The sequence below is a fragment of the Salmo salar genome, chromosome ssa24 (assembly GCF_905237065.1).
Source record: "Salmo salar chromosome ssa24, Ssal_v3.1, whole genome shotgun sequence".
In the NCBI taxonomy this organism is placed as follows: Eukaryota; Metazoa; Chordata; class Actinopteri; order Salmoniformes; family Salmonidae; genus Salmo; species Salmo salar.
The window spans coordinates 30136868-30281046 of record NC_059465.1 but is presented as its reverse complement, the minus strand read 5'-3'; the positions used below and the strand labels follow the sequence as shown (position 1 = coordinate 30281046).

At 43.4% G+C, this 144179-nt stretch overlaps 2 protein-coding genes, 1 long non-coding RNA gene and 1 pseudogene across 4 annotated transcripts; 2 read left to right on the top strand and 2 right to left on the bottom strand.

The window, feature by feature from the left end:
- Positions 1-26394: 26394 nt before the first annotated feature.
- On the top strand, positions 26395-88544 carry LOC106585667 (protein FAM222A). 2 transcript variants are annotated; one of them, XM_014172117.2, is made up of 3 exons: positions 26395-27376; positions 58473-58627; positions 85006-88544. In XM_014172117.2, exons 2-3 carry the CDS (start codon positions 58522-58524, stop codon positions 86502-86504), a joined length of 1605 nt encoding a protein of 534 aa, XP_014027592.2. In that variant the 5' UTR covers positions 26395-27376; positions 58473-58521; the 3' UTR covers positions 86505-88544. The 2 variants fall into 2 exon arrangements, with proteins under 2 accessions (XP_014027592.2, XP_014027596.2); XM_014172121.2 differs by lacking the exon at positions 58473-58627.
- Positions 88545-110213: 21669 nt separating this feature from the next.
- Positions 110214-139626, bottom strand: LOC106585668 (transient receptor potential cation channel subfamily V member 4). Its single transcript, XM_014172122.2, has 16 exons — positions 139204-139626; positions 130860-131338; positions 128309-128493; positions 123387-123539; positions 116793-116933; positions 114334-114632; positions 113953-114132; positions 113537-113695; positions 113276-113368; positions 112988-113061; positions 112189-112354; positions 112013-112079; positions 111597-111907; positions 111201-111328; positions 110546-110676; positions 110214-110412 (listed from the first exon to the last, which is right to left on the bottom strand). The coding sequence occupies exons 2-16, from the start codon at positions 131294-131296 to the stop codon at positions 110312-110314; spliced, it is 2625 nt and encodes an 874-aa protein (XP_014027597.1). The 5' UTR covers positions 131297-131338; positions 139204-139626; the 3' UTR covers positions 110214-110311.
- On the top strand, positions 123831-124190 carry LOC106585669 (uncharacterized). Its single transcript, XR_001324002.2, has 2 exons — positions 123831-123928; positions 124026-124190. It is a non-coding gene; the product is annotated as an uncharacterized lncRNA (long non-coding RNA).
- A 3267-nt stretch (positions 139627-142893) lies between the features above and the next one.
- LOC106585633 (glycolipid transfer protein-like) overlaps positions 142894-144179 on the bottom strand; it is an 8791-nt pseudogene continuing 7505 nt past the window's right edge.

Sequence of the window (144179 nt, the reverse complement as noted above, 5' to 3'; positions counted from 1 at the left end):
CTTGACATCATGGGAACTCAAAAGAAATCAGCCAAGACCTCAGAATTTTTTTGTTGTTGATCTCCACAAGTCTGGTTCATCTTTGGGAGCAATTTCCAAATGCCTGAAGGTACCACGTTCATCTGTACAAACAATAGTACGCAAGTATAAACACCATGGGACCACGCAGCCATCATACCGCTCAGGAAGGAGTTGCATTCTGTCTCCTAGAGATGGACGTACTTTGGTGCGAAAAGTGCAAATCAATCCCAGAACAACAGCAAAGGACCCTGTGAAGATGCTGGAGGAAACAGGTACAAAAGTATCTATATCCACAGTAAAACGAGTCCTATATCGACATAACCTGAAAGGCCGCTCAGCAAGGAAGAAGCCACTGCTCCAGACTACGGTTTGCAACTGCCCATCGGGGACAAAGATCGTACTTCTTGGAGAAATGTCCTCTGGTCTGATGAAACAAAAATAGAACTGTTTGGCCATAATGACCATAGTTATGTTTGGAGGAAAAAGGAGGAGGCTTGCAAGCCAAAGAACACCATCCCAACCGTGAAGCACGGGGGTGGCAGCATCATGTTGTGGGGGTGCTTTGCTGCAGGAGGGACTGGTGCACTTCACAAAATAGATGGCATCATGTGGGAGGAAAAGTATGTGGATATATTGAAGCAACATCTCAAGACATCAGTCAGGAAGTTAAAGCTTGGTCACAAATGGGTCTTCCAAATGGACAATGACCCCAAGCATACTTCCAAAGTTGTGGCAAAATGGCTTCAGGACAACAAAGTCAAGGTAATGAAGTGGCCATCACAAAGCCCTGACCTCAATCCCACAGAGAATTTGTGTGTGCGAGCAAGGAGGCCTACAAACCTGACTCAGTTACACCAGCTCTGTCAGGAGGAATGGGTCAGAATTCACCCAACTTATTGTGGGAAGCTTGTGGAAGGCTATCTGAAACGTTTGACCCAAGTTAAACAATTTAAAGGCAATGCTACCAAATACTAATTGAGTGTATGTAAACTTCTGGGAATGTGATGAAAGAAATTAAAGCTGAAATAAATCAAACTCTCTACTATTATTCTGACATTTCACATTCTTAAAATAAAGTGGTGATCCTAACTGACCTAAGACAGGGAATCTTTACTAGGATTAAATGTCAGGAATTGTGAAAAACTGAGTTTAAATGTATTTGGCTGAGGTGTATGTAAACTTCCGACTTCAACTGTATATAGCCTAATTTATTGTGCTACTTTTTCCTTTTTAATTTAGCAAATGTTTCTTACTTTTTAACTCTGCATCGTTGGGAAAGGGTTTGTGAGTAAGCATTTCACGGTAAAGTCTACACGTGTTGTTTTCAGTGCGTGTGACAAATCAAATTTTATTTTATTTTACCCCAGATAACCGTATGGGTATATTCAAATGAGAGCAAGTCCAGGCATGCTCTTGCAAATCAGGTGCCATCCACATAGTGCATTGTTACACAAATGAGAAACGTCCATTTAGGGGCAGAGGAGAGGTGCGGACCGCGGACCCACTCAGCACTGGGCTTCCTTTGATGTGTTGACTGCCTCCACACCTCCACAGGAAGACAGGATCTACTGGACCATGTGACTCTCACCTCCATCCTGAGGGGAAAAAAGATGGAGAGAAAAAAGTGATTGTCTCCAGTTAAGAGAGAGTTGTTGTTTTTTTCTTTTAATAAATATCCTCAAACCTCTCAGTTACCTTTCTTCCCAGTGCCTATAAGCTCTTCTGATCCTTTCCAATAATAATGGCATTGCCAGCCAATCTCTCTGAAAATGGATTCAGGACATGCCTAATCCCATTTAATTACTTAGACACACAGGGCTCAAGACATACTGCTCAGGCAGTGCCCCCCTCAGTAAGCATGGCCCCTGTCTGCAGCCCCCATCCACCTCACTTTATCTTTATTTAACTAGGCAAGTCAGTTAAGAACAAATTCTTATTTTCAATGACAGCCTAGGAACAGTGGGTTCACTGCCTTGTTCAGAACAACAGATTTGTACCTTGTCAGCTCAGGGATTTATACTTGCAACCTTTCGGTTACTAGCCCAACACTCTAACCACTAGGCTACCCTGCCACTCCTTCATGAATTATGGATCCCTGGCTGCGAGGCATAGGCGCCATCATTCCGTCTGCTCTGTCATAAGGCTCTGTATAAATATGGTGCCCTATTGTGCATGGTTATAAAAGCTTGCCACTCTCGCTCTTCTCTCTTACTCCCTCTGCAGTGGCTCCAAGCGGGGAGGCCACAAATAATCGCATAGGCCTTCTAGCTCCCTGTCCCAGTGAGGCAGCGCCTGGCTCACGCTGGCCGGCATCAAGGCTGACAGCCATCCTACCTAAATGAGAGGGGTAGAAATGAAAGGAAGATGGAAGCTGAAAGCAGGGGAAATAAGCTAAATCAGCCCAGCTTACTGGTGATTCATCAGCACAAATGTTGTTGCTTTTTTCCCCTCAGTACAACAACAAATAATAATAAAAAGTGGCCAGATGACAAAGTCCCCCCTGGTTTCTGTCTGGTAGCAGATGATGTAATGTTAATGTAACGTTGAGGTGACTTCAAACAATCTTTCCCCAGGATGACAGACAGACAGGGATTTATTGGCCATTTCCGGAAAATACCAGACAGTGGCTTTTTGACTGCTTTAATATAGATTCCTGGCATGCATGCCATGGCTATCTCATGCTATCTCTATGGCCTTTGTTACTACTGTTGATTCCCTCTGGCAGCCAGAAAAGCAGCAGGTCCAGAGGAAAGGAGTGGGCTGGATAAATCATGCTGTCTTCTCTTTATGAGCTCAGCTGAGTGGATCAGACCTCTCCTTTCCAGCTGCTATCAGATGGTCTCACTGCAGACAGGAACCTTTAGTAGCTTTAGGGTGTGTGGATCTCATACCACATGCGCTCTGTCCAGTGAAGTAGGAGAGGATGGTCCTTGTTTAGAATTTGTTTTGTTTTTATATATATTATTGACTTTTTACCACCTTTTTCTCCCCAATTTCGTGACATCCAATTGGTAGTTACAGACTTGTCCCAGGGGCCTCCCGAGTGGCGCAGTGGTCCAAGGTATTAGCACAGTTCTAGCTGTGCTAATAGAGATTCTGGGTTTGAGTCCAGGCTCTGTCACAGCAGGCCGTGACCGGGAGACCCATGGGGCCGCGCACAATAGGCCCAGTGTTGTTAGGGGAGGGTTTGTCCGGCAGGGATGTCCTTGTGCACTAGTCCCATCGTGCACTAGTGACTCCTGTGGCGGGCCGGGCGCACTGCACGCTGACACGGCTGCCAAGTGTACGTTGTTTCCTCCGACACATTGGTGCTTCTGGGTTAAGTGGGTATTGTGTCAAGAAGCAGTGCTGCTTGGTTGGGTTGTGTTTTGGAGGACGCTCTTGACCTTCGCCTCTCCTGAATTCTGTACTGGAGTTGCAGCGATGAGACAAGACTAACTACCAATTGGATACCATGAAAAAGGGGAAAAAATTATGTTTTAATAAAAAAGACTTGTCCCATCGCTGCAACTCCCGTACGGACTCAGGAAAGGTGAAGGTTGAGAGCCATGCGTCCTCTGAAACACGGCCCTGCCAAGCCGCATTGCTTCTTGACACACTGCTGGCTTAACCCGGAAGGGAAACACCGAACAACTGGCGATCGCAGTCAGCGTGCATGCGCCCGGCCTGCCACAGGAGTTGCTATAGCGCGATGGCACAAGAACATCCCAGCCGGCCAAACCCTCCCCTAACTCGGACGACGCTGTGCCAATTGTGCTTTGCCTCATGGGTCTCCCGGGCGAGGCCGGCTGTAACACAGCCTGGGCTCAAACCCGGGTCTGTAGTGACGCCTCTAACACTGGGATGCAGAGTCTTAGACCACTGCACCACTCGGGAGGCCACCTTGTTTATTTGAAGAGAAATTAAAACAACAAAACATATGAAAACAATCTTCCTACTCACATGTTTCTTAAGGGTTATGCTGCATCTGTATTGTAATAGGCAACATGCTCTAAAGCAGTGGTAGTCACTAATATTACTGAGGAAGCCACTTTTGTGAAACAACCTCAACCTCACAAAGTCAAATTGACTCATACATAATATCAAATGGATTCACGCGTTATATTTAAGATACTATTATCATGGACCATCAAGCTATTTAATTCTCTATTGTAGGACACTTCGGGGGTATCAGCAATACATTTCTAACAGTTTAAAAGAGTCTTCTGATTCTGGCCTTATTGCTATTCATTCAGTTAAAGATATAGCACAAAGATATTTCAAATCAGGTAATGGCAAATTTCAATCTGAAGGAAGTCTATGCTTTGGAGTGATTGAAATTCATCAGAAAGGTATTAGAAAGTTCAGGAAAACATCAGGGATGGTAATGTTCATCAAGCAATCTTTGTGGAGAATGAATGAATTTCCCCCAGTCATCATGTTCAGATTCATCACTCTCTTCTAACGAGTCCGACAAAGCCTGTATGCGTCGTAGATGGAAACCGACACGTGTTCCTGAGAGGAATGGAACGGAGTCAATAATAGCTCCAACCATTCAAACGCTACAGCCAAATTCATAGGATCATTTTTTTTCAAGATGCTGTAGAAACCGCTGTTGCCGCTACCTTTGTCCCAGGTGCTTATATCTAAAGGTTACTCAGGTAACCACGGTTCTATGAACTAGGAGGCACATTCAGCTTGCTGAGGAAAACAATTTGCAGAACACATTCATTCAGATTATTGCCGCGAGTTGCCAATTAAGTTGCCCGAAAGATGCATGCCTCTCACAAGGCACACAATGACTATGGCTGTTCTAAAGTAACCCAAGAAAGGGAATTTAATATTGTAATTTGCTCCAACATCAGACATGTATGCCAATTATTTGTCTGTGTCTTATGTCAATATTTTTTATATTCCCACGCCCCCCAAAAAAAAAGATCTTGACTGTTTTCTGCTCTGAGATCGTCTGCTGCCTTCTGTCAGAGCCCTGAGTACATTCCCTGGAGCCCGATACAGATGGGGGCTCTGGACTCATCTCGTTGCCCTCAGCAGCAGACAGACATCTCATCTTTATCTCTCCAGATTTTGAACTAATCTGTTTCTCCCCCCTCGGCCTCTCTTCATAAATTGTCATAAATCATCTCTGAACTCTGACCACGGTCGCACAGATATTTTCATAAAGAAACAGGAAAGAGCTACAGACAAAGAACTGTCGAATATCCAGACTAAATTGCAGTTGCGAAATTAAAATGTGTTTGATGTTTTCTTTTTATTTAACATTTTAATCATTTAGCACAGTGGTTCCCAACCTTTATCAGTTATTTTACCACCAACTGTATTTTGCTCTGCCCGGAGTACCTCTGAAGTACCCCCTCATGTGCATTTTACAAGTAAGCGTATTGTCTCGTGAGTCTTCCGAAGTACCCCCTGTGGATAGACCAAGTACCACCAGGGGTCCTGTACCCCTGGTTGGGAGCACTGATTTAGTAGACGCTCTTATCAAGAGTGACTTACAGTAGTGAGCAGGGGTTGGAACTGCTTCAGGGAACAGAACCGATAACGGGTTGGAACTGCTTCAGGGAACAGAACCGAAAACGGGTTGGAACTGGTTCAGGGAACAGAACCGAAAACGGGTTGGAACTGGTTCAGGGAACAGAACCGAAAACGGGTTGGAACTGCTTCAGGGAACAGAACCGAAAACGGGTTGGAACTGCTTCAGGGAACAGAACCGAAAACGGGTTGGAACTGGTTCAGGGAACAGAACCGAAAACGGGTTGGAACTGGTTCAGGGAACAGAACCGAAAACTGGAAAATAAAGTTTTTCAAGAAATTGAACATGGAATGAAAGTGATCCATACTGTTCCAGAACAGAACCGTTCTTTTTAAAGCATGGGAACCGGTTAACAGCGTTCAGAAGATGGGGTGAGAGATTTTGAATTAGATGTAGAAGAATGGATTAACTTATTCAATGCTACTTTTTAAAGCTAGTTAAGGATACTATAGGCCTAGTTATTATGTTTCTTGTTGGATTTATTAACTACAAAAAGGTAAGACATGTTTTTAATTCTGGTGCCGCTCTGCACACACCAGCTTGTTAGCTAGCTCGCTCAAGCTTTTTAGCTAGCTATCTCAAAGGACATTCAAAGTTCCTCCATAGAAGCCGCTCCTCCTAGGTATAATTCAGATAATGCATGTCATAACAAGATGCCCAGCGCTTCAAGTCTCCTCAACCGTCTCTCGCTCTTTCCCCACCTGCAAAATTTCAGTCGCATCTTGCGCCATAGGCTACACTTATCTGTCCATCATGCATGTAAACAACTAGCTTGTTTGCTCTATCTGCACTGATTGATGAAGTCATTTAATGAGCTAAATGTAAAAAACTGTTGATTTCACAGGTTAGAAAAGGAACAGAAAGGAACAATATAAACCATTACTTTTTGGGGGTTCGAACCGATTCTAAATTAGATTTTGCTGGTCGGAACAGTGGAACGAAACAAAAAAAATAGTGGTTCTGTTCAGAACGAAATGTTTGGGAAGTAATTTTGTTCCAACCCCTGGTAGTGAGTGCATACACTTTCATACTTGTTTTTCTTTTTGTACTGGTCCTCAGTGGGAATCGAACCCACAACCCTGGCATTGCAAGCACCATGCTCTACCAACTGAAGAATACTGGACTTTTATACTTTATCTCCCCCATTCCCATATCTTTCTGTAGGTTTGTCAGTTTAGTAGTTGTTTTTACTTAGCCTTAATACTCTCTTCTACCAAGTTGTAGTAAGAGCACAATAAGTCCGAGCCAGGAACAAGGACTTCTTATCTAAGTCATTGGTTCTCAGAATACCTCGCCTCTCCTTTTAGCTCAGATCCTTCAGCGCTACACCCTTACAGGTTTTACACTTCTCAACATCTAAGCTGGGACTATGAATAAGTACAGCGAGAATGAAGTGGAAATATGGAATAAATGGTTGATAATTCAGTGACAAGAACAGAAATCAGTAGACTTCAAAGCCTCTCTATGATCTCAGGTCACAGGGCCTTAATTCATGTTAGTCACAGGACATGCTTAAGCATAATAATCAATTATTCCACCATATCTATTTATATCAAGCTGTAATCCTACCACAGACCATGTTCATTAAAACTAGTCTGATTGCAATGAAGGAGCTTTGAGTAATGGCTGCTTTCATGCCACCCACAGCAAGAGCCCTCCGTCACAGTTGGAGTTCAGCTTGTGGCTTGGTTTCCATTGTCGGCCATTATTTGGAGCTAATTGCGTTATTTGTTGGTGTGTTTTACTTTTACAACAATAAAACAAATCACGTTTAACTCCGAAACTGATGATTATTATGTAGCAAAACCCATGTTTAATGGATGTAACCTGCTACAGTAGCTGATGATTATTATGTAGCAAAACCCATGTTTAATGGATGTAGCCTGCTACAGTAGCTGATGATTATTATGTAGCAAAACCCATGTTTAATGGATGTAGCCTGCTACAGTAGCTGATGATTATTATGTAGCAAAACCCATGTTTAATGGATGTAGCCTGCTACAGTAGCTGATGATTATTATGTAGCAAAACCCATGTTTAATGGATGTAGCCTGCTACAGTAGCTGAAACAATCTCCTCTTTTTTCAAGTGCTCTTCATTTTAACAAGTATCATCTAAAATGATTTTGTCATGGTAACGACAAACTCATTACGTTTAATCCACTAATTGCTAACTACCTCCACAATTGGTTGTAATTGCGTTGGAGACATGGTTAACCCTTCGATTGGATGCAGAGCAGGCCTACTCCTCCCTTCATCGGACAAAGGCCAGAAATACAACACAGAGCACTTAAAAATCACCCTCCAAAACACACACACAAACATGCACGCACACGCACGCACCAACCCATACCCTTTCTCTTAAAAAGGTCCATTGCGCTTCCCCAAAGCATCCAGTACTTTATTAACCAGGGGTGGTTGCCATGGCAGTTAATCACTGCATTCCCCATCAGCAGTTTTTAGTCAAATGGGCCCTGATGTTTGTTTGTTAATGGAGCAGTAAACAACATCTATTACTTCCTCAGCAGCTCCCTCCCTCCACTCTGCTCTGCCAGCACCTGGACCATTCAACCAGCACACCACGTGACATCAAAATAAACAAATCTGCTTTGTTTAATAATACCAGAAATCCCTTTAAAAATACATGTCTGTTTTTTATAGCTGTAATAATCTGCCGGATTGTGCTGTTGGAGTGTAGGTTGGAGTGTCATACAAAAGTGGTGCTATTGACGCGTCAAAATGTATGGGGATGGCCAGTTTGGAGCAGCGAGCTACGGTTAGCACCAATACAACTACACAATCATGGACACTTTATTGTGTGTTCAGACCAAATGCACAGCGACTACTGTGAAAACTCATGTCGGGTGTGAACGAGTACTATGGAGGAGGCGTGTGAGTGCATGTGTGTGTGTGCGTGTCTGTCTGTCTGTAACTGTGAGTGTGTGTGTGCGTCTGGGCCCAGAACAAACCAAACCCCTTTGAAGAGTGCACAGCTCAAAGGGCTGGAGAGGCAATCCGAGAACTTCACAGGCACAGGGGAAATTGCCTTGAACCTTGAGGTGTATGAAAGTGCAATTTGTGTCCCATCTGTTCTGCTTCGCTTCCATTAGGCAGGAGGGTGCTCTAAGTCCAGGGAGGAGAAAATGCCCATGGTAGGGTCCTCTGGGTACACAAAAGCACTCCTACATTTCATTAGCCAAATATGGCATCGTCTTTTTTTCCCCTATATTATTTGGAGTTTTATATGTTATTATTTCAATTCTGTTTGTAGTTTTCAAGATAAGAGTACAGTGCATTTTTAGGTTGGGGGAAATGTTTCAAGAGGTAGGCTCTGTTCCTTTGTGTGTGTGTCTAAAAAAGTATTTCCTTACTCAATTGACCACCTACTGTATGGGGAGAGGTGAAGAGAGAGAAAAAAGAGAGACAGAGACAGACACAAGGCCTCTTTTGTGAAGAGTCCCTCCGTAACACCAGAAAATCCTGTCTCTCTCTCTCACAGGACAGTGCAAAGTGACTGGATTGGCTTCCTTAACTTTGTGCCCTTTCTTCAGATAGATTTGCATGACAGAAGCCAGGAGGGTGTGTTGCCCGGGCAACGGATTGCCTCCATTTGCAGTTGGTTACTAGAGGAGGCTGAGGAGCTGAAGCCCATGGCATGCGGAAGGAGACAGGCCCCAAAGGGCCACATGTTTGTTAGAGCTCAGAGAATGGAGGACAAGCAGGCACAGATAGGACTCAACCAGTGCCCGAGCACCTGCCCTTTTGCCTTCCTATGAAAAAGTGCAGCTCGTGGATTGTACAATTTTCATGATTTACTTTTACATTTTATTTTGAGTCACTTTTCAATGTTTTAATTAGAAATGTAACAAAGTGCATATCAAACTAGCTAATTTCATAATCTTCGGAAAATGTCCCTTCCCGCACTTCAGCCCCAAGCATGCACTCGCCTGACTTCTGCATGCAGTGGCCACTGGCTACGGACACCGTGTGGAGAGAGATTCACATCCTCATACCATTTGCTATGATCAGCTGATAGCTACTCTTTTCCCAATGTCAATCATAGTCGTCTCTAGACTAGTTACTAGGAGTCACTGGCACTTACTTGGTTACAATGTGTGATGAGTGATTGTGAAGGCATATAAATGTTGACATTTTGGCTACAAAGACAGTTGGCATGGTATGAATTTAGAGTTATGAAAGTCGATTTTATTTGAGGGGGGGAGTGGCATTTTGGGGGCTTGAGCACCTGCCTCCTCCAAATCTCTGTGCATGGCCCTGAGGACATGTGTATGACACTGACACTGTCAAGAGGACTTTGGACCATTTCAAATTAAATTGGGTCCACATCTCTATGGGAACTGCATTTAATGATATACAGTATTTATGTATTTTGGTACAATGTTCCACTAAGAGATAAGCAGACCAACAAGCCCACTCAGGTTTAGTACATTAGTGAGTATCTTCTGTCACTATAGATACATTCAATTTAAAAGGGAGAAAATGGATATGAAAATGGAGAATCATGTTGCCCCTTGGATGCTCTCATACATAATCCAATCCAATTCCGTTGTCTTCAGTGAGCCGCAACCAAAGATTTCCATACAATGTGATATATTCACCTTCATGCGGTAAATCAACATGTCTGAGCGAATCTAAAAATATATCCTTGAGTCAAACCCATATGTATCTTCTCTTGCACCATTATGGCATCGCAACAGAAACACAACTTATCTCTTTCTGAGGTCTGTGAGGTGAGACACGCTTTTCCAAAGAACCCAATTAAGAGGAGGTAGGGAGCACACGCAGACCCCACTACCTCTGCACCAGGGGTATTAGCGAATCATAATAGCGCCTTTCAGGGAAATGCTCATTTCAACAAATTGATTTCCAGGTGTGAAACCCCGAGCTGCCCCAGGAGGCTGCAACACCTAAATCCCTCTTCACACACATATACCTGGCACTAATTCAGAGGAAGAGAGAAAATGGATGTGAAATAGAAATAGGGATGCATGCATGGTAAGGGAGGAGGCAGAGTGGTAGAGTGTGTGTGTGTGTGTGTGTGTGTGTGCGTGCGATTTAGCACCAAGGTCTACATGGAAGAGAGTGCATACCGGCCCTCTCCTGCCAGCTGTGAAACAAATGGCTTCTAAGTTGAATAATGCAGTCTGCGGGAGAAAGAAGTGGGATTTGCACACAAAGACTGACTGACAGATGGAGAGAGAGAGCGAGAGAGAGAGAGGAGGCAGCCAACCTCAGAGTTGTGGGGAAGGGAGGGTTGGGGGACAGTCAAATGGCAATATAGATTAATAGATTGGCAGGGTCTCGCAGAAGACAGGATAATAATTCACCAGGAAAAGAAAGGAGAGATTTTGGGGTCAGAGTTGAGCAGGAGGAGGAGGTGGAATGATACTGAAGATGGAGGTATAGGTAACTGCCAAAATAAAGGAAACACATGAGTAAATTAGGGATACAAAGTGTATTGAAAGCAAGTGCTTCCACACAGGTGTAGTTCCTAAGTTAATTAAGCAATTAACATCCCATCATGCTTAGGGTCATGAATAAAAATTCCCAGTTGCCCATTATTTTGGCTACCATGGCTAAAAGAGATCTCAGTGACTTTAAAAGAGGGGTCTCAAAGAAGAAAAGGTGGTTTAAAGAGTGTATGTGTGTGTGTGTGTGTGTGTGTGTGTGTGTCTCAGTCACCAGATCTCAACCCAATTGAACACTAATTAGTTTTTCTGGAGTGGCGCCTGAGACAGCGTTTTCCACAACCATCAACAAAACACCAAATTATAGAATTTCTCGTGGAAAAATGGTGTTGCATCCCTCCAATAGACTTCCAGACACTTGTAGAATCTATGCCAAGGTACATTGAAGCTGTTCTGGCGGCTCGTGGTGGCCCAACGCCCTATTAAGACACTTTATGTTGGCGTTTCCTTTATTTTGGCAGTTACCTGTATGTTTAATTCAGGTAACACAAGTCAAGATCCAGTGCTGAGAAAAATAGATAAAAGAATTGCAGAAAATGTCAATGGGCTAAAAAGATAGAAAAGAAGAGCAGGAAAGGCGAGGGGGAGAGAGGGGAAATGAAGGTACATATGGAGAGCATATGGATATTACACAGAGAAAATATAGTTCCTGTTTCAAGGAGAAAGAAAAGCGAGGGAAAAGAACCCTCATTCTTCTCAGAGAGACAGATGCCAGTGAAGTTCTAAACTCCAGGGGTGTGTTCATTAGGCACCAAATGGAAGAAAAACAGACTGAAAGAGGACTATTAAAACTACTAAAAGAAGGACTATCTGGACTTCCATTTTACATTTTAAAATGTTTTTAAACATTTATACAGTGTGTCCTAATGAACATGACCCAGCACACCACACAACAGAGGTGAACAGCGTTTTCTAGATGATGTCTCCAAGATAGAGACAGTGGGGTATGATGGAATGAAAATTAGCACCTGGCTCTCCATTATTCAAAAAGCTTCTTTGAGCCTTTCTTTTTTTGGGCAACATCAGCTGAATAGCACAAAATTACTCTGGGAGTCAATTATATCCTGTGAAATGGGAAATTGACTATTTAATTGTACAGAGCCCCATCCTGTAACCATTTCTAATTTAATGCTGCTTGTTTCAACTGGGTTCCCCCTTGTGTGGTGATTGCATGTTTCTTTTCTGCTCCGGCTCTTTTGCTCTCCACCCCAGGACCCTGATTTTAGCCTCGTTTCTCTGTCCTCATTCGTACTTTAAGTGCTTCGTTTCCCGAAGTCCCACAGTGCTTGTTGGGCCCCTGCCAGAGCTGTTCATTGGGCACCGAATGGAAGAAAGAGGACTGAAACATGGAGGGACTACCTGGGTACGATAAGAAATGCACATTTTCCTATTGCAAAATTATTAAAAACGTTTTCCGTTGTGCATGCTAATGAACACAACCCTTATGTATCTTTGGAGAGTATTTCAAGTGGCACAGTCATCTTAGATAATATTCAAAATGTTGTTTAGTTTGTGAGCTTTCTGTCAATTTAGCACGGAGCATCCGCTAGGATGTCATTTTAGTCAAATTCTTCCAGCTTCATTCAGCATCATGGAAAAAGGTTGAAGAATAGATATAACAATGTCATCAGGGCCTGCAACAATGTCTCCATCATCATCATCATCATCATACAATGTTCCGTAACGAAAATGTTTCACACCCAGCGATGATGCTTTAGGAGCACATTTCTCGTAAGCAATGTGGTCCAACCTAAACGATAATACATTACGCTGCAGATATTTAGAAGTGTGGTCAGGGAGCCTAACCTTCATAGTTAGTCATTCCATTCTAAACTAGGACAATTTGTGAGGAAGGAGACTGAGGAGAAAGTATTAATTGAACCAAGAGTCAAATGAGACAGTTCAGTGTGTTGATTGGCTTTCCTGGAGAGGGTGTTGGAGTGTTCTAGAGAGAGAGAGAGAGGTTGTCCCTAATGTGATTAGCTGTCTGCTTGAAATGAAACATGTGCCAATCATGAAACCAGGGACAAAGTAGCGCATTGTCCTCCGCATCCCCTGCAGATCTTTCTCTGTCTATGACAGCTTTTGTTCCGCCTATCATCTACAGCTCCGTCCTTTTTTTTCTTTTTTTTTTAAACAGAAGAGAGAGAGTGTAGAAACGAGAGAGTGGTGGGGGTGAGAGGCGGAGTGTAGAAACGAGAAAGTGGTGAGGGTGAGAGGGGGAGTGTAGAAAAGAGAGAGTGTTGGGGGTGAGAGGGGGAGTGGGTGAAAGGTGGGAGCACTCAAATCCCAATGGCTCCAGGGGGCTGTCAGAACTGATAGTGCTCTATCACTTGCCAACGGAGGTGCAACACTGAGGACAGAGCTGAGCGAAGGATGATGGAGCCTGACTGACGGAGATGGAGGAGGGTGGAGGGGCAGAGGGAGGAGGGGCAGAGGGATGGTGGGAGTCTAAGGCCGACCACCTTTTTAACGGTTAATGAACAAATCGAAGCAATCCCAAAGACGGTGACAATTACGTACATCTACAAAAACTCCACAAATCACCAATTAAGTTTTATAAGATAACAATGACATTACTGAATAAACTACCTAGTTAATACAGAATAACACACCTAGTTAATACAGAATAACACTACTAAATAAAACACCTAGTTAATACAGAATAACACTACTGAATAAAACACCTAGTTAATACAGAATAACACTACTAAATAACACACCTAGTTAATACAGAATAACACTACTGAATAAAACACCTAGTTAATACAGAATAACACTACTAAATAACACACCTAGTTAATACAGAATAACACTACTGAATAAAACACCTAGTTAATACAGAATAACACTACTAAATAAAACACCTAGTTAATACAGAATAACACTACTAAATAACACACCTAGTTAATACAGAATAACACTACTGAATAAAACACCTAGTTAATACAGAATAACACTACTAAATAACACACCTAGTTAATACAGAATAACACTACTAAATAAAACACCTAGTTAATACAGAATAACACTACTGAATAAAACACCTAGTTAATACAGAATAACACTACTGAATAAAACACCTAGTTAATACAGAATAACACTACTGAATAAAACACCTAGTTAATACAGAATAACACTACTGAATAAAACACCTAGTTAATACAGAATAACACTACTAAATAACACACCTAGTTAATACAGAATAACACTACTGAATAAAACACCTAGTTAATACAGAATAACACTACTAAATAAAACACCTAGTTAATACAGAATAACACTACTAAATAAAACACCTAGTTAATACAGAATAACACTACTGAATAAAACACCTAGTTAATACAGAATAACACTACTGAATAAAACACCTAGTTAATACAGAATAACACTACTGAATAAAACACCTAGTTAATACAGAATAACACTACTGAATAAAACACCTAGTTAATACAGAATAACACTACTGAATAAAACACCTAGTTAATACAGAATAACACTACTGAATAAAACACCTAGTTAATACAGAATAACACTACTGAATAAAACACCTAGTTAATACAGAATAACACTACTAAATAAAACACCTAGTTAATACAGAATAACACTACTGAATAAAACACCTAGTTAATACAGAATAACACTACTAAATAACACACCTAGTTAATACAGAATAACACTACTGAATAAAACACCTAGTTAATACAGAATAACACTACTGAATAAAACACCTAGTTAATACAGAATAACACTACTGAATAAAACACCTAGTTAATACAGAATAACACTACTGAATAAAACACCTAGTTAATACAGAATAACACTACTGAATAAAACACCTAGTTAATACAGAATAACACTACTAAATAAAACACCTAGTTAATACAGAATAACACTACTGAATAAAACACCTAGTTAATACAGAATAACACTACTGAATAAAACACCTAGTTAATACAGAATAACACTACTGAATAAAACACCTAGTTAATACAGAATAACACTACTGAATAAAACACCTAGTTAATACAGAATAACACTACTAAATAAAACACCTAGTTAATACAGAAACTCACTACTAATAATAATGATAACTGGTAATTAATACTCAATATTCTATTATGTTTATATTTATATTACATTTACTTTGGGCTTCTAGGTTTTATCATATCCCACCATTACTGTGTTATTTTGGGAAGACAGCAAAAGTAACAACAGTAATTGGTGCCACTGTTTTGCCAGAATTCTGTATGAAGAGGGCCCTCTCACCTGTTACAGCCACCAGTGGCATGGAGGTATCAGCGAACAATGGCCTTGTCTTAGAAGAGAGGTTTGAGATGCTGCCACAGCTTTCATAATGAACAAACAAGAGGGTGTGTGTATATTTTTTGGTGACAATGCCAAAAACAGCTGTTGCTTTGGTGATAAAATACAATTTTGAGGGTTGTCTATTTGGACCCTGAGACAGTTCAGATTCTTAAGCACAAAACACCCAAGACAAGTCCACTCCACCCCTACTTCTAAACATTTTAGATGTTGACATAGCTTTCTGAATTGTTTGTTAAAAGTACTTTACCTAATGCCTGTACAGTGTTTGCACATTATGTATCTTTAGGTTATGTGTTCAACAATACAGACTATAGAGAAAAGGTTGCATTTAAGCACCTACAGTTGAAGTCAGAAGTTTACATACACCTTAGCCAAATACATTTAAACTCAGTTTCACAATTCCTGACATTTAATCCTAGTAACAATTCCCTGTGTTAGGTCAGTTAGGATCACCACTTTATTTTAAGAATGTGAAATAATAGAAGAGAGAATGATTTATTTCTTTCATCACATTCCCAGAGTGTCAGAAGTTTACATATCCTCTATGGGCTAGGTGGGACGCTTGTGTCCCACCTACGTAACAGCCACTTGCAGCCTGTGGCGCGATTTTCAAAACCTTAAAAATCCTATTACTTCAATTTCTCAAACATATTACTATTTTACAGCTATTTAAAGACAAGACTCTCGTTAATCTAACCACACTGTCCGATTTCAAAAAGGCTTTACAACGAAAGCAAAACATTAGATTATGTCAGCAGAGTACCAAGCCAGAAATAATCAGACACCCATTTTTCAAGCCAGCATATAATGTCACCAAAACCCAGAAGACAGCTAAATGCAGCACTCACCTTTGATGATCTTCATCAGATGACAACCCTAGGACATTATGTTATACAATACATGCATGTTTTGTTCAATCAAGTTCATATTTATATCAAAAACCAGCTTTTTACATTAGCATGTGACGTTCAGAACTAGCATACCCCCGCAAACTTCCGGGGAATTCGCTAACATTTTACTAAATTACTCACGATAAACGTTCACAAAAAGCATAACAATTATTTTAAGAATTATAGATACAGACCTCCTCTATGCACTCGATATGTCCGATTTTAAAATAGCTTTTTGGTGAAAGCACATTTTGCAATATTCTAAGTACATAGCCCAGGCATCACGGGCTCGCTATTTAGACACCCGGCAAGTTTAGCACTCACCATAATCATATTTACTATTATAAAAGTTTGATTACCTTTTGTTGTCTTCGTCAGAATGCACTCCCAGGATGTCTACTTCAATAACAAATGTTGGTTTGGTCCAAAATAATCCATCGTTATATCCGAATAGCGGCGTTTTGTTCGTGCGTTCCAGACACTATCCGAAATGGTAAAGAAGTGTCGCGCGCATGGCGCAATTCGTGACAATAAAATTCTAAATATTCCATTACCGTACTTCGAAGCATGTCAACCGCTGTTTAAAATCAATTTTTACGCCATTTTTCTCGTAGAAAGCGATAATATTCCGACAGGGAATCTCCTTTTCGGCAAACAGAGGAAAAAAAATCACAAAGGCGGGGGCGGTCGGGTCACGCGCATAAGCCCAGAGTCCCTTGATCGGCCACTTGAGAAAGGCGATAATGTGTTTCAGCCTGGGGCTGGAATGATGACATTCTGTTTTTTCCCGGGCTCTGAGAGCCTATGGAAGACGTGGGAAGTGTCACGTTAGAGCAGAGATCCTTAGTAAAAGATAGAGATGGAAAAGAAGTTCAAGAAATGGTCAGACAGGCCACTTCCTGTAAAGGAATCTCTCAGGTTTTGACCTGCCATTTGAGTTCTGTTATACTCACAGACACCATTCAAACAGTTTTAGAAACTTTAGGGTGTTTTCTATCCATATGTAATAAGTATATGCATATTCTAGTTACTGGGTAGGAGTGGTAACCAGATTAAATCGGGTATGTTTTTTATCCAGCCGTGTCAATACTGCCCCCTAGCCCTATTAAGCTCAATTAGCATTTGGTAGTATTGACCTTTAAATTGTTTAACTTGGGTCAAACGTTTAGGATAGCCTTCCACAAGCTTCCCACAATAAGTTGGGTGAATTTTGGCCCATTCCTCCTGACAGAGCTGGTGTAACTGAGTCAGGTTTGTAGGCCTCCTTGCTCACACACGCTTTCTCAATTCTGCCCACCAATTTTCTTTGTGATGGCCACTCCAATACCTTGACTTTGTGCTTCACGGTTGGGAGGGTGTTCTTCGGCTTGCAAGCATTCCCCTTTTTCCTCCAAACATAACGATGGTCATTATGGCCAAACAGTTCTATTTTTGTTTCATCAGACCAGAGGATATTTCTCCAAAAAGTACAATCTTTGTCCCCATGTGCATTTGCAAACTGTAGTCTGGCTTTTTTATGGCAGTTTTGGAACAGTGGCTTCTTCCTTGCTGAGCGGCCTTTCAGGTTATGTCGATATACGACTTGTTTTATTGTGGATATAGATACTTTTGTACCTGTTTCCTCCAACATCTTCACAAGGTCTTTTGCTGTTGTTCTGGGATTGATTTGCACTATTCGCACCAAAGTACGTTCATCTCTAGGAGACAGAACGCGTCTCCTTCCTGAGCGGCATGACGGCTGCGTGGTCCCATGGTGTTTATACTTGCATATTATTGTTTGTTCAGATGAACGTGGTACCTTCAGGCGTTTGGAAATTGCTCCCAAGGATGATCCAGACTTGTGGAGGGCTACACGTTTTTTTCTAAGGTCTTGGCTGATTTCTTTTGGTTTTCCCATGATGTCAAGCAAAGAGGCACTGAGTTTGAAGGTAGGCCTTGAAATACATCCACAGCTACACCTCCAATTGGCTCAAATTATGTCAATTAGCCTATCAGAAGCTTCTAAAGCCATGACATCATACTCTGGAATTTTCCATGCTGTTTAAAGGCACAGTCAAGTTAGTGTATGTAAACTTCTGACCAACTGGAATTGTGATACAGTGAATTATAAGTGAAATAATCTGTCTGTCAACAATTGTTGGAAAAATGTATTGTGTCATGCACAAAGTAGATGTCCTAACCAACTTGCCAAAACAATAGTTTGTTAACAAGAAATTTGTGGAGTGGTTGAAAAACAAGTTTTAATGACTCCAACCTAAGTGTATGTAAACTTCCGACTTCAACTGTATATAACCATGTAGGTTACAACTGATGTATCCTTTGCTTTGTTCTCTCTCTCTCTCTCTCTCTCTCTCTCTGTTTTTTATTTATTTTTATTTAACTAGGCAAGCCAGTTAAGAACAAATTCTTATTTTCAATGGCAGCCTAGGAACAGTGGGTTAATTGCTTTGTTCAGGGGCAGAACAACAGATGTTTACCTTGTCAACTCGGGGATTCAATCTTGCAACCTTTCGGTTACTGGCCCAACACTCTAACCACTAGGCTACCTGCTGTTTACTGTTTAAAGCAGTAAACTGTTTTTAGCGCTATAGTACTGTGCATGAAGGAGGTTGACGTTTATTGGGATGAGTCTTGTCCTGGAGGCAGAACTGAGCAACTTCTTGTAGATGGGCAAGTTGCACCTTAGAGACTGCTGCCCTATGTACATAGTCATTAAATACTGGTCACTTGAATAAAGTTTACATACTGTTTTACCCACTTCATACTGTATTCCAGTCAAGGTTCATCCTATATAACTACTGCTGTACAAACTTTTTATATTCATATTTTGTCCATACTGTCTATACACACCGTTATATACATATATATTTATATTCCGTACTGTGACATTGCTCGTTCTAATATTTATTAATTTAAATGTTTTGAGGATTTGTGTGTATGGTTTTATATTGTTAGGTATTACGGCACTTTTGTAGCTAGAAACATAAGCATCTCGCTGCACCTGCGATAACATGCAAAATATGTGTACATGACCAATCAAATTTGATTTGATATGGAAAGTCAAAATTGGCTATATTGTAAAAATGTATAAACCAAAAATGTGCTTTTTGCCCTTAATTTAGGGTTAGGGTTAGCAGTATTATTAAGGTTAAGGTCAGATTGTATGACTTTGTGGCTGTGCCAGCTACTGACCACTCTGCAGAGCTGCCTCCGGAACAAGATTCATGACGAGAAATGCCAACCTGCATATATGACATCCATATGGCTAAGCCTTGACAAAGATGAAAGCCCAGCTCCTGTTTTACGAGTGTAGAAAGGCATTTTACACCTCAGGCGAGTCACACTCTGTCTGACTTTCCCATACCCCTTTGGTGTGCTACTGATCACAAGTCAAGTCACAGGAAAGTCACTTTGGATACCAGACAAAAACATGTCAACAGTGTGCCATTAGTACATCTCAAGTAAAAGTATTTACACAATGCATGCATATATGTATTAATTTATATGCAAGGGAGTTGAAAGACACAGGGATGTAATATCCTGGGACAATTCAACCCACTAGGTTAGTCAAAACCTTCATGAACAATTAGGCAAGACATTTCAAGTTGAATATTACACTGGAATTCAATTATCTTTGAGAAATATGTTACTATTGTGAGCACTGATGATAAAATAGGCATTTGCATTACTGAAGACTACATATTTGGATGTGATCTAATTCTAATGTAAGCCAAATCTATTCAAATGTAAATACATGTACACTAACACCGTACCCGACCTGCAATCAAGCTTCCTGCATACCGCATCACTCATATCATGGTGTGTACTTCCCATCAGTACTTAATTGTGGTGCTCTTGGTTTACAGGGAATCGGTAGTTGATTTTCCCTGATCACCCCTTAGCAATGTCACACAGGCATGGTCTGGAAACCTAAAAACATCACTGTTTCCAGAAACTGTTTCCAGTCTTTACAGCTCACAAGTCATCGATAGCGTACCTCATCCAGGCTGATCCAGACTGATTCATCCACACTCTCTTTTTCAATCTGGTACTTTTTGCCCTTGCCCCACCCCTGTCTACCTTCCTTATCCTGTCACCCCCCACCTCTGTGTCCCCTAACCACTTGACACCTTTTCAGATTCATCCCCTTCAGTTGGCAGACAGCGTGTTTCACCCGGGGGCCACGATGCAGTGATCCCTGCCCAAATCAATGGCAGATAAATCAATGCTATCTCTTTCTTCCATGCCTCTGCCGCAATCGATTTTTTTTGCTGTTACCTTGCTGTTTGTGGAGACTTGAACTTTGTTCAATTAAACCCCAGTTCACTTTGCCCGGGAAGCAAATTGTAACAGGGTAAGTCTTGCATTTGAGTAACTGACAGAAAATCTAGCCAGAGCTTAGACTAACAGTATTTATGAGGTTCCCATGAAAAAAAGGAACTGCACAACTTTTAACTGTGGCTGGCCTGGGACGTGATGTCTTTAGGAGGTAAGACCTACTCCCACTAATGTTATTGCAAAGTTGATATACCATTTCTCGATCAAAGATAAAGGTTATCTCTTGCAAAAAAAAAGATCTATCTTGCAAAATACATTGTATCTCAATGAGACTAATCTGGATCAAACGTTTTCAAAATACAATGGGAAACCACAGCCACCTCTCTAGATTTACAGTACCCAATATACTGTAGGCCGGATGGCCACTCAAAAACTAAAAGAGAAAAATTGCTGTAGCAGTACCCAGGCCATTTTTGTTTAATCTCATTTGGGGAGAAAACAACAATTGATAGCCTGGGTTACCAGTGCATTGCATGGGGGAAGTTTTGCGTTGCGTGTGGCATTGCTTTGTTGTGCAATACTTCCAGGTCTCTTGGCAGGAAAATGTTCAATGTGATCTGCTGGGCCTATCATCATGCATTTAGGTCACAGATTCAGGTATCATTGGGAATGATTTCCAGCCGATGCACAAGCTCAGACATATAAAATATATATATATATTTAATATAGCCGCAAAGAAAATGATTCACTGTGATATTGCCCTTGTCTCCTGCATAAATAATTCATTATTTTTATGTTCCCTCATGGTGACTTGGGGGATTGGAACGGCTGAGTGTTTTCACAATGTATTTGTGTCCAATCTTCTCTGTATTGGGTGTACTCTAATCAAAGCAGATAGTAAACATGTTTTGAATATTTGTTGAGATTCAACAGCTGAGTCATCTGCTTATCAACTAATCAAATGACTTGTTTGCATGCCTCACTCGGGCACAATAGCACTACCCAGGACAGTATTTTCAATTAATAAGGCGTTGATTGACTGTAGCGGCGGCTGCTGATTGGCTAAATACCCGGGGCGTGAGGTGGTTGAAGTTGTCAACAAAGCAGCTGACAGTAATATGATGCCAAGTTTTCAAACTACCGGTAGTTTCTTTAAGATATAGAAAGTGATCTGTGCATTTAAACAACAGCATAAATCCTATTTTACATGTCAAAAACCGAATGACCAGTGCTGCACATGCTGTCACTGTTTTGAACAGATTAGATTATACTATTTAGAACGAGCAGCCAACTCGCGTCATGAACAAACAAGTGCACCAGGGAGAACGCAACAAGCATACAGGTGCAATAAGTGAAAACACATTATCTGACTGGGGATAGCTAGCTAACATAACGTCAGAAAGCATGATGTGCTAGCCAGTCAACTTTCATTCTGAAATAACTAATAAGTTAGTCAGATATTAGTTTAGAAGAACTTGAAATTGGCATGGAGCTAGCGACCTACCAGCTAGCTAGCTACTTATCAAAGGTATATAGATACACTACATGACCAAAAGTATGCGGACAAACTTGTTTTCGGACATCTCATTCCAAAATCATGGGCATTAACATGGAGTTGGTCCCCCCTTTGCTGCGATAACAGCCTCCACTCTTCTGGGAAGGCTATCCTCTAGATGTTGGAACATTGCTACGGGGATTTGCTTCCATTCAGCCACATGAGCATTAATGAGGCCGGGCACTGATGGGCGATTAGGCCTGGTTTGCAGTCTGCGTTTCAATTCATCCCAAAGGTGTTTGATGGGGTTGAGGTCAGAGCTCTGTGCAGGCCAGTATGTATGGACCTCGCTTTGTGCAGGGGGGCATTGTCATGCTGAAACAGGAAAGGGCCTTCCCCAAACTATTGCCACAAAGTTAGAAGCACAGAATCATCTAGAATGTCATTGTATGCTGTAGCTTTAAGATTTCCCTTCACTGGAACTAAGGGGCCTAACCCGAACCATGAAAAACAGCCAAAGACCATTATTCCTCCTCCACTCAACTTTACAGTTGGCACTATGCATTGGGGCAGGTGGTGTTCTCCTGGCATTTGACAAACCCAGATTCATCTGTCGGACTGCCGGATGGTGAAGCGTGATTCATCACTCCAGAGAACGCGTTTCCACTGCTCCAGAGTCCAATAGCAACGAGCTTTACACCACTCCAGCCGACGCTTGGCAATGCGTATGGTGATTCCAGGCTGCTCGGCCATTGAAACCCATTTCATGAAGCTCCCAACGAACAGTTATTGTGCTGATGTTGCTTCCAGAAGCAGTTTGGAACTCGGTAGTGAGTGTTGCACCCGATGACAGACGATTTTTACGCTCTATGTGCTTCAGCTCTAGCAGGGCAAAAATGTGACTTGTTTGAAAGGTGGCATCCTATGACGGTGCCACGTAGAAAGTCACTGAGCTACTCAGTAAAGTCATTCTACTGCCAAATTGTGTCTATGGAGATTGCATGGCTGTGTGCTCGATTTTGTGCACCTGAAATAACTGGCTGAAATATGGCTGAAATAGACAGAATTTGAAGGGGTGTCCACATACTTTTATATATATATATATATATATATATATATATATATATATATAGTGTAGCTGGTTAACTTGCCCAAGAAAAATCTATCAAACTATGTCTCAATGTTTCTCAAAATTACTGTAGCTGGCTAATACATGTTATCATGCTTTGTGATACACCCAGTTTTATGCAGTTGAAGTCCAAACAACATGTCGCCCTGTGACCTACAGTAGATCCTGATATACAACATGGGGGGAACAATAAAATTGGCCATGCTTTTTTGTTCTACCAGATCTGCGATGAGAAGGTTCTAGCTAGTGGATCCCTCTGTCCTTCGACTCTTATTGTATGCAGTTGTCCAGTTTATCAGGTCCCAGCCTCCCGTGACAGTTATGATTATTTATTTACAAGTTAATTAACATTTGCTTTAGCACCATCTGTACCTGATAGAGCAGATCTAGTCCCACGTGCGAGAGATTCATCACTGGGAGGAAGACTAGAGCAGACCCAGAAGTTGTGACTGAATGGATGCACATTTGAGGGCCCCAGGATGGTCCATTTACTTTGTGTTGTTATAATTTATGCTATGAAATCCTACGAATCCTACGATAAATCATTAAAATCCAGACTGAAAATATTTACACAAGAAGCAACCTAATATCACACAGTCAACCTCTCAGTCATTTAGTAAGTTCACCATTCTGCCATTCCCACTGTTAAACATTGCACAGTGCACTACGATTTCATTGGGGAAGTTCCTCCTCATAGCAAATAGCTGGCAAAACATTCCAAGCAATGTCTACACCACCTATGTGCCCATGGAGACGGAGCTGCTGCTTCTGCTGCTGCTGGCAGTCACTGAGGGGCAAAGTAGTAAGTAACTGAACAGTTTATTTTGAACAATATATTTTTGAAACAGGAAAATGTACACATTTACCACACTTTTATGAGCATTTATAACATAATTATATAATATATGTTATTTTTTTATAAATACATTTTGGGGGGGACCAATCATAAGTGGGGTGCCGCCCTAATGTCCGAATGAGCGGGCTGCTGCTGATTGACTTGCTGGATTCAATGGACACAGTTAGTTGAGACAGGATTTTCTCTCACAACCCCTCCAGGTACTTCAATAAAGGAAGCAGCATGACAACTGGAGGCTGACTAGAAGGGAGGAACGATCAGAGTGGTTAACTATAGATTCTCAGAGAGTAGGCTATTGTCCAGTCTCAGACCACATAAAAGACCACATACCATATGTATCCTCCAGAAACCTGTTACTTTTTAGCCTACTGTGCTTTAAGAGGCTAGCATCAAAGTGAAAGTCATACAGAGTATTTTCAAAGGGAAGAGCCAGGACAGCTAGCAACATAACATGGAGCTGCCAGGAGCAGAAGGATTGGTGAGCGATCAGATAGGGCAGAATTGATGACCTGGCTCAGGATGGATTTCTGGGAGAGCGGGCTGCCAGAGCGAGGTAATACTTTCAGACTCTTATCGGCACTGGCATAAGCTGAGTGCTGCATCACCCACTTCCCAGCGTCAGCTTATTATGAGAGGCCATGATGTGATTGCCTTGTACTGCTTTTTTGTGTTCCAGCAGGGTCTGTGTGTGTGCTGGGCTGGCTGGACAGAGTGGGCTGGTGCTTGTGGAGATGGCCTCATGTCACTCATTACAAACTCCATGGAGTTCCCAGCTATCAATATAGAATGCATTTTTTTTGCAAGCAGAAATCCAATTACGGATAGTCTAGAAGCTGTTAGGGTCAGGAATAAAAGTTCAAAAAGACAGAGTTAGTTATTTAATTTCCATCTTTGTTGTGGATGATACATGTAATAAGATGTCTTAATTAAAGCATTGCTGAGATGGGAAAAGTTAACAGTGTTCTTAATTGTGGGCTGGGTTGCTCTGTCCCATGTTGTCAGGCTTTACCTATATGTTGCTCACAGCAACAGGCTCTAGCATTTGTTTGACAAATTGTGAACACCATGAGAAAGTGGTGGAAAAAGTACCCAATTGCCATAATTTTGTAAAGTAAAAGTGATTGTCACCCAGTAAAATACTACTTGAGTAAAAGTCTAAAAGTATTTGCCATTAAATATGCTTAAGTATTAAAAGTAAATGTAATTGCTAAAATATACTTCAGTATCAAAAGTAAAAGTAGAAATCAATTCAATTCCTTATATTAAGCAAACCAGATGGCACCATTTTATTGTTTATTTTATTCTATGGATAGCTAGAGGCACATTCCAACACTCATTTAGAAATGGAGCATGTGTGTTTAGTGAGTCCACCAGATCAGAGGCAGTAGGGATGACCAGGGATGTTCTCTTGATAAGTGCATGAATTGGACCATTTTCATGTCCTGCTAAGTATTCAAAATGTAATGAGTACCTTTTGGTGTCAGGGAAAATGTATGGAGTAAAAGTACATTATTTTCTTTAGGAATGTAGTGAAATAAAAGTAAAAGTTGTCAAAAATATAAATTGTTAAGTAAAGTACAGATAATAAAAAAATACTTAAAATGTAGGTAGTAGTTAAAATCATTTTTACTTAAGGTCTTTACACCACTGACTATACAAGGCACTGTAATGCAGCTTGCTACGGGTTTTATTATAAGGCCTATAATAACGGCTCCTGAGTGGCACAGCGGTCTAACGCACTGCATCTCAGTGCAAGAGGCGTTACTACAGTCCCTGGTTTGATTCAAGGCTGGATTGGGAGTCCTATAGGGCGGCACACAATTGGCCCAGCGTCGTCCGGGGTAGGCAGTCATTGTAAATAAGAATTTGTTCATAACTGGCTTGCTTAATTAAATAAAGGTTACATTTTCAAAGCAATGCAGGTGCTTCTACACCTGCATTGCTTGCTGTTTGGGGTTTTAGGCTGGGTTTCTGTACAGCACTTTGAGATATCAGCTGATGTAAGAAGGGCTATATAAATACATTTGATTTGATTTAAAACATTGACATTTAAAGAAACGTATATCAATGTATTCCGTTTATTATAGGGCCTATAATAAACGGATTGACATGTCTTACTTATAGTACAATGTTCAGTTGAGTCAGCTAGACTTAATCTCTCTGCTTTCTAGGGAACTACTTATTTCACCGACTAGGATAAACCTTTCCGCGATTAAACAATGTGGTTTCAAACATGACGCCTGGACGCTGACAACGTCACCGTGGTAACAATCCTCAATTATCAATGATTGGCTAACCCGCGGGAACGTTTCAATTCCCTCAGTACAATGATTGGTTGGTGGGCGGTTTAAGGAGCGGTTAGAGTCTGCATCGTTCCGGGTTATTGTCAGTTTCGGCAGTTTTGCACAGGGAGAGGACCGTGTCCTGAATAGCAGTGAGCTGCCTTAAACACACAAATATTTATTCGGACATTATCAATATTGCTTGGTATTTAGATCAAAGAGAGGGTCAACGCAAAGGAATGTTTGGAACTGGTTTTGTCACCTCAATTGGAAATCAGAGTCTATAATCGGGAGGACAGACGTTTGCGAGAGGCTGTAGACAGACATCGCCGGAGAAAGTGTATGCCAATCGGGCTAAGGATTTAATAGCACCGCTTATTTCTCACAACTGCATTTGTTTCAAAGTATTGGAATCTGCACGGTTACTCTCTGCTACAGACAACGTTGAAACATTTTGTTTAGTGGACAAATTCAGATTGATTAGACTAAATAGGTGAACCACTTTGACCTATATGCATAATTGCTTTGGGGAATCATTCGCATCCATCAAATCTTTTGGATCGAGAATTTCGTTTTGTGACAAATCTTTTTGGAAATATTATCGGGGAAACGAGGAGAAGAAATGATACGGTAGCGGATCATTTTACAGGCTAGTTTCAGAGGGCGAAAGGTTGAGTATAGTATGCGTTAGGTGAGAGCACCGTTTAACGGGAGAGACTGACACCCAACACTCCTGGATTTGTCAACCTGTTATTTCCCAGGGTTTGAATTCACGGTCATTCAGCCCAGGAAACGAAACGCATCAGTTACAATAATATTGTTCATTGACGGAAAGAGCAATTAATTTAACCATTGGGTTTTCCAGTTTGGAATCTGATTCACTGTCTGAAAATGTGCATGACACTAAAAGGGGGAGAATAAACTGTATTGCTGTTGATCAACAACGGGTGGTTTTTGGATTTTGGAGAGCGGAATGAAACCTATCTGATTTATCTCTGGACCGCAACGCTCTGAAGCAGACTACTCATCGCCAGCTAACCTGCATGGAATTCTAATCTGCACTACGAAACAATTTATGGTAAATAGCGTATTTTATCTTCAGGTATCAAACTATAGTCATACATTTATCGCATGCGTAATTTGGGAATTGTGTTGCTGCTAATGGCAGCCGGGGTCATTCGGCGACATGTCTTCATATCATCGTTGATAGATGGAGTGTAAGAAAGCTGGCACATTGCATAACAATTGATGGATAGTATTGTAGGAAAATAGAATGAGGATGTAAAATGCTGAGTCTACGGTACAGAGATGTTGAAATTACTGGGGTAGGACAGGCTTTAAAACCTGGTTTCATGCGTAGCCTAGGCTAACCTACAATAAAGGACATGTTGTAAAATCGATGTCAGTTACTTAATGGATTTAGGATCTGCTTTGACGTGTTGTATTTGTTCTTTTCAAGGATAGGGAGCAATTGAGTATATTGTCGGAAGTATTCTACACAAGGAATGATTTTCTGTATGCCCCCATGGTTCATATTATTTCTAATGAGCGGTGGGTAAATGGTTTCAGCGGCAGTTAATGATTTTCACCCCCAAGTATAACTGGCTTAGTTTCTTTAAATAGTTGATGACGTTCACTGATGTTGATTAAGGACGCGCTTAGATGTTATCTTCCTCAAATGAACGAGTATCACCAGTGCGTAATTCCTCAGAACTTTTCAGTTGGAGCTCGGTGTCATAGCCTATGTTCTATATAGCCATTAAGTACAGGCTATACCCAAGTACATGCGACACACACACAATATCAGGCTACTGTAAACAGCAGGTGCTGACCTGGTAAAAAGTACATATTTTTTATCTGTGTAGGATGTAACATGGGGACCATCAGGCTACACGCACGCATGCACCTCTTCATCTACAGTGACCAGAAGACACACACACAAACACACTGATAAGCAAAAGGGTTTCATTTTTTCCTGTGGCTAGTTAACAGGCCTCGATAATCCATGTATTCATAGACCACTTCAGGCCAGGCCTCTGCTAAAAGTATCTCTGCATTGTTTCAGTGGCTGGATAGTACAGTACAGTGGACTTTACCCTGGTCCCTTACTTGCTCATTGATAATCTTACATGGGACCCCTCTACATCCAGGGCCAGGCTCCTGGAGTCGCCAGTCCTGTACAGCACTTGCCATATCATAGCACAGCGCCTGCTTGCTAGTATTGAGTCAAATATTGGGTGAGACTTCACCCGAGGGGGCAGAGCCGCCTCATTTACTTCCTACACTCGGCCCTATGACCTGCTGAGCATATTGTGCTCATATTAGCTCTGAGACTGCTCCTCACCTAAACAAATAGTCTCCCTAGTATAATGTGCGCCTTATCTCAACATTATGGTTGGGGACAGGGGTTGGGGATGATAGGGTTAGCTACTGGAACTAGCAGGACAGCCTAATATGTAGACCAGTGAATTACCTCTTGGACTTAGTCTTACCTTTGTTTTAATTTTTGGGGGCTAAATATCGTGACTCATAATGCCTTTCTGAAGGCTGAATGTGTTTTACTTTGATTTGGGATTTTAATGCAAAGTAGGCCTAAGTAGCCTGACAGTTTTTATTCAAAACAGAAATAAATATACAATCTGATTTGTTTTTTTGGTCGCCTCATTTGCAGGATTCTAAATCCATACAGGAAATGATTAAAGCAAGGTTTTTATTGTTAAAACTAAAAGCGGTTCCATCCAAACTCAACTTTATGTTGGATGAATGCAATAATACTAGCCTATGTTTCATACTCCATCTTTGGTTAAATGCCTCCCAAAACCATCTAAAAAGCAGAACAAATTTGATACCGTTGAAGGACAGATTTAATTTTTAATATAAGATATTAAAGCGGAAGTAATATACTAAGCAAGCCCAGGCACTATATCAATTTCCAACCCTGAAATCCTATTTCAATTTGATTGATTGATAGCATTGGGGTGAATGCTCTGTACTCTTTGCTTATTAAAACTGCAGTCTTGAGTGAATAAGTAAGGTTTGCTCATGAATATCTTCATAATAGCTTAACTTCAATTTCCTGTTCTATGTATTAATATTATTTTAATCCCAAAATGGTTTGATTGTCTTAATGCAGACCCAGAGGCAACAATACCGAAGTACGGTGTGTGCAATGCCACTGCAAACATACCTTGGATGATATACACTACTGTTCAAAAGTTTGGGGTCACTTCGAAATGTCCTTGTTTCTGAAAGGCATCTTTTTTTTGTCCATTAAAATAACATCAAATTGAACAGAAATACAGTGTAGACATTGTTAATGTTGTAAATGATTATTGTAGCCGGAAACAGCTGATTATTATTTTTTTTTTTTATTGAATAACACCAGTCTCAACGTCAACAGTAAAGAGGCAATTCTGGGATGCTGGCCTTCTAGGCAGAGTTGCAAAGAAAAAGCCATATCTCAGACTGGGCAATAAAAAGAAAAGATTAAGATGGGCAAAAGAACACACACACTGGACAGAGGAACTCGAAGTCCAGCATCCTGGAGTCGCCTCTTCACTGTTGACGTTGAGACTGGTGTTTTGCGGGTACTATTTAATGAAGCTGCCAGTTGAGGACTTATGAGGCGTCTGTTTCTCAAACTAGACTCTCTAATGTACTTGTCCTCTTGCTCAGTTGTGCACCGGGGCCTCCCACTCCTCTTTCTATTCTGGTTAGAGCCAGTTTGCACTGTTCTGTGAAGGGAGTAGTACAGTACACAGCGTTGTACGGGATCTTCAGTTTCTTGGCAATTTCTCGCATGGAATAGCCTTCATTTCTCAGAACAAGAATAGACTGACGAGTTTCAGAAGAAAGTTCTTTGTTTCTGACCATTTATTGAACCCACAAATTCACATGCTTCAGATACTCAACTAGTCTAAAGAAGGCCAGTTTTTATTGCTTCATTAATCAGGACAACAGTTTTCAGCTGTGCTAACATAGTTAAATGGTTTTTCTAATGATCAATTAGCCTTTTAAATGATAAACTTGGATTAGCTAACACAACGTGCCATTGGAACACAGGAACATAGGTTGCTGATAAAGGGCCTCTGTACACCTATGTAGATATTCCATAAAAAATCTGCCGTTTCCAGCTATAATTGTTAATGTTGTAAATGACTGTCTACACTTTTTCTGATCAATTTTATGTTATTTTAATGAACAAAAAATTTGCTTTTCTTTAAAAAACAAGGACATTTCTAAGTGACCCCAAACATTTGAACGGTTTATCTTCAATAGATATTAATTTCTAAGCTTACTGTGCCAGTGTGATTATTTGTGATTTGAAAAAATATATATTTACAGAAATGTAATAGCACATTTGTTTTCCATATAGAGGCATTTAGTTTATTCTGTATAGGATATATTTTCATTAAATTATAGGTAATGGAAAGCAGTGATCCTATCTTGTGGCTCAGCTTCCACAACCACTGACAATAAAAGTTGCTTCTTTCTTTCCAGGAAACACATTTAGGCAAAACATTTAGTGACACATTAACCTCTTCTCTCAAAGGCATCCAAATAGAATCTCATTTAGATATTGATCTGAGTTCCTGTTACTGTTATTTATTTATTTTTGCGCTTTGTGTAACTTATTTTTTTACTTATTGTGTACATAATGTTGCTGCTACTGTCTCTTATGACAGAAAATAACTTCTGGACATCAGAAAAGCGATTACTCACCGTGGACTGGAAGAAACTTTTTCCTTTAACGAGTCCGACGAGAAAAATATCCTGTTTTCACTGGAACAGATCCAGGCCTTTTGCGTGATGAAAAGACGCCGGAAAAGGGGTAACCGATTGGGGATCCTTTTGAGAATCCGGAGGTGAGTGAGTAAACTCCCAGTGCCTTCCATTCTCCTTGCTAATGTGCAATCATTAGAAAATAAAATTGATGACCTACTATTAAGATTATCCTACCAACGGGACATTAAAAATGGTAAAATCTTATGTTTCACCGTGATGTGGCTGAACGAAGAAACAGACAATATAGAGCTGGCAGGATTTTCCATGCACCGGCAGAACAGAGACGCTACTTCTGCTAAGACGAGGGGTGGGGTGTGTCTTTTTGTCAATAACAGCTGGTGCGCAATGTCTAATATTAAAGAAGTCTCGAGGTATTGCTCGCCTAAGGTGGAGTACCTTATGATAAGCTGCCGACCACACTATCTACCAATAGAGTTCTCATCTGTATTATTCGTAGCCGTCTATTTACCACCACAGAATAAAGCTGGCACTAAGACTGCTCTCAACCAACTCTATAAGGCCATAAGAAAAAGAAAATGCTCACCCAGAAGTGTCGCTCCTAGTGGCCGGGGACTTTAATGCAGGCAAACTTAAATCAGTTCTAACAAATTTTTACCAGCATGTCACATGTGCAACCAGGGGGAAAAAAATCCTAGACCACCTTTACTCCACACACAGAGATGCATACAAAGCTCTCCCCCACACTCCATTTGGCAAATCTGACCACAGTTCTATCCACCTTATTCCTGCTTACAAGCAAAAACGAAAGCAGGAAGTACCAGTGACTCACTCAATACACAAGTGGTCAGATGACATGGATGCTACACTACAGGATTGTTTTGCAAGCACAGACTGGAATATGTTCCGGGATTCATCCAATGGCATTGAGGAATACCCCACCTCAGTCATCGGTTTCATCAATAAGTGCATTAATGACGTCGTCCCCACAGTGACTGTACGTACATATCCCTACCAGAAGCCATGAATTACAGGGAACATCCGCATCGAGCTAAAGGCTAGAGCTGCCGCTTTCAAGGAGCTGGAGACTAATCCAGACGCTTATAAGAAATCCCGCAATGCCCTCAAGACGAACCATCAAACAAGCAAAGCGTCAATACAGGATTAAGATTGAATCCTACTACACCGACTCTGACGCTCGTCGGCTGTGGCAGGGCTTGAAAACTATTACGGACTACAAAGGGAAACCCAGACGCGAGCTGCCCAGTGACGCAAGCCTATCAGACGAGCTAAATGCCTTTTATGCTCTCTTCGAGGCAAGCAACACTGAAGCATGCACAAGAGCACCAACTGTTCTGGATGACTGTGTGATAATGCTCTCGGTAGCCGATGTGAACGAAACCTTTCAACAGGTCAACATTCACAAATCCGCTGGGCCAGATGGATTACCAGGACGTGTACTCAAAGCATGTGCGGACCAACTGTCAAGTGTCTTCACTGACATTTTTAACCTCTCCCTGATTGAGTCTGTAATTCCTTCATGTTTCAAGCAGACCACCATAGTCCCTGTGCCCAAGGAAGTGAAAGTAACCTGCCTAAATGATTACTGCCCCATGGCACTCACGTCGGTAGCCATGAAGTGCTTTGAGAGGCTGGTCATGGCTCACATCAACAGCATCCTCCCGGACACCCTAGACCCACTCCAATTTGCATACCGCCCCAACAGATCCACAGATGACGCAATCTCAATCGCACTCCACACTGCCCTTTCTCACCTGGACAAAAGGAACACCGACGTGAGAATGCTGTTCATTGACTACAGCTCAGCATTCAACACCATAGTGCCCACGAAGCTCATCACTAAGCTAAGGACTCTGGGACTACGGAAGAAAATGTATGAAATGTATGCATTCACTACTGTAAGTCACTCTGGATAAGAGCGTCTGCTAAATGACTAAAATGTAAATGTAAAATGACTAAACACCTCCCTCTGCAACTGGATCCGGGACTCCTGACGGGCCGCCCCCAGGTGGTAAGAGTAGGCAACAACACGTCTGTCACGCTGATCCTTAACATTGGAGCCCCTCACCGGTGTGTACTTAGTCCCCTCCTGTATTCCCTGTTCACCCACGACTGCGTGGCCAGGCACGACTCCAACACCATCAAGTTTGCTGACTACACAACAGTGATCACCGACAACGTTGAGATGGCCTATAGGGAGGAGGTCGAGAACTGGCAGTGTGGTGCCAGGACAACAACCTCTCTTCAATGTGAGCAAGACAAAGGAGCTGATCGTGGACTACAGGAAAAGGCGGGCCGAACAGGCCACCATTAACATCGATGGGGCTGTAGTGGAGTGGGTCAAGAGTTTCAAGTTCTTTGGTGTCCAAATCACCAACAAACTATCATGGTCCAAACACGCCAAGTCAGTCAAAGAGAACACGACAAAATCTTTTCCCCCTCAGGAGACTGAAAAGATTTGGCATGGGTCCCCAGATCCTCAAAAGGTTCTACAGCTGCAATATCGAGAGCATCCTGACCGGTTGCATCACCGCCTGGTATGACAACTGCTCGGCATCTGACCGTAAGGCACTACAGAGGGTAGTGTGAACGGCCCAGTACATCACTGGGGCCAAGCTTCCTGCCATCCAGGACCTATATAATAGTCGGTGTCAGTGGAAAGCCCATAAAATTGTCAGAGACTCCAGTCACCCAAGTTATAGACTGTTTTCTTTGCTACCGCACGGCAAGTGGTACCGGAGCACCAAGTCTAGGACCAAAAGGCTCCTCAACAACTTCTTCTCCCAAGCCATAAAGACTGCTGAACAATTCAGAAAAAAATCGCCACCGGACAATTTATATTGACACCCCCCCTTGTACACTGCTGCTACTCGCTGTTTATCTATGCATAGTCAATTCGCCCCCACCTACATGTACAGATTACCTCAACTAGCCTGTACCCCTGCACACTGACTCGGTACCGGTGCCTCCTGTATATAGCCTCGTTATTGTTATTGTGTTACTTTTTGTTATTACTTTTTATTTTAGTCTACTTGGTAAATATTTTCTTGTTCTTGAACTGCACTTTTGGTTAAGGGCTTGTAAGTAAGCATTTCACAGTAAAGTCTACACTTGTTGTATTCGGCGCATGTGACAAAGTTTTATTTGTTCTGTGTATATTTGCTCTGACTACAGTGGGTACCATTCTTTGTGTTAACAATTTACATATGAATAAATACAAATGAAAGAAAGATGTTCACTTGAACATTTGTTTGTGTTTTGAGCAGTCCTGCATTGTTTTCCATTCTGAGGTACTAGTGGAGTACTATGGATATCCCTGTATGGTGGTAGTTAGGCGGTATGGAAGCTGTCTCAAGTGGCTCTATAGCCCTCAAACTCACCTCGGGACCTCGAAGCAGTGGAACTGTCTTTTTATTTTTATTGTTCCCCTCTAATCAGAGACTGATTTAGACCTGGGACACCAGGTGGGTGCAATTAAGTATAGGTCAAACAGAAAACCAGCAGGCTCCTGACCTCATAGGGTAGGAGTTGAATACCCCTGCTCTATAGCTTCTTCAGTGACACTTACTTCCCTGATCCTGTTGCCTTAGCAAAACACAGCTTAAAGAGGAACTGGTTCGATCAATGTGTTGTATTTTCAAACAATGTGAGGACCAAAAAGAGGCGTGGTTTGTATAACCCACTCTTGTGAAGGGTAAGGAACAATCATATGTCAGTTTACTTAGCTTCTGTTTCAGACATGCACACTTTGACATTCCTTAGGTCTTGAATGTAGTGGTTCTCAAACCTCTCCTTGGGGATCCCCAGGGTACTACCAGGCATTTCACAATTTGGTTTTATCTCTGTACTGATTCACCTAATTAAGGGCTTGATTATTAGTTGACAAGTTAAATCAGGTGTGCTAGTTCTGGAATAGATACAATTTGTGAACTGGGTGGGGGTCCCTGAGGAGAGAGGTTTCAGAACCACTTATTTGAGGCAAAAAATGGTTGGTAAACGATAAGGTCATTTTTGTACATGACTACATATAAAAAAAGGTATACATTTTATTATTTTTAGTTTTTCTTTAACCCACCTGGCAGTCTATCACCCTCAATATTGCCTCCTTTTTGGTAACTGATATCAGCCCTCTCCTTCCTACTACCCTGTCTGATCCCAACCACATTTATTATTAATTTTATTTTAGAAACATTGGATCTTTTGGGATTTAGGAGTGCAGAGGAAAGGAGTGGTCCCGTGTGGCTCAGTTGGTAGAGCATGGTGTTTGCAACGCCAGGGTTGTGGGTTCGATTCCCACGGGGGGCCAGTACAGAGAATAAAATGTATGCCGACTTAGGCGGCTCCTGTGTGGTGCTGGTTTTGTTCTCAAAGCTATATCTGTACCTTGAGGTAATCACCAGACATGATTTCCTTGCCTTTGGCTGTGAGGACAAAGTAGTAATGTGCTGTATGCTAGCAGGTGTTCATCCACTGTAACCCGTAGTGATGGCAGGCAGTGGACTTTTCATCAGGCTCCACAAGAGTGCAACTATAACTTAGCCTGGTCCCCTAGCCTAGCTACTACTATAGGTGCGTTAGCCAACTCTTCTGTTGTAATGCCTTGTGTGGCATGGCAACGATTTGTAGAGTTGCCTACAGCCCATCCGACATTATGGGACCAGCCTAAGTTAAAGCACTCCATTCCTCCTCAGTGATGGGCTAACCAGTTTTCAAAGTTGTTAATATGCAACCCCATCATGCAGAATGGTTCAAATGCAGTTATGCATTTGAGATACAAGATGGAATCTCAGAGGACCTTGACCCCATTGAAGATAGTTATGTGAATCCTATAAGGTTTCAGGTTTGCGCAGCGAGGGTAACTATACTGGATGGAGGGGCCTTTTTTTTCTTATTTTCTTTTACCTTTGTGGGTGCTCTTGTGCCAAAAGGGGTCCCCTACTCCTCAGTAGTGCATTAAGGCCTTGGATACCCCCCCCCCCCTTAAGCCTGTGTGTGTATCATGGCCTCATCAACAATTATGCATGAAGAAAGTTTTGATTGGTAGTGGAGGCTTGGGTGCCATTTGATTCACTATTGTGTGTTTTCCCGTGTTTCTTATTATCTCGAGAACTCTATTGCCTCTTGTTTCCCTGCCAGAAGCAGCTAGGGATGGTTTTATCTCGTGCGAGCGTCTGATTAATCTCTCTTCTCCCAATGCTGTTGTACTTTAATCTTGAATGGGCGCTATCGGATTCTCCTCGCCTATTGAGGAAGATCAAGCTTTAGTGGAACAAGGAACTGCACATCATCCTAATCTCCTTCTCTGCTGGATTTTGGTTGGCTACCCTCCCTTGGGGCTTTGTACTGTTTCTGCAAAAGCAGGAAATACATCAGCAAGATAAAGATGTTTTCTCTTTATGCTTTGGTCATTAATTCTCAGTTGACATTAGCCAGCACTTTACAGTTCTGCTGGTTGGTTCATTACCTGGCTGATGGAGCTGTCAGCTCGAATTATCAGGGTCAATGATTGACAAAGTTGCAAATAGCCATATGACCTAAATTGGTTGAACTTTTGTCAGCCATTTAAAAAAAAAAATGAATTTCCTTAATGATTATGTAGCTCTAGGTATGGGTGCCCAGTGCCCTTTACATATTGTCAGTTTTACACAGGGGATGGAAGCCCTATGTGAATGACCTAGGTCATCCTATGTCCTTAGGGTCTGTGCTGTAGATGGGCTTCAGCTGTATGGATGTGTCGTGGATTAATTTAAGTAGAATGCAGTCGATTCAGACATAAGCTGCGGACTACAATTTTGCTCATCCAATTCTGTGTCATTGAAAAACAATAGGCATTGTGCATGCTAGCCTGGCTCCAGGAGTGTGTGTGACAATGGCTACATTGCTTTATTGTTGCCAATGGATACTACTTATACGGGGGTGACACAGCGACTGTTAGCTGTTGTGACAAAAAAAAGAGTCTGTTACCCTATTCTGATGGCGTTGCTGTAAAGGTAATGAAATTTCCACTGACTGGAGAAAACAATGTCGTCTGGTCGGCATGGTAATTGGAGAAAACACCCTTCTTCGTTTCCCCAGCTCAGCGTGAACGCAACACCATTTAATAAAACTCTGTAGATTTTGATCTTTTATTGCCGGGCCTAGCAGTGGCAACACAGAATGGAAAGCCGAGGTGTGCACAGATAAAATTCATTCAATTTTACCTGTTGAATTTTAACCAAGCTGGAGACGAATTTGTGAGAGGGCATGCGAGGGGGGAGGGGTGGGGAGTTGTTATATGGGCAATTAGACTTTGAACCATTTCCACTGCAAATTTTACAAAAACACATTTACTTGAACTGTGCAGATGCAACCGAATGGTGGAACAAACAGCAAACCGTCATTCTGTTACCAAACTTTGCATCTGCACAGTTCAAGTAAATGTGTTTTTGTAAAATGTTCAGTGGAATTTGTTAAAAGTGGTCCTTGTGCATAGTTTTATGGTTTGTTTAACTTTGCAATCCTTGATTTTTGTTTGACATGCATCACTCTGTTACCGTGGAACTTCCAATACATTTCTAGCATAAACTCACTGTTGCCCTGATCTGAGCAGAGGAGTAGACAGGAATTTCCATCATTTTCTCTTGTGTTATTGCTTGTGTCAAGACAGGGTTGGAAATCCTTGTGATATTAGACCCTCAGGCCTCCTGGCTTCTCTATGCCTGCTTCTACTCACGTATAGAAATATTGGCATGAGGACACGTATGGACACACACACTCTCCCTCTCTCTCCTAGCGCCTGTTTTATTACCTCCTGCCTGCTGCTGGAATTGCTTTCCTCCCCTGACTAAGCCAGGCAAAGCCGGCTTTATTGTGTTAACCTATTTGTGTGTCGAGAGCGATTGCCGCGTTCTTTATCTCTGTTTGTATTCTGACGGAGAGACTGCAACGAGGGGGGGCAGTGGAGCCAGGCGAGCCACCAGAGTTAGACGGATGGCCGGTCACCTCGCTCCACTCCCGAGGATAATGACTAGTTGCTAAGCAATTCCCCCCCCCCCCTCCCACCCGGCCCGACTGGCATCCAGAGTAATCACTTTTTATCTCTCAGAGATGTCATGTATAATTATAAGCCCATCGCCATCCTCGGAAATCTGCCTAATGGGTCTTTTCATTTATTTAGGTGAGTGGATATGGAATTAGAGATTTGGGTGGGGGTTGGAGCTCTATTGGTTTTCCTAGATTACAGAGTGACGTAACCATGTTCGGTGTGTGTTGATCCTTTTCCCCATATATAAGTTCAAACTGCCTGCTGTCGTATATCCGCTGAAGCGTTATCTACTTGGTGGTCAGCAGTTGGTAGAGTTTGACCAGGATTATTCCACTGGCTAAATGTCATTCTCCGTGTGAGATAACCAGCACAGCTATCTTCTCTCTTGCTCTCTCTTCAGAGACCAAATGGGATCAGGGCTCAGGTTTGTAGGCTCTTAGTTTTATTAACATTTTTATTGAGTTGAAGGAATTGTTGACCCTTGGTGGCGTAATGAATCGCCTGCTCTGCTTGGCAGAAATGACTGGCACGGCTTCAAGCTTTTTTAACCAAAGATTTTGCTTTGTCGATTTGAGCAGGTAACTTCAGTTGTTTCGCTCTTTTGCTACATGTCCTTCTCATTTCAACTCTCCATCACGGTTGACAACTCCAGTGTTGCCCTCCCAGAGTGCAAAGAACCTTGGCGTGACCCTGGACAACACCCTGTCGTTCTCTGCAAACATCAAAGCAGTGACTCACTCCTGCAGTTTCATGCTCTACAACATTCGTAGACTACGACCCTACCTCAACACAGGATGAGGTGCAGGTCCTAATCCAGGCACTTAATCTCCCATCTGGACTACTGCAACTCACTGTTGACTGGGCTCCCCGCTTGTGCCATCAAACCAATGCAATTTATCCAGAACGCTGCAGCCCGCCTGGTGTTCAACCTTCCCAAGTTCTCCAATCTCACCCCGCTCCTCCGCACACTCCACTGGTTTCCAGTCGAAGTTCGCATCCTCTACAAGACCATGGTGCCCTAGTGGTGGAACCAGCTTCCCCCTGAAGCTAGGTCAGCAGAGTCCCTGGCCATCTTCCGAAAGCACCTGAAACCCTACCTCTTCAAAGAGGTATCTTAAATAATCCCCTCACCTCTTCCCCCCCCTTTTATTTTTTAGAAAATAAAAAATAGAACCACTTTCCTGAACCAACACTTGCAATTTCTCACAACTACTTGTGTGTATTTGTCACATGCGCCGAATACAACAGGTGTATAGTAAAATGCTTACTTACAAGACCTGTTGGGGATCTTATCCCGGTATAGGGATTCATTGTCAAGAGACCATGGCGGGAAATTCAAAACTGCAAGAATCTAATAATTTCAATTTCTCAAACAATCAACTATTTCTCACAATTTGAAAGATAAACATCTCCTAAATCCAACCACATTGTCCGATTTCAAAGAGGCTTTACGACGAAAGCATAAAGTTAGGTTATGTTAGGAGAGTACATTGAAAATAGCTGTGTGTAATGTTTTGTCAATTCAAAGACAGGCGTCACCAAAAGCGGATAACCAGCTAGAATTATGCACTAACCTTTGACAATCTTCCTCAGATGACACTCCTAAGACATTATGTTATACAATACATGCATTTTTTGTTCCATCAAGTTCATATTTATATCCAAAAACAGCATTTTACAGTAGCGGTGAACTTCAGATTTTTTTTCCTCAAATGCTTCCGGTGAACAACGTTACAAATTACAAAATTACTATTCGATAACATTGGTAAATTATAATATTGTCATTCTAATATTCATAGTTTAACATTTCGTAAATGCTACTGCAATGCCAGATTTCAAAATAACTTTACTGGGAAATCACAATTTGCAATAAACCGGGTGCTGTGCTAAGAACAACAGGCTAGGCTATACAGGTTAGCACCATCTTGTAACCATGTAATATCAAAATTACTATTGTCAATATTCCCTTACCTTTGATTATCTTCATCCATTGGCACTTCCAGGAATCCCATGTTCACAACAAATGTGGTTTCTTTCAACAAAGTTCATAATTGATGTCCAAATAACTCCAAGTTGTTAGCGCTTCGGTAGGCTACTAAAAAGTAGCGCGGGTGGGAAGTCACGGCGAAAAGTAAAAAAAAAAAATCTATTTACGTTCGTTCAAACATGTCAAACGTTGTTTAGCATCAATCTTTAGAGCCATTTTTAACGTGAAACATCAGTAATGTTTCAACCTGACCTCTCCTGTGTCTTGAAAAACGTATTTGAAAAATGTATCGCATCACATGATTGCGCAGGTGCAGCAAATAATGAAGTGACGACATCCCAGGGAGGTCAACTTCTCTTCCTTGTCATCCGGTCTCTGTTTATCATAGACGCTTCAAACAACTTTATAAAGATCGTTGACATCTAGTGGAAGCCGTAGGTGTTGCGAAATGAATCCTTTCTCACTGTGGTATCTAATAACAATGACAAAAAAAAAATAGTACAGCCACAAAATTATTATTTTTTTCTCAGGTTTTTGCCTGCCATATGAGTTTTGTTATACTTACAGACACCATTCAAACAGTTTTAGAAAATTCAGTGTTTTCTATCCAAATCTGGTAATAATATGCATATCCTAGCTTCTGAGTTGGTGTAGGAGGCAGTTAAAAATGGGCACATATTTTTTTTCAAAATTCTCAATACTGCCCCCTAGCCCCAAGCAGTTTTAAGAAAATACCAAAAAAAAAAGTAAGAGCTAAGAATAACAAATAATTAAAGGGCAGCAGTAAATAACAATAGCGGGGCTATATACAGGGGGTACCGGTACAGAGTCAATGTGCGGGTTCACCGGTGTCGAGGTAATTGAGGTAATATGTACATGTTATTAAAGTGACTATACATAGATAATAACAGAGTAGCAGCATTGTAGAAGAGGGGGAGGGGCAATTAGATGTTCAGGAGTCTTATGGCTTGGGGGTAAAAGCTGTTAAGAAGCCTCTTAGACCTTGACTTGGCACTCTGGCACCGCTTGCCGTGCGGTAGCAGAGAGAACAGTCTATGACTAGGGTGGCTGGAGTCTTTGACAATTTTTAGGGCCTTCCTCTGACACCGCCTGGTATAGAGGTCCTGGATGGCAGGAATTGCGTACGGCCCAGTACACCTACCTTCTGTAGTGCCTTGTGGTCGGAGGCTGAGCAGTTGCCATACCAGGCAGTGATGCAACCCATCAGGATGCTCTCGGATGGTGCAGCTGTAAAATATTTTGAGGATCTAAGGACCCATGCCAAATCTTTTCTGTCTCCTGAGGGCAAATGGGTTTTGTCGTGCCCTCTTCACGACTGTCTTGGTGTGCTTGGACCATGTTAGTTTGTTGGTGATGTGGATGCCATGGATCTTGAAGCTCTCAACTTGCTCCACTACAGCCCCTTTGATGAGAATGGGGGTGTGCTCAATCCTCCTTTTCCTGTAGTCCACAATAATCTACTTTGTCTTGATTACGAGAGGTTGTTGTCCTTGCACCACACGGTCAGGGCTCTGACCACCTCCCTATATGCTGTCTCATCATTGTCGGTGATCAGCATAGTGGATGTGTTGTTACCTACCCTTACCACCTGGGGGCGGCCCATCAGGAAGTCCAGGATCCATTTGCAGAGGGAGGTGTTTAATCCCAGGGTCCTTAGCTTAGTGATGAGCTTTGAGGGCACTATGGTGTTGAACGCTGAGCTGTAGTCAATGAATAGTATTCTCACATGTGTTCCTTTTGTCCAGGTGTGAAAGGGCAGTGTGGAGTGCAATAGAGATTGCATCATCTGTGGATCTGTTGAGGCGGTATGCAAATTGGAGTGGGTATAGGGTTTCTGGAATAATGGTGTTGATGTGAGAAATGACCAGCCTTTCAAAGATCTTCATGGCTACAGATGTGAGTGCTACGGGTCGGTAGTTTACCTTAGTGTTCTGGGCACAGGCACTATGGTGGTCTGCTTGAAACATGTTGGTATTATGGACTCAGAAAGGGAGAGGTTGAAAATGTCAGTGAAGACACTTGCCAGTTGGTCAGCGCATGCTCAGAGTACACGTCCTAGTAATCCGTCTGGCCCTGCGGCCTTGTGAATGTTGACCTGTTTAAAGGTCTTACTCTCATGCATGTTTCAGTGTTACTTGCCTCAAAGCGAGCATAGACCACATACCTGTGATATGTGATTGTCCCACCTAGCTATCTGAAGATGAATGCTCTGGATAAGAGCATCTGCTAAATGACTAAAATGTAAATGGTGGGGGGGGGATGGCAGCTCATTGGCCATCTCATCCATTTCTTTCTGGTGTTCGCTCAGCTGTGAGCTGCTTCACTCAGTCTGGTTTCAGAGAGACTGTAGAGAGAGACTCAAGAAATCGTTTCTACGTCCGTTGCTTTGTTTTGACAGCTTCCCTCATCCGGGGAACTTCATACAGACATATGAAACATCCTACGCCCCCAGTGTGGTATGGTTCTGTGACTGCGTCTCCGAGAAGGACCAGCTGTCCAGCTGTCACCACAGCCAGCCAGTCATCTGCACTCTGAGCTTGGCAACATTTGTAGAGGCTGAACACAAAAGGGGCACTCTAGTGTCCTGAAGACCACCGTGCCCCTACTCTAGTGTCCTGAAGACCACCGTGCCCCTACTCTAGTGTCCTGAAGACCACCGTGCCCCTACTCTAGTGTCCTGAAGACCACCGTGCCCCTACTCTAGTGTCCTGAAGACCACTGTGCCCCTACTCTAGTGTCCTGAAGACCACCGTGCCCCTACTCTAGTGTCCTGAAGACCACCGTGCCCCTACTCTAGTGTCCTGAGGACCACCGTGCCCCTACTCTAGTGTCCTGAAGACCACGGAAGTGTGTCAAGCATGTTCACCCTACCTGACTACTGTACTGAGTCAGTAGACTTAACTACTGACCATATAAATACATTTACTAGAAGGGGGGAAAAGCACCTTAGACCACAGCAATTTGACTGCACCCTCATTGGTACACTCAATATGGCTGACATGTTTTTTTCGCATATAGTCTGTCACACTATACATTGCCGCTGGAATACGCCCACCCAATGAGACTTGTAGAGCAGATTGTTCGGTGACGCCTACTTAGGCAACATCCATTAAGCATCAAACAACCAAAATGAAAAATAGAATGGATGTGTGAACCTGTCATTTTGGTTGTCATGCATTGCAAATGAAACATTTTTATTTAAACCAACAACAACAAAAACTCTTAATGCACCCTTTCTGAAGGGCTAACTACACGTATCATTCTTTATTTGATGGGTGTGAGATCCCTGTTTTTGACATTGTTCCTCAAATTCCTCAAGTGTTGCCTCTGTGTCTGCAGCTCTTTTTGTTCACATTCCAAGCGGCATCCCTCCTAACAATTCTCAACCTCTGTGTGTTCGCGTGCACATGCGTGTGTGTGTAAACAAAGTCCCAGCGAGTGAGGTGTAATGGCCTGGAACTGACAAGAACCCACTGGGAGATTCTCTCCCTCTCGCCTCCCTCGCTTCCAACCTCATGGCAGCATGGAGAGAGAGTGAGGACGAGGAGGCCCATAAAGCCGTCTGAGTGGGGAGAGCCGAGTGGCAGTCCTGTCTGTCAGCCACAAAGCAGGATCTGAGAGGGAGAGTGTGCATGGGACTTCCTCCTGGGATGAGCCTGGGAGAAAGGGAGGAAAGCAGATGCTCACTGAGCTTTTTTTTCTGTCTCTTCTTTCTCTCACCGCCTCGCTTGCTTTATCCTCTCCCCCTCTCTCTCATGCTGTCCGTCTTTAGCTTCTTTCATGCTGTTGGTGCAATGGTACATGGAAGAGAAATCTTGTACAGATGTAGAATCTTAATTTGAGCCAGTTTGGTACAGCAGGAAAATAATCCGGTGGCAACAGGAATTATTATGTGGATTATAATTAATAGCTATTTTTGTAAGGGTTGATGTGTTTTTATTGAGGGGAAAATCAAGTCTGAAATTTCTGTGGAAATTAAAAACTTCAGAAAACATTTTAAACCTCAAATACACGATCTTTTAAATGTCCTGCATTGCATGAAAGTTCTCCTCCAACAGGGTGATAAAATGAAGATCCTACATCTGTACATATAATAGCACAGAGTTCTTTATGGACTGAGAAGAGCTCAGTTCTATGAGTGTCATGACACTGCCATCCACCTTCCTTGACTTGGACTGTTTTTGTTAGGAGCCAGAAGTAGTGGATGTACTATTTTAAAAACAGGCTTTTCAGGCATATAATGCTGGTTGTCTCCCTTTAGACTGACAGCTGCTGCTTAAACTGCAATAGGTTTGAACAAAGTTTGATGGATACTGTTGACTGGAGCTGAGAGAGAGAATGCCTGGATGTCTCCAATTAAGTGTCACGTAAGGCTCGTCTCCAGTCTCCTTTTCATTTTGTTCTCCATTGACGGTGACGAGGCCATGCTGCCAATTGTACCAGGGGATTGTGAGGAAGACATTTGGTGATAACGCATCATTGTGCCGTGATTGAGGGGCGAATCCGGCATTACACAGCCATATGGCTCTTGACCTATGGTTTTAGCATTCAAATGTCTTCCGTTGATGCCCCACCACTGTGATTGGCAGCTGGACCTGAAAGAACAATCGTGTGGTGACGATGGAGGCAGCCAGTTGGTAACCGTGACAATGGTCTCTCGTTGCCTTGTTTCCACACTTTTCCTGCTGTCACAGAAACCCCTCCAATTGCATTTCTACCACAATGACAGCATTCTGTTGATCTTTTAAAGAAGAGCAAAGAAGCAGTATTGTTTGCCGAGAACTTCGATGAGCTCGTTCAGAGACCACACTGAAAAGGATAAAAGAGAAGAAACAGGGCTGGGTTAGGTCTCATTTGTGGCAGGAAAATAGAGCCTCCAATGTTAAGTCTAATCTTGGTCTGCTGCTGTGGGGGCATGCGGAGTCAAAAGCACACTGGCCCTACCTAGTATGGTCAACATTTTAGGACTCCCTCAGCCGCTCCTCTCCTAAATGACTCCAGCAGGTGTCTGTACTCTGATCTGCAAGAAATCCCTGTATTTATAGCTAGTTCCAAGCATATATGGAATTGTCGATCAGTTTTGTTATGGGAGAATATAACTTTGGAAATAAACTGCTTTCTGTAGCAGCAGTATGTTTCAATGTTGCTACAGAATATTCCGACTTGACGGAGCACTGAGCCGTCATCGTGTAGCCATCTCAATGAGACCTACAACAGTAACCAGGCCAACAAGTCACTTTGTGCATAACAGAACAGCGACCTTGTAGAACAGTGAATTTCTTGTAACCTACAATAAACTCTGTGGAGATCACAGATGGTTCCATGTTGTCTACAACAGTCTTGTTTTTTTATTCTCAGAAGACTGTCTGGCTGGTGGTTACTAAGGGTTGGCTTTTTGTGTTTAATTGTTACATGCAATTGGTGATAATTTTCCTAACAGTGGGAAAACTGTTCTCAGAGTCCCAATTACTGCCTTTGTCAAGGAAAAGCCTTCTTGACACCTTCATTTGTCACAAAAGCCTCTGTGTGCACTGCTACTAAAGCCCCAATTCATTTAAGAATGGATGGTGTGAAAATATACAGAATAGAAATATACAGCAGCAAGAGTTCAGCTGTTTTATCAGATATGGTGGCTCTAGTATGCTATGACGGAACTTGTGTCCACTCTCCCCCTCCAGGTCAGTTGGGTTGGGTCCTCCTCTCCTGGTGGTAGTCTCATGGAAACCTGATCAGACCAGGAAAGCTCAGCTCCAATCATCCTGGCTGAGCTCACTGAGACAGTGTGACACTGTTACATCATTGCAGAATCCTACAGTACCATAATCACTACTATAAATGAATCTATGTGGTGCAAATGTTAACTTGATCTACACAAATATCCATGGTAGATTAACAGAATGTAGAGTTGTTACGATGTTGTAATAATTGTTTGGTCCTCTCTTACTGGAAAATCTTGCTGCCTATTGGTTATTTTCATGAATTCCTGAATCTTATGGACAGCGCACACACTGGTTCTACTGGCGTTGGTAGACTGAAGAGAGGCTGTGTGAACACTGAATCTGGACAGCAGTGTTTCTGTTGAACCTTATTTCTGTGCATGCGTGTGTGTGTGTGAATGTATACCTATGTGAGACTGCAAATGTGTTAGTGTGTGGTGAGGGGACTTCTTTGTGTTTTTCTGTTTGAAGTCGATACGGTTCAATACAAACACTGCTGTCCCAGATTGAGTTCTGCGAGCTGCCGCAGCCAGCGTCAGAACACAATGCATGTGATCCTTTTCCCCTCGACCCAAAAATATTCTCTGCTCTTTCACTTTCAAGGGGTTTGCTATGCATAGCTCAACTGTGTGTGTGTGGGCATTTTCCGCCTCCCCTCCCCATTGAGGCAGCACTCTTGTCCTGCCGCCCCATTGTTTCCACTGGGGATTGATGGGGAAGCCCATCCGCCACTCAATAGCCGCCCCCATCTGTCGGTTGCATGCCTGGGCATCGCAAGCAGGGATTTGAGCCCATCTCGTGGGGCTCTGTCTCTGAAAAGGGGTTTAAGACTGCTGCGGTGGGGTGTTCTCAACCCCGTCCTGTCGCAGGTCACAACTGACACAGCCGGCTGGGAGTCTTTGTGAAGGATGAGAGGCCTTCATTGTGTCTGGATGAGAGGCCTTCACAGAACACCCCCTCCCCCGAGCGACAGGGTCACCTTGTCCCCCAAACAAACGCTGCCCACAGTGGCTGTGTGTGCTTGCCATTAGGTCAAGTTGCCTTGGCTGTCTGTACATTTTTCTAGCATCTCTCCCTTTTAACATCCCAGCCTATTCAGCTCTGGCTGTCTGGATCAAGCTTTCAAAGGACATCTGAGATGTGAGGGGGAAACACTCCAAACTGTTCAAACTGGTCTTAGTTAGCATTTAGGCTTACAAAACTGCTGAAGTCACTCTTTTGTCTTTTCACTGCTGATTTGAGTATTCATTAAAATGTATATTTGTTTTGTCTCTTCCATGGGGAATGAGCAGCCTTAAGCTGGGTTGTTGGAGGAAGAGCGAGAGAGCGTATCAGGCAGTGCATGAGGCAGCCAGGGGGCAGGAGAGGAGGTCACCTGGTAAAAACAGGCTACCACAGAACTAGGTGTCCCTAGACACCAGCTGCCACCACTGTCAACCTACAAAAACAACAAAGGCTACTTAGCAGGTTTACAGGTCCTCACCAATCCCCACAGTCACCAACCACTGTGCTGCTCCTCCTTTCAGATAGTTCAAACTAGGGTTCAACACCACCACCGGCCCTCCCCTCCTCGACACCCCCGCACCTGCTGGTGGCAGCTCCACTGCATATCTGAATATATACATATTTTACACCATCTTATTATTAATTGTGCAGCGGGGCCGGTGCTAAGTAGTGTGGTGATAGACTGGTTATTCACAGCTCTACTGGGAATGAGCGCATCATTGGGAGAAACTCCCTCCTATCAGATCGTTTGTCATGATCGATGGACAATTTACACCTAGAGCCTTTTTCTATTTATTCACTACTGTGATGTCACTGCAGTTTCCTACCTTCATCTCTCTCTTAACCCCTCGTCTGGTGGAACTCCTGTCTTATTCTCTGGGGGGGGCTGACTAGCTTAAATCATCTTCATTGAATTGAAGTTGTGTCGGGGGAAACTTTGGCGAGCCATGGAGGAAACGGATAAGCCACCTGGTTTGGCCCTGACGCTGGGGAGGCTGTGGGCTGCTGTGAGGAAGAGGAGGATGAGTGAAGGCTGTGTGCCTCCTCACGATGCCTGGTCAGGACAGAGTGGAGATCCTGGCTGGGGAAGATGGCCTCCCATTACAGCTAAACAAAGGAGGCTGTTGCATTATGCTGCAGACTTCCTGACGCTGCAGAGAAAGGGAAAGTGAAGGGGGTGTTGTGGCACAGTAGACCAGAGTTAGTGTGTGTACAGACAGTGCTCTGTAGGCTTGGTCTGGATCGTTCCGGACGTCAGTCCTGTACAAACCAGATTTTTATAGCTCGAATTTGGGGCCCTGATACCAATTATGCAAACTATAAAAAAATGTAAGCAGGACAGTCTTTTAAAAAATATATAATTTAATCCTAAAGTAATAGATTCTATAAAAAATGCATGAGAGGAGCTTTATAGATGAAACTAGAATGAGTGTCTATCAAAGACTCCAGTGAAGGATTCAGAGGGACTGGGCAGGAGGGAGGGGTGCTATTGCCTCATTATTCAAATAGGATGTGATTAGCATAGAATGAAAGATGATTTATGGTTATTCCGGCGTCTGCATTGGCAGTACAGCATTTACTGTGATGCGGCCTATGCAGAAGTCAGGGCATTCATACTCTGCTTTGTAGAGCAGAGCTGTTGTGAAGGAAGTTGTCTAATAAATGTGTGTTTATACAGGACGTACCGCCCCCACCTACCGTCAACCAATTATGTCAATGCGGACCCATACGCTTTTTTACAACATTTGGGAGGCGCACGGCAATGCAGTATGGTGCGTGATTTGGCCATGTTCGGTAGGGAAGAAATGGAAGTAAACAGTCCGAAACAGGGAGGAACTATCTGAACCAATAATTGAGGCAACATTGTGTGGTAGTTCGTTGTGTGTTTGCTGGGTCAAGTGACCATCCAGACTGAAAACAGACAGTATGACTGTTCCCTATGATGAGTCCTCTGTGGAGGACCACATCCCTGGATTGGGATGTGCAACAGCAATTGTTGATACAGCTTTTGACTGTGTCATAGTTCAGATACCAGAACAGCTACTGAAAGGGATCTTTCTCTCCCTCTCTACACAAAGTTGGAGAAAATGGATTGAAACCCCCAGTGAAAATCGAGCCTACAAATATTATATGGATTTGAAGTTGTGCCTCTGGGGTGAATTCCTAGTTTTTTTGATGTAACAGTTGTCTGCGTTTGTGGAATCAATCCAATTGGGCTTAATCGATCATCTCTGTGGAAAGGTCAGGAGAAGAGGCGGCCATGTTTTGAAGTGCTTTTTCTCAGAAAGAAGCGAGCGTGAAATGTGACACCATATGAGTAGGCCAGGCGTTGACATGCAGATATCGAGGCAGAAAGGGTGGCCCATGGGGTCGATTTAGGCAGATCATCTCTAAATACATCACATATCATCACAGAGAGGGAACACGTAGAGCTGCCTATACTTCGATTTGCATATTCAATAGAAAAGCATATTAGCGAGTAGATAAAAAAAATATATATATATATATATTTATTATTATTATTATTATTATTATATATTTATTATTATTATTTATTTATTATATATATATATATATATATATATATATATATATATATATATATATATATATATATTAATAATAAATATAATAATAAATAAAAATGTATAAAGGGGACATTTAGAAAAAGCAAATGCGGTCAACAGTTGTGTCGGAGGAGGGTGGTGCAATGTTGGGGGGGGGGGTGAAAATGACATTTTCAACTTACTGCCGGGGTGTTTTGATTTAATATTGTTAAGTTCTGGGTCACTTGGCTAAATCCTGGGCGGTCTTTATCTAATGTGGAGTGGGTGGTTGTTGTGGGCAGGAGGCAGCAGCATCTGTGCAGTTGAAAAAGGGCTCTCTCTAGCTAATCCTCTGCCCAGGGATGACTCAGTGGGGTGAAGACAATTGCCAGGCTGCTTTCTCATGCTAATGGGTTCTCCAACTAGATCTTCCAAGAAAGGGAAAAAATAAAACAAAACTGGGGGGAGGGAGGCATGGTGGTGCAGGAACAACCAACCTAGATAAAATGGGGTTTAACTTACTGTGGATAGGGTCCCAGTTGTAATGCCTAGGGTCAGGAATCAGGAGTGAGGTTTTGTTTCGGAGAGAGAATAAAGAGAGAGGTTGTCCATAGTATTTATGTGTATGTGACGTCAAAGACTTCAATGTTCAGAGAGGTCGTCACGCGTCAGACTGCCACTCACCCTTCATCTCCACCCTCCAGCAAGGTGTCAGACTCAGGAGTGGTTTGAAATTGAATTAATATGCCGGAATTTATAGATTTCATTCCCTTGCCATTTCTGCTGGGAGGGAAAAGAGTATTAGTCTCCATCTGCACTAATTACTGGGTGTTGGCAACACTACCTGTCTCTAGTGACGGACTAACCTGCGCGCAGAGCTGAAACTCACAGGGCTGTAGCCTGGAGTAGCAGCCACTATTCTGATGGAGAGGTAGCCACAGGAAGAAAGATGTCTCTGGGCTTTTTTTACGCTGATGTTTTTGATGCCCCGGGAACACCAACTACTTTGAACTTCAGGAGCGACATTATTAAAGGGGATGACTTCATCCTAGTTTGTTCTTTCTCTCTCTCCATCTATCTCTCTCAAAGAAAGAGGCAAACTCTGTTCCAATCTGACACCCCCCTCTCCCCCAGGAGACACAACTTCTCAAAATCCTTGAAGATGGAGATGGACTAATAATCAGTCATCCCCAGCCATTCTCACTCCACGATTGCTCACCCCAACGGTTCATCTTACTGCACACTCGTTTTCTTCGATTTGTCTTCATTCTCAGTGTTTTGTGAGTCTGAGAGAGACAAGTCTACCAGTCATATTGGTCTCCATATCTCCTGGTTCCATGAGAACAGCTTGGTGGAGTTTCCGTGCCGTCTGTAGCCAGCAGGTGATTAAGATAAACGTGCATTGGGTCTCCCCTCCCTCACCGTCCAATAGGATTGTCTCTCGTGGTGCAAGCAGCCCGGCTTTGCTCGGTCAGGACCAGCTTTGAGAAGGAGCACGATGACAACAGCTGGACACTTGAGCATTACAGGCTAGAGGGAGGACTGCTGAGATCCCCGGGTCTGAAAACGTGACTGAGTGTGTGTGTGTGTGTGTGGAGGATAACACCTGCTAGGTTTCTGACTGTTTGCTGTGTGCTCATTGCCACATATAGTAGGGACCTGAAATCCAACAACACAAAAGTACATTTGTCTGTCATCTGTCAGTTTTATTGAATGCGATCAGAGTCAGTATTTAAACTGTGGACTGTTTTTGATTATCCCGGAGAGTGCCTCCCTGCAGAACTGAACATTTGATCTATGACTCCCTCCAATCAGAGACCCTGCACTTGTGCTTTGCACCAATGGGAATTGGGGTCACCTTAGTAACACAGAGTTGTTCAGATTTAAACATGAAGGAGAGAAGGAAAGGCATCACATTGTTTATTTTTTAATTATATTCCATTGATTTATTGACCAGCACACACATTTTCAGACGTACAGGTTTTCAGACTGGTTGCGTGTGTGTGAGCGCGGTTGTAAATCTTTGCTCTTTCTGTCGCCCTCTCTTCATCTGCATTTGATTCCTTCCTAAAATTACGACGGCTTCTCTTTGATCTGTTGGAGCCAAGCTGAGAAACGACGGCACCAACAAACATTGAACCAAACGGTGAAAGACGACGCTCTGTTTGAATATTCAAACGGAGCAGTGTGGATGAGGGGGCAGTATAATAGACCGTTGTGTTGTTGTGTTAATCCATGAATAGATCTAACTGTGACACAATTTCAGAGTGTGACTCTGGGATACTCTCTGTGGGTTTTTTGAGACCAGGTCTGGAGACGAGACCTCGAACAGTATGATAGGGTTTTACTGAAAGAGAGTTCTGGAACTGATTAAGTCTAGTAAGAGCCCGCTAGGCATCATTTTAAAGTTAGCTTCGCTTTAAACAAAAATCAAGCACATTTTAACAGAAAATCTATAAAATAACAACAAAAAAACTTTAATAAAATATTACTAAAATAGATTCAATTTAAGCTGATTTTGGAGTTGTAATTTGGATGTTAAGTCCTACTTCAGGAGCGGCTGTCTTGGCATGTAGTCAGTAAGCGGTGTAGGCTACAGAGCAACCCAGTGACTCACTGACATGTCAAGAGCTGGAGGCATCATTGGGGCTGTTACAGGAAAGTCGCTTCTTTGCGGTGGACCACAGAGACTAAATGCAGATTTGCTCCTGTTTCCTCTGTCTCTGACAGACTCCACTTTTGCTTTCATTTCCCACAGGCCAACAACAGCACCAATAAGTGTATTTATTTGTCATACATATACTGTAATGCAGGGCTTGTTGCTTGGTCAGAGTGTCATGGTTGACTCATTTGGGTGACCTTTTATTGGGCATTAATGACCACTAGCCCTTCACTGATGCAGCAGTTGGCTCAGAACTCAATTGCTATGACATGGTTGACATTTGATTAGTCTATGCAGGTGTGTAGATGACCTATTCTCTGCCATTGGACTGACAGCATCATGACTGATAAACTGAAGCTGACTGGAATATGGAACCAAAAGGGTACCACTTTATTTTATTTGACAGCCCAGTTTTAGCTGGTACTTAACTTGGCAATAACTAACAAACTGGGCTGTGTGGTGACAATGGATACTTTCTGGTAGGCATACTTACCTCAGTTAAGGTTTTCTAATTGTTATCGTACAGTATTACCATCAATACTAGCAGTGAAGTTAATGTATCCTGCTGCACCATCCTTACATGTTATAGAAAATAATGTGTCACCTTGCAAATGGTTTCTGTAGGATTTAGAACACAATGGCCTTCTGTTGGTCTAGGAATTGGTTCTGCTGGTGTGTTGGGCTGGGCAGGACTGTTGGGTATAGACTGTTGTTGTAGGGTCTCTTCTTTGTGGAGCTGTGTGGGGTTTGTTAACAATGCTTTATTTAATGTCCCTGTCAGCAAATGTCCTCTCAGAATTTGTGTGTGTATGTACTTGTGTGTCTGTGGGAGTCTCTCCCTTTTGTGTTTGTCTGTAGCGGTCCTATTGCTCTATCCACGATAGAGTAGTGTGAGTGTTTATTGCTGTGTGTGGAGGAAAGTTAAGGAGAAGGGGGGGGGGTTACTGCCAGCCACTCCTAATGGGGCCTTTCATTCTCCCTCCATTCATGTGGCGGTATGGTGTGAGAGGGGGTTAGGAAGAGAGAAGGAGAGGGAAAGAAGGGAGCTAGGAGATTAGGGGGTAGAGGCAGTGCCTTGTTAGAGGAAAAGAAAGGCCTTTGAGTGTGTCTATTGGATTAACTTGTTTGGACTGATTAACAGGGGAGACACAGCAGCTTGTTAAAAGCGCTTCATGGGGCGTCCCACAGTGAGCCGGTGGGTCACCATTCAATTAGGCCCAAGCCCGCCCTGTTCAGTAAGCAGGCCCACTACCAGCCAGCCACTAGGCTCCCTGACCAGGCCTGCTATGGTGGATGAGGAGGGGAGGGGGGGGGTCACCAGGGAATATCGCAGGGACGTGTGCACACATGCATTGACAGACACTACACACACACTACTCCTACATTCCTATTAAGGCTTCCACTTTTGGAGTGTGAGAGGCCCTTTTCTCGGTTTTCTCTCCCCACCTATCTAGACAGGGTGAGACATCTCCTGTGATCAATGCTCCACTTTAACAACCTTTAAACTGAGAGAATACCCCCTTTCCACCAGTCCACAGTGTCTTTATTCCAGCTTATTCGCTCCTGTGCAGAGATGGATCTTCTGCCCCCCATTCCAAACCCTGTGGCAGTGGAGTTAGCAGATGGGGGCAGGGGCCGATACTCCTGGCTTTGGACTTCTCCTCTCATTGGTGTAATAAAATAACTGTGTGTGGACTTGATTAGTGAATAGGGGGCAGGTGGTGTGTGTGTGTGTGTCCATTAGCAGTACCTTCAGAAGTGGTTAATAACCCAAACTTGCTCCCATGCAGACACAATCTGTTTTTAGGTTGTTAAAGGATGGGCCATTGTGCGCGCATACATTTGTTTGGGGTTTTTGTTAAATTTTATTTCCTGCCACTGATAGAAATCTGTTTAGGATTAGAATAGGTGAAGAGGAGGGGATAAACGGACGGGGGGACATGACAAACAAGTCCGACTTCCTCCTCTCCTCTCAAAGTTAAGGCAGTAATAGGAGAAAATTGGTTCTTGGAATGGAAGGGGAAAGCGGTCTCTTTGAGAGCAAGATAATGACTCGGAATACATTTGGCAAGAGCAAATGGAGAGTAATGGAGGGGTAGTTACACAATTGTCTTTCATTTTAGGAGAGGGAGGGAGGGGGAGATGAGGCATTCCCCATGAGGATGGTCTTTGGTCTCCATCTATGCTTTGTGCCACCCCCCCCCCATCATCCCCCTGAACCACTAGCCTTTAACGAATGGGCTGTGAGGGAGGGCTTGTTGTGAAATTAGTATCTTCACAGAGGACACAGAGAGAGGCTTTTAGCCTGTGAATGGCCAGTAATGAGCTCAAAGTGCCTGTGTGTTTGGGCCAGGCCTGCCTCTGTGTGTGAGCGGATATGGCACTGCACACTAGTGGGCTTTTCAGGGGCACCTGGCGGGGGAAAAGAGTGCTCCTCTTTTTCAAACCCCTTTGTGTGTGCACATATAGGTCTTCAGTTGGTACACTATGTTACAACAATTTGTCTAACAGATGCCCAGTAAGGATTCATTTGAAATATTGATTAATTTGGTTGGATTGAGTTTTCAGAACTTTCTTTCTTTGTCTTTCAATCTGTGCATTTAAAATATATAAATGTGCTCCTAACTTTTAAGACCCCAATAGAATTCTAGAATGCTGCAGTTGAGAATTTTCTTGATTTAAAGCAAATTTTCTCACACATTACAAACAGACATGGCTCAAAAACAAAACACAATTACAAGTTAACTTAGTTTTAAAGAGCACAACCTCTTCTTTAATGACACCACATTCATGCCAATAAGACTAACACTCATTTTGTCTTTCGTTGTGTGAAGACACTCACTATCAAAAAATGATTGACACTCAACACAAAAAACCCTACATTTGACTAAATGACTTACTCAAAATGTACTAAGTATAATATATTATCCAAAATGTGACCAGAGGACAATATTCAGAAAGTATCTCAACCCACACAAAGTAGGCTATTTGATTGACAACAATTATTACTTCTGTAAAAATGCAAACAACTATTCAGAGACTATTTAAAAATGTAGATAACCTCTCAATAAGATTTAGTACAGACCAGGCCTGACACAAAAAGTAGAAATACTAGCCTACGTTGACAACAATTCAGTGAATGCAACAAGTACTAGACAGATCAAATCAAATGCGCCGAATACAACAGTTGTAGACCTTAGTGTTAAAACTTCTTAGGGATAGCCCCCTTTTTTTCCTTCAACTTTTGCCTAAATTGACATACCCAAATCTAACTGCCTGTAGCTCAGGCCCCGAAGCAAGGATATGCATATTCTTGTTACCATTTGAAAGGAAAGGAAGTTTGTGGAAATGTGAATTGAATTTAGGAGAATATAACACAATAGATCTGGTAAAAGAAAATACAAAGAATAAACCAACCATTTTTTTCTTTTTCAACCACCATCTCTGAAATGCAACAGTCTGTGGTGGTAGGTAGACAGCTATGAAAAATACAGATAACTCTCTAGGTAGATGGTGTGGTCTACAGCTTATGAGATACTCTACCTCAGGCGAGCAAAACCTTGAGACTTCCTTAAATATTGTACACCAGCTGTTATTTACAAAAATACATAGTCCACCGCCCCTTGTCTTACCAGACGCCACTGTTATAACCAGCCAGCTGTATGTTGATAATGTCGTCGTTCAGCCACAACTCCGTGTCGCATAAGATATTACAGTTTTGAATGTCCCATTGGTAGTTTAATCTTCCACGTAGGTCATCGATTTTATTTTCCAAAGATTGAACGTTTGCTAGCAGAATGGAAGGCAGTGGGGGTATTTTCAATCGCTTAACAATTCTCAGAAGGCAGCCTGCCCTCCGGCCCCTTTTTTCTCCACCGTCTCTTCATGCAAATGAATGGGATCTGGACCTGTTCCTGGGAAAGCAGTATCATTCACATCGAACTCGTTAACGGAAAAAAAGGATTCTGCCAGTTCGTTGTGAGTAATTGCAGTTCTGATAACTTCTGGATATTTTTGGTCATAAGAGATTATGTACAAAATAAGTTGCAAAGAAACGACAAAAAAACACAATTGGTTAGGAACCCGTAAAACGTCAGCCTTCTTTTCCGGTGCCATCTTAATCAAGCGATGTAAGTCATATGGAAACAGCCCAAGCTGCTTGCTATAGTTAGCTATCATATGAGCTCCACTGCGGGGGCATCTACCCTAACACGACAGCTAAGCTGTCAAACAATAGGAAAACGAGGCTATGCATAGCCTATGAATATCTGCATCTAGCAAACATAACAAACCATAACCTAAGCCCAACATTACTCTAGCCTTCATTTTGGTGGCTAGTTATATGGTAGTCTGTGTACGGCTAGCTTGTGAAAGTGCAGCCCAAATTGACCTCCACACATCTTTTCTTGCATGACAGACTATCTATCTAGCTAGCTATAGCAAGCAGCTTGGGCTGTTTCCATATGACTTACATCGGTAGAAACAAGACAAAACAACCAACTAGTTAGGTGACTACATACAGCTAAACACACACTGCAACTAATTCATGAGACAGAGGGCAATCATTCCAGCTCCACTGCTGATGTGCTAGCCTGAACCAATAGGAGACTATCATGACAGGACTTGCTAATCTGAGAGATGTTCCACAGCATCAAACATCTACAACACCAAACATATATGTACTGTTAAGTTATTTAACTCACCTCAACATCATCGCTTTTCAATCTGCAAGGACATGTCCGAATCCATATCATTAACCAACACAGATACAGCCTCTTTCACAGTTAACAGTTGTGTTCGCTTCGACGCCATTATTTTGAGAAGTAAACCCTGTTTCTCTTTTTATGGTTGACAACAGCCACGTGAGTACAACAGGTAAAGTAAATTTTGTGATATTGACACAGATATTATTGTTAGAAAAACAAGGCTGTTCGTGGCCGCTATAGTAATTTAAAGAAAGGCCTTCGACGGCTACGGCTTCTAAAGAGTTACCGCTAGTCATTTACTCATCATTTTAATTCCTTTCTTTCATATTACAATCTATAATACTAAGTAGTGATTCACCAGGACAATGAATTAAGGGGACCGGCATTTGACAGGCGCGTGAGAAATAATTGTTCAATAATCCGCTGTGCATCACGGCGAGAGACGGCGGCATTGACAGCCCCGGTGAAATATTTGCCTGCTCTCTTTGTTTTCATGTAATGAAAACGATACTGATTCATATCCATGCATTGCCGTCAGGAGACTCCATCAGCACAGTGTCCCAGACAGAGGAAAGAAATGGCTTGAAACATCATAGCCAATACTGTTTTTAGGTCTGGTTGAGGTTCTGACCTACTGTTTTTACATTGCACGTCTCTTTTTAGTTTACAAACAAAATGTTAGTCTACGTCTAATGAGAAGATGCAGTTTGCTTCTTTATGGTCATTAATTCAGCCCACGGTTCTTGTAATCACTCATCATTGTGTAATCCCTCATTGTGTTGGGTGACATGTGACTGAATTTCGATCTAATCCAGTCTATGTGGATGGGGCTGCCCTACAGGTCTGTGTATGGGCCTTGACGAAGGTGAGCTTGGCTGCGTGTGTGCGTGTGTTGTGTTCTGTGTTTCCACACTGATGGTCTTTTTGAGAGGCTCTGTTCCTCTAGAGCAGGGTAGAGCTGGAGATGTTTAGCCTAGGGGGAGATTGATTAGTGCTGTCACTGGACCTGATGCACTGCTGGCACTCCCAACCCATTTTCACTCGCACGTTTTGCTCTTCTATCCTTGAGGGGAGTAAAATGTATTTCCATTCAAAATCTTATTTTCCCTTACCCTAACTCCTAACCCCTTACCCTAACGGTAACCCTAATTCTAACCCCTAACCTTAAAACAGCCTTTGTCTTCATGGGGACATGGGAAATGTCCCCAAGAGGAAGACTTTTCCTTGTTTTACTATCTTTGTGGGAACCTTTGGGGGCTTTAGGATCTTGGTCCCCCAGGTCTTTGCTGACATTCTCCCAGTGTGGTCCCATGTTACCTTGTTGCAGGTAGACTGCTGTTTTCTCAGCATTACCGTTTAGCTGTCTATAGATAATGCAGTCACCACGGCACATGCTATGCACTGCTCCTGAAGGACTGTGTACATGTACGTACTGCATGTGTTTTCATAGACAGAAGTCAGGCTCGAGCAGACGTCCTATTTATAAATGTCAGAGGACTCTACTCCTCCTAACCTGTCTGACTCTGCTGCCCCCAGACCAGCACAGTTGTAGGTGGCATAGAGCTATCCCTGTCCCAGTTGCTAGGCAGGCAGACAGTTGTAGGTGGCATAGAGCCAGTCCCAGTCCACCACTGAACTTCACAGACCTCCATGCCCATGGAGCTTTGCTTCTTCTAAATCCTCCTGCTTTTCTCACATTCTTTCTTCGACCCCCTCTTTGTTTCTCTCTCTCTCTCCCTCAGGTTGGCCTTGGCAGTCCCCCAGTTGTAGTTGTCCGCCCGCCCCCCCACCATGCTGGCCTGCCTGCAGAGGAGGCAGAACCCTCCAATCCCATCCTCCCAGCACCCCTTGTGCGCCAGCAAGGCCCTGGAGCCGCCTCAAGCACTCAGCCGAAAATGTGAGTCCAAGACAAAGAAGGGTCAGGAGTTTTGTTAGGTTTCCCAATGTATTTGATTTGGTAGAGGGAGACCTTGGGGTTGTTATGTTGTTACTCATTTTGAATAGAGAGACTGTTTAGCTGTGCTGACTGTGCAGAGTTTAACATGCCTCCCTGGCCCTCGGTGACTGTGTAGGTATGTGTGTTGGTTCTTCTATCCTTGTGGGGTTCTAAAATCCCCAAAAGTCCCTCTCATAAAATACTGTATATAAAGGGACTGGCCATGGGAAGTTGTTATGGAAATGAAGGGGAAAGAAACTAGTTTGGACCAGCTAAGGATTAAAGAAAGCTGCCGTATTCCCCTGGAAGGTGACTTTCTGCCTAATTTCCCTGAAGCCTCGGGATTAGTCCTTTAGTGGAATGAGACTGTCCTGTGTGTGTGTGTGTGTCTCTGTGTGTGTGTGTGTCTCTGTGTGTGTGTGTGTCTCTGTGTGTGTGTGTGTCTCTGTGTGTGTGTGTCTCTGTGTGTGTGTGTCTCTGTGTGTGTGTGTCTCTGTGTGTGTGGTGGAGGGGGTTGTTCCGCTTATAGAACGCTCCAAGAGTCTTTAGTGGCCTATGTTTGCATGGCAAGCCGATTTTAAAAGGGAAGGCGGATGGAGAGAAGGAGTTAACCTAGCATTTTCAACCTCAGTTTACAAAAGCTTAAACATGTTACAGTTCCACCTGCTAATAGCCCTAATTGTCAACAACATATCACTAGTATAAAATAAAAAGATTCTACTAGAGAAAAACATACTGTTGGACATCTGCATGACGCAATTTAACCTCGACTAGTGGGTCTGGCCCGCTTATGTATACATCTTCCTGTTGCATGTGTAACCCTAGATTTCTGACTGTTGCATGTGTAACCCCTAGATTTCTGACTGTTGCATGTGTAACCCCTAGATTTCTGACTGTTGCATGTGTAACCCCTAGATTTCTGACTGTTGCATGTGTAACCCCTAGATTTCTGACTGTTGCATGTGTAACCCCTAGATTTCTGACTGTTGCATGTGTAACCACTAGATTTCTGACTGTTGCATATGTAACCCCTAGATTTCTGACTGTTGCATATGTAACCCCTAGATTTCTGACTGTTGCATATGTAACCCCTAGATTTCTGACTGTTGCATGTGTAACCCCTAGATTTCTGACTGTTGCATGTGTAACCCCTAGATTTCTGACTGTTGCATGTGTAACCCCTAGATTTCTGACTGTTGCATGTGTAACCCCTAGATTTCTGACTGTTGCATGTGTAACCCCTAGATTTCTGACTGTTGCATGTGTAACCACTAGATTTCTGACTGTTGCATATGTAACCCCTAGATTTCTGACTGTTGCATATGTAACCCCTAGATTTCTGACTGTTGCATATGTAACCCCTAGATTTCTGACTGTTGCATGTGTAACCCCTAGATTTCTGACTGTTGCATGTGTAACCCTAGATTTCTGACTGTTGCATGTGTAACCCTAGATTTCTGACTGTTGCATGTGTAACCCCTAGATTTCTGACTGTTGCATGTGTAACCCCTAGATATCTGACTGTTGCATGTGTAACCCCTAGATTTCTGACTGTTGCATGTGTAACCCCTAGATTTCTGACTGTTGCATGTGTAACCCCTAGATTTCTGACTGTTGCATGTGTAACCCCTAGATTTCTGACTGTTGCATGTGTAACCCCTAGATTTCTGACTGTTGCATGTGTAACCCCTAGATTTCTGACTGTTGCATGTGTAACCCCTAGATTTCTGACTGTTGCATGTGTAACCCCTAGATTTCTGACTGTTGCTACTTTGCAGGACTGACACAGGATCATCGGGTTCAGTTTATTATAGTCTGGCAATAAAGCACACAGCGTAGGTGTTCAAGTTAGAATCAGACGATTATGAATTTGCATTCCTCCAGCTCTGTCTTCGCCATAATCATAAATGAAAGGGCAAACATGGCTATAATAACACAATGTGATTGTATAGTTTTACATAGAATAAATATCACGAGAACCAATTGTTTTTATTTTACAGTAACGTGAACCAAGACTCAAAATGGGAGTACAACAACGAGCTAGCTTCCGAGAAATACATTTTCAACACAGTAAATAAATGACAACATACCTGGCCTGAACTAGGTACCTCTGCCTCCCAAACTCACATGACTGCCCTCCTCAAGCGTCTTAGCCGATTGCGCCACATCATAACTAGCTAGTGAGGCGACACAAGCGCAACACCTCAGCCTGAGGGGTAAGTGTCACACACCCCCATGTAATACACATGATTGGTTCAACTGTCAAAGGGGAATGAGAGGACAAGGTCAGTGTTGCTTTTGTTCAGATCTACGTGTGTGTACGTTTTTGAAGTATGTGCCAAGGTTGCGACCAAAGGGGTGTGTGTCCTGGTTCCATGTATGGTGGCGTGAGTTCCGGCCAGGTTCCCTAATGAGCTTCCAGAAAGTGAGAGAGACAGAGAAGAAAGGGGGAGGGCTGTGAGAATGAGTCAGAGGGGAGAAATGGAGAGTAAGAGAGAAAAAGAGGGAGGCAATGGCTGTCTTAATCGATTCTCTCTCCCTCCAATTTGGACAGGATTAGCCCACTTCCTCCTCGGGCCTCTTATTGAAGAGCAGCCAGTGGGAGTCAGAGATGGAATCAATAGAGAAAAATAACAGTCTCTCTCTCTCTCTCTCTCCGTCTCTGTCTCTCACTGTCTCTCTCTCTCTCTGTGTGTCTCTCCCTCTCTCTGTGTCTCTCCCTCTCTCTGTGTCTCTCCCTCTCTCTGTGTCTCTCCCTCTCTCTGTGTGTCTCTCCCTCTCTCTGTGTGTCTCTCCCTCTCTCTGTGTGTCTCTCCCTTCTCGCTGTGTGTCTCTCCCTTCTCGCTGTGTGTCTCTCCCTTCTCGCTGTGTGTCTCTCCCTTCTCGCTGTGTGTCTCTCCCTTCTCGCTGTGTGTCTCTCCCTTCTCGCTGTGTGTCTCTCCCTTCTCGCTGTGTGTCTCTCCCTTCTCGCTGTGTGTCTCTCCCTTCTCGCTGTGTGTCTCTCGCTCTCTCTGTGTGTCTCTCTCTCTCTGTGTCTCTCTCTCTCTGTGTGTGTTAAACCCTTTGATTGAAAGATTACCACTGTGGCCATATATAATGAGTGGATTTGAGAAGAATGGCCTCCTTTCTGTCCTGCGGAGGTGAGACTGAGTGTTGGATTTCAGCATTGTACTGTACTTTACAGCCACTGGCCCTTCAATGAGAGAGGGGATTGTTCAGCCAGGCTCAAAAGGGGTGCGGAGAGGCAGATGTCAGCTTTGGTCAGGGGAATTGTGGGCACACACACTGGGCTCCTTCGTGCAAAGCTAGGTCCCCGTCGATTGATCACCCTCTGGCCCAGTTTGAGCTGAGGGAGGAGGAGTGGGGTAAAGTGACCCTGGCTCTTAGCAGCCCGAGTGATGCCTGTCTCTGCCTACCTGCCTACCAGACACCACCCCCTCACAGAGAGAAATAGGATGTGAGGGAGATTATTACCTGGCAGTGGCAGGAGAGGTGAGCTGCTCTGCCATTTGCATCTGCTGTCCTTTGCAGAAAAGCAGTGAGTGGGGGGATGGTGAGGTGGTGGTGGTGGGTGAGAGGGTGAGGGGGGCAGCGATGCTGAGCAGCTGCACAGTTCATTGATGCGACTCCCATTAAAAAATCCCTCATACCCTCAATAAAAAAGGACTTAACTGGCTTCGCCATCAGCGGGAAGAGTTCAGATCGGCTCGCCAGACAATCAATTTCCCTCGAGCGTATAGAGCTTAGCGGGAGAAACGGGAGGCGGAAAGAGAGGGATGTTTCCATTATCACAGTCTGCTCTGCATCTGGGCCAGGAGAGCGAGAGCGATGAAGAGAGGGTGATGAGGGAGAGAAAGAAATGGGAAGCGGGAGAGCGGGATGTAGAGAAGGAAAGAAAGATGGGAGTGGGAGAGCAATGGGGGGGAGAACGAGGGAGAGAGAGACTGGGTTTTTAAAATGCCATTGACTCCCTGCCTTTAAAGGTCCAATGCAGCCATTTTTATCTCGATATCAAATGTTTTCTGGGTAACAATTAAGTACCTTACTGTGATTTGTTTTCAGTTAAAATGGTCTAAAATAAAAATTAAAAAAATGCTTCTTGGCAAAGGGCAATTTCTCAAGAAGAAATGTGGCTAGGACTGTCTGGGTGGGGAGGGGAAACTGAAATGTAGCTGTTATTGGCAGAGAGGTTTGAACCTCCCTTTCTATTAGTGGTCTAACTAATTTACCGCATGGTGATGTCACCATGGATGGCCAAAACTCCATCCCACCAAAACGGGCAAAAATTTCAGGCGGTCTTTTCAAACAGCTCTTACACTAAAAGGGCATTATCATCATTTTCACAGTATTATTCCAACCTCATAGTGTGGAAATATATATAAAACACTGAAATATCTAGGTTTTGACTGCACTGGACCTTTAAAAATATCCTATTGGATTAGCCTCACTGGGGTGGCCTTTAGATGTAAAAAAAAAAATCTCTTCTCTTGCTCTCGGGCCGTGGAATTAAGAGTGGGGAGGAATTACTTAAATTATAAATCATAGGCATTTGCTTTCAGCGTGCCCAAATTCCCTGTGTATGGGGCTGCACTATCCGTGCACCAGGACCTGTCATTTTTTTATTAAATCTCCCCTTATGGGTTGACATTTGTAGCTCCCGTCCTCCCCTCCCCATCACGTCTGCCACTATACGCTGCACTTCGTGAGAAGCAGAGGAGGACACGGCAGTGGAGCCAGTGTCTCTCTTCAGGCTGTTCTCCCCCAGAGAGAGGGCACCCAGACCAGTCAGAGGAGAGAGAGGGATTCCCCTGACCATAGTTCCCAGTCCCCAGGCACTCAGGCTTATTCCTTTCACCCCTCAGCCTTCAGGTCCCTACCCCTTCGTGGTTGTGGAACCGGCCTCTCTCTAAATAGGGAGACAGAGAAGGGTGTAGCTGAGGGCTAAGAGAGAGGCTGAGGGCCCCAACGAAAGGCCGCTACACACCGTATATGACGCTCCGTAGCTCTGTTTGAAAGCGTGTGTAGGGCCCTTAAGGGGCCTGATCAGGAGGGACCGCAGCACTCAGCAGCCATTCATTTGGAGGAGAGGATTGGACCTTTTTATAGTCCCAGACAGAGGCTACTGAACTCTCTACAGCAGGTCAACTTCTCATCTCACCTACATAACAATGGAACAATTTGATGAGAATGTGAGAATGTAACAATTTGACGAGAATATAACAATTTGATGAGAATGTAATAATTTGATAATGTAACAATTTGACGAGAATGTAACAATTTCATAAGAATGTGAGAATATGTTCACTGTTCAGGTCATTTTATTCTCTTATTTCATCGTATGGTTTGTTTGATGTCGGAAAGATCAGCAGGCGTGATCATGACGCTCGTGGCTATCAATATGGCGTGTTTGTGACAGCCCTGTCAGATTGGGATCTGCACGTCGCGGGTTCTTTCCCCGGTCAGTCCGCCGTAGGTCCTGCCCTTGTTAGACCGCACATGTCACAGACGCTCCTGTGTCTGCCCCGTGATTGGATCAGACCTCGGGCTCTGCCCCCTGATTGGATCAGACTTTCAGCTCAATCTGTGTCGTGCCTCTAGCCAACAGCAGGCCCTGATTCTAAACCCCACGTCCAGAAGGCACGCTGATACCATCATCCAGCAGGCCTCGAGAGCCAATCATGGAGGTGCACAGAGGGTTTCTATGGCATCAGTAGAAATAGAATAATTAGAACGGGTCAAAATGAATGGGAATGTCCATTCTAATCATCTATTTCTATGCTGATATCCTAGGTTCACTACGTGCCTGGTATCCATAAACATAGAATGGCTAGAACAGGAAATACATTTATGAAAATCTATTTCTATGCTGATATTCTATTGGCCCTAGTCAAAAAGTAGTGCACTATATAGGGAATAGTCTGTCTGAAAAAGCACCCTATCTACCACTCTCTGGTGTTTAAGCCAGAGGTAAACATGACAGTAGAATTACCTTTCCATATCCAATCGGATACCTCCACAACCTGTTATGGGGAGAAAAAGGGAAAGGTTTTCTGTAGAATACTTAAATGTGGCAGCAGAAATGACAACCTTTTCCCTGATTGCCTTTGAGCCCGAGGAGAGAGGAGTGGAGTGGAAATGGAGAGAGAGAGGGAATAGGCAAGAGAGAGGGGAGGAGCAGTGTACCCGGGGAGAATCTGCATGCACTTGACCTTTCCCCACTGATTGAACTGCCTCTTCCATCTCCCGTTTGGAATTCCACAGGCTCACTGCACATGGCCGGCCGCCATCATTATTCCATTTATTCCGCGTTAGGGAACAGGGAGAGATGTTAGTGTCCTTTTCTCAAAGTGAGAGGTGATTGACAGCCAAGCGTTCCATGCCACACCCCCTCAGTACCACTAAGTGTAACAGCCACTCACATAAATAAAACAAATTTAAAAAATCATGATGTAACTACTTCCCCTGCGCTCGATTTAAGCTTGCCTGGTGCCATGGAACTAATGGAATAGTCCCAAAAGTGCAAATCGCGATCAAGCACTCAAATATGTTTGAACGAAAACAACTATTTGAACCTGGGTCTGTGGTTTGGTGGATGTACACAGTCTGGGCATACAGTACACGCACCAGCAGCCTGTCTCATGCCCACTGGCACTCCATTGTGCCAGGAGGGTGGCGGGCATCACAGGGCTGGCACTAAGAAGATCATTTCCGGCAGGCCGCATCCCACAGTGCCATGCCCCTTCGCTCTGCCCTCTGCCGTCTGTTTATGGGGCACGGCGGTGGCGTGGGGGTGGGGAGTGTTGTTTCTTCATAGGGCAGTGAGGCTCCAGGAAGCAGGTTTTGGCCACACTGGGACTTGGTTTGGAAACGTACTGTAGGCTCCCCGTTCCCAGCTAGATGGCATTTTGGTATCGCAGGTGCAGGGCAGTAACACATTCTATCACTGTGTGCTGGCTGTGACATTCTATTTTCGCTGAGATATGGCAGCCTATCACTGCCAAGGGTAGGACTCTTTCTTCATCAAAATGTGGATAATTAACAATGCTGTAATACTCTTACCTCACTGTATTGTGTGCATGTGTAAGGGGGTTGGCCATCTGAGGTATCATGACTGCAGCAGTGTACAGTAGATGTGTCAGTTGTGAGTGTTCTTGCTGACCCTGGCTGTCACTACTGCTCTGTGGATCCCTAAGGGCTAAAACGAGTCATCCACCCAAACCACACTGTGCTTTTAAGTGACAGAAGGATTTATGTAGAGAGAACACTCAATCTCTCCTTACTCATATATCCAGACCGGTATCCATCCAGATTGGAAGTTTCCTTTCTGACCTGCATTGAGTCATTAAAGGTATGTCTGTCTCTTTGTCTCTTTGTCTCGCTCTCTCGCGCTCTCTCTACGCTGGTGTAGTGCAGAGAGTGGAGGGCCTTGTTGTCTGTACAGCGTTAAATATTAATTGGGAATCAGTGGAGGACTTGTCTCCTAAATGATAGAACAGAAGGGCCTGGGCTTTTGCCTCAGGCAGCCTGCGGGAGCCTTCTCCCATTTACCTGCAGGCCTTCTCCAGTCTGACAGCCCTGCCCAGGGCCGGCCTTCCCTCCTCTCCCTCTGCTGCTCTGCCTGCCTGCCTCCTCTTATCTCTGGCTCTGTGTGCTCCTACAATCTCCAGCCCCCAGGTCCCGTACTCAAACTCTGGGTTACTTGAGTTTGTGGAGGACGGGTTCTGTGTGTGCATGCCGCCGGCTCTGCTCCCCTTGTTTAGGCATTTTGAGGAAATAGTGTAGCACAGTCGTAAATACTACTGAAAGACAGCAGCCAGGACAGGAGAGGTGCCTTGTTGTCATCATAGATGGGTGTGTGTGTGTGTGTGTGTGTGTGTGTGTGTGTGTGTGTGTGTGTGTGTGTGTGTGTGTGTGTGTGTGTGTGTGTGTGTGTGTGTGTGTGTGTGTGTGTGTGTGTGTGTGTGTGTGTGTGTGTGTGTGTGTGTGTGTGTGTGGCTTTACACAGAGCCTCCTTTTGTTCCTCTTTTATCAGGGCTATCATCTGGAGAGGTGTGTTGTGATTGAAACTAGTGCCCCAGTGCATGCTGGTCCATTGGCTGTGTGTGTGTGTGGTGTGTGTGAGAGAGATCAGGGATCATTAGCGTATAAAAAGGCCAACACTACTGTTTTGGAAATGAAACGCAGTCTGGGTTGATGTTGAATGTTGGCTCTGTGTCCCTCGGCACTGGAGCACAGCTTCTAACTGGGCAATGGGGGCACATTGTGTTGGAGGGGGCTGGGCGGAGTGGGAGAGAAACGGACAGAGACGGGGAAAGGAGAGAACAGGGGGCTGGGGTGACTTTGATGCCACAGGAATGAGTTCACGGGCTCGTGAGCACAGGCCTAATCGCACATGACAATATCGGCTGGTGTGCCAGTCGCAATGCATAACAGCCCCCCCACTCACTGGTGCTGCTGACTCGGGTATTTGCTGATAAAGCTCTGCTTTCTAGACCATGCTGTGTGTACAATGAGGGTGGCCAGACTCGTCACAGCCATACCACCATGACCCCCCCCCTCCAGAACCATGCACTGTACCAGGCCCAGGCTCCCGTCTGGTACACTCCATTTTAACCAAAGGACAGGCTGGTGAATAAAGAAAGACTGGCGTGTCACGGTGCTTGAAATTAGGTCAGGTCTATGGGCTTTGCCGGCGGCGTGAGATTGTAAATGTTATTTTTTTATTTTTTCTAAGTTCGATTGGACACCCGTTTTTTGGCATAGCTCTTTTTGTTTGGCCTGTTTTGTTTTTCGGGGTCGCGTGAATTGTGGGGGTAAACATGTTGCCCCAGATTCGGTGTTTGTTTGGTACACGGGCCTCCGTCCCACAATAGAGCCGACATGGCTACTGCTGACGTCCCGCATTCCTCCTCCCCAGCCAACACAAAGGGGGACCGGCTCGGCCAGCTCTGTCTCTTTGTTGGTCTCGCTATCTGCTCAACCCGGGAGATGGAGGATTAGAATCACTGTTGAATATAGTCAGCGACCTCCTTTTTTAAATGTGGGGAGTTTTTTTTACTCTTTGGCTGCATGTGAAATTGCACCCTATTCCCTATATAGTGCATTACTTTTGACCATAGCCCTATTGCACCCTATTCCTTATATAGTGCCATATTTTTTTTACTAGGGCCCATATGGAATAGAGTGCCATTTCAGACACACCTCTGTTTATCCTCCGTACAGTCTGTCCATGACATATGCTGCACAAACAACACTGAGCTAAGTTGACCAACAACAAGAAATATCCATAAATATTTTGCAAGAAAGCTTCATTTGAATAATTCAGCCATAGGAATTTTGTGGTGGTGACATATGGAAACGGTCTCTCTGGATAACAAAATCACTATAAAGGTACCATTTAGACATGACCACCAGCGTTACTAGGACTACTCCGTCTAATAATAATCCTAATAATGGTAACACTTGAGTATTGTAGCAGTGGTGTCTGCAGGGGCTCTGCTCTGGGCTCGGCCGGGGCTCTGCTCTGGGCTCGGCCGGGGCTCTGCTAATGCAGCCCGAGCGCAGACAAATGGAAAGTGACACGTGTGTGTGTAGAATGCTATTTGTGGTGACGCTTTGACTACAGATAATAAAGTGTTCGCCACAAGGTGATTTCACTCTGCAAGCACCCCAAAAGGAACTCACTTACTCTGGGAGAGAGAGAGTGCAAGAGATGGGAGGTAGAGAGAGGGAGAAAATCCAGACTCTTCTAAAATGATGCACAGTGCTAGCTACTAGAGGAAGTAAGGTTCAACTGGAGATGGGAGGTTTGGATAATCTGTTCTAAACAGGATTGTTGTGTGTGTGCTAGGCCCTGTGCACAGGGAACTCCTTCAGAATCAATCAATCCTCAGTCATTTCCCCTACAGCCAATAAAAGGCATGTTGCTACATCAAACCAACAAATTAGTTGATTGATTAACATCTGGGTATAGAGATAAATACCAAATAGAAAATAAAAACAATGGATATAACTATATCGCTATATACAGTGCATTCAGAAAGTATTCAGACCCCTTGACTTTTTCCACATTTTGTTACGTTACTGCCTTATTCTAAAATGGATTACATTTTAAAAATCCTCATTAATCTACACACAATCCCCCATAATGACAAAGCGAAAACAGGTTTTTAGAAATGTTTTCAAATGTATTAAAAATAGAAAACAAAAATACCTTATTTACATTAGTATTCAGACCCTTTGCCATGAGAATCGAAATTGAGCTCAGGTGCATCCTGTTTCCATTGATCATTGTTGAGATGTTTCTACAACTTGATTGGAGTCCACCTGTGGTAAATTCAATTGATTGGACATGATTTGGAAAGGCACACATCTGTCTATATAAGGTCCCACAGTTGACGGTGCATGTCAGAGCAAAAACCAAGCCATGAGATCCGTAGAGCTCCAAGTCAGGATTGTGTCAAAAAACAGATCTGGGGAAGGGTACCAAAAAATGTCTGCAGCATTGAAGGTCCCCAAGAACACTGGCCATCATTCTTCAAATGGAAGAAGTTTGGAACGACCAAGACTCTACCTAGAGCTGGCCGCCCGGCCAAACTGAGCAATCGGTGGAGAAGAGCCTTGGGTTCTTGGTCACCTCCCTGACCGATGGTCACTCTGACAGAGCTCCAGAGTTCCTCTGTGGAGATGGGAGAACCTTCCAGAAGGACAACCATCTCTGCAAAACTCTACCTATCAGGCCTTTATGGTAGAGTGGCCAGACGGAAGTCACTCTTCATTAAAAGGCATATGACAGCCCGCTTGGAGTTTGCCAAAAGGCACTTAAAGACTCTCAGACCAAGAGAAACAAAATTCTCTGGTCTGATGAAACCAAGATTGAACGCTTTGGCCTGAATGCAAAGCGCCACGTCTGGAGGAAACCTGGCCCCATACCTACGGTGAAGCGTGGTGGCAGCATCATGTTGTGGGGATGTTTTTCAGCGACAGGGACCGGGAGACTAGTCAGGATCGAGGGAAAGATGAACAAAGCAAATTACAGAGATCCTTGATGAAAACCTGCTCCAGGGCACTCAGGACCTCCGATTGGGATGAAGGTTCACCTTCCAACAGGACAATGACCCTAAGCACACAGCCAATACAACACAGGAGTGGCTTCGGGACAAGTCTCTGAATGTCCTTTAGTGGCCGTGCCAGAGCCCGGACTTGAACCCGATCGAACATCTCTAGAGAGACCTGAAAATATCTGTGCATCAACGATCCCCATCCAATCTGACAGAGCTTGAGAGGATCTGCAGAGAAGAATGGGAGAAACTCCCCAAATACAGGTGTGCCTGTAAATGTAAATGTGTTATTTCAGTAAAAAAAAAATATATATAAACTTGCAAAAATGTCTAAACCTGTTTTTGCTTTGTAATTATGGAGTATTGTATGTAGATTGATGAGGGGGGAAACATTATTTTTAGAATAAGGCTGTAATATAACAAAGTGAAGGGGTCTACATACTTAACGAAATAACTGTATGTAGCGATATGTATCAATGTTTTAGTGGGAAATAATACAAAGATGAGGAGAAAATGATCGTGGCTAAAGTTGTTGAAGCCAATTTATGACAATGAAGTTGCTCTCATTGGACTGAGCCTGAGAAGAGGAAAGGTGATCAGTGCCAGGAGGCTGAAGGAAGGAAGCACAAATCCAACATTTGCCAGGAAATGATTTGATTGGATTTGAGGTGAGAATGACCTTTTTGAAATGAAAGATAACAATTAGGAGTCATGTGAGTTAAAAAAAAAAAACTTGTTAATGTCTAAATCCATTTTCGACATAGCGCCATGGTTCTGTAGCTGGCTGTGATAGATCAGTGGGGAGACTGAAGGGCCTAAACAGGCCGTCAATAGAACACTCTCATTCCCTTCCAGGAAATATGTCTATATTTCTGTTACTAGTCGAGTAGCCATCAGAGAGAGATTTCACAGATGGGGGTGGGGTGAGGCTGAATTATTTTCCTGCATGTACTGTTTGTAGGCCTATGCATCGTAATCAGAATTCAAGATATCTTTGTCATCATGAACTTTCATAAGAATCTGAACAATTATAGCTAGCCTACACACCAAATCTTTAATTCTCATCCGATTTTTTTTTTTTTTTTGATGTCGTCTCCAAGCAAGTAATTAACCAAATAATCAGCCATGCAATTCAATACTCATCTTTTAAAACAAACTCTTTAAACCTAAATTGTTTTTATCTTTAAAATTGAAATAGAGGAACTAACAGTACAGACACTACCGGTCAAAAGTTTTAGAACACCTACTCATTCAAGGGTTTTTCTTAATCTTTACTATTTTCTACATTGTGGAATAATAGTGAATACATTAAAACTATGAAATAACACATATGGAATCATGTAGTAACCCAAAATGTGTTAAACAAATCAAAATATGTTTTATATTTGAGATTCTTCAAATTGCCACCCTTTGCCTTGATGACAGCCTTTCACACTCTTGGCATTTTCTCAACAAGCTTCACCTGGAACGCTTTTTCAACCGTCTTGAAGGAGTTCCCACATATGCTGAGCACTTGTTGGCTGCTTTTCCTTCACTCTGCGGTTCGACTCATCCCAAACCATCTCAATTTGGTTAAGGTTGGGGGATTGTGGAGGCCAGGTCATCTGATGCAACACCTCCTCCTCCATGCTTTACGGTGGGAAATACACATGCAGAGATCATCCTTTCACCCACACCGCGTCTCACAAAGGCACGGTGGTTGGAACCAAACATCTCCAATTTGGACTCCAGACCAAAGGACAAATTTCCGCCAGTCTGATGTCCATTGCTCGTGTTTCTTGGCCCATGCAAGTCTCTTCTTATTGGTGTCCTTTAGTACTGGTTTATTTGCAGCAATTTGACCATGAAGGCCTGATTCACAGTCTCTTCTGAACAGTTGATGTTGAGATGTCTGTTACTTGTGTAACCCTCTCACCAGTCTCGAATTTGACTTTCACGATATTAACTTACGTAGAATATCTCAACAGCATGGGATGTTAGGTGAGAAGGACATCTCCAATAAGAAGCCCTATTGTAAACTATCTAGTGTGATGACAAATAGAAACTTCAGATGGAATGATTATAGATTTTTGTTATTGTATAAGGATATACTTTCCCATGCATTAAATTGAAACAGTAAATGACTCCACCAAGGCAACATGCATAAGGTTCAAGATGTGTATTATTACATTTTCAAAGCACCACATCAAAATAAATGAAAATAATAAACCCCAATGAGTCGTGCACAACCCATGTCCAAATTGTTTCAAGCTTGCTTAACCCCGTTGGCGCGTTGGAGCTCAAAAAAATGACGACACGCATAAAGTCCAGAAGCACCCTACCGTCGTGGTTACTGACTACTCGTAGATATTCCCTCAGGGAAGTATGGCAGTTCCTTGCAGGTTTCCTCACAAGATCCACAGTTATCAATGCAGACAGTACTCTTTAGCAGTAACCGATATCCCATGGGAACATAAACTCGTTAATCTTTCCCAAGCAATTCTCTCTCTGTGTCACACGATGCTAGGCTAACCTCAAGGCTGTCAAATATCTCCACGATGAGACGGTAGCTTCAGTCTTTACTAAGTCTTTCTTCACAAAATTATAACAACTCTAAAATAAAATCAGTATTTCCCTTCAAAACTCGGGAGGTATGGGTTTTGTTCTATTTTTAACGTCTTCTTTTATAATTTTTCTAATGTAACGTCCATCCTTTTCTCAACGTCTCTCTCCCTCTTTTTTTCCCCCAGGCCTCCCGTTAACCGGGTCAACTCCCATTGGCCACAGATTAAAAAGCTAACTTATTTGTCAAAACTTAAAAGTAAACCAACCTATTCACTTATACATTAAAGAAATATTTCTTAAAAAGAAATGCATTAACAACATTACAATTCGGGAGCAATTCAATCACCTTTTAAATCTAATACCAATTAATTATAACAAATAACTCAATACTTTTTTCTAACAAGAATATTACGCTTGAACCCTGTGAAGCATTTATTTGGTCTGCAATTTCAGAGGCTGGTAACTCTAATGAACTTATCCTTTGCAGCAGAAAACTCTGGGTCTTCCTTTCTTGTGGCGGTCCTCATGAGAGCTAGTTTCATCATAGCGATTGATGGTTCTTGCGACTGCACTTGAAAAATCTTTCAAAGTATTTCATATTTTTTGTATTGACTGACCTTCATGTCTTAAAGTAATGATGGACTGTCGTTTCTCTTTGCTTATTTGAGTTGTTCTTGCCATAATATGGACTTGGTCTTTTACCAAATAGGGCTATCTTCTGTATACTTTCGAGTGGCGCAGCGGTCAAATGCACTGCATCTCAGTGCAAGAGCCATCACTACAGTCCCTGGTTTGAATCCAGGCTGTATCACATCCGGCCATGATTGGGGCGGTGCACAATTGGCCCAGCGTCTCGGGGATGGGCCGTCATTGTAAATAAGAATTTGTTCTTAACAGACTTGCCTAGTTGAATTAATATAAAAATATATGCACAGTTGAAGTCTGAAGTTTACATACACCTTAGACAAATACATTTAAACTCAGTTTTTCACAATTCCTAACATTCAACCCTAGTAAATATTCTCTGTCTTAGGTCAGTCAGGATCCCCACTTTATTTTAAGAATGTGAAATGTCAATAATAGTAGAGAGAATGATTTCTTTCAGCTTTTATTTCTTTCATCACATTCCCAGTGGATCAGACGTTTACATACATTCAATTACTATTTGGTAGCATTGCCTTTAAATTGTTTAACTTGGGTCAAACGTTTCGGGCATCCTTCCACAAGCTTCCCACAATAAGTTGGGTGAATTTTGGCCCATTCCTCCTGACAGAGCTGGAGTAACTGAGTCAGGTTTGTAGGCCTCCTTGCTCGCACACGCTTTTTCAGTTCTGCCCACAAATTGTCTATAAGATTGAGGTCAGGGCTTTGTGATGGCCACTCCAATACCTTGACTTTGTTGTCCTGAAGCCATTTTGCCACAACTTTGGAAGTATGCTTGGGGTCATTGTCCATTTGGAAGACCCATTTACGACCAAGCTTTAACTTCCTGAATGATGTCTTGAGATGTTGCTTCAATATATCCACATCATTTTCCTTCTCATGATGCCATCTATTTTGTGAAGTGCACCAGTCCCTCCTGCAGCAAAGCACCCCCACAACATGATGCTGCCACCCCCGTGCTTCACGGTTGGGATGGTGTACTTCGGCTTACAAGCCTCCCCTTTTTTCCTTCAAACATAACGATGGTCATTATGGCCAAACAGTTCTATTTTCATCAGACCAGAGGACATTTCTCCAAGAAGTACGATCTTTGTCCCCATGTGCAGTTACAAACCATAGCATGTCTTTTTTTTATGGTGGTTTTGGAGCAGTGGCTTCTTCCTTGCTGAGTGGCCTTTCAGGTTATGTCGATATAGGACTCGTTTTACTGTGGATATAGATACTTTTGTACCTGTTTCCTCCAGCATCTTCACAAGGTCCTTTGCTGTTGTTCTGGTATTGAGTTTCACTTTTTGCACCAAAGTACGTTCATCTCTATGAGACAGAACGCGTCTCCTTCCTGAGCAGTATGACGGCTGCGTGGTCCCATGGTGTTTATACTTGCGTACTATTGTTTGTACAGATGAACGTGGTACCCTCAGGCGTTTGGAAATTGCTCCCAAGGATAATCCAGACTTATGGAGGTATACCATTTTTTTTTTTTCTGAGGTCTTGGCTGATTTCTTTTGATTTTCCCATGATGTCAAGCAAAGAGGCACTGAGTTTGAAGGTAGGCCTTGAAACACTTCCGCAGGTACACCTCCAATTGACTCAAATGATGTCAATTAGCCTATCAGAAGCTTCTAAAGCCACGACATCATTTTCTGGAATTTTCCAAGCTGTTTAAAGGCACAGTCAACTTCTATACATAGACTTCTTACCCACTGGAATTGTGAAATAATCTGTCTGTAAACAATTGTTGGAAAAATGACTTGTCATGCACAAAGTAGATGTCCTAACCAACTTGCAAAAACGATAGTTTGTAAACAAGACATTTGTGGAGTGGTTGAAAAACGAGTTTTAATGACTCCAACCTAAGTGTATTTAAACTTCCGACTTCAAGTGTGTGTGTGTGTGTGTGTGTGTGTATTCAGTCAGTCAGTGGGGAAAAGTATTTTACCCCCTGCTGATTTTGTACGTTTGCCCACTGACAAAGAAATGATCAGTCTATAATTTTAATGGTAGGTTTATTTGAACAGTGAGAGACAGAATAACAACAACAAAAAAATCCAGAAAAACGCATGTCAAAAATGTTATAAGGGAAATAAGTATTTGACCCCCTCTCAATCAGAAAGATTTCTGGCTCCCAGGTGTCTTTTATACAGGTAACGAGCTGAGATTAGGAGCACACTCTTAAAAGGAGTGTTCCTAATCTCAGTTTGTTACCTGTATAAAAGACACCTGTCCACAGAAGCAATCAATCAATCAGATTCCAAACTCTCCACCATGGCCTTGACCAAAGAGCTCTCCAAGGATGTCAGGGACAAGATTTTAGACCTACACAAGGCTGGAATGTGCTACAAGAGCATTGCCAAGCAGCTTGGTGAGAAGGTGACAACAGTTGGTGCGATTATTCGCAAATGGAAAAAACACAAAAGAACTGTCAATCTCCTTCGGCCTGGGGCTCCATGCAAGATCTCACCTCGTGGAGTTGCAATGATCATGAGAACGGTGAGGAATCAGCCCAGAACTACACGGGAGGATCTTGTCAATGATTTCAAGGCAGCTGGGACCATAGTCACCAAGAAAACAATTGGTAACACACTACGCAGTGAAGGACTGAAATCCTGCAGCGCCAGCAAGGTCCCCCTGCTCAAGAAAGCACATATACATGCCTGTCTGAAGGTTGCCAATGAACATCTGAATGATTCAGAGGACAACTGGGTGAAAGTGTTGTGGTCAGATGAGACCAAAATGTAGCTCTTTGGCATCAACTCAACTCACCGTGTTTGGAGGAGGAGGAATGCTGCCTATGACCCCAAGAACACCATCCCCACCGTCAAACATGGAGGTGGAAACATTATGCTTTGGGGGGGGTTCTGCAACAACAAAAAACCTTGAATGAGTAGGTGTGTTCAAACTTTTGACTGATACTGTATATATAAAATAATACATATATTTAAATACACATTTAAAAAAAGTAGGTATCTATATGGGGGATTGGAAATGATGCAGACTATTATATTAATAAAGCCACAATCTATCTGCAATAAATCTGATCTACCCTCTAAAATATATATAATAATATACTGAACAAAAATATAAATGCAACATGCAACAATTTCAACAATTTTACTGAGTTACAGTTCATAACAAAAAAAATCATTAAGTCCTAATCTATGGATTTCACATGACTGGGCAGGGGCACAGCCATGGGTTGGCTTGTGAGGTTAGGCCCACCCACTTGGGAACCAGGCCCAGCAAATCAGAATTATTTTTTTTTCCCACCAAAGGGCTTTATTACAGACAGAAATACTCCTCAGTTTCATCAGCTGTCTGGGCTGCTGGTTTCAGACGATCCCGTAGGTGAAGAAGCCAGATGTGGAGGTCCTGGGCTGGCGTGGTTACACATGGTCTGCGGTTGTGATGCCAGTTGGAAGTACTGCCAAATTCTCAAAAATGATGTTGGAGGCAGCTTATGGTAGAGAAATGGACATTCAATTCTGGCAACAGCTCTGGTGGACATTCCTGCAGTCAGGATGTCAATTGCATGCTCACTTTAAAACTTGAGACATCTTTCGCTTTGTGGTGTTTGTCAAAAATGCATATTTAAGAGTGGCCTTATATTGTCCCCAGCACAAGGTGCACCTGTGTAATGATCATGCTCTTTAATCAGCTTCTTGATATGCCACACCTGTCAGGTAAATGGATTATCTTGGCAAATGAGAAATGCTCACTAACAGAGATGTAAACAAATGTGTATTCAGAGAAATAAGCTTTTGTGCATATGGAACATTTTATTTCAGCTAATGAAACATGGGACCAACACTTTACATGTTTCTTTTATATTTTTGTTCAGTGTAACAATCAACCTTGTGATTGATTAACTGAGATGAGTGTACCTGGGATGTTTTCTTCCTGATGCTGAGCAAAGCAAGCAGCGGGACTCTCATTTCCCCCCACATGCACTTGAATTTGTTTCCCTGGCTGAGGGCATATTCAACATGTCCCCCACCCCCTACCCTGTTGATCGCTGGCTCACGCAAGCTCTTCCATTCCGTTTTCTCTCTCTCCATCTCTCTCTCCTCCGGAAGCTCCGGCAGGGGAGCCAGACATTTGATTGACTGGCGGCCGAGTCGGCAGGACAGCTCTTATTATAGTTTTTACCTCTGGCCGGGGGTGGGGGGGGTTTGGGGGGGTCTGGCCTACAGCCCCTGCTTTGTGTGCCCAATAGTCAATTAGAGGTGGCGCACCGCCGGAGACGACAGGGCTGCAGGGTTAATTGCAGAGGACCTAACAGCTGGCTCTATCAGGGCCCATTGTGCATTGCAGCAGTTGTCACGGCAATCGAGGACCGGCCTGTAATCGTTGACTAATCAGCCATGTGCCAGATGACACCTCCATTAGCACAAGGCAGGTATTGTTTAGCGTGCCGCCTCTGGCTCCTCCCTCCACCCCCTGGCCTGCGCTTCCTTTCACAGCCCCGCTTTTGTCTGGCGTTGGTAACGGGGGGGGAAATGTCATAGACCCTGATTCTATCTAGCCGAGCACCCAACAATAGGCATGGGTCAAGGGTGTCCCCTCGCAACAATGCTTTTTCAAATCTGTCAATTCCCAAATGGCAATACATTTAAACAAGTAAAACTTTTTCCAAAGTAAGTGATTCGGGCATGAGGGATTGGAAGGCCATTCTAGCCATTAATTATTAACTTGAATAGCTCCATAACAATGAGGTGAAAAGGGCAAAGCGTTGCTTGCTTGCTCCGTGGAGGGAGGGAGGACAGATTGAATATGCAGCAGCATGGTGGAAATGGAAAAAAGTAGATTAGGATGGCTTGGCCTAAAAGCATTGTGGTTTATAGGGTGACAGGGCTGGGGCTGCAGCGGCTAATGTCCTCTGTGGCCCTCAATGGTGCTGACAGCTCATGCACATTTAACAGCAGCGACTCGTCTCTGGAGAACAGGTTAACGCCGGTGAACCTGGTGGATGTTGCACTGTGGCTGACCCTGTATTTTTTTCATCTTTCTCTCCCTCTCCCCCTTCCTACCTACAAATCAGCTCCTGTTGTATTTACCCTAACCCTCTCGTCCTCACAACCTCTTTTGACTTGGTTAAAGCTAATGCATGTTATGTGTTCATCGTTCTGTGAAGCCATAATTGCAAACAGCCCAACCACCTAGTATTTTCCCCTCCTTTTTTAAACAAGGACATTTCCTTTGGCTTTGTTGGTGTAGGATAAAAGAGGGGATAGAGGAACATGTAAAGTAAGCACCACATTGATACTGGCTTGTGGCTGAGAGTGAGAAAATACCAGATGCTCTCATTTGATGTGTGACTCGTTGGCTTCTCATAATAACTAGAAATATCCCAAACCTGCTCGTGATTTTAGAACGTTTGGAGCTCTAATAAATGGAAGCAAGGAAGGAGAGGATTTCATCCAGTTCTTTCCGGCTTATTCCTGTGAATATTCAATTAAGCCACTAATTAGAATGCCAAGCAGTTTTATGCTGCTCTGAATTTGATACTGCACTCTCTCTGACTCCGCGTCTCTCTCCTTTCCTCCTATCTTTCTTCTCTCCCTCCATCCATCCCTCCCTCCCTTCTTTGCCTCCAACTCACCTAACTCCACGCTCTCCTGCTCACTTCGTCTGCCACTGCTTCTTGTGATCAACACAATTTGACCCCTCACTTAGAAGTGCACCGAATTTAAGGGATTTTTTTTACAGTTTAAGCCCGTTCCCAGTTCTCTTTATTCCTGTATCGTACCCAGTGGATCCCACCCCACCCCACCCCATCCTTCCCTCCTCCTCCCACCTTGCCTCCTACATCCTTCCCTCCTCCACCCCCACACACAGAAAATGAGTTAATCAGAATTCAGAGTACCGCTGTCTAATTAAAGGAGTGTTCAGGATTGGGCAACACACACACACACACACACACACACACACACACACACAGCACCCCCAAATACGGCACAGGGCACCCCAAGGACGATGCCCTTGGTGAGCTCATGTCACCAAAACCGATGGAAGAACAGTTACAGCCACTTTGTCTCTGCTTTGTGTTATTAAAGGCCCTGTTGAGAAAGGCCCTCTGCTGTTCAGTCCTGTTCTCTTCAATTCCATCTCACCATGCTGTAGTTTATCCCTAGCTCTGCCAACTCTGTGTCTCTCTCTGTGTGTGTGTGTGTGTGTGTGTTTACATTAGTGGTACACAGACACTAGTGGTGTGCTGGTCAGATTTTTTTTTTGCCGCCTGATTTTAGATATTGCTTATAATTTCCAACATTTTGGTAGGCTTTTTGTTAACTTGTCTAATTAGATACATGCAGCTTTCCTTCTGTCATTATATGTTGCCCTAGAAGACTAAATAAACCTTTGCTCACCAGAATAATGTTATAAATCGATAGAATGCTTCAATCTAGTTGACTTCAGTAAAGTTTTCTGTCATCGTTTAGGGACCGGGGAGTAAATGCAAAAACAAACATTGGTACCTGAATGGCCTTACTGAAGAGCTCAGTGACTTTTAACGTGGTACTGTCATAGGATGCCACCTTTCCATCAAAGTTCGTCAAATTACTAGACCTGCCCCGATCAACTGTAAGAGCTCTTATTGTGAAGGGAAAACGTCTAGGAGCAACAACGGCTCAGCCCCGAAGTGGTAGGCAAAACAAGCTCATGAAACGGGACCACCGAGTGCTGAAGCGCGTAGCACGTTACAATCGGTCCTTAGTTTCAACACTCACTACCGAGTTCCAAACTGCCTCTAGAAGCAACATCCGCACAAGAACTGTTCGTCGGGAGCTTCATGATATAGGTTTCCATGGCCGAGCAACCGCACACAAGCCTAAGATCACCATGCGCAATGCCAAGCGGTGGCTGGAGTGGTGTAAAGCTCGCCTCCATTGGACTCTGGATACGTGTTCTCTGGAGTGATGACTCATGCTCCCCATCTGGCAGTCCGACGGACAAATCTGGGTTTGGCGGATGCCAGGAGAATGCTACCATAGTGCCAACTGTAAAGTTTGGTGGAGGAGGAATAATGGTCTGGGGCTGTTTTTCATTGTTCGGGCTAGGCCCCTTAATTCCAGTGAAGGGAAGTCTTAATGCTACAACATACAATGACATTCTAGACAGTTCTGTGCTCCCAAATTTGTGGCAACAGTTCGGGGAAGGCCCGTTCCTGTTTCACCATGACAATGCCCCCGTGCACAAAGTGAGATCCATACAGAAATGGTTTGTCGATCTGTGTGGAAGAACTTGACTAGCCTGCACAGAGCCCTGACCTCAACCCCATCGAACACCTTTGGGATGAATTGGAACGCCGACTGCGAGCCAGGTCTAATCGCCCAACATCAGTGCCCGACCTCACTAATGCTCTTGTGGCTGAATGAAAGCAATTCCCTGCAGCAATGTTCCAACATCTAGTGGAAAGTCTTCCCAGAAGAGTGGAGGCTGTTATAGCAGCAAAGGGGGGACCAACTCCATATTAATGCCCATGATTTTGGAATGAGATGTTCGACCAGGTGTCATGTAGTGGTACCTAACTGCGCATTTGCATTCTCTGATGATGCTGAAAGAAAGAAATCATGTTTCTTCACAAAAAATGTAGCCTGCATTTGGTGAATAATTTTACTGCAAGGCTATGTGAGAGGTTATAGACCGAAAGTCAGTTTTCAGATTCCAGTTTCCATTTAACCCATCTGCACAGTAGGCTACAGTTCACTGACGTGCCATAGGCCTATTTAAAGTCCCCGTCTTGTGACTGTCGAATTTGTATAGCGCCTCACAACCATCACACATAACATAGCAGTGCCTATCATCCTATTTTACCACTTCACCAAATCTTTACTTTCCTTTACTTTTCTGGCCTTATATTTTCCACTCTCCATTTCGCTGCTTTTCTGTTAAACTCTGACATTGTCCTTTTTGACTCATGGATCGACAAACTTTTTCTGCCTGTTCCCAAAAGCATTTGATAATTGGGGTGTAGGCTATTTGGCTAGCGTACAGTTATAGGCCCTAAAGATTAGGCTTATGCACTAATGCCAGATAGCCTAAAATAATGAAGGAAAAACCTCAGTGTAGCCTATAGATATACAGTGAGTGTACGTAACATTAGGAATACCTTCCTAATATTGAGTTGCACCCTCTTTTGCCCTCAGAACAGCCTCAGTTTGTCGGGCATGGACTCTACAAGGTGTCGAAAGGGTTCCACAGGGATGCTGCCCCATGTTCACTCCAATGCTTCCCACAGTCGTGCCAAGTTTGCTGGATGTCCTTTGGGTTGGTTGACCATTCTTGAAACACATGGGAAACAATCCATGTCACAATTGTCTGAAGGCTTAAATCCTTCTTTAATAACATGTCTCCTCCGCTTCCTCGCCTTCATCTACACTGATTTGAAGTTAATTTAGCAAGTAGCATCATTAAGGGATTATCACTTTCACCTGGTCAGTCTATGCCATGGAAAGAGCAGGTGGTCTTGTGTAAATAGAATTTCTGGATTTTAAGGTATTGTTTTCTCTTTATTCAACCTGCCCGTCACCCACCTGCCCTTCATCCACATAATATTTAATGACCCTAAACCCGCCCGCCCTGTGGATATAACCATGGGGACTGCGGGCAACCCGTGCATCAATCAATCAAATAAATGTATTTTTAAAGCCCTTTTTACATCAGCAGATACACTACCATATACACACACATTGCCTCTCTTACTTGGGTGCTTGGCACTAATGAGCGATGGCATTTAGAGATGTGCCCGCTCTGACACATGGGCATTGTGTGCCAGGCGCTGGGTGGTTAAGGGCGAAGGTCAGCCCGTTAATTGCCTCCCTGCCATCTCCTCACCCTGGCGTGGGAGCACAGCCCAGCTCTCACCACCACTAGCTGCACCCGGCAATGCCACTTTTCTCTTCACTTCAGGTAGTTTAATCTTGTGGTATCGGGGTTGGATAGTCATTGAAGTGATGGTTTGGAGAGTGGTAGTCGTAGCATTTTGCTATAAACTGGAAAGACCAACACGGCTTTTTCTTCTGTTCTGTGACGCTGTTTCAGATGTACACGTGAGAGTGCCGGTCGTCGCCTCATGCCTCATTCTAAAGAAGAGAAAAAGTGTGTTCTTCCATCCCCAGGGGAAGTAATTAATCCGTACAGGGCTGTCAGGTGTTGAAATGAAGCGAGTGTGAAGCATTTAGCCCAGGAGGCATTGCAGGCTCTCGCCCGCCCAGGCACCTGTTGTCGTCCCTGCCCTACATTTCAGCAGAGAGCAGGATGCTCCAGTGATGGCAAGTGAAACACACAATCACAGCTGGAGCGTGTGTGTGTGTGTGTGTGTGTGTGTGTGTGTGTGTGTGTGTGTGTGAAACCCCTAGCCCTGTGGGGAGGCAGTAGGGGGAGGATGCAGTGGGTGGGTGCCTCAGAGGGTGATTATCAGCCAGTACCATCTGTACTCTGCTGCTCAGCACTGTGATCTACTGCATCCAGAGCCAATAAGTCCCGCAAAGCTGCAGATCTGGCCCGAACACCGCCAGGCGCTGTCCTTTGTCCTTCTCCATGGCCTTAGTTTACTTATCCTGACATACTGCTCCTCCTGGGAGAAGACCGATGAAGAGACCCTGGCCATGCACATCAAACGCCGCATCAAAGTGTGTTTGTGGGCATATGTGCATGTGTGCGTACAAGCGTGTTTGTGCACAAATGAGAGGGGGAGAGAGAAACAGAGAAATCGGGAGAATGACGCAGAGAATTGTGTGTGTCACAAACTCTGCAACAAAGAAATGATTGTAGGCAATTAGAATCAGAAAGAGCACAGACACTAATTTACCACCTCCATTCTTCTACTCCACCTCCTCATTCTTCTACTCCACCTCCTCATTCTTCTATTCCACCTCCTGCTCCTTCTACTGCTCCTTCTATTCCTCATCTTTCTACTCCTTCTCCTCATCCTTCTTCTCCTCTGCCTTTGTGGGGCTGAGATAGGCCTGTTGACAAACAACGGGTGAGCCGGGGAGAGATGGAGGGAGTAGTGGGGCGTTTCTCTGCGGCCAGCCTGGTCTCATAGACTGAGTCTAGGTTTCTGCAGGAGGGAAAAAGACGGCGCAGCAGTCAGGTCTGGAAAATCTGGACTCGGTCACCAGAAAGGAATGGGAATTAGCCACCTTTTTGAAAGAATTTCCTGGCTGTTTCTGGCAGGTTCTTTTTTTTGTATTTTTTTCTCATGTGGCAGTAATTAGGAGAAATGATGGGGGTGCGAGGGGCGGCACAGGTGCCAAAGCTGAGTATCTCTCCTCATTTAAACCATGTGATGATCAAAGATGTTTTTTTATCCTGTGTCGTAAAGAAGATCAGAAAAAAACTGCCACCGTACATTAGCATGTTTTTTTCTCTTTAGAGCAAATGAAATAAGTGCCTGTGGGAACATCAAAGCATGGTGACACCACTGCTGTCACCAGGGAAGGTTGGGTTGGGAGAGTTGTGTCCCAGTCAGGCAGCCCCAGTCCTGCTACCCACTGATCTGGATGCCTATGGTCCTTTACGTACAAGTCCAGATTCGGACATGTACAGTGTCCTTGTAATATGTACGGTGTCTGTATTAACACATTCATACATATGTACAGTGTCCTTATCAGGAAACTCATACATCTTTGGTGTTAGTCATACACCTGCAACTCAATATTAGGAAGGTGTTCTTAATGTTTTGTACACTGTGTATGACAGTTCCATTACATTGTGATCAGTTCATTTACAGCCATAAACATAGGATTGTGTTTTTTTTTAATCCATTGTCTCTTGTCTTATTTAGGATCAATTGTGATCCTGGAGTCTGATATATTTGTCATTGACTATTGAAAAGGTTGTGATATATATAGGCCAAAAATATATAAATATATTTATCTTGAACCATCAATATGTTTTACTTCGACATACAGCATTTAATAGGCTCCTCATGTAGTCAGAGCAAAGGGACTGCGCTTAAAAAGGATCTTCCATTTGGCATTGAAAATTCACAGACACGAATACTATGCCCTGCTTTTTAACTCCCAATTTATTTCCTTTATGATATGGATCTTGTAGATTGAATAATTTTCACAGTTGAAGGCCCATTGGATAGTAGAAATTAACTCCATGGTATCAGTAATGGGAGCGGAGAAATTAGAGTTGTGACTGCTTAGCTGTGGAGTCTCTTTAACATGACTTTGTGATAGGAAATGAAATTGAGTAAGTCTCGCTCACACATCCCCTACCCTCGAAACTCCTCAGGTTGCCATAACATTCGTTGACTGTTTTTTTTGGCTTCTCATTTTGGTGCTTTTTTTTGTTAGCTTTTGCATAAAAATGACATTTTTGAAGGTTACGAGTCATTGGTGGCAGTTGATTTATCGTTGGTCAATTTAGTTATTTTCCCTGACGCCACTTTTTGTCGGACGTAGTTAATTAGCCATGAAATTGTCTGAATAATGTCGTTTGTATCCAATATCGCCATGGTACCCCACCCCCCAACACTGACACATTTACATTTTTTGTATGGACATTTTGCTGCCTGCCACCTCCTACTCACGTCGGTTAAACTCTTCCTAACTGAGTAAAGGCCAATCAAAGTATTTTGTGTGAGCGGACTCCAACATTGTGGAATTTAATTTGGGGGTTGGAATGGCTGCAGGTACTTCAGGTAGCATAGCCCCACTACAACCAGCAGTTTCAGTTGTGCTTGACACATGAGCTTGGTTATGAGAGTGTAGTTCTGGTACCTGGCAGAATATCTAGCTAGTGTTACACCCATAGAGAGGTGGACGTATATGACTATATTAATGTGTTTGAATTCAATCTCTGGTTACTCCCCTATACTACAACTTAGATCTAAACGTTACAATTCAGAGATTCCCAGCAGTAGTTTATCAGCAGTCGTCTCTGTTCTCCCTAGTTATTCAACATGGTCTCATTAAAATATATAAAAAATGGTGAACCGTTGTAGTTATACCTGTGGTGATGTATTAGTTTGATGTTCCCTGTGGTGACGTATTATCTTGTCACATGTTGGTTAGCTCTGTCCCTTGTTCTCACTCCAGTGTCTCTCTCTTCATCTTGCAGGTGAGCTGGTGGTTCCCATGCATTCTCCCCGCTACCCCAGTGTGGCTGAGCTGGATGCCTACGCGCAGAAGATGCAGAGCAGCCCGCTGTCCATCAAGATCTTCCCCACCAACATCAGGGTCCCCCAGCACAAGCACCTTAACCGGACTGTGAATGGCTTTGACACCACAGGTAGCCAGCGCTACAGCCCCTACCCACACCTCCACACCGGCGGTTACACAGGCCTCCTGGCCATTGTCAATGCCTCCTCATCCTCCCCCTTCGGCCCCACTAAGGGCATCATCAAGAACTCGGAAGGCAGACGGACTAAGCTCTCCCCAGCCCAAATAGCTGTGGCCCCGTACCCGCCCCCTAGCAGTAGCACTTTAGCCAATGGCCACGGCCAGATGGTGTACCACACGGGGTCCTCGAAGCCCCCTGAAGCCCCTGCCCTCTCCCGCTCGGTGCCCCCTAACGTCACTGTGGCCGGCTCTATGATCCCCGTGACAGGGGGGCGAGGCCTGGCCCAGCCCCTCTCCCAGTCCAATCTTCCCTCCATCCAGAGCATCATCTATCAGATAAACCAGCACTGCCAGGCCCAGGCTCTGCAGCAGGTGTGCCAGGGGGCCACCTCCTCCACCGCACCTTCCACCAACCCCAGCCCCTCCAAGCAGGGTGCGGGGGGTGTCATGGGCATTTCCTCTGGCTCCTCAGGGGGCGGCTATGTGGGCAGCATTGTGCCCCAGCCTAACCTGGTGTACACAGGAGCGGGGCTGCCGCTGGCAGCCCACAGTGGCGAGGCCATGAAGGCCGGGGTGTACTCCGACAGTATGGACTACATCCTGTGGCAGAAACAGCAGCAACAACAGCAACAACAACAGGCTGTGCTTCGCATGTACAGTGGGGGCAGCGGGGGGGGAGGGGCCATCAGTAAGTCCCCTGAAAGCTGTGGTGCCCCGGGGGGAGGGGGGATTATGGCTAAGGCCCAGGTGTTGTCGTCATCCTCCTCCTCCTCCTCCTCCAGACCCTACCACCTGACAGGGGGCGTTGGCAGCGGGGGGTGCCTGGACAAGGTCAGCTCCTCCCCTCTGAACTGCATGGGGATGCATGGCAACTTCTCTGTGGGCCAGTACTTTGCCCCGCCCTGGAACAGCGTGCTGGTCACCCCTGACAGTGACTGTTACAACCCCCACCAGGAGCTCCTGAGGACCACCACAGGAGGACCAGCTACGGGGGGCCACAGGGAGATGGGCTACCACCACCACCCCCACCACCATCACCACTACCCCGCCATGGACAGCGGGAGTGGGGGAGGCCTGTGCTGCAGCCTGCCCAGTAAGAGCCAGCTGTGCAACACATCGGTGCTGAGCAGCAGCCTGCAGTCTCTGGAGTACCTGGTCAACGACATCCACCCGCCCTGCATTAAAGAGCAGATGCTGGGTAAAGGCTACGAGACTGTGTCGGTGCCAAGGCTGTTGGACCACCAGCATGCCCACATCCGCCTCCCAGTTTACAGATAGAGCGGGAGATGAGCGTGCGAGTGCCAGAGCTCAAGAATGAATGAATGAATGATGCGAAATCTGGATTAAAGGTGAAGGACAGAGAAGATCTTGATTTCCTGGGGATGTACAAGTCTGTTGAGACTGGCACTGCTTGAAGCAGCTCGGGGGCTCCAGGGTGGGAAGCGATGGCGTTAGACTGGATCCTGTGTTGGATGACAGGTGGGGGGGTTTCTCCCTCTCAGCCCAGAGTGGTTATTTATCAGTGGGGGAGAAAAGGGATTTCGGTGGTTTTGGTTTTTAGAAGATTCTCCAGATGTTCCGTGGTTTAGTTTGCCAACCGGAATTTGGGGCATTTTTTTTTTTTTGTCTTGTTTTGTTGTTGAGTTGACTAAACTTTTTCCTGAGAATCATAGCTTGATATGAAGTGCAAACAGCCACCTCTGTTCCCCCATCCAAATAGAAAGCCAATGTGGTGCTGTAGTCACATAGAAGGACCCAAAGGGCTAAGGTGTAGGGCTGCTTTCTAAACTCCAAAAGAACACACACACACACACACACACACACACACACACACACACACACACACACACACACACACACACACACTAACAAAACACAATATACTAACAAGAAAAATAAAAACATGGAATCAATACTTTGGTATGATGTGCAAGAATCACAATATTGAATGAAAAATATATTACAATATTAGTAATTATTGTTATAATTGATACTATAAATTGCACTGCTTGGAGTTTAAAAACATTGTTAAGTTTGGAGTTTGGATTTGGGTAGTTTGGATATGATATGTTGAAGAAACTTGAAACTACTTTTGTTGTTTTCTATATTTGTGGGTGTATTATATGCATTGGCTGCTATGGGGAAAAGTGTCTCAATGCTTTTTATTGTTTCATTTGGGGTTTATTTTGTTATTCCTCCTCAAACTGACGTGCAGTTTCTGATGTTCTGGTGTAAGGCATAGTGGCTGGCCAGAGTGCTCTCTTCTCTAACCAACACTGGAATCTACAGTATATCTTCAAAACAAGAACATTTGCAAAAAGAAAGATGAGAAAAATGTCACTATTGAAGATTGTTATGATTGAGAGGTTGTCCACTATGACCTCTTGTGTATGTTAGTTTATTTTTGTCCTCTAGACCCACCCCCCAACAAAGAAACCCCCAGTTTAGGAATCTGAAAAGGAGGCTGAATCAGCTTTTTCCTATGAGAGGGCTTTTTACTTAATTCCACTATAATGCTATTCCTCTCTTGCCTAACTTTTATAAGTAAGTATGGTAGAAGTGGGATATCCCTTTCACTTTTGGGCCCTATCATATAGAATGAGTGTGAGCCGGGACCAAAGGGGAGTCTGTCCAGGGTACACCGATGTGCCCCATACCCCGAAAAACAAGAACAAAGTGAAACAATCATGCCCTGTCCTCTCAGGTGATGTGAGATGAGACAAGGTTCACTGCTTTTTCCTAGTACGTTTCAGCCCATGGTAGTACGTTTCAGCCCATGGTAGTACGTTTCAGCCCATGGTAGTACGTTTCAGCCCATGGTAGTACGTTTCAGCCCATGGTAGTACGTTTCAGCCCATGGTTGAGATGAGTTGAGCCCGGGTCATTCATTGACTTTAGGATTCAGAACATTTAAATATTTATTATGTCTATGAGTTTCCCTTGAATGTGCTGCACTTAAATTACTGAGATGTCTAATGCCTTTTGGAACTCGCGTGAACCCGAGAAAAAAGACATTGGATCAGTGCAGCAGTGAAGCAGTCCTTTGGTCCTAAATTAGCATTTCCTTTGTCAGTCAAATTTCACTGGTAAATTGAATTTATTAACTGGAGAGAGAGCTGGGCTTTGTCACGGGGAAATGCTGGCAACAGTGGAGATTTATAAAGTGCAATTATTATGACTGTATTAACGTTTCTCTGAGCTTACACCAAAAAATGTAAACTACAGTTGTGAATACATTCCCAATGTTCCCCGATCCCCATCCTTTTCTGTTTTCAGGTGTAAAATAAATCTCTTTTGAGAATATATTCAGAAGCCAAATCTTGGCTGTGAGAATTGTCATTATTTTTCTGTTGTCCTAAAAAAAAAAAATGAGAAAAGGACCTCATGTCAAATATCCATGATTCTGGAGATGATCGTGTCATGGTGTGGCTATATCTAAGGTTTGTGTGTGTTAAAAAGGCTTCATAAATGCTTTTGACGTCATTACAGAACCCAAACTAACCTTTACATAAGGAATTGCTCTTTTTAAATGTGCCACGTGTTTAAATGGTCGAGTATGAGTTGCATCCATTGTTCACATACACTGAAAAAGAACAATTATCGACCTACAGTCTTTGTATCTCCGAATTTGAAGATATTCCAACACTGTATCCCTAGATTTACTAGAGCCACAAAAAGGAGACAACTAATGGCACCTCAATGCATCAGCAAACGTTATTTACGTTTTCCCCTCAACCCGCTTTTTAATCACAATCATGAGTCTTGATGAATATGCTAATAATGTTTGTGGAAGTCCTTGGAAGGCTGACAAAGCAAAGCTCTTAGACCAAAGAGTACCTGGACTTGCACTAGTAATTTAAGTAAGCCTCCTTAAAGGCCCAATGCAGCAGTTTTTATCTCAATATCAAATCATTTCTGGGTAACAATTTAATTACCTTACTGTGATTGATTGTTTTCAATTAAAATGGTCAAAAAGAATCAAACATTTCTCAAGCAGGACTTTTGTTAGAACTGAAAATTTGCTGTTATTGGCAGAGTAGTTTAGAACGCTCTCTTATTGGTGTATTAACTAATTTACCACATGGTGATGTCCCCATGGATGGCCAAAACTCCATCCCACCAAAACAGGCTGAAATTTCAGGCATTCTTTTCAAACAGCTCTTACACTAAAAGGGCATTTATAATTTTAACAATTTCACAGTATTATTCCAACCTCATAGTTTGGAAATGTATATAAAACACAGGCAAATCATGTTTTTGACTGCACTGGGCCTTTAACATTCCACAGTAAAATATTTTCATGTTGTTTCAACAGCTTAGCACCTCCGCCACAGTTCTGTTTCTGGCATTGTTTTATTCAGTCTTGTCGAAGTATTTTGACAGATTTACAGAAGATGCATCAGATCCCAAATCCCCTTCCCTTTGGCTTCTGCACCCATGCATTAAACCATGTCACATGATGTTGGAGGAAGGCTAGTGAGACTTCAGGCAGTGTGTGGAGCAGTTGGTGTCAGCGTTTTCCCACAAGGAAACGTTAGTGGTGATGGGCCTCCCATCTAATGAGAGTATTGGATAACGCCTGGGTGACGAACTATATCGTGTTTTTCAGAGAGCAAGGGGATTTTCTTGGACAGAAGAATCGATAAAACCCTTTAACAATATTGTATTATATCCCTTATCCAATCAAGTATTTCTTCTCATATTTTAATTTTTTTAGAAAATTACAAAATACCATCAAATCTACATTTTTTTCCTTATTAGAAAATTGAAAGGATATTTTCGAAATAAACATCTGAACTGTGAGCTCACACCCTCTGACCTTCGACTTCACTGTGGCAGACACTCAAGCTGACCACATGAGCCCCTGGGGACTTGGCATGTTGACGGATTGTCTTCTTTTGGTCGTATCTGTTAGATCGTTGTCACCACAAAAGGAACGTCTCAGAGCACCCTTCCAGACGGGTATCTCTTTGTGCTGGGCATGTCATCTTCTGTCTGTCCCTTTTGGGAGGTTATTGTTGTGCGTTGAAATGCAGATTGTCAACGTGCTTTTGAAACAGTGGACGTGCAGGACTTTACTCCTCAGCTCTCTTCCTCTCTCCTGACTCCACACAGACTTAAATAGAGGCATATATTATATTATAGACAAATTTAAAGCTCTGCACTCCACAATGGGCACTATCCTCTCAAACTCTAGTCCTGTAGACGGTTGATTTATTATGTAATGTCCATTTGCAACACTGCTTTTCAGAGTTGTACTTGTCATTATCTGAGGATAGAGAATAATACTGTGTTTGAGTTAAACTATTCCATAAAGAAAGTCTCATCGTTCCATTCCATCTATAAAAATCGTGACCATTGACCCTTGGTCAATAAAGACGATTGTTTTAGATTGTTAGCATTCAGTAATACTATTACAATGTATCTCTCGTTCTTCATTGGGTGGGATAGGAGGTTTTATTTGGTGGTCACACACAGCCTCCAAACCGTCTGTCCCTCTGTCCCAGACTCTGGATAAAGGGGGGTTACTGTTGATGTAATATACCTTACCCTCTGTCTACTTGGGACAATGGATTCTCAGCCTATATTAGGATAATGGAATTACATTTTCAATAAGACGTGGGCGTCCATCCATGGGTCCATCCGTGCAGGGCCTCTCTCAGAGGCAGAGTGGCATATGGCATGTCATTATGGACGCCCTCATCCAGGGCCAACAGAGTTCACCAGTGCTTACACAAACCCAATGTTAGGAGGACTGAAGGGATGGGACAGTGTAAGGGGGATGGGAGTCACTGAAACACAGCCCCTGCAGCGTCGTCTCAGAGGGCCTTCCTCTTCCACAACACCCTGGGCTCCGAGGCAGCGAAGGCTCTTTTGAAAGATGGCCTACTGTTTCTGATGATTGGGGGGGATTTGTTTTCTGTTGGCTTATGCATGGATGTGGCTGTATGTGCCCGGGTCCTAGCTGGCTGAGGGGCCCTGCCTGCTCTCTGTGACAGATCTCACAAACAGAGAGAGATGGAGAGGCAGTTGGGGTCAGAGCAGGCCCCTGAAGCATTTAGTAATCAGGATAATTGCCACGTTGCGGCTGCTGCTGCTGGTTTCAGCCTCCCAGCCGGTGACTGTTCTCCCATATTCACATAGGCTATGCTTTGAGAAACAGTAGTGTGTGCCTCTGGGAGTGTTATGATGCACACTGGTTACTCACATCAAACCCTTCTGCCAATCTATCAAGATCTCTGGCCAGGATTCCAACAAATCACACTACACCAATATCACACTGTCTTTTCACTGGTATATTTCACTGGTAAATGCTGCAGATGTCGGCTCAAGCATAAAATTACCTTAGTCAAGTGCAGTGGGATGTCGGTTGCAGTTTGTTTGAATCCCGGCCTAGCGCAGTCTTCAGTGAGGGGTATTGAAAGGTTTCCATTTGTATGAAGCACAAATGGTATGTTCTTGTTTATCACCTGCCAGTTGTTCTTTTACTACAGAGAGAATGACCTCCATGACCTTTTTGCTATCTAACTGTGGCCAATGGATATGGAGAGAAGTTAATCTCACAAAATGTCTATTGATTAATTCCTCCAGTGCTCTGCATCTCAGGCATCTGAAGGGCACCGTGACACTGGCAGAGGGAAGATACTAAGTGTGAGGCCAATGGGGGAGAGGTGAAGAGGGATCGACTGTGATAGACAGGCTGTTAAGATCTCTCAGTAAACCCCCCCCCCCACCAGCCCCAGCCCCCGCCCCCTGGCTTCAAGTCCATGGCGTCTTTTCACCTTGTGTACATGCCTGTGGCCATAGAACTACTGCAGATATGAACAGGGGATAGGGGCAGATCAATGAAGGTAACACTCCACTCCTTACCAGAGGGCTAGCTGAGACATATCCCCTGGCTGCCCCATTGGGCCCCTGTGGTCCCCTATCTCAGGGACCTATCCTCCTCCACCTCTCCACTACCAACTGGAACATCAGATCAACACAGTCCTCTCCGTTTGGCTCTGTTTAAAGCAAAGCATCGTTTCTATTGATAAATCAGTTTTTCTTGAGGAGGCTTGTTTAGGTGACATAAGAGCCTTACACAAGTTGCATGATATCTATATTGGGGATTGAATCGCCCACAGATGTGGAGCAGAGTGCTTACAGTTATCCCTCATGGGCACTGGTGATACAGTTGACAGATTGGCATGTGAATATTCAGTTTGAATGTACAGTACTGTTGTTTCTAGCATTCTCTCTCTTTATATCATCAAAAAGCAATAAAAGCATTGGAAAATAAACGTATAGCACAGATCCAAAATCAGATCAGTAGAATCAGAGGCACAGCTTGGAAGCCCTTCTCTGCCAACGGAGTGCAGCTGGGCACGATTTCCAGGCACCTACGAAGTAGAACTTTCTTCAATGTTACAACTGTATGTAACAACGAATTAATTCTAGAAGGGCAACCAAATCTCTCATCTATTTCATGGGGTGGCTATATTGCTGTATCCAATCTAAAATCTAAAAAGTCTGAGGAATTTTTGTTTGTTTGTTCTAATTGTATCTATTCATTGTTCGTGTGGCACTTTGTGTGGTTCCTGTAGACAAACAGGACAGATTCTACAATGATCTCCAATGCTGCCAAAGTCTGAGGGTGCCACAACCTTGAGAAAATAATATCCAGTGCATTCGGAAAATATTCAGACCACTTGCTCACTAACAGTGGGGGGGCCAGCACAGGAAAATAATTATATGAAATGTATGCATTCACTACTGTAAGTCGCTCTGGATAAGAGCGTCTGCTAAATGACTAAAATGTTTAAAAAAAAAATGTAAAATGTAAAACCAATTTGTGCACAAAATTTAGGAGAAATAAGCTTTTTGCTCATGAAACATGGGACCAACACTTTACATTTGCTTTTATATTTTTGCTCAGTGTATTTGAATCTTGGATTTCGACTAAAAGGTTCTGAATTCTAAAAAGAAAAAGCTGTAAAATCCTTTAAGCCTTGGAATGTTCAACTTTTGAATGTGCCTACAGCAAAGCATCCCTGTGATTGCTTAGTCCCCTCTTTCCCAGCTCACATTTACAATCTCCCCCTATTCGCCCCTACAGCCCCCCACCCCACCTCTATCTTATCCAATCTGCTGAGACTGCCGCTGTGTGCCCCCTCATTCACAATTCCACCCCTCAACCCCCCCTCATCCAGCCCAGGTAACATAGTGGATCATTCTAATATTACTGTTCCCTGCTTTTTTGTCAATCTCAGGACTGAAATTTCTTTATTTTGATGTAGATGGTTAATTTATTCTGTCCTCTGTTCTGTAATATTGTTTGACATTAAGTAAATAAAATGGATGAAGGCTTCTATGTCCACAGCTTTGGTTGTTTTTCCTCTCACAGTGGGTAGAAGGCTATGTTATGATAATATGATTTCACTGCAATGTAGGCCTACTCACTTGAATATATAAAATACACACATGCTCTCTCTCTGTCCCTCTGCCTCTCCGTTTCCCTCTGTCTCCCTCCAACTCTTGTATAAAGGTCTTCCCATCAGATCCTACTCAAGGGTGGGCCACATACGGATCCGTCCCGCAAGCCAATTCAATCTGGCCCGCAAATTGCTTTTGATGAACAAATCGTTCTGGCAAGAAATCTACGCAGAAATGTTGGCCCTCAAGACAAAATTCTTGCCCACCCCTGTCCTAACTGATTATGGTATCCAATTAGTCCATTAGTGGTGGGAGGCTGAAACTCCATGAACCACACCATGATCGCATACTGTAGTCTGCTGCCCTCTGCAATCCACTGTGTCCTTTTCACCTAATAGTCTGCAACTACACCTGAGGCAGGCAGGATTTGGGTGACTTTGGTAATATCTACTGCTTCTCTCTCTCATCTATAGTTTGACCATTATTGTTGCATAATTAACCTTGGTGCCCCACGTTAGGAGAAAAGCAGTGGTGTAAAGTACTTAAGTAAAAATGCTTTAAAGTACTATTTAAGTCATCCAAAAGTACTCGTTAAATTTTGAATGTTTGTCAGGATAGGAAAATGGTCCTATTCACTCACTTATCAAGACAACATCTCTGGTCATCTCTACTGCCTCTGATCTGGCAGAATCCCTAAACACACATGCTTTGTTTGTAAATGATGTCTGAGCATTGGAGTGTGCCCCTGGCTATCCAAAAAATAAATACAAATAAAATGGTGCCGTCTGGTTTGCTTAATATAAGGAATAAAAAAGTATTTATACTTTTACTTTTGTACTTAGGTATATTTGAGCAATTACATTTAGTTTTGATACTTAAGGATGTTTAAAACCAAATACTTTTAGGCTTTTACTCAAGTAGTATTTTACTGGGTGACTTTCACTTCAGTAATGAATGTATCTTTACTTTTACTCAAGTATGACAATTGGGTACTTTTTCCACCGCTGGAGAAAAGTCCTGCAGTGGTTTGAGGTGAAAAGGGGAAGCAAGAAAGTATGAGTTGTATGTAGTGGTGTGGTGTTTTTTCAAAGGGAGGACAAAAAATGAAGTGGGGAGGGGTACCTTTTTGATTGTGTAATGGGATAACATTCTTTCCTAGATGGAGATGTAAAGGGAGGGGGAACCACATGACCTGGGAACGTCTAAAGACAGGCTTAGATAAAGAGAGGGCGAGATAAAACAAGTTTTGGATTAAACTCTTTTTACACTGAATTTAGCAAGCTAGCCTGAAAGGAGGTGTCCTATAGCAGCTGATTATACAGTGCATGATGGGGGAGGGGGGGGGGGGCAGAGGTTTCTCCAAACAAGGAATAACCCTGATTAGTTAGAGGTCAACTGAAAGCCATTGACCTCTCTCTCCCCTCACCTCCTCTCGCAGTCGCTTGCTCTCGCTCATACTATAAAGTAGCTTCCAGTAGACAAAGTGAAATGTATGTGTGTTCACTCTTGTACTTGTTCCTAGGCTTTGAGTTGGACAGAATTCTACACGTGTGTTTATTACATCTGGCTGTCAGGTGATATCTTGATCCAATCAAATAATGGTATTTTATCATAGTGACCATGTTATAAGTTCCCTTTCTTCTTCATTTGTTGGTGTGTACTGTATGTGAGAGCGTGCACAACAGTCGGCGTATAGGGTATGAGAGCGTTAGCGCATTTGGAAACACATCTACACCACAAAGTAGGGCCAGGATGCCATTCAAGATGCGTTATAGAGCAGCGCATTATACAGTAATATACAGTCATACTGTACTGTGCCTTCGGAAAGTTTTCAGACCCCTTGAATTTTTCCACATTTTCTTACGTTACAGCCTTATTCTAAAATGGATTAAACAAAACATTTTCCTCAGCAAACTATAAACAATACCCCATAATGAAAAAGCAAAAACAGGTTATTAGAATAAACAGAAATACCTTATTTACAGAAATACCTTATTAAGTATTCAGACCCTTTGCTATGAGACACGAAGTTGAGCACAGGTGCATCCTGTTTCCATTGATCATCCTTGAGATGTTTCTACAACTTCATTGGAGTCCACCTGTGGTAAATTTAATTGATTGGACATGATTTGGAAAGGCACACATCCATTTATATAAAGTCCCACAGTTGACAGTGTATGTCAGAGCAAAAACCAAGCCATGAGGTCGAAGGAATTATCCGTAGAGCTCAGAGACAGGATTGTGTCGAGGCACAGATCCAGGGAAGGGTACAAACACATTTCTGAAACATTGACGGTCCCCACGAACACAGTGGCCTCATCATTCTTAAATGGAAGAAGTTTGGAACCACCAAGACTCTTCCTAGCGCTGGCCGCCCGGCCAAACTGAGAAATCGGGGGAGAAAGGCCTTGGTCAGGGAGGTGACCAAGAACCCGATGGTCACCCACAGAGCTCTAGAGTTCCTCTGTGGAGATGGGAGAACCTTCCAGGACAACCATATCTCCACCTATCAGGCCTTAACGGTAGAGTGGCCAGACGGAAGTCACTCTTCATTAAAAAGCATATGACAGCCCACTTGGAGTTTGCCAAAAGGCACCTAAAGACTCTCAGACCATGAGAAACAAGATTCTCTGGTCTGATGAAACCAAGATTGAACTATTTGGCCTGAATGCCAAGTGTCATCTAGAGGAAATCTGGCACCATCCCTACGGTGCAGCATGGTGGTGGCAGCATCATGCTGTGGGGATGTTTTTCAGCAGCAGGGACTGGGAGACTAGTCAGGATCAAGGGAAAGATGAATGGAGCAAAGCACACAGAGATCCTTGATAAAAACCTGCTCCAGGTTCACCTTCCAACAGGACAATGACCCTAAGCACAAAGCCAAAACAACGCAGGAGTGGCTTTGGGACAAGTCTCTGAATGTCCTTGAGTGGCCCAGCCAGAGCACGGACTTGAACCCGATCGAACATCTCTAGAGAGACCTGAAAATAGTTGTGCCTCAATGCTCTCCATCGAACCTGACAGAGCTTGAGAGCATCTGCAGAGAAGAATGGGAGAAACTCCCCAAAAACAGGTGTGCAACGCTTGTAGCGTCATACCCAAGAAGACTCGATGCTGTAATCGCTGCCAAAGGTGCTTTAACAAAGTACTGAGTAAAGGGTCTGAATACTTATGTATTTATGTATTTTTTTATAAATTAGCAAACATTTCCAAAAACCTGTTTTTGCCATTATGGGGTATTGTATGTACACTGCTCAAAAAAATAAAGGGAACACTTAAACAACACAATGTAACTCCAAGTCAATCACACTTCTGTGAAATCAAACTGTCCACTTAGGAAGCAACACTGATTGACAATACATTTCACATGCTGTTGTGCAAATGGAATAGACAACAGGTGGAAATTATAGGCAATTAGCAAGACACCCCCAATAAAGGAGGGGTTCTGCAGGTGGGGACCACAGACCACTTCTCAGTTCCTATGCTTCCTGGCTGATGTTTTGGTCACTTTTGAATGCTGGCGGTGCTTTCACTCTAGTGGTAGCATGAGACGGAGTCTACAACCCACACAAGTTGCTCAGGTAGTGCAGCTCATCCAGGATGGCACATCAATGCGAGCTGTGGCAAGAAGGTTTGCTGTGTCTGTCAGCGTAGTGTCCAGAGCATGGAGGCGCTACCAGGAGACAGGCCAGTACATCAGGAGACGTGGAGGAGGCCGTAGGAGGGCAACAACCCAGCAGCGGGACCGCTACCTCCGCCTTTGTGCAAGGAGGAGCAGGAGAAGCACTGCCAGAGCCCTGCAAAATGACCTCCAGCAGGCCACAAATGTGCATGTGTCTGCTCAAACGGTCAGAAACAGACTCCATGAGGGTGGTATGAGGGCCCGACATCCACAGGTGGGGGTTGTGCTTACAGCCCAACACCGTGCAGGACGTTTGGCATTTGCCAGAGAACACCAAGATTGGCAAATTCGCCACTGGCGCCCTGTGCTCTTCACGGATAAAAGCAGGTTCACACTGAGCACGTGACAGACGTGACAGAGTCTGGAGACGCCGTGGAGAACGTTCTGCTGCCTGCAACATCCTCCAGCATGACCGGTTTGGCGGTGGGTCAGTCATGGTGTGGGGTGGCATTTCTTTGGAGGGCCGCACAGCCCTCCATGTGCTCGCCAGAGGTAGCCTGACTGCCATTAGGTACCGAGATGAGATCCTCAGACCCCTTGTGAGACCATATGCTGGTGCGGTTGGCCCTGGGTTCCTCCTAATGCAAGACAATGCTAGACCTCATGTGGCTGGAGTGTGTCAGCAGTTCCTGCAAGAGGAAGGCATTGATGCTATGGACTGGCCCGCCCGTTCCCCAGACCTGAATCCAATTGAGCACATCTGGGACATCATGTCTCGCTCCATCCACCAACGCCACGTTGCACCACAGACTGTCCAGGAGTTGGCGGATGCTTTAGTCCAGGTCTGGGAGGAGATCCCTCAGGAGACCATCCGCCACCTCATCAGGAGCATGCCCAGGCGTTGTAGGGAGGTCATACAGGCACGTGGAGGCCACACACACTACTGAGCCTCATTTTGACTTGTTTTAAGGACATTACATCAAAGTTGGATCAGCCTGTAGTGTGGTTTTCCACTTTAATTTTGAGTGTGACTCCAAATCCAGACCTCCATGGGTTGATAAATTGGATTTCCATTGATTATTTTTGTGTGATTTTGTTGTCAGCACATTCAACTATGTAAAGAAAAAAGTATTTAATAAGCTTATTTCTTTCATTCAGATCTAGGATGTGTTGTTTAAGTGTTCCCTTTATTTTTTTGAGCAGTATAGATTGATAACTGTAATGTAACAAAAAGTGGAAAAAGTTAAGGGGTCTGAATACTTTCCGAAGGCACCGGGTTTGGCCGGGGTAGGCCGCCATTGTAAATAAGAATGTGTTCTTAACTGACTTGCCTAGTTAAATAAAGGTTCAATTAAAAAAACGTTTTTTTTTTTTTTTTTAAATATGCCATTTAGCAGACGCTTTCATTCAAAGGGATTTACAGTCATGTGTGGATTCATTTTGAGTACAGGTAGTCCTGGGAATTAAACCCACTATCTTGGCATTGCAAGCAACATGCTCTACCAGCTGAGCTACCAACTCAGCTATAATTTACGCTTGAGCCGACATGTGTAGCGCTTACCGTGAATGAGATATCAGCAAACGTTGAGGAAAATGCCTTTAAAAGGCTCATTGTCTGGCTGTCCAGTGCACTGCTATTTAAATGCGCCTTGGATTGAATCCTGGCTTCAAACTACAAGCACCCCAGTTAAATGCTTAATGACACTGGCACCTCCAACCCTGAAAGTTGAGCTGTCGTTGTTTTTCTCCCTTCCATCCTCCCCACCACCACTCCATTCCACTCCACCCACCTAAACCCTGTGATAAGCTCCCAGGCTGATGAGGCGGGCACAGGCAGCCGTCTCCAGCAGAGCATGTGGAGCTGGGAGACTCACTGCACACTGATTTCATGCACACTCACTCACACAGAAAAGAGGGGATCTGTGGAGCAGAAATGCTTCTCTTATTAGCAAAACTCATCCACCTGCACGCTACATTGAGTCCCTGGCAATTTCACAAGAAATCAAGAGGACAAACGCCCATAGCATGAGCCAATGGGCTGCTGTAGCTCTGCCGTCACTGTACCATCAACCTGCCATTTTGACACTCTGAATCATCCCAAGTTCGCTCCTTCTCGGATTCTAGACGAAAGGTCATCTCACCAGCCACATTCTATGATACCTGGGACCAGTGGTGGATAAAGTACCCAATTGTCATACTTGAGTACAAGTAAAGATACCTTAATAGAAAATGACTCAAGTAAAAGTGAAAGTCACTCAGTAAAATACTACTTGAGTAAAACTCTAAAAGTATTTGGTTTTAAATATACTTAAGTATCAAAAGTAAAAGTATAAATCATTTCAAAATCCTTGTATTAAGCAAACTGGACTGCATAATTATTCTTTTTTTAATGATGTATAGCCAGGGGCATGCTCCAACACTCAGAGATAATTTACAAACAAAGCATGTGTTTAGTGTTTCCGTCAGATCAGCGGCTGTAGGGATGACCAGGGATGTTCTCTTGATAAGTGTGTGAATTAGGCAGTTTTCCGGTCCTACTAAGCATTCAAAATGTAATGAGTTTTTTTGGGTGTCAGGGAAATATATGGAGTAAAAAGTACATTGTTTTCTTTAGGAATGTAGTGTTTTAAAAGTCACAGTTGTCAAAAAATATAAATAGTAAAGTAAAGTACGGATACCCCAAAAAATACTTAGGTAGTACTTTCAAGTATTCTTACTGAAGTAATTTACACTACTGCCTGGGGCCCTAATGAATCCGGCACACAATTGTCCCAGCGTCGTTCGGGTTAGAGTTTGGCCGGTGTAGACCGTCATTGTAAATAAGAATTTGTTCTTAACTGGCTTGGCTAGTTAAATTAAGGTTAAAAAAAATACAGCCTTGGTCCTTGTTCCTAACTCTCCCAGTGGATAGATTCATTTAGAAATGTCTGACATGGGCGACGTATTTCACAGGTGCATATGAAAAGCTTTTCAGGGAATTACTTCAAAGGAAAGACTAATTACGTTTGGAAAAATAATTTGTCTAAGGGACAATGAGTGATCCTGAAGTAAACATGTCAGCATGGCTCTAAACGGATCTGCTTTCTGGACTCTACCATCTCTCTATCTACCTTTAAAGACAGATGCTCCGGTACTTTGGCAACTAGCAAGTACTTTTTAAACCTCCCACTTTGAGCTGGATGTGTCAATGTGTAGTTCCTATATGCATAATCTATGAGCAGAATAACTGTCTTACCTCAATTAGCCACTAAAATCCCTAGTTTGAAAGCGACTGTAGTCTGGAAGCTGTCCCGCACAATTTTCCATACATTTACCTCGCCATGAGCCAGCCCCCTAGCAATTTCAGTTCCAGCCAATGAGCTTTAGCCCTTTGCCATTTGAGTGACAGCTAGAAAGATGCACAGCGAGAGAGAGAGAGTAATGACGTGGTGTACATATCTGCACATTTGTGACGTAGTACGCAATTTTCGGGGACTACTTTTGGCTCATGGGCGCTATTTTCAGAACCGCTGGCTACCTCGTATACAAAAGTACCAGAGAATATCTTGGTGTGCGCACATTACTGTATTTATATGTGGAATATTGTTTTTCAACAGGAAAAGTTCCAAAATAGCTGGGGTGTGTCTTTAAATGGCTGTGAGGGATGTGCTAAATATCAAGTTAGCCATGGTTAATTTCATTATTGAATGAATTACAGTTCTCCTTTCTTCCTCATTCTGATCCCATGATGATGAGCATCTGTGGATATGTTGTGTTAGAGCTGAGTTGATGCCTTTAAAGTACAGCCTGATGTTGAGATCTTTCATTTGCCGTGACCGTCAACACCATTATCTCAGAAACCCTAGACCCACTTCACGCTCGTCGTACGAACTGGAAGCATACTCGGACCAACGTGCAGCGTGATCTGGGTTCCACATATTTTATTAAAGTGAAATGCACAAAACAATAAAGAATAAACGAAACGTGACTAAGTGGTGCACATGCACAAAACACAAAATACAAAATATTATCCCACAAACACAGGTGGGAAAAACAGCTACTTAAATATGATCCCCAACGATTACCAGCTGCCTCTAATTGGGAATCATACAAATCACCAACATAGAAATAATAACCAAGAACCCCACATAGAAATAATAAACTAGAATACCCCCCAGTCACACCCTGACCTACTTCACCATAGAGAAACAATGGCTCTCTATGGTCAGGGTGTGACACCCACTCCAATTTGCATACCGCCCAAACAGATCCACAGATGATGCAATCTCTATTGCACTCCACACTGCCCTTCCCCACCTGGACAAAAGGAACACTTACGTGAGAATGCTATTCATTAACTACAGCTCAGCGTTCAACACCATAGTACCCTCAAAGCTCATCACTAAGCTAAGGATCCTGGGACTAAACACCTCCCTCTGCAACTGGATCCTGGACTTCCTGACGGGCCGCCCCCAGGTGGTGAGGGTAGGTAGCAACACATCTGCCACGCTGATCCTCAACACTGGAGCTCCCCAGGGGTGCGTGCTCAGTCACCTCCTGTACTCCCTGTTCAACCACGACTGCATGGCCATGCACAACTCCAACACCATCATTAAATTTGCAGACGACACAACAGTGGTAGGCCTGATCACCGACAACGACGAGACAGCCTATATGGAGGAGGTCAGAGACCTGGCCGGATGGTGCCAGAATAACAACCTATCCCTCAACTTAACCAAGACTAAGGAGATGATTGTGGACTACAGGAAAAGGAGGACCGAGCATGCCCCCATTCTCATCGACGGGGCTGTAGTGGAGCAGGTTGAGAGCTCAAGTTCCTTGGTGTCCACATCAACAACAAACTAGAATGGTCCCAACACACCAAGACAGTCGTGAAGAGGGCATGACAAAGCCTATTCCCCCTCAGGAAACTAAAAAGATTTGGCATGGGTCCTCAGATCCTCAAAAGGTTCTACATCTGCAACATCGAGAGCATCCTGACTGGTTGCATCAGTGTCTGGTACGGCAATTGCTCGGCCTCTGACCGCAAGGCACTACAGAGGGTAGTGTGTACGGCCCAGTACATCACTGGGGCTAAGCTGCCTGCCATCCAGGACCTCTACACCAGGCGGTGTCAGAGGAAGGACCTATAAATTGTCAAAGACCCCAGCCACCGCAGTCATAGACTGTTCTCTCTTCTACCGCATGGCAAGTGGTACCGGAGTGCCAAGTCTAGGACAAAAAGGCTTCTCAACAGTTTTTACCCCCAAGCCATTAGACTCCTGAACAGTTAATCAAATGTCTACCCGGACTATTTGCATTGTGTGCCCCCCCCAACCCCTCTTTTTACACTGCTGCTACTCTGTTTATCATATATGCATAGTCACTTTAACTATACATTCATGTACATACTACCTCAATCAGCCTGACTAAACGGTGTCTGTATGTAGCCTCGCTACTTTTATAGCCTTGCTACTGTATGTAGCCTGTCTTTTTACTGTTGTTTTATTTCTTTACTTACCTATTGTTCACCTAATACCTTTTTTGCACTATTGGTTAGAGCCTGTAAGTAAGCATTTCACTGTAAGGTCTACACCTGTTGTATTCGGCGCACGTGACAAATAAACTTTGATTTGATTTGAGTGTCTTTAATAATGATACAAAAAAATGGCGCAATTTTTGACTGATATTCATTATTGAAAAGTAATGAATGATCCAATGGGCTGGGCAGGACACTTGATCTGAGTTGGATGCTGTCAATATCATTATGTACGCAAACCAAAACACAAGAAAAGCAGCAGTGAGTGAGAAAGGCAAGCATGAGTGGAGTGCTGAGCAAAACTGAAGCCCATATAATATAATCAAAGATGGTTTAGTATGAAGATATGTAGAAAGTATTTCTGCAATAGAAATTCCCGATCACAATTGTCGGTGATGTCATGGCGACATCGGCTAGCTAAACTCATGCACAGAAACACGTCATCGGTTGTAACGGTCATCTACATTTACATTTACATTTAAGTCATTTAGCAGACGCTCTTATCCAGAGCGACTTACAAATTGGTGCATTCACCTTATAATATCCAGTGGAACAACCACTTTACAATAGTGCATCTAAATCTTTTAAGGGGGGGGTTAGAAGGATTACTTTATCCTATCTGAGCATGTACAGGCCGTCAAATCAAAGGCATTCATTCGATATAAAGCTGTTTTTGACAAAAATGGAAATGTGTCAGTTTGTCCCTTTCACGAGGTTGGAGTAATAACATGTTCAACTACTTAAGACATTGGCTCAAATCTAAGTTGTGCCTTTAGATTGAGAAAAATAGGAACACTCATTGACTTTTCAAACCCCCGTCTGGTCTGCCAAGTCTGCTTCTCAAGTGTTCCCGGAAGACTTGCTATGTTGGGCCTCTGGTTTTAGAAACTCTGTGGTATCATCATCTTCAGACTCATCAGGCTCTAATTCTAATGGCCTAATTGGCTAGGTGTCAATATCTGGACAAGGTGTGCTGCCAGCTACAGCTCAGTTGTATAAGAATGGCCCTATAATGACGGTAAACAATGTGTTATAGACAGTCAACCAATTACAGGCCCCAACACAGGGACTGACCCCACTTATCTGCCACTTGTGGTGTTGCGTCAGAGACACAGTTACTCATACGATGACGCAAGGCTAGTACAGCATATGAGAGAAAATCACTAGCTTAACGACTTCCTGTGTAAGTGTGCGGTTCCAGAGAGGGTTGTTGACGGTGACACTAGCAAGCCCCGGCCCTGTCCTAGATAATGAGGTTGCAGGGAGGGAGGAGGGCAGGCCAAGTTGTCAGCAGAGCTAGCTAGGTGCTCACACTGCTTAGATAAACCTGGAGGATTAGTGCCCCAGTTAAAGTTGGGGCACAGAGGATTAGCCTCTCCTGTGAGGTAGCAAGAGATTCCCAGTGTCCTTCAGCAAGACTGGGGAGGGAGGGGGAGGGAGGGAGGGAAAGGAGGGAAAGGAGATGGGAAAGGAGATGCGAAAGGAGATGGGAAAGTGATAGATGAGGCTCTGGGTCCATATTCACAAAGTGCAGCTATAGGTCAGATTTCCCTTTTAGATCATAATAAATAAGATTGTATGGACAGGGGGGGACCTGATCCTAGATCAGCACCCCTTATTGTTAATACAGGCCCTGCAGCACTTCTGCCTACTACCTGTCTGAGACATATGACTGTTTAACCAGACAACAGGAGAAGACATAGGAGCAAGGTGGATGAATAAAGATCAGCACAGAAGAAAAAAAATATATGAAATGTATGCATTCACTACTGTAAGTCGCTCTGGATAAGAGCATCTGCTAAATGACTAAAATGTCAAATGTAAATAAAGGAGAAAAGGTGCATTGGAAGGTAGTAGGCTTTGACTTTTGTTGGAGAATGTGTGTTTAAATTGGAGAAGTAATTAGTCAGGGTCGTATTCATTTGGCCACACCGTAGCAAAAACATTTTGCAGCGGAAAAAGAGCATTTCTTATGGAACAAGTTCAGGTGGTCCCTTACTGTTTCAGTTTGTTTTCTTCCGTTTAGTGCCTAATGAATACAACCTTTGTGCTGTAGGGAAGAAAGGCCACTGAGCATATTTAGGAATTTAGACCTCTGCTTCCATCTGCTGACCAACATAAGGATTGCTGTTGATTGCAGATTCGGAACAGCAAGAAATCAAATAGCTCATGCAATTTGATAGTATGTCATATGATTAATTCATAAAAAGGCACAAAGGACCAGGAGTTAACTTTGTTGCAAAATGTATAAAGAATTGTATAAAAAACATTGAAACACATAGGAAGATATTCATCCAATAATGTCCCAAAAAGGCCTCAACAAAACACGATGGAAAAACTGTGTTCATTTACAATCTTAAATTGACATCTTAAATATTTCTCACTGCAATAGTAATGCCTCCATCTTCAAAACCTTTCCCTGAGTGATATTGGATCAGTAGCAAATGTTCCAGTCTTAAATTAAGGCATATTTTCATGGAACACCAAACCTGTAAAAAAACACATCTACATACACTCACCAATGTATTTATTGAGTCAGAAGTATAGTATTTGGTCCCATATTCCTAGCACACAATGACTAAATGAATTCTGTGACTCTACAATAGAAATGAATGATAAATAATGTATTGTGTCATTTTGGAGTAATTTTTATTGTAAATAACAATAGAATATGTTTAGAAATGCATAAATATCATAACCCAAAACATGCTAACCTCTCCTGTTATTGGTTATTGTAAGAGGTCAGCATGTTTAGGGGGCGTGATCTTTCTGCATTTATAACTTTCTTACTCATCATTACTGAAGATTCATTCATGATTATCCGTAGACATGGTAGCATCCTAATTAATGTAGAAGTGTTCAGAGACGTACACTACCGGTGAAAAGATTTAGAACACCTACTCATTCAAGGGTTTGTCTTTATTTTTTACTATTTTCTACATTGTAGAATAATAGTGAAGACATCAAAACTATGAAATAACACATATGGAATCATGTAGTAACCAAAAAAGTGTTAAACAAATCAAAATATATTTTAAATTTGAGATTCTTCAAATAGCCACTCTTTGCCTTGATGACAGCTTTGCACACTCCCAATCACAGGGTGTAGTCAATGCATGCTAGGGACCAAATACTAGACTTTTGAAGTGAATTTGTCCAATACTTATGACACCTTCAAATGGGGGGACTAGATACATACAGCGCTTCATTTCTAAACTGTAAAACAGATATGTATGAAAATACCCTCAAATGAAAAGGTGACATTCTGTACTATCGCCTTATTCTAAAATGGATAAAACATTTTAAAATCCTTCCGAGTGGTGCAGCGGTCTAAGGCACTGGATCGCAGTGCTTGAGGCGTCACTACAGACATCCTGGTTTGATTCCGGGCTGTATCACAATGGGCCGTGATTGGGAGTACCATAGGGCGGCGCACATTTGGCCCAGCGCCATCCGGGTTTGGCCGGTGTTGGCCATCATTGTAAATAAGAATTTGTTCTCAACTGACTTGCCTAGTTAAATAAAGGTTAAATGAAAAAAATACATATAATAATCTACACCCAATATTTTTCAAAATTGTTGCAAAACAAAATATATATATACTGGTCAAAAAAATAAAGGGAACACTTAAACAACACAATGTAACTCCAAGTCAATCACACTTCTGTGAAATCAAACTGTCCACTTAGGAAGCAACACTGATTGACAATAAATTTCACATGCTGTTGTGCAAATGGAATAGACAACAGGTGGAAATTATAGGCAATAAGCAAGACACCCCCAATAAAGGAGTGGTTCTGCAGGTGGAGACCACAGACCACTTCTCAGTTCCTATGCTTCCTGGCTGATGTTTTGGTCACTTTTGAATGCTGGCGGTGCTTTCACTCTAGTGGTAGCATGAGACGGAGTCTACAACCTACACAAGTGGCTCAGGTAGTGCAGCTCATCTAGGATGGCACATCAATGCGAGCTGTGGCAAGAAGGTTTGCTGTGTCTGTCAGCGTAGTGTCCAGAGCATGGAGGTGGTACCAGGAGACAGGCCAGTACATCAGGAGCCATGGAGGAGGCCGTAGGAGGGCAACAACCCAGCAGCAGGACCGCTACCTCTGCCTTTGTGCAAGGAGGAGCAGGAGGAGCACTGCCAGAGCCCTGCAAAATGACCTCCAGCAGGCCAGAAATGTGCATGTGTCTGCTCAAACGGTCAGAAACAGACTCCATGAGGGTGGTATGAGGGCCTGACATCCACAGGTGGGGGTTGTGCTTACAGCCCAACACCGTGCAGGACGTTTGGCATTTGCCAGAGAACACCAAGATTGGCAAATTCGCCACTGGCGCCCTGTGCTCTTCACAGATGAAAGCAGGTTCACACTGAGCACGTGACAGATGTGACAGAGTCTGGAGACGTCGTGGAGAACGTTCTGCTGCCTGCAACATCCTCCAGCATGACCGGTTTGGCGGTGGGTCAGTCATGGTGTGGGGTGGCATTTCTTTGGGGGGCCGCAGTGCTCGCCAGAGGTAGCCTGACTGCCATTAGGTACCGAGATGAGATCCTCAGACCCCTTGTGAGACCATATGCTGGTGCGGTTGGCCCTGGGTTCCTCCTAATGCAAGACAATGCTAGACCTCATGTGGCTGGAGTGGACTGGCCCGCCCGTTCCCCAGACCTGAATCCAATTGAGCACATCTGGGACATCATGTCTCGCTCCATCCACCAACGCCACGTTGCACCACAGACTGTCCAGGAGTTGGCGGATGCTTTAGTCCAGGTCTGGGAGGAGATCCCTCAGGAGACCATCCGCCACCTCATCAGGAGCATGCCCAGGCGTTGTAGGGAGGTCATACAGGCACGTGGAGGCCACACACACTACGGAGCCTCATTTTGACTTGTTTTAAGGACATTACATCAAAGTTGGATCAGCCTTTAGTGTGGTTTTCCACTTTAATTTTGAGTGTGACTCCAAATCCAGACCTCCATGGGTTGATAAATTGGATTTCCATTGATTATTTTTGTGTGATTTTGTTGTCAGCTCATTCAACTATGTAAAGAAAAAAGTATTTAATAAGATTATTTCTTTCATTCAGATCTAGGATGTGTTGTTTAAGTGTTCCCTTAATTTTTTTGAGCAGTGTATATCACATTTACATAAGTATTCAGACCCTTTACTCAGTACTTTTTTGAAGCACCTTTGGCAGGAATTACAGCCTCGAGTCTGCTTGGGTATGATGCTACAAGCTTGGCACACCTGTATTTGGGTAGTTTCTCACATTCTTCTCTGCAGACATGACACTTGGCATTCAGACCAAAGCGTTCAATCAGACCAGAGAATCATGTTTCTCATGGTCTTAGAGTCTTTAGGTGCCTTTTGCCAAACTCCAAGCTGGCTGTCATGTGCCTTTTACTGAGGAGTGGCTTCCATCTGGCCACTCTTCCATAAAGGCCTGATTTGTGGAGTGCTGCAGAGATGCCTTTCCAAATCCTGTCCCATCAATTGAATTTACAACAGGTGGACTCCAATCAAGTTGTAGAAACATCTCAAGGATGATCAATGGGAACAGGATGCACCGGAGCTCAATTTCAAGTCTCATAGCAAAGGGTCTGAATACTTATGTAAATAAGGTATTTCTGTTTTTTATTTTTAATAAATTAGCAACATTTTCAAAAAACGTTTCGCTTTTTCATTATGGGGTATTGTGTGTAGATTTTTTTAAACTTAACAAAATGTGGAAAAAGTCAAGGGGTCTGAATACTTTCCGAAGGCACTGTATAACAATAACTCTAGTTTTGTGTCATTTAGTACAGGGTTTCCCAAACTCGGTCTTGGGGCTCCCCCTGGGTGCATGATTTGGTTGTTGGAAAAATGACTTGTGTCATGCACAAAGTCGATGTCCTAACCGACTTGCCAAAACTATAGTTTGTTAACAAGAAATTTGTGGAGTGGTTGAAAAACGAGTTTTAATGACTCCAACCTAAGTGTATGTAAACTTCCGACTTCAAATGTACATACATACTGTATGTTGGAGTCATTAAAACTCGTTTTTCAACCACTCCACAAATTTCTTGTTAACAAACTATAATTTTGGCAAGTCGGTTAGGACATTTTTCCAACAATTGTTTACAGACAGTTTATTTCACTTATAATTCACTGCATCACAATTCCAGTGACAGAAGTTTACATACAGTAAGTTGACTGTGCCTTTAAACAGCTTGGAAAATTCCAGGAAATGATGTTATGGCTTTAGAAGCTTCTGATAGGCTAATTGACATCATTTGAGTCAATTGGAGGTGTACCTGTGGATGTATTTCAAGGCCTACCTTCAAACCCAGTGCCTCTTTGCTTGACATCATGGGAAAATCAAAACAAAACTGCCAAGACCTCAGAAAAAAAGTGTAGACCTCCACAAGTCTGGTTCATCCTTGGGAGCAATTTCCAAATGCCTGAAGGTACCACATTCATCTGTACAAACAATAGTACGCAAGTATAAACACCATGGGACCACACAGCCGTCAGACCGCTCAGGAAGGAGACGCACTTCACAAAATAGATGGCATCATGAGGGAGGAAAATGATGTGGATATATTATAGCAACATCTCAAGACATCAGTCAGGAAGTTAAAGCTTGGTCGCAGATGGGTCTTCCAAATGGACAATGACCCTAAGCATACTTCCAAAGTTGTGGCAAAATGGCTTAAGGACAACAAAGTCAAGGTATTGGCCATCACAAAGCCCTGACCTCAATCCTATAGAAGATTTGTGGGTAGAACTGATAAAGCGTGTGTATGAGCATGGAGGCCTACAAACCTGACTCAGTTACACCATCTCTGTCAGGAGTAATGGGCCAAAATTCACCCAACTTATTGGGGGAAGCTTGTGGAAGGCTACCCAAAACGTTTGACCCCAAGTTAAACAATTTAAAGGCAATGCTACCAAATACTAACTGAGTGTATGTAAACTTCTGACCCACTGGGAATGTGATGAAAGAAATAAAAGCTGAAATAAATCATCCTCTCTTCTATTGTTCTGACATTTCACATTCTTAAAATAAAGTGGTGATCCTAACTGACCTAAGACAGGAAATTTTTACGAGGATTAAATGTCAGGAATTGTGAAAAACTGAGTTTAAATGTATTTGGCTAAGGTGTATGTAAACTTCCGACTTCAACTGTACATACAAGTGCCTAGCTCAAGGCACATGAACAGATTTTTCACCTAGTCAACTTGGGGATTTGAACCAGCGAACAGGTAAAGATGCGCCTTCCCCCTGGGTTAAAACCATCAAGTAGAATCCTCACGTAGAGGAGACTGGTCATCAGAGCAATGAATGGTTGGCTTGAACATACGTTAGATTCATAACTTTCTAAAAATCTGTTAGATTTTCTTATAGTACTTAAATACATATTTTTGGCAACAGAGTTTTGTGCAAAGTTGCAAACTTTGTGGCCCAACAGTTTTTTATTCATTTTAGTATGATGACCTCCGATCTGCAGGGTGTTCTTAAGGACCCGGGGCCCCCCATTGGCCCTACACAGGTTCAATGTCTGGAGGTCAGTGGCTCCATTTCCAATACTAGGTCCCGTGGTTGCTGCCTTTTATTCTGCTCTATAACCCGCGGCACCATCGTGGACCAACGATCTACAGGAGGTTGGGGAACAAAGGTCAAAGGTTGGCTAATGTGATTTACCTTGCCCTTATACACTGTACTGTATATTTGTCTTTGTAGACTATGTGTGAGCATTTATTAGAAACCGAAGTATAAGAGTCTCACCTCTCCTCAGGCCACGGACAGTTTGATGAACTGTACTGGAGCTTTGGAGGGTCTCTGTTATGTTCTTGCCTGGGTCTTCGTTGATTATGGCCAGGTTCTGATTCCAGTGGCACCAGTTGACCTCATCCACCCTGGGTGACCACAGAAGATGTTTGCATTAGATGTTTGTCATGCGCCCTCCGAAACATGACCCGCCAAACCGCGTAGGTCGAGTCATGTGCCCTCCGAAACATGTCCTTAACACCCGCCCTCTTAACCCGGAAGCCAGCCGCACCAATGTGTCAGAGGAAACACTGTTCAACTGACTACCGAAGTCAGCCTGCAGGCGCCCGGCCCGTCACAAGGAGTCGCTAGAGCGCGATGAGCCAAGTAAAGCCCCCTGGCCAAACCCTCCTCTAACGAGGACAACGCTGGGCCAACTGTGCGCCGCCCTTTGGGACTCCCGGTCAAGACCGGTTATGACACAACCTGGGATCAAACCCGGGTCTGTAGTGACACTTCAAGCACTGCACCCCTCAGGAGGCCCCCAGAATTATTTTTTTTTCACAAAAAATAATATCACAAAAAAGAAGACACTGGGCTGTCTGTCTGACCAATCAGACACATTTCTCTAGTGCAGAGAGGGATGAGAGTCCAGAGAAATGACTGTGTGTACCTGAAGCACCAGCGGCAGTCAGGGGTGCCGTCCCAGTTCTTCCCCACTGTCACCATCTCCCCAGACCGAAAGGACTTCCGCAGACACACAGGGAAGGAGCGCTCGATGTCCAGGACGGTCGTAGCCCACTGTCGTTAAAACAGAATGTCAACTGACATGTAGTAGTGTCTTTCATAATATAATGTGTCTCTGCCTAGACGATGCACTGTGCATAATGCCGTCAACAGAGGATAACAAGGTTGTGTTCATTAGGCACCAAAAAGAAAGCTGATTTTCTGCACTTTCTGTCCAATAAGAAATTATTGTTTTTTGTTTTCTGTTGCAAAACATTTTCTACAATGTGCCCTAATGAATTCTAGGGAACCTAGCTGTCCATCAGCTGTCCTCCTCACTCACCTGCAGCTTCCAGATCTTCTTGCTCTCCTTGGACACCTGGCTCACCGTCTCTCCCATCAGAGCGATCAACATGTTGAGCAGTAGAACAAAGGTGAGGATGATGTAGGTGACCAGCAGGATGAGGAAGACAGCCGGGTACTGAGTCCTGCTGACCATGTCCAGATCGCCCATCCCGATGGTCAGTTTGAACAGGTCCAGCAGGAATTTGCTGAAGGTGTTTGTGTCCCGGCACTGGGGGTATGTGGGGCAACCGCCTTTCTCTGGACACACCTCTTCCGGCCCGGGGCACACCGTCAGGAGGGACACTAGAGCTGGGGAAGAGATGGGAGACATGAGGAGATGAGGGAAGTTCTCTTCTGTTTGAACTGGTCATCAGACTGCTGAGAAGAAGAAGTGCTGAGTAGAGGACACTGTACCTGACGCATATCCAATCATGAAGAGCAGGTAGACCAGCAGAAACCGGAACAAATCTTTGAAGAGAATCTGAGAGCCAAAGAAGAAGGATAAATTGTGATCTGCCATCTAGTGTCCAAAGAAGTCCATATTCATTTCAAATTCAATGTGATGGATGAACGAGTGAAGGAGTTGATACCTTCTGTATCATGATGCTGTAGGTGCCGGTGAGCTTCAGGCCTCTGGTGAAGTAGAGAGTGTTCATCCAGCCCAGGACCAACGCAAACACCATCACAGCCACATAGGCCTCGATACCCGACAGGTAGAGGGCCGCAGTCACTATCACCAGCAAAGAGTAGATGAAGCTAAAAAAATATAGAAGAGTTGGGCCGTGTTCATTTGCCCCAAATGGAAGAAAACAGACCGAAATGTACAAGATACACGTTGTACAATAATGAATACGACCCTGATGTTAATATTCCAGGAAACAGCAATAATGGGGCGGCAGGTAGCCTAGTGGTTAGAGCGTTGTACCAGTAACCAAAAGGTTGCTAGATCGAATCCCTGAGCTGACAAGATAAAAAATCTGTCGTTCTGCTCCTGAACAAGGCAGTTAACCCACTGTTCTTAGGCCGTCATTGTAAATAAGAATTTGTTCTTAACTGACTTGCCTAGTTAAATAAAGGTTAAAAATAATCATTCTCCTACCTACAAGGGAATGCCATTTGGCATTTAACGGGCACACCATGTAGGCCCTTGCAGACGCAGCGCTAATGATGAAAACAAACATGCTTTGGAGCGGCGCTCGAACATCCTCCGCTCTTTGATGGGATCGTAGGTTTAATTAAAGAAGATGTAGACTATAAAACGTACCAGGGAAATGGAGGCTTTAATGTGGAATTAATTAGATGACTCAATTAAAAGAGGATGAGAAATAAGCCTTGTGTACATGTCAGAGGGAGCTACAGAGGGGGTGGGTGGGGGGGCTGGAGTCTTACTAGAGCAGTTGAAAGGATCCATTGACAAATAGGGAGTTCACCGGAGGGCATTTCTTCAGTAAGAGGTCCTTAATCTACAAAGCGGGGAGAGAGAGAGAGGAAATTATTGATTCAATGAATGTCAGAAAAGAACAAGATACATATACAGGGGAGATCTAAGATGTATAGCAAAAGTGTATGTTTGTGTACACATTTCAAGGCATCTTTGAAAAAAGTTATTTATTGTAGAGTCACCATTCAAAGCCGTCTGACTCTGATTGGATGCTTCAACCGGAAGGAAAAACTCACATTGGTGAGGAAGAAGAAGACTCCAGAGCACAGGGTGACAATCTCCCCTACCATACGCAGGTAGTCTGTGTTGGTGGTATAGGGGTACGGAGGCTGGGTGGGGACAAACAGAGTTAAAGCTTTGCTGGTGGTGACACCCATACTGTTTTCACAGTATACGTATAGTAATATAATAATAATTCCACTTGGCCAACACTTTCATACATTGTAAAATGCATACATTTTTAGTATTTGTATGCCTGTTGTTGGGCACATACGTACCATTCCCTCGGATGGGTGGTAGTAGGCCACCAGGGTGAAGATGATCATGGTCAACAGGTAGGACACAACACTGATGTAGAAGGTGACGGCAGCAAACTTCTGCCACTTGGCTCTCAGCAGCTCGTTGATGGGCTCCACAGCCAGCATCTCATGGCGATTCTGTGGACAGTGCAGGAAGACATGCAGTAATGGTAAGAAGAGAGTATGGTGTGAAAGAGACATCATCTTCCATCTTTCCTACGAATATAATGGCTCTCCCTTTCTCTCAGTAAAACATCCATTACAGATAGAAACACAGGTAGACCCTGTCTATCATGCCCCACCTCATATGCTTAGCCACAAAACATACACTGAAGACTTGAGTTAGCTCCCAGAGCTTTAAAGCTCAGGCTTTAGCTCAGCCGGGTGTCACGCACCTCAATGCGGCTGTTGTAGACCAGGATCTCTAGCACGGACACCTCCTCTCCACAGGTGTCCAGGGAGGAGAGGTCGTACAGGGAGGAGTACACGGGGCCGTACGCCCAGTCCTTAAACTTCCGCGAGAGGTGACGCGCCTCCTCGTTCTTGATCTCCCTGCGAATTATGTGCTGGAAAACCTGGGAGAAAATAATAATAAAAAAGTTTACCTTTTTTGTCTGTTTTATAATGGATGTGATTATATTTTTCTGTAAATAATACAATACCTAACCCCTTGAAGCGCTACGCAAAAGCATTCCCATTGGCATTGTTACTCAAAATATCCCTTTAAGATTATAGTTCCACATACATGTGATATATGTGTTCGTTCTCAATCTCACCCCAATTTTTCCCAGTTTGGCCGCCATCATGAGGGGCGACATGCCGTCGTTGTTGAGCACGTCCTCAAGACTGCCTTCTGGGTAGAGCTTGGCACACTTGGTCAGCAGCAGGTCATACATCTTAGTGAGGAAGCGGGTGTTGTCCCGAGTGTTGTCGGCGATGTGCACCAGGGCGTGCAGCACAGTGTTGCCGCGTGAGTCCTGCCGTCGAAGGTCGGCTTTCTTGTGTGCGTTCTCGGTCAGGTAGTGTACGATGTTTGGCTGGTTGGTGCACGCTGCCAGCGACAGAGGCAGCTCACCTGGCCAAAGAGATACCGTCAGAGATATACAGCAACAAGCACATACATCAAAAAGATCCCCTTTTACAATGGAACCAATAGAAAAGTCCCAAATGTGCAAACCCCGCTGACCTGGCACTCAGGCAGTCTCGCTCAACTCCAGGAATTGATGCAAGTTCATGTGTAACAGCAAACCACTTTAAGCATGTCTTTGCAATGCTCCCTATACGTGGATAAAAGATTGGACTTAAATTCTTGCAACGAAAAGAGCCCAATTAGTACCACTTGTCTGAGGGAGTGGCCCATGTATTGAAACCAATGTGCCAAAAGCAGCTGCTGAAAACAAGCTGTTGCCATGGGTGACAGATTACCCTGTCACCTCACATGGGAAACGCTCCTCTTCATGGATTTGCACGGGTGCTCGTTGAGTGTTAGCATAGCGCTAAATCACATTAGCTGTAGCCTCTCTGCCAGGTTTCCTGTTCACCTCAGCACAAAGCTCCGTAGCGAATGACTCGCACTGTGCCACAGACACACCAGGATTTGGGAATGATTTGGGAATGACAGTCGCACATAGTGCAACTGGATATCATCCCTCGGGTGATGAGCATGGAATTTAATGCATTAATACATTAACAGTAGAGAGTATTTTGGGTATATATTTGCCTACTAAAATCTTCTCTCTTTCTACCTGTATCTCTTTCTCTGCCTCTCCCTCCATCTCCTTTATTGCACTTTCACATCCCTGAGCCAAGCCGAGCTGTAGGGTACTGCACAGGCCTGGTACGTATCCACCATAGTTGCTGACACAGTGCTGGAAAGAACAATGTCAAGCAAGGTAACATATCCGAGCCAGCACAGTAGTGCAGTTCGGTTTGAAAGGATAGTGTGAAAAGGGTATTTGTTTGTTGAACTTGAGGCTGGAAGGTCTAGTTGAGGGGAATGGCATGTAGGCTAGTCTACTCTGGATATAGTGGAATGTTGGGTTCAGGGTTGAGAGTTCAGGGATACTGTCCAATCAGCAGAGGGCAGTATGGAGTGAGTTTCATTTGGAGGCTTTCTGTTAATGTACTCACGGCCAGCAAAGCAGGGGCGACCCACCCATCTGAAGTGGAGTGAGTATGTTTGCTTTTCTTCAACAGCAAGACACAGACACCTTTCACCAAACTGGTCAGAAATACTTGTTGAACTTGTGACATGTTTTCTTTTCATTTTTTGGAGATGACTACTAATAATTATAGTTTTGATGACTTCAGACTAGTTTTGGGTGGTTACAGTAGTTTACCATTGGCTCATCGAACTATCCTGACTGCGTTTGCCCAGCCCAAAACAGCAACGTAAAACAGCAACGTAAAAAGGGAAGGGTGGGCTCAAATGTCAGTTCATTTTACCATGGCAACTGAAAGCATTGTACAAGAGAAACTAAGCAATACCTTAGCTGTGATCCAGTACATATTTATTCCAAGTTATCCTACTGTGCAGCGATCCAGTCTTTATAGCCCAAACCTTTGGGCATGTACAATAAAGACTCACTGAGATAGCTAGAAAACCCCTTTTCAAGTGCATTAGTTAAAGACACACTGACATGACCTCACGATGTGGGGAACCAAGGGCCCCCTGTCATGTAAAACAACACACATGTCTTTGAAAACCATGAGGAATAGAATATGACTTTACTAGTATCGAAATACTGCCAACGTTCAATAATAGACTAGGAGGGCATGAATGTTACTATACATAGCACCAAATAGATACCTGAGAAGTCTCATGATGTGATTAAACCAAACTCCTGCACTGTACTGTCACTTTAAGCATATATAAAAGAGATCTTAAAATGCATATTTTTAGCTTTGCTATTCCTTAGGGTGCTTTTTAGTCATTTAGTTTTTATTGTTATTCTTATGTTTGCTGTGTAGTAAATATAAAAAAAAAATATATATATTTTTTGATTTGAAGGACATTGTCTGAAACATTACATTCGATGTCTGAAATATGCTGTATAAATAAAGCATGATTTGATTTGATTTGATTAAGCTCCTGCTGACTGAGGACTTTGGTTCTTGGTATGGTAATAAATATTACCTCCTGAATCTGAATCTTACATAGTGCGATGAGGACCACAAAGAGCTTCAGTAGACAGTAGAATGGATCAGATCTGATTCTACCGTTGTGGTGTCTTACCAAAGTAGAAGTAGCCCCCCTCGTCCCTGGGTTGGAAGAAGCGTCCGCGGGCCTGGGCGTGTACGTCTGCCCCTTTCTCCACCAGCAGCTCCACATACTGCTTACAGCGCCTCTCGATGGCGATGTGGAGCGCCGTCTGGCCTGGCGACACGCAAATGAGTCAGTCAACACCAGTGGCATTTCATGGATGCCAAGGGAAGCCAGGCTCCCCCAAAACATTGACCAATATATATATTTTTTAAACATTCAATACTTTATCTTTCGTCTCGCTGTGTTTCATTATTTTCCTTCAATTGCAAGAGGCTGAATGTATCTCACAGGAGAAAGAATCAGAGCGAGCGATACAGCTCCCCTATGTCTCTCTTCGTGTAGGCCATATATCTGATGCTGTCTGGTCCAAACGAGTATGACATTGTTGCCACCCATAGCATTGAAGACAAGGGAAGCCGGCGAGCATCTGGCATCCCTTGACCAAAAAATACAGTATAAAAAATGTGCCAATCAGCATTAAGCTAAACTGAGCGAGCTCAACAGTGGATGATCCTGACGCACCAAAATAAAGTGTCAAGGGAATCCAGCTTGGATTTGGAGTCACTCCTATCAAATTCCATTGGAAGCACATGTCATTGACAGAAAAACTTGAATTGTTGCATCTCATTGTGTTGTTGTCCTACGGTGGCTAGCTAGCCAGCTAGCTAAAATTGTCCCTTTCCTAAATTAGCCATGGATGGAGATAGGGATTTGGTCTTGTGGTTTTACTTAATTCTCCGCACTGGCCAATGATTATAACGGCGATTCTGATCCAACTATTAATTCATACATTGTTGTGCCTCATGCCTGAGAGGATGGCAGTTCAATATGTACAGTTGAAGTCGGAAGTTTACATACACTTAGGTTGGAGTCATTAAAACTTGTTTTTCAACCACTCCACAAATTTCTTGTTAACAAACTATAGTTTTGGCAAGTCGGTTAGGACATCAACTTTGTGCATGACACAAGTAATTTTTCCAACAATTGTTTACAGACAGATTATTTCACTCACGGTATCACAATTCCAATGGGTCAGAAGTTTACATACACTAACTTGACTGTGCCTTTAAACAGCTTGGAACGTTTCAGAAAATGATGTCATGGCTTTAGAAGCCTCTGATAGGCTATTTGACATAATTTGAGTCAATTGGTGTACCTGTGGATGTATTTCAAGGCCTACCTTCAAACTCAGTGCCTCTTTGCTTGACATCATGGGAAAATCAAAAGAAATCAGCCAAGACCTCAGAAAAAAAATCGCAGACCTCCACAAGTCTGGTTCATCCTTGGAAGCAATTTCCAAACACCTGGAGGTACCACGTTCATCTGTACAAATAATAGTACGCAAGTATAAACACCATGGGACCACGCAGCTGTCATACTACTCAGGAAGGAGATGCGTTCTGTCTCCTAGAGTTGAACGTACTTTGGTGGGAAAAGTGCAAATCAATCCCAGAATAACAGCAAAGGACCTTGTGAAGATGCTGGAGGAAACAGGTACAAAAGTATCTATATAGAAGAAAAAGAAACGCACACCTATTAAGACGAGGTGCTGGCTAGCGGAGCAGAAAACTTGAAAATAAGGGAGAGCCGCACACTCTAGGAGCTCAGATACAAAAATTGAATATCGAACGTTTCGACAGCCAAGCTGTCTTCATCAGGGTGAAGACAGCTTGGCTGCTTGGCTGTCGAAACGTTGGATATTACATTTTTGCATCTGAGTTCCTAGAGTGTGCGGCTCTCCCTTATTTACAAAAGTATCTATATCCACAGTAAAACAAGTCCTATATTGACATAACCTGAAAGGCCGCTCAGCAAGGAAGAAGCCACTGCTCCAAAACTGCCATAAAAAAGCCAGACTACGGTTTGCAACTGCACATGGGGACAAAGATCGTACTTTTTGGAGAAATGTTCTCTGGTCTGATGAAACAAAAATAGAACTGTTTGGCCATAATGACCGTTGTTTGGAGGAAAAAGGGGGAGGCTTGCAAGCCGAAGAACACCATCCCAACCGTGAAGCACGGGGGTGGCAGAATCGTGTTGTGGGGGTGCTTTGCTGCAGGAGGGACTGGTGCACTTCACAAAATAGATGGCAACATGAGGGAGGAAAATGATGTGGATATATTGAAGCAACATCTCAAGACATCAGTCATTAAGTTAAAGCTTGGTCGCAAATGGGTCTTCCAAATGGACAATGACCCCAAGCATACTTCCAAAGTTGTGGCAAAATGGCTTAAGGACAACAAAGTCAAGGTATTGGAGTGGCCATCACAAAGACCTCAATCCTATACAAAATGTGTGGGCAGAACTGATAAAGCATGTGCAAGCAAGGAGGCCTACAAACCTGACTCAGTTACACTATGTCAGAAGGAATGGGCCATAATTCACCCAACTTATTGTGAGATGCTTGTGGTAGGCTACCCAAAACGTTTGACCCAAGTTAAACAATTTAAAGGCAATGCTACTGTCATGACGTTGCCCTCTTTGGGTACAGCGAGCACAGTTAAACCCCCTCCCTCTGCACCAGGCCTTTTCTATGCACAATCCCCCTACCTACCTCCCCCTACCCAGGCTGCTGTGGTCAGAAGGCGGTTGTAAATTCCAAAGGGAATGTCCTGCCTCACAGGCCACAGTTTTGAGACAGAATGGTTTCATAGAGAGACAAAGGAATTCTTCCACCTCACCGGACGGGGGAACCGAATGACATTCATGTTCTGGAGAAGGTATAAAAGATCGGTGAAGAATCCAGCTACGAACTGGTCCGTGTGGTACAATTTTATGAAACTCATGAGAGACAATATTGCCATATTACCATAATAATGTTTATATAATAGCCTCAGCTATGGGACTTACATCTAAATGGTTGTATCAACAAAATGGATAAGGATAAACCTATTTGGAATATGTTGAGATGATATGTACTGATGTTAATGTGAGAGAATTGTATTTCTGTTCAAAGCTTAACTAAGTCACCGGCACGCCCCCAGGGACACAGACAGGACAAGGCGTCATGTGACAGCCTTTTCTACGTTCAGTATATGAATCCCCACCCAGGGTTTCTGTCTTTAGACCAGCTTACCTCGAGAAGAGAGGGCCAAGGTTTGACCATGCATTCCTCTACTGAACTTTAACCATACCACGTGGTTAACCTGTTATGGCTAGGGGGCAGTATTTTCACGGCTGGATAAAAAACATACACGATTTAATCTGGTTACCACTCCTACCCAGTAACTAGAATATGCATATACTTATTACATATGGATAGAAAACACCCTAAAGTTTCTAAAACTGTTTGAATGGTGTCTGTGAGTATAACAGAACTCAAATGGCAGGTCAAAACCTGAGAGATTCCTTTACAGGAAGTGGCCTGTCTGACCATTTCTTGAACTTCTTTTCCATCTCTATCTTTTACTAAGGATCTCTGCTTTAACGTGACACTTCCTACGTCGTCCATAGGCGCTCAGAGCCCGGGAAAAAACAGAATGTCGTCATCCCAGCCCCAGGCTGAAACACATTATCGCCTTTCTCAAGTGGCCGATCAAGGGACTCTGGGCTTAGGCGCGTGACCCGACCGCCCCCGCCTTTGTGATTTTTTTCCTCTGTTTGCCGAAAAGGAGATTCCCTGTCGGAATATTATCGCTTTTCTACGAGAAAAATGGCGTAAAAATTGATTTTAAACAGCGGTTGACATGCTTCGAAGTACGGTAATGGAATATTTAGAATTTTTTTGTCACGAATTGCGCCATGCGCACGACCCTTCTTTACCATTTCGGATAGTGTCTGGAACGCACGAACAAAATGCCGCTATTCGGATATAACGATGGATTATTTTGGACCAAACCAACATTTGTTATTGAAGTAGCAGTCCTGGGAGTGCATTCTGACGAAGACAACAAAAGGTAATGAAACTTTTATAATAGTAAAGCTGATATTGGTGAGTGCTAAACTTGCCGGGTGTCTAAATAGCTAGCCCGTGATGCCTGGGCTATGTACTTAGAATATTTCAAAATGTGCTTTCACCAAAAAGCTATTTTAAAATCGGACATATCGAGTGCATAGAGGAGGTCTGTATCTATAATTCTTAAAATAATTATGCTTTTTGTGAACGTTTATCGTGAGTAATTTAGTAAAATGTTAGCGAATTCCCCGGAAGTATGCTAGTTCTGAACGTCACATGCTAATGTAAAAAGCTGGTTTTTGATATAAATATGAACTTGATTGAACAAAACATGCATGTATTGTATAACATAATGTCCTAGGGTTGTCATCTGATGAAGATCATAAAAGGTTAGTGCTGCATTTAGCTGTCTTCTGGGTTTATGTGACATAATATGCTAGCTTGAAAAATGGGTGTCTGATTATTTCTGGCTTGGTACTCTGCTGACATAATCTAATGTTTTGCTTTCGTTGTAAAGCCTTTTTGAAATCGGACAGTGTGGTTAGATAAAGGAGAGTCTTATCTTTAAAATGCTGTGAAATAGTCATATGTTTGAAAAATTGAAGTTTTTGTATTTTAGAGGAGTTTGTATTTCGCGCCACGCCCATCATTGGATATTGGAGCAGGTGTTCCGCTAGCGGAACGTCTAGATGTAAGAGGTTAAACTTTTAGACTATCGATACCGACAGAATAATAACAAGTCTTTGATATTAATTACTAGTCTGCAGCTAGAAATTTGGTATCATTGAATGTGAAGACCAACGAAACATCCATTCTATAACGACATTAATGAATGTCGCTTTGAAAGATCCATTCTAACAGAGAGAGAGAGAGAGAGAGAGAGAGAACTCTCCAACAGAACCAAACTCTCCAACAAGGATCCCGACGACACACTGAGCGTAAATATATATATTGATTGCAATTGTTCCCGAATGAGTGAGCATTCATGTGCAAAGGATTAGCATATCAATTGTTAATATTTATCAACTCTGTTGTGCCGTCTCAGCTGACCCTTATCACCCTTTGTTTAACAAGCCGCCATGCCGGTTTAGCCCACTAGGGCACATTCCTTTATCATTACTTTGTAATGATACCCACTGTTTTGTATGCTTTCTGTGAATTACTTAGTTTAGTAAATAAATGATTTAAAGACAATTGATGTATGGATGACTTAGTGAAGACTGGGTTCGTGCAGAAAACCAACAATTTACGACGTTGCGAATGAGACTGACGAGGTAAAGAATACATCATAAATCAGAAGACTCAGATCAGATATTATATCTGAAGTTATATTAGGAAAATTATAACTTTGTAATCTGAATATTTTCCTTGGTGCCCCGACCTCCTAGTTAATTACAGTTACACGATTAATCAGTTTAATCACGTAATAATAATTACAGAGAGTTATTTGATAAACATGTCATCAGGTTTAATGATGCCCAAAGACACGACACTACCAAATACTAATTGAGTGTATGTAAACTTCTGACTCACCAAAATAAAGTGGTGATCCAAACTGACCTAAGACAGGGAATTTTTTCTAGGAATACATGTCAGGAATTGTGAAAAACTGAGTTTAAATGTATTTGGCTAAGGTGTATGTAATCTTCCGACGTCCAACTGTAGCTAGATGTAGAAGGCAAATGTTAATTAGCTAACGTTTTCCATGAATGGAAGTTAGGCTAGTAAGAAAGCATTTGAGCCAGATAGCCTGGGATAACAAAAACTAAAAGCATGTACTGTACGACAGAGTGATAAACCGTTTCGTCAACATGAAAGAGAGGAGGATGGCATTGGCGTTTCTCTACAAGTAGGGTGAGTCAACATGTTTTTCTACTTGCATGAAAACACACACACACACACACACACACACACACACACACACACACACACACACACACACACACACACACACAAATCAGAACCATGGACAGCCATATCATATTTAGCTGACGTTGATTAGACTAAATTGTATATTTATATTTTTGGGGGTATGTTTTAGTTGTCACTGTATTAGACTAAGCATAGGTGATTTGATGATGTTGAAACGTTGAAGTTGAAATGGTGCTGGAATAGTCGAGGCAGCTCTGGTCCAAAAATGTCAGAAACATTAACTTGCTTGACCATGCTCTAGGTCATGTACCGTTACTGTACATGCAATATGCTTTGTGGACTTCAGCGATTGATATCCGGTTTTGTGATAAAACAAAGGTGTGTGTGGGGGGGGTCAACACATAGGGTAAAGGGGAAAAGTGGTCGAATTGGGATAATTAGATCATTTGGTCTCTCACTGCATAGTAGGCCACACATTTCAGGTACATGAGATCATAGACATACAATACCTGTGATAATATCCAATTAGAAGGATAGGATCTACTTCAATCTTAGTCAAACGATCCTACAGTACTGGGTCATGTTCATTAGTGCACGCAATAGAAAACTTTTAAAAACATTATGCAATGGAGACCAAAAGTGAGCATCTGTATTGGCCAAGTCCAGATAGTAGTCCCTCCCTGTTTCAGTTCATTTGGTGCCTAATGATCAGGACCGTGTTTTTAGTGAAGCGCTAATATGAGTAGAGACTGGTGATGTGCTGTTCAGGAATTTCCCATCACTAGTAGAGAGCTCACCTCTGTAGTAGACATCTCTGAAGGGCGTGTTGATGAAATCATGGAGGTTGACTGTCTGCTCTGCGATATTCATCAGCAGAGGGATGGTGTCATTCTGACCATTGTACAGGTTCAGAAGGGCTTTAGGAAGGCACGTCTTACCTGTAGAAGGTTCTGGAAGAAAATAAAACAAAAAAAGGATGGTTATTAATGATACTCAGAGTGGACATGTACATTTCTGGGCATTAATGAAAAGTATTTTTTTTTTTTCAAAATGCTTTGCTACAGCAAAGTGCATTGTTAATGTGAAAAACGTGTCAGGAATCCCACTTCCTGAGTCTGTTTTCTGCCTGAGCTGACTGTTTGTTGTTTTGGAGTCTGTTTCCTGAGGTTCCTGAACGCACCCTGTCTGGTTGCCAGGCGACGAAGCTAGGCGGGAGAACTCTTGATTACCCGCACCTGCATCTCATTAGCCATCTGCACACCTGGTCCTGATCATCACCTCTTCTCTTCATAAGCCCTGACCTGACATCCATTCCCTGCTGGATCGTTAGCAATGAACAGTATGTTGTGTCAGCGTATCAACCTCATGTTACCAGAGTTAGTTTTGTTGTTCTGTACTTTTTGCCGGTTACTCACCCCCGTTTACTCTGTTTACAGTCATCCTCCCGGAACATTCAACTCCCTTGCCTGGCCGTCGTTGGTTTCAGAGACATCATTGGAGCTGCCTATTCACTCTCATCAACTCACCTCCGCTGCCGCTCCGTCTCCTGGATTATTCTATTTTCACCTCGAGACTGTAAATAAATACTCACCTTCATTTTACTCACCTTGTCCTGGTCTGCTTCTGGGTTCAGCTTTAGAGAATCGTGACAAAACTATCTTGCAACCAGGGTGGCACCAAGCACCAAGTTCATAAGTGTCACGTCCTGACCAGTAAAGGGGTTATTTGTTACTATAGTTTGGTCAGGACGTGGCAGGGGGTATTTGTTTTATATGATTCGGGGTGTGTGTGTATGTAGAGGGGTTTTTGGTTTATGTATTCCGGGGGTTTTTGTCATTGTTCTATGTTAGTGTATTTCTATGTTCTGTCTAGTAATTTCTATTTCTATGTTTAGGTAATTGGGGTTGGGGCCTTCAATTGGAGGCAGCTGTCTATCGTTGCCTCTGATTGAAGGTCCTATAAATAGGAATGTGTTTGTCATGGGATTTGTGGGAGGTTGTTCTTTGCATAGCTGTGTGTTGCCTGCAAGACTGTTTGGCGTCCGTTTGTTTTTCTTGTTTTGTTTATAAGTGTTCTAATAAAGTTAATATGAGCACTCAACCCACTGCGCCTTGGTCCATCCACTACGACGACCGTTACAGAACCTCCCACCAACCACGGACCAAGCAGCGGGCCCAGGAGGAGGAAGGATCCTGGGCCAGGGAGAAAAGGGAGTGGAGGACATCGTGGACATGGGAGGAGATAATGGCAGGGGACAAGACCCTGCCATGGAGACAGGTGGAGACAGCAAGAGAGGAACGGAAAAAGTGGAAGGAAGACCGGGACTGTTACAGGGGTACACGGTTGGCATTTAAGCCTGAGAGGCAGCCCCAATAAAACATTTGGGGGGGGGGCACACGGTAGTTTGGCGGGGCCAGGATTAAGCCGCAAGCCAACTCCCCGTGCTTATTCGAGGCAACCGGTCAGGTCTGGTCAGGTCCCGTGCGTTGAAGTGATGCGCACGGCGTCGAGGCCAAGCATTTACAGGCCGGTGTGCGCGGTGCAAGCGCCCCGCATTTGCCAGGGGGAAGCGGGCATCCAGCCAGTAAGGGTGGAGCCAGTACTGCGCTCGAGACCACCAGTGCGCCTTCACGGTCCAGTGCGTCCTGTTCCCGCTCCTCGCACTAGCCTTGAGGTGCGTGTCTCCAGTCTGATACCTCCAGTACCAGCACCACGCACTAGGCTTCCAGTGCGTCAGCTCAGTCCAGTACGCCCTGTTCCCGCTCCTCGCACTAGCCCTGGGGTGTGTGTCTCCAGTCTGGTACCTCATTATCAGCACCACACACCAGGCTCCAGTGCGTCAGCCCAGTCCAGCTCATCCTGTCCCTGCTCCTCGTACTAGCCCTGTGGTGCGTGTCCTTAGTCTGGCGCATCCTAAGCCAGCCCCACGCACCAGGCCTTCCGGCAACAGTGCCTCGTCCAGAACTTCCGGCAACAGTGCCTCGTCCAGAACTTCCGGCAACAGTGCCTCGTCCAGAACTTCCGGCAACAGTGCCTCGTCCAGAACTTCCGGCAACAGTGCCTCGTCCAGAACTTCTGGCAACAGTGCCTCGTCCAGAGCCTCCGGCGACAGTGCCCTGTAGAGAGACGGCCCACTGTCCGGAACCAAGAGAGACGGCCCACTGTCCGAAACCAAGAGAGACGGCCCACTGTCCGGAACCAAGAGAGACGGCCCACTGTCCGGAACCAAGAGAGACGGCCCACTGTCCGGAACCAAGAGAGGCGGCCCACTGTCCGGAACCAAGAGAGGCGGCCCACTGTCCGGAACCAAGAGAGGCGGCCCACTGTCCGGAACCAAGAGAGGCGGCCCACTGTCCGGAACCTAGAGAGGCGGCCCACTGTCCGGAACCCAGAGAGGCGGCCCACTGTCCGGAACCGAGTGAGTCGGCCTACAGTCCGGAGCTCCCAGTCGCCCTACAGTCCGGAGCTCCCAGAGTCCAGTCCAGGGTCTACAGTGACAGGCTTCAGGCCGAGGTATTCAGTGGGGGTCGACTGGTCAGGTAGGGGACTAAGGCCTAAGCCTAAGCCACCTCCACTGTAGGAGGTTTGGGGAGGGGGGGTGTAGCACGGGAGCCGTCGGTGACGGCAGCCACCCTCCCTTTAGTTTAAGGGATTTATTTTTGTACGATTGTTTTTTGTTAGGTGCATCCGGGGTCTGCACCTTTGGGGGGGTACTGTCACGTCCTGACCAGTAAAGGGATTATTTGTTATTATAGTTTGGTCAGGACATGGCAGGGGGTATTTGTTTTATATGGTTCGGGGCGTGTGTGTGTGTGTGTGTATGTAGAGGGGTGTTTGGTTTATGTATTCCGGGGTTTTTTGTCATTGTTCTATGTTAGTGTATTTCTATGTTCTGTCTAGTCATTTCTATGTTTAGGTAATTGGGGTTGGGGCCTTCAATTGGAGGCAGCTGTCTATCGTTGCCTCTGATTGAAGGTCCTATAAGTAGGAATGTGTTTGTCATGGGATTTGTGGGAGGTTGTTCTTTGCATAGCTGTGTGTTGCCTGCAAGACTGTTTGTCGTCCATTAGTTTTTCTTGTTTTGTTTATAAGTGTTCTAATAAAGTTAATATGAGCACTCAACCCGCTGCGCCTTGGTCCATCCACTACGACGACCGTTACAATAAGCAATCAGCTAGTAAACCATTTCTGAAATATGACCCTGACTGAGCAGTACATCCACTGTGAAGGAAATGTTTTTTCACTGTGCTGCAGTACAGTGGAACTTTATAATGCACAGAACTGTACATAGACATAAACACAACAAAGACATATTTGGTGTCACACCCTGATCTGTTTCACCTGTCCTTGTGATTGTCTCCCCCCCATCCAGGTGTTGCTTATTATCCCTGGTGTATATATCCCTGTGTTTCCTGTCTCTCTGCCAGTTTGTCTTGTTTGCCAAGTCAACCAGCGGTTTATCTTGCTCCCAGTTTTTCCCCAGTCTCTTTTGATTCTAGTCCTCCTGGTTTTGATCCTTGCCTATCCTGACTCCGAACATGCCTGCCTGACCACTCTGCCTGTTCTGTCTTCAAGCCTGCCTATCCCCTTGTAATGTTTGGACTCAAATCTGGTTACTAAACCCCTGCCTGGCCTGACCTCGAGACTGCCCTTTGTCTGGTACTGTTTTGGAGTCACCCGGTTTATGAACTCTCACCTGTCCCCAACCTACCTTTTGCCTACCCCTTGGATTAATAAATATCGGAGCTCAACCATCTGCTTCCTGTGTCTGCATTTGGGTCTTGCCTTGTGTCCTTATATTTGGAGTTAGGACAACTTTTAGAATGTTGAATATTGTTCTAGACATTCAGTAACATAGCACTGTTTAAATGTTATTGGGGAGCTAACATGGCTACTGTAGAATGTGGATGTGTAATGTAAATGCAGAAACTGCATTGCCCCAACTCTCTAAATGCATGGCTCTGGTTCCCAGTTGAGAGAAGGGGAAGAGGTTAAGGACACAAACACAAAAATAGAGGAAGTAAAGATCCGTGATAAATCGTTAGCGATAAGAAAGGGACGCTTGCATGACTGAAAATGGAAACGCCTCAATCATGAAAAACAGAACTAAGTTGTCTGCTTCTGTTGTTGACTTTAGGGCTGAGTTTTTTTAGCTAGTCTGTCAAGCCCCCTCTAGTCCTTTTCTTCCCAGAGGAGAGAGTTTGCTCTGATTTCTCTCTGTTATAAAGCCCCACCCCATACATACACAGCCAACAGGAAGCTGTCATTGGACACGCCACTGGCAAGACAAAACCTCGGCCATCCCAGTAGCTTCCTTTTCTCTACTGTTTGGAGCCAAAAACAACAGAGAAGAGAGGGGGGGGGGATACTGATAGGACAGAATTGAACCCCAAGGGGAAGAAAGAGGTCTGTTTAGACATCTGTACTGAGTACCACTATACGAAGTCATGACAAAACTCCAGGATGACAAAAACTGAAGGTGTTAGTCACAGGGCTAAGTGGACTAAAAAGTAAGGCTTCCTCTTGAGTAAGACGATTGTAACTGAGGTGAAATGTTTGAGACAAAATTCAAATGCTATTTTAGTAGCACTATTCAGCACACACACTCTCTCTTTTCCTCTGTTCTTTCTGCCTTTGGCTGTGAAAGCTGACATATCTCCTGTCTCAAATGAGCCTATTTGGCACCAGAGGGCTCCACCCACCACTGGGATCATCTCACCTTTGAACTCCTCGTCGGTGAGCCTCTTGTCGTGACCCTGCAGGTACTCCAGCAGGCCTGAGAGGGCCTCTGGGTCGGCCTGTGACACGCCATCGAAGAGCAGCGTGCGGTTAAACTCTTTAATCACCTTGGGTGGATCTGAGCCTGTAGGGTCCACACCTTCATCGCAGGACATTTCAGTCTTACTGTGTAGGACCATAGACATACATACTTTACACTCACATACAGTACTAGTTTGGACACAACTAAAGTTTGGATACAACTACTCATTCAAGGGTTTTTATTTTTACTATTTTCTACATTGTAGAATAGCAGTGAAGACATCAAAACTATGAAATAACACATATGGAATCATGTAACCAAAAAAGTGTTAAACAACTCAAAATATATTTTATATTTGAGATTCTTCAAAGTAGCCACCCTTTGCCTTGACAGCTTTGCACAGTCTTGGCATGAGGTAGTCACCTGGAATGCATTTCAATTAACAGCTGTGCCTTCTTAAAAGTTAATTTGTGGAATTTCTTTCCTTAATGCATTTGAGCCAATTAGTTGTGTTGTGACAAGGTATGGCTGGTATACAGAAGACAGCCCTATTTGGTAAAAGACCAGGTCCATATTATGGCAAGAACACCTCAAATACGCAAAGAGAAATGACAGTTCATCATTACTTTAAGACGTGAAGATCAGTCAATCTGAAAAATGTGAAGAACTTTGAAAGTTTCTTCAAGTACAGTTGTAAAAACCATCAAGCGCTATGATGAAACTAGCTCTCATGAGGCCTGGCACAGGAAAGGAAGACCCAGAGTTACCTCTGCTGCAGAGGATAAGTTCATTAGAGTTACCAGCCTCAGAAATTGCAGCCCAAATAAATGCTTCACAGAATTCAAGTAACAGACACATCTCAACATCAACTGTTCAGAGACTGCGTGAATCATACCTTCATGGTCGAATTGCTGCAAAAAAACACTACTAAGGACACCAATAAGAAGAGGAGACTTGCTTGGGTCAAGAAACATGAGCAATGGACATTCAACTGGTGGAAATCTGTCCTTTGGTCTGATGAGTCCAAATTGGAGATTTTTGGTTCCAACCGCTGTCTTTTGTGAGACACAGAGTAGGTGAATGGATGATCTCCGCATGTGTGGTTCCCACCGTGAAGCATGGAGGATGAGGTGTGATGGTGTGGGGGTGCTTTGCTGGTGACACTGTCTGTGATTTATTTACAATTCAAGGCACACTTAACCAGTATGGCTACCACAGCATTCTGCAATAATACGCCATCCCATCTGGTTTAGGCTTAGTGGAACTATCATTCATTTTTCAACAGGACAATGACAAAACACACCTCCAGGCTGTGTAAGGGCTATTTGACCAAGAAGGAGAGTGATGGAGTGCTGCATCAGATGACCCGTCCTCCACAATCACCCAACCTCAACCCAATTGAGATGGTTTGGGATGAGTTGGACCACAGAGTGAAGGAAAAGCAGCCAACAAGTGCTCAGCACATTCTCAGCTTCCTCATGAAGCTGGTTCAGATAATGCCAAGAGTGTGCAAAGCTGTCATCAAGGCAAAGGTTGGCTACTTTGAAGAATCTCAAATATAACATATATTTTGATTTGTTTAACACTTTGTTGGTTACTACATGATTCCATATGTGTTATTTCATTGTTTTGATGTCTTCACTATTATTCTACAATGTAGAAAATAGTATAAATAAAGAAAAACCCTTGAATGAGTAGGTGTGTCCAAACTTTGACTGGTACTGTATAACACATACTTTAGGTGTTTATGTACACTGAGTGTACAAAATGTTAGAAACATCTGCTCTTTCCATGACATAGATTGACCAGCTGAATCCAGGTGAAAGCTATGATCCCTTATTGATGTCACCTTCTATCAGTGTAGATTAAGTGGAGGAGACAGTTTAAAGAAGGATTTTTAAGCCTTGAGACAATTGAGACATGGATTGTGTATGTGTGCCATTCAGAGGGTAAATGGGCAAGACAAAGGATTTAAGTGCCTTTGAACAGGGTATGGTAGTAGGTGCCAGGCGCACATGTTTGTGTCAAGAACTGCAACGCTGCTGAGTTTTTCACACTCAACAGTTTCCCGTGTGTATCAAGAATGTTCCACGACCCGAAGGGCAGCCAGCCAACTTGACACAATAGTGGGATGCATTGGATTCAATAAGAGCCAGCATCCCTGTGGAACGCTTTCGACACATTGTAGAGTCCATGTCCCGACGAATTGAGGCTGTTCTGAGGGCAAAACATTGGGGTGCAACTATTAGGAAGGTGTCCGTAATGTTTTGTACACAGTGTATAGTTAGGTGAAAGACATTTGTATGAGGAACAACCTTGCCTGAAGACTCCCTGAGCTGATATATAGGCGTTAAACTCAAGGGGCTGACACAGTTCGAACCCAGTAGGTTACATCTGTACCCCGGAATTGATCTACTATGCTTCTTCTAACTCTACGTGTTGTTTAACAATCTATGCCTCTGCATGAGCTCATGAACCCCTGTGGCCACCATAACAAGTACCTCCTCACCCTCGTAGGAGCTTCTTCCTGCCTTGCTTCTTGTTGTTGGTGTGACTGTAGGTACCATAGTCAAAGAGTGAGTCCATGGGGGCTTTCTTGGGGCCGGTCACCACGGGTGACTCATAGATGGTAGACTCCAGCAAGTCCATGGGGTTGGAGATGCCCTTCTTAAAGGCACCGTGGAACTTCATGCGGAGGTTCTGTCGGCCGTCCCCTGGCTGCAGCTGGCCTGGTCGGGCTAGATTCTGAGCAGGGTCCTGGGGCAGGTCCGGAGTTGACTGGGAGCCCTCCTCACTCTCAAACAGGTTGGCCAGTGTCAATAGATCAGAGTAGGTACTACTGGCATCAGGCTGTCCCTCTCCAATTCCACCTCCTCCTCCCCTCTCTGAGTCCAAGGACAGTGCAGCCTTGGTCACAGCCAAGGAAGGCGTGTCCTTCTCCGTCATGGCGACGTGATACCTTCTCAGTAGAGTGGCAGCGGAGCGGCCCTAAAACACATCACAGTAAAACATGCAGGTTATAACTACACCCAGGTCATAGGTCAAAGACATAGGGGAGAAACAGTGATCCAAACATATCCCTTGCATTTGGTCTCACTCAACTGTGAATGACCTGGGTTGTGAACATTAGGGCACGTTAGCTGAATTTGTTTGCCGCAGAAAACAAGAAGGTCCAGTTAGTCCCTCCCTGTTTCAGTCTGTTTTTTTCCATCTAGTTCTTCATGAACACAACCAACACAATGTGTGTTCTCTTGGGGTCCTGGGATCTATTCAGATGGACACTTAACCCCTCCGTACCTCATTCATCCCTTATATCGCACTGCGGTACTGTATTCTTCTTCAGGGGGAACTAGAAGTGACGCTGGAGCATGTAGGGGTCCTGTGTGAGCTAAAAACTAAATCTGTGTTAGTCCAAAAACTGGCAGAGAGGGCAACTGGCATTAATACAGACTGGCAGGAAAGCATGACAGGGCACACTGATGAAAGAGAAGGGTGTTACAGTGAGTAGAGGTTGTGGTCCACGGTCACTCCATGGACTTCTCCATTTGCCACTATGGGTGAAATGTGACTTGAGGTTGGTCTTCTGGTTACCAACTATTGCTGTGGACAAAACAAGTTTTATCCTGTGGGGGAATCATTGGAAACCCAAGTTAAGGTCTCTAGCCAAAATCAACCATACAGCTACAGGTCTTGCAATTCCTAGAGGGAGCATGTCTTCTGTATCAGGCCTTTACTATGACACATCACCTTTTCTTTTCAGACACATGTACCTGCGCAGACATGCCCACACATATATATACACACACACCCAGGCCCAATGTTCCCTCTAAACTGTAGCTCCTCTGGGGCTGCCATACAGAAATATCAGCCTACAGAGAGAAGCACGAGATTGAACTTTCTGGAGCAGTGGTCACCAACCAGTCGATGGCAATCAACTGGTCGATCTCCAAGGTATTCCTAGTGGGTCGCCAAACATTTCTGTAAAAAAAAACAGCGATGATAAAGTTATGAGTTCCTATTTTTAGTTTTTTTGTCTCGGGCTGTTGACGGTATGTGCACCCGATTCAGCTGCCCTGTGCGCCGGGTAGGCAAACTGTTGCCATTTTGAACCATTTTATGTTTCTGAAGGTACAAAATCTGCCTTGCCAGTGTACCCAGAGAGCAAATCAAGAGCACTATAAGTCTAACGCTGTCCAATCGTATATCTCAGATGACTGTGTATGCAGTAACGTAGCAGGCATTTAAGGAAGCTACAGAAAAGTTGATAATGTGAGATTTCAAAATGTTTAAAACCATGCCTTGAGAGAGACTGTCAACGAATACAGCAAAGAGATGGTATTTTTATAAGTGAGTTCATGTTTAAGTTCTTACTCAGCACTGTCAACACTTTGTATTCAACACTTGTATAAGCCATGAAATGGGCGTTCTTCCTATTTCCACTCAGCAGTAATCAACAAGTAGGAAAGTGTATTTATAGGCGTTGTTATTATTAACAGCTTTGGTATTTTTTATTATCAAGGAATATTTCACTTTCTCTGTTCATAGGAGTAACAACGTGATTTGGTGCATGAGGCAGAAGTAATGCGGTGCGACTCGTTCCGCCATCGGCTGGAAGACGTTCTCGCTTTTTGGTCAGAGTCAGCGGAAGACAGGGAAAGCAGAGGGATGTTGAGAGGCGGACCCTCAGTCTGCTGCTCTCTCCTTCTGCTGAAACTGACCATCAGATGCAGGCACCATCAGCCCAGTAAAATAAAGATTTTAAAAAACTTTATTTAAATGTATGCTCACTCAGCTGTACTTCACAAGTAATACAACAACGGATCTATTACCGATGTGATCATATAGCCTACCTCAATTTTTTTTATCAAATGTAAAAAAATTAAAAAGAACAATAATGCATAGACAGGGCAATTCAAGCAAAGCCAATATGAGGTTATAATATATTGGGCCTATAGCTTACTGCACAAACCTGATTGCTACAGTACTGCTTTTAATTGTTTAATGTTGCATAGGCTTACATTTTTTAAGTCATGTTAGAAAAGATTCTGAGCGGTAGATCTCGGTTTGCATTTTGACTCAAAGTGATCTTGACTCAGAAAAGGTTGGTGACCGCTGTTCTAGAGTTTTCTCTGTTACCACTATCAACGTTTCCCTTTACAGTGGCAATTGTAATCGAATCAATGCAATATTAGCTACTTTCAATGCAACAACCTGAAACTGTGTAGAGCCCATGCTCTACACAGACCGGTGCAGCATAAACAATCAGAGCTGCAGTAGGCCTATATGCAAAAAGACTATTGCCATATATGGATCTGTGACATTTACTTTGAACTGGACTGTGTTTACAACATGAGCGATCGTGAGTAGATGCGCTTGTTTTGAGATCAAAGCAAGAGCTGATTGTAGCCACGTGTGCACATTTTGTTCATATCCTTTCCTAGTTAGTGAGTTATCAGCCCAGTTATAGATCATTTGTAGTCAGCAATAGGGGAGTGATTGCTTCCTAAAAGAGTACAAAACGTATACATTTCTAGACATCTTCGAAAACTGAGTCAGGTAAAGAGCTTTTTCTTGTCTTAAAGGGGCATTGTTGTATTTTGAGACAGGTTTGAATAAGCTAAGTAGCCAATAGACAGAGGGTGGCATAATTTATCTGATTCTCTGTAATAATGGTATGGGAATAATAATGCATTTTATTTTGTAAAGTGGTTTCTTGCATCAAACAACACAACAACATTTTCAGTCAAGGACAAGTGGATAAACAGGTTAATGTCAAGATAGCATGTTTTTTTTTTCAAAAGTCTCATGGAATATAGGCCTACATTGAACACCACACATTGGCTGCTACTGTAGGCTGAATGATAGAACAGCTATTTCTGATGCTAAAATGTTATGGGATGCATTTTCTCCATTGTTGTTGATGGTAGGCCACTCTGGTAGGCCTACATTATGATCAAATAGCCACAGTAGCCTACTTGGCCACTGTTATAACTGTAACTTAAAGCGGGTACAGCCTCAGTGTTCACAATAACCGCTTGCTGGAAGTTGCACAGAATTTTCACAATGTTCAAGTTTGCTATCAGCAGACCTGAAATTTGCTGAGTGCTGAAAAAATGTGAGGGAACATTGTCTAGGCCTATAGGCTACATTGAGGTTTTTCTTTCATTATTTTTGGGATATCTGGCATCAGTGCGTAAACCTAAGCTTCAAGGCCTAACTTTACACTAGCCAAATAGCCTACATCCCAATCGCCAAAAGCTTTGGGAATGGGCAGAAACAGTTATTGTTGATCCACGGAGGCAAAAAGGACAATGTCAGAGTTTAATTCAATAAGAGAAAAGCTGTGAATGGAGAGTTGAAAATAAAGAGAAGGGAGGGCCAGAAAAGTCATGTTTGGGAAAGATTTGGTGAAGTGGTAAAAGAGGATGATAGCAGTGCCTATGTTATATGTGATGGTTGTGAGGCGCTATACAAATTCGACAGTCACAAGACGGGGACTTCAAATAGACCTATGACATAATAAGGGAACTGTGGCCTACTGTTCAGATGGGTTAAATGGAAACTGAAATCTGGACACTGACTGTAGGTCTATAACCTCTCACATAGTCTTAATATTAACTCCTACAGAATTAAGCATTTCTTGCAGTAAATTGATACACCAAATGTACATTTTGACTTGGGAACAGGAGTGGAAAAATATCATTTATTTTATCTACCATCTTGAGAGAATGCGTTAGACACCGTCTGTAGAGGTGCTATCTTTATCAGCATCATAAAAGCTGATAGTATTTCAAACACATAAAATATGCATCCAAACTGAACTGAAACCTTATCAGAAACATGTTGGGTCATTTTCACAGCTTTCTATTTCCTTACAACCGATCAAACTAATTAGGAAATTTTGCACAGAAAATCTTGCACATTTTTGGGGGTTATTGCTTTTTCTCCCGGGTCCCTAAATGTCTTTGCTCCACGAAAGAAACAGAGATAACGGAAAAAACTACCGATGTCAACTAGATTGAAGCATTCATTCAATCATTTATGGCATTATTCTGGTGAGCAAAGGTTTATTTAGTCTTCTAGGGCAACATATAATGACAGAAGAGAAGCTGCATGTATCTAATTAGACAACTGGACTAACAAATAGCCAGGGGAAAAAAATTATAAGCAGAAACATATCTAAATTTGGCAAAAAACTATTCTGCACCTGTGGGAGATAAGCAGCTGTGCTGAAGTAGAAAAACATAAATACATTGGCTATAGGAAGAGAAGATGACACTAGTTCCAGATAAGGCAACAGGCCACTGTGGGTTGAATAGTGGCCTGACAACTAGACCTGAGTTCTGTAGATAAGGCCATAAATACATTTAGGATGGTCAGACAGAGTGGCACAGAGGAAAAGATGGCAGCAAAATGACCAAACATGAGCATGCGGTGCATGCATTATTTATGTACCACATGAGGGGGTTTCAGCCACCATTATGATATAGTCAGAAGCAGATATGGGCGTTATCCTTAAATATGGGCGCTATCCATCGGGTTGAAAGATAATGGTGGCAGAAGACCTAAGACAAATGACTTCATTTACATAAGGGATGTGCCTATGCAATGTATGGATATAAAGGCAGAGCCGGGGCTTGAGGAAGGCAGTTGTTCCGCGGACCGGCTCGGCTTTGTTACTCTGTATTAAAGTCTATATTGAATTTACAACTTCTTGTAAGAGTGTTATATTTTTAAGACAATTTTCCACGACACACCCCGTTACAAAATCGTTCCGGCTTCTCTGACTGTAGCCTACAGCACATTTTCTATATTACCGAGTTAGCATTGGGTGAAGACCTCAGATTTTCACTTCATCCATAGTCAGGAAGTTGCAGATGGGTTATTAGCAATCGCGGGCAGGTGCGGGTAAACAAACAGCTGACCCGTGCACCACGCACGCACGCACGCACGCGCACACACACACACACACACACACACACACACACGCTAAGTCATCATTCTGGATTCTCCGGAAGTAGTCACCTTGTCTAGGCATGTCCTCTACAGGATCAATGTCCCGAAATTGGGACAGTTGCTACTCAATATGTGATATGTGACTAGAAGGGCATTGTAAATAACAGCCAACTTTCCGGGACATAGACATGTCTAAGTCATCATTCTGGATTCTTTACAATGTAGTCACCTTGTCTAGGCATGTCTTTTAACAGTGTTATACAGGTAACTGCCAAAGTAAAGGAAACACCAACAAAGTGCCTTTGGCCTACTGGGCCGTTGGGCCACCACGAGACACCAGAACAGCTCCAATGCGCCTTGGCATAGATTCTACTGTCTGGAACTCTATTGGAGGGATGCAACACCATTCTTCTACCAGAAATTCCATAATTTTGTTGATGGTGGTGGAAAACGCTGTCTCCGGCGCTGCTCCAGAATCTCTCATAATCGTTCAATTGGGTTGAGATCTGTTGACTGAGATATATGTACACACACACTTTAAACCCCCTATGCACCTTTGAGACCCTCTTTCAAAGTTACTGAGATGTCTTCTTCTAGCTATGGTAGCCAGAATAATGGGCAGCTGGGCCTTTTTATACATGACCCTAAGCATGATGGGATGTTAATTGCTTAATTAACTCAGGTACCACACTTGTGTGGAAGCACTTGCTTTCAATATACCCTAATTTACAGTACTCAAGTGTTACCTTTATTTTGGCTGTTAACTGTACATCCTTGGTATAAACTACAAACAAACTGTAGCATGTCCTTGGTAGCATATTGTCTCTCTCTGACAGCACGTGGGGTTGACATGTAAACTAAGCAAAACCAGACTCTTCCTCCGAGAGGAGCAACACAAACAGAGAAACGGGGGTCCAGTCAGGGAAAACAGAGGAGTGCATCCAGTCCACTCCAAAACAGGATTATCAGGCTTCTCCACTCCAATGGACTTCTACTGTGGAGGGTAAAAGGACAACAGGACGAAGAGAGGCTTTCGTTGATAAACTCTCTAAACAGAGGGGTGACAAATGAATGAGTCATCCACCAGGCATTTAAGACCATTCTCTGGAGTTCAGATGAAGAATGAGTCCGAAAACAGGCTAATACTATTGTGTTCACACCATTGGAGGGTGGTGTCACTTTAAATCAGAGGACTGGCTCATTAATGCAATGGAATTGTATCAAACACATCATTCATACCGTTCCATTCATTCCATTCCCACCATTACTATGAGCCATCCTCCCTTCACCAGCCTCCACTCGTTCACACAAACCAACGTATTGGTAATAATAATGGCGAATGATTTGTGATGACATATCAGCTGGATCAGACTGAGGATAATTATCTCCCTAAAACCAAGTGACTTTCTTAATCCTCCTCATGGACTTAGTGCAGTGGTTCCCAACCTTTTTCGGTTGCTGTACCACCAAGTACATTTTGCTCTGTCAAGAGTACATCTGAAGTACCCCCTCATGTGCATTTTACCAGTTAACCTATGGTCTAATGAGTCTTCTCAAGTACCCCCTGTGGATAGACCATTTACCCCCAGGGGTCCTAAATCAAATCAATTTTGTTGGTCGCATACACATATTTAGCAGATGCTATTGGTCACATACACATATTTAGCAGATGTTATTGGTCACATACACATATTTAGCAGATGTTATTGCAGGTGCAGCGAAATGCTTAAGTTTCCAGCTCCAACAGTGCAGTAATACCTAATAATACACACAAATCAAAAGAAATCAGCCAAGACCTCAGAAAATCAATTGTAGACCTCCACAAGTCTGGTTCATCCTTGGGAGCAATTTCCAAACACCTGAAGGTACCACGTTCATCTGTACAAACAATAGTACGCAAGTATAAACAGCATGGGACCACGCAGCCGTCATACCGCTCAGGAAGGAGACGCATTCTGTCTCCTAGAGATGAACATACTTTGGTTCCAAGTCTATGTACATAGGGCAGCAGCCTCTACGGTGCAGGGTTGAGTAACCAGGTGGTAACCGGCTAGTGACTAAGTTCAGGGCAGAGTACTGGGGAGAGGCCGTCTAGTGATGGCCTTGAGTTTGAAGCTGTTTTTCATTCTCTCTGTCCCAGCTTTGATGCACCTGTACTGACCTCGCCTTCTGGATGATAGAGGGACGAACAGGCCGTGGCTCAGGTGTTTTCCCAACCTAGTATCCCAGATTGGGAAACACTGATTTAGTGGATATGACCCAGACCACTGGGGAATGCAAGGGTTCCGTCCGGGTGCAAATGGTTGTGGGAAAACGGGATTTAGCCAAAACAGTTCCACTATTGTTTCAACAACAGCCCCCAACTCAACAATCGGTTTCACATTCCCATTGATGCATGCCTGACTGTCAGGTTTCACCATAACAATAGATTAATGAGCTGAGAAGATGTTCACAACCTCAATGTCTTAATGTTATAGTTTGGCTTCTTTGCTCAACTTTGAACAGAAAAGTTCCAATATGAAGCAATTAAAAGATGGTGTGGCATATATTCCAGCAAGAGCGTAAAGATTTGTATAAAATAAATTAGACTGAAAAATTGCTCTGATTTCTTAAAAATATTTTGTTAATAGGCCTAACTCATAATTACATGCCACTCAATGTTGGCTATTAGAATCAATGAAAGATCACTAGCCTAGGGACTCAAACATACACCAACCCGACTATTATACTGTACAATATGGTTTCTAGAAATGTCGTTGCGAAGATGGGCGCAATAGGATACATATCTTCATAAAGTGTTCTTTTTTTCTTTAAAAAAAAACTACATTTTTAACACAAAATAGTCTACTCCCTGTTGAAAATAAGTGAACCCAAATGAGATAACGTTTTATGCTTACCTTGTCCTGTAATTAATGGACCTTTTGTGCAGTGTAGTTGTTTATTCTTAACAATAGGAAAAGTTGTAAAAAGTTTATGGATCGACTGCCTCCGCACTTTAGTAGGCTATAAAACTAGCTACTTCTTTCTTCCAACTATTTGGGAGAAAAAGTGATCTGATTTCGCGTGTAGCCTAGTCCAATAATTATTCAGCCCCGCAAGTAGTGTGCCCAAGTACACTACAGCAGCATCTGTCCTCTGGTTTCCACCAATCGGTTTCCATTTTCACGCATACAAGGTACGCCTGTGTTTGGGTGGGGACTAACCGGACTAACCGGTACAACCGGTACAGGGACTACTCTTGAAGTGGCACTCCAGTCTCCTTTTCACCTTATTTCTGACCTTATTTACTTTAAAAAGGCACAACTCAATAGGTGACCGGGAGCGTTTTTCTTTGTTCTCCTCTATTGCTCCTTTATTGTTTCTGCAAGCAATGCTGAAGAGAACAACGACCTAAACACCAAGCGGGAGACCAATGACATCACATCAGACCAGCAACTCCTTGAATTGCCTACTGCTTGATGTCTAAAAAACACAATTATGATCAAAACTGTTTTTTTACCCATAAATGTGTGTAAATTACTGTATTTATACTTGGGATATTGTTTTCAGCAGGAAAAGTAAAAAATACCTGGAATGTCTCAGTCAGTCCTACAAGAGGACTCCACTTTGTTTTACTTCATTATGGTATTGTGGTGTTACTCTAAATTCAATGAATTGGCTAATCACACGCTGATACAGCAATAAATCATCCTGACTACCACCAAAAAGTAACACAGTAGCACCCCCAAGTGGATAATAAGACAATTTGACCTGCTTTGTTCTGAGACGTGTAGCCTACTACAATTCCTAAAATCTCGTGTTTTTGAGCAGGCACCAGTGAATTTCACAAAGTATGTACAAAACATGTTATTAAAGTTGATATGGGCACACATTAATAATACCAAAATCAAATTTTATTGGTCACATACACATGGTTAGCAGATGTTAATGTGAGTGTAGCAAAATGCTTGTGCTTCTAGTTAACAGTGCAGTAATATCTTACAAGTAATCTAACAATTCCCCCCAAAATACCTAATACACACAAATCTAACAAGTAATCTAAAAATTCCCTAACAACTACCTAATACACACAAATCTAAAGGGCTGAATGAGAATACAGTGGGGGAAAAAAGTATTTGATCCCCTGCTGATTTTGTACATTTGCCCACTGACAAAGAAATGATCAGTCTATAATTTTAACGGTAGGTTTATTTGAACAGTGAGAGACAGAATAACAACAACAACAAAAAATCCAGAAAAACGCATGTCAAAAATGTTATAAAAGGATTTGCATTTTAATGAAGGAAATAAGTATTTGACCCCTCTGCAAAACATGACTTAGTACTTGGTGGCAAAACCCTTGTTGGCAATCACAGAGGTCAGACATTTCTTGTAGTTGGCCACCAGGTTTGCACACATCTCAGGAGGGATTTTGTCTCACTCCTCTTTGCAGATCTTCTCCAAGTCATTAAGGTTTCGAGGCTGACGTTTGGCAACTCGAACCTTAAGCTCCCTCCACAGATTTTCTATGGGATTAAGGTCTGGAGACTGGCTAGGCCACTCCAGGACCTTAATGTGCTTCTTCTTGAGCCACTGTTGCCTTGGCCGTATGTTTGGGTCATTGTCATGCTGGAATGCCCATCCACGACCCATTTTCAATGCCCTGGCTGAGGGAAGGAGGTTCTCACCCAAGATTTAACAGTACATGGCCCCGTCAAATGATGCGGTGAAGTTGTCCTGTCCCCTTAGCAGAAAAACACCCCCAAAGCATAATGTTTCCACCTCCATGTTTGATGGTGGAGATGGTGTTGTTGGGGTCATAGGCAGCATTCCTCCTCCTCCAAACACTGCGAGTTGAGTTGATGCCAAAGAGCTCCATTTTGGTCTCATCTGACCACAACACTTTCACCAGTTGTCCTCTGAATCATTCAGATGTTCATTGGCAAACTTCAGACGGGCATGTATATGTATTCTTGAGCTGGGGGACCTTGCGGGCGCTGCAGGATTTCAGTCCTTCACGGCGTAGTGTGTTAACAATTGTTTTCTTGGTGACTATGGTCCCAGCTGCCTTGAGATCATTGACAAGATCCTCCTGTGTAGTTCTGGGCTGATTCCTCATCGTTCTCATGATCATTGCAACTCCACGAGGTGAGATCTTGCATGGAGCCCCAGGCAGAGGGATATTGACAGTTCTTTTGTGTTTCTTCCATTTGCGAATAATCACACCAAATGTTGTCACCTACCCACCAAGCTGCTTGGCGATGGTCTTGTAGCCCATTCCAACCTTGTGTAGGTCTACAATCTAGTCCCTGATATCCTTGAAGAGCTCTTTGGTCTTGGCCATGGTGGAGAGTTTGGAATCTGATTGATTGATTGCTTCTGTGGACAGGTGTCTTTTATACAGGCAACAAATTGAGATTAGGAACACTCCCTTTAAGAGTGTGCTCCTAATCTCAGCTCGTTACCTGTATAAAAGACACCTGGGAGCCAGAAATCTTTCTGATTGAGAGGGGGTCAAATACTTATTTCCCTCATTAAAATGCAAATCAATTTATAAAATTTTTGACATGCATTTTTCTGGATATTTTTGTTATTCTCTCACTGTTCAAATAAACCTACCATTAAAATTATAGACTGATCCTTTATCAGTGGGCAAATGTACAAAATCAGCAGGGGATCAAATACTTTTCCCCCCACTGTATGTACATATAAGTATATGGATGAACGATTGCCGAGCGGCATAGGCAAGGTGCAGTAGATGGTATACAATACAGTATATACATGTGATATGAGTAATGCAAGTTATGTAAACATTATTAAAGTGGCATTATTTAAAGTGACTAGGGATCCATTTATTAAAGTGTCCAGTGATTGGGTCTCAGTGTAGGCAGCAGCCTTTCTGAGTTAGTGATGGCTATTTAACAGTCTGATGGTCTTGAGATTGAAAAACAGCATCTATCTCTCAGTCCCAGCTTTGATGCACCTGTACTGACCTTGCCTTCTGGATGATAGCAGGGTGAACAGGCAGTGGCTCGGGTGGTTGTTGTCCTTGATGATCTGTTTGGCCTTCCTGTGACATCGGGTGGTGTAGGGGTCCTGGAGGGCAGGTAGTTTGCCCCCGGTGATGCGTTGTGTAGACCGCACCACCCTCTGGAGAGCCTTGCGGTTGAGATCGGTGCAGTTGCCGTACCAGGCTGTGTTACAGCCTGACAGGATGCTCTCGATTGTGCATCTGTGAAGTTTGTCAGGGTTTTGAGTGACAGGCCAAATTTCTTCAGCCTCCTGAGGTTGAAGAGGCGCTGTTGCGCCTTCTTCACTACACTGTCTGTGTGGGTGGACCATTTCTGTTTGTCTGTGATGTGTACGCCCAGGAACTTAAAACTTTCCACCTTCTCCACTGCTGTCCGTTCGATATGGATAGGGGGGGTGCTCTCTCTGCTGACACAATTCAATATAAAATTACAAACTGGTAATTTTTGGTAAAAATATTCATTTGCAATCTAAGATTAAAATAATGTATAATATCGTGCATAATTTATGCACAGCATTTGAATCCTTTTCATACACATTTCTCATGAAAATCAAGTGATACCAACAAATTCATAACCAGAAAATGGAAACTAATCACTGACAATCAATTTTCAGTGCATTTAATTGTTACTTGAAATTTACTATAATTCCATAGTGTTTTCATTACATTTTGTGACATACAGGCCACCAAACAAATAGGAATTCCTATAGGGCAAGGAAAGGACATCTGGAGGCACCGAATCGGTATTAGAAAGTCAATCAGAAGTAAAACTAAGAAATACCAAGGAAAGACACGATAACCATAACGAAGCAAGATAAACCCTCTACAATAAACCACAGGGGTGTGTTCATTAGGGTACACTGTAATATGTTTCACAAGAGAAACAAAAGTGTCTTATGAAAATCAAAAACAACTCAAGAGGCAGGCATCCTGTAAAGTTGCACTGTTGGACAAAGACAAAGCCAGTGAGAGTTCACCCTCTCCCCTGTGTCAATGGGAGAAGGCACATTTAGGTTAACAATATTAGAGTGGCATATCTCTATACTCGCATGGCTTGATTCAGCCACTATAATTACACAAAATAAATCTGGTTTATTTTTCATAATGAACACTGCATCACAATGTAATTCACAATCAATCATATTTATGAAACAGCCTAAAATGAAATGTCACCATTTGGTGGATTGATTTCAATGTCACTTAACATGTAAAGGTTATAAAACATTTCCTTTCCAACACATTTTTTAGAACACTTTAAAAGACTCACTTATTTGAAGCTTGAAACTTTTCAATCTTTTAAAACAAATCATCCCGACTTGACAGTTTACTCTTGCCGCTGCTTTGACTATACAAATATTAGTCTCCTGTGATATGACTGTTTCCGCAAGAGATTTGATTTTGACTTCCTAAATGATTAGGTGAGATGACATTTGTATGACGACATCAATAATAAGGCATCTTTTATAAAATATAATCACGTTGATGTACCAATGGAATTAGATCACAGCATTCATCTTGGTGTACATCTCATAGATGGCATCATTAGTGGCAGTGAAGTTCACTAGAAATAGTCGTATTTTGTCCCAGCAATCCTTTTCCTTGACCTCTTAGACAGTGCCCTCAGGAAATCAGCCTTGTAGGGGGCTGCGAACACAGCTGCCTACAGTGGAAGATATTCAAGTAAAGTCAGTTCAAATAGGCAGATTTGTCATAATCAAACAAAGTTGACTGTTAGATCTAAGAGACAGTGACATCACTTGAATGATGGCCACCACTAGCACAGCTATTTACCAAGTGATTTCAAATTGGCTAAACTATAACAGTTTCAGATAATGTGATAAACTGTCAATGGAGACGCAGTGT

Coding starts and splice junctions, on each gene's coding strand:
- LOC106585667 (XM_014172117.2), top strand. CDS start 58,522: ATGCTGGCCTGCCTGCAGAGGAGGCAGAACCCTCCAATCCCATCCTCC. Junction 58,628..85,005: donor TCAAGCACTCAGCCGAAAAT/GTGAGTCCAAGA, acceptor TTCATCTTGCAG/GTGAGCTGGTGGTTCCCATG.
- LOC106585668 (XM_014172122.2), bottom strand. CDS start 131,296: ATGACGGAGAAGGACACGCCTTCCTTGGCTGTGACCAAGGCTGCACTG. Junction 113,062..113,275: donor TCTTCTTCTTCCTCACCAAT/GTGAGTTTTTCC, acceptor CCCGCTTTGTAG/ATTAAGGACCTCTTACTGAA. Junction 110,413..110,545: donor TGTCCGTGGCCTGAGGAGAG/GTGAGACTCTTA, acceptor AACCTCCTGTAG/ATCGTTGGTCCACGATGGTG.